General features: G+C 46.5%; 8 protein-coding genes, 2 long non-coding RNA genes, 1 other non-coding gene and 1 pseudogene across 17 annotated transcripts; 7 read left to right on the top strand and 5 right to left on the bottom strand.

Moving 5' to 3' along the window:
* Positions 1 to 51,110: 51,110 nt before the first annotated feature.
* LOC109942008 (uncharacterized) lies at positions 51,111 to 51,573 on the bottom strand. The gene is made up of 2 exons (XR_002264600.1): positions 51,541 to 51,573; positions 51,111 to 51,235 (listed from the first exon to the last, which is right to left on the bottom strand). It is a non-coding gene; the product is annotated as an uncharacterized lncRNA (long non-coding RNA).
* Positions 51,574 to 52,967: 1,394 nt separating this feature from the next.
* LOC103637468 (uncharacterized) lies at positions 52,968 to 54,085 on the top strand. The gene is made up of 5 exons (XM_020543207.1): positions 52,968 to 53,034; positions 53,326 to 53,397; positions 53,467 to 53,610; positions 53,687 to 53,836; positions 53,979 to 54,085. Exons 1-5 carry the CDS (start codon positions 52,968 to 52,970, stop codon positions 54,083 to 54,085), a joined length of 540 nt encoding a protein of 179 aa, XP_020398796.1.
* A 7,006-nt stretch (positions 54,086 to 61,091) lies between these two features.
* Positions 61,092 to 61,812, top strand: LOC103636325 (ribosomal protein eS6 pseudogene; annotated as a pseudogene). The gene is made up of 2 exons (NR_165380.1): positions 61,092 to 61,133; positions 61,362 to 61,812. The product of NR_165380.1 is annotated as a ribosomal protein eS6 pseudogene (transcript).
* Positions 61,813 to 66,379: 4,567 nt separating this feature from the next.
* LOC103636324 (uncharacterized) lies at positions 66,380 to 70,699 on the top strand. Its single transcript, XR_557940.3, has 6 exons — positions 66,380 to 66,859; positions 67,782 to 67,888; positions 68,216 to 68,381; positions 69,106 to 69,217; positions 69,323 to 70,464; positions 70,572 to 70,699. It is a non-coding gene; the product is annotated as an uncharacterized lncRNA (long non-coding RNA).
* A 750-nt stretch (positions 70,700 to 71,449) lies between these two features.
* Positions 71,450 to 75,577, top strand: LOC100383656 (Prefoldin chaperone subunit family protein). The gene is made up of 11 exons (NM_001176300.1): positions 71,450 to 71,999; positions 72,410 to 72,469; positions 72,556 to 72,723; positions 73,259 to 73,322; positions 73,750 to 74,033; positions 74,122 to 74,220; positions 74,332 to 74,365; positions 74,548 to 74,639; positions 74,960 to 75,016; positions 75,102 to 75,179; positions 75,277 to 75,577. Exons 1-11 carry the CDS (start codon positions 71,796 to 71,798, stop codon positions 75,337 to 75,339), a joined length of 1,203 nt encoding a protein of 400 aa, NP_001169771.1. The 5' UTR covers positions 71,450 to 71,795; the 3' UTR covers positions 75,340 to 75,577.
* Positions 75,570 to 79,234, bottom strand: LOC100274155 (RING finger protein). The gene is made up of 4 exons (NM_001148533.1): positions 78,307 to 79,234; positions 78,005 to 78,055; positions 77,828 to 77,900; positions 75,570 to 75,881 (listed from the first exon to the last, which is right to left on the bottom strand). The coding sequence occupies exons 1-4, from the start codon at positions 78,972 to 78,974 to the stop codon at positions 75,660 to 75,662; spliced, it is 1,014 nt and encodes a 337-aa protein (NP_001142005.1). The 5' UTR covers positions 78,975 to 79,234; the 3' UTR covers positions 75,570 to 75,659.
* A 4,671-nt stretch (positions 79,235 to 83,905) lies between these two features.
* Positions 83,906 to 87,883, bottom strand: LOC732780 (long chain base biosynthesis protein 2d). The gene is made up of 12 exons (NM_001308503.1): positions 87,368 to 87,883; positions 87,220 to 87,285; positions 86,577 to 86,665; positions 86,342 to 86,487; positions 86,113 to 86,237; positions 85,929 to 86,022; positions 85,682 to 85,845; positions 85,192 to 85,353; positions 84,980 to 85,106; positions 84,719 to 84,885; positions 84,490 to 84,597; positions 83,906 to 84,371 (listed from the first exon to the last, which is right to left on the bottom strand). The coding sequence occupies exons 1-12, from the start codon at positions 87,491 to 87,493 to the stop codon at positions 84,276 to 84,278; spliced, it is 1,470 nt and encodes a 489-aa protein (NP_001295432.1). The 5' UTR covers positions 87,494 to 87,883; the 3' UTR covers positions 83,906 to 84,275.
* Positions 87,884 to 105,577: 17,694 nt separating this feature from the next.
* Positions 105,578 to 109,962, top strand: LOC100383679 (aminopeptidase). 2 transcript variants are annotated; one of them, NM_001176318.1, is made up of 15 exons: positions 105,699 to 105,967; positions 106,364 to 106,458; positions 106,597 to 106,710; positions 106,850 to 106,954; positions 107,044 to 107,115; positions 107,480 to 107,592; positions 107,678 to 107,812; positions 107,892 to 107,960; positions 108,081 to 108,168; positions 108,266 to 108,337; positions 108,416 to 108,516; positions 108,740 to 108,857; positions 109,229 to 109,288; positions 109,375 to 109,485; positions 109,705 to 109,962. In NM_001176318.1, the coding sequence occupies exons 1-15, from the start codon at positions 105,856 to 105,858 to the stop codon at positions 109,801 to 109,803; spliced, it is 1,464 nt and encodes a 487-aa protein (NP_001169789.1). In that variant the 5' UTR covers positions 105,699 to 105,855; the 3' UTR covers positions 109,804 to 109,962. The 2 variants fall into 2 exon arrangements, with proteins under 2 accessions (XP_035817434.1, NP_001169789.1); XM_035961541.1 differs by lacking the exon at positions 109,705 to 109,962 and having other exon boundaries at positions 105,578 to 105,967; positions 109,375 to 109,698.
* Positions 109,963 to 111,406: 1,444 nt separating this feature from the next.
* On the bottom strand, positions 111,407 to 112,061 carry LOC103504720 (uncharacterized). Its single transcript, NM_001297627.1, has one exon. The coding sequence runs from the start codon at positions 111,988 to 111,990 to the stop codon at positions 111,649 to 111,651; it is 342 nt and encodes a 113-aa protein (NP_001284556.1). The 5' UTR covers positions 111,991 to 112,061; the 3' UTR covers positions 111,407 to 111,648.
* A 364-nt stretch (positions 112,062 to 112,425) lies between these two features.
* Positions 112,426 to 112,506, top strand: TRNAL-AAG (transfer RNA leucine (anticodon AAG)). The gene has a single exon. It is a non-coding gene; the product is annotated as a tRNA-Leu (tRNA).
* A 2,529-nt stretch (positions 112,507 to 115,035) lies between these two features.
* Positions 115,036 to 116,088, top strand: LOC100502467 (uncharacterized). The gene is made up of 2 exons (NM_001151696.2): positions 115,036 to 115,349; positions 115,447 to 116,088. The coding sequence occupies exons 1-2, from the start codon at positions 115,164 to 115,166 to the stop codon at positions 115,810 to 115,812; spliced, it is 552 nt and encodes a 183-aa protein (NP_001145168.2). The 5' UTR covers positions 115,036 to 115,163; the 3' UTR covers positions 115,813 to 116,088.
* An 18,539-nt stretch (positions 116,089 to 134,627) lies between these two features.
* LOC103636323 (uncharacterized) lies at positions 134,628 to 137,772 on the bottom strand. Of its 5 annotated transcripts, none has more exons than XR_004852197.1 (4): positions 137,432 to 137,745; positions 137,294 to 137,318; positions 135,059 to 137,158; positions 134,628 to 134,837 (listed from the first exon to the last, which is right to left on the bottom strand). XR_004852197.1 is itself a non-coding variant. In XM_020542797.2 (4 exons), exons 1-4 carry the CDS (start codon positions 137,590 to 137,592, stop codon positions 136,722 to 136,724), a joined length of 342 nt encoding a protein of 113 aa, XP_020398386.1. In that variant the 5' UTR covers positions 137,593 to 137,745; the 3' UTR covers positions 136,296 to 136,721. The 5 variants fall into 5 exon arrangements, 2 of the variants coding, with proteins under 2 accessions (XP_020398386.1, XP_020398387.1); XR_002264326.1 differs by lacking the exon at positions 134,628 to 134,837 and having other exon boundaries at positions 136,296 to 136,786; positions 137,068 to 137,158; positions 137,287 to 137,318; positions 137,432 to 137,762; XM_020542797.2 differs by lacking the exon at positions 134,628 to 134,837 and having other exon boundaries at positions 136,296 to 136,786; positions 137,068 to 137,158.
* Positions 137,773 to 141,135: the final 3,363 nt, after the last annotated feature.

Below are 141,135 nucleotides of genomic sequence, written 5' to 3'. Positions count from 1 at the left end.
ACCCTGTGGGAAAAAATAAGGAGTACACAATGTCTTTTGGATTATGAGTAAAACTCATATTGAACTCCAAAAGAAAAATATGCTTGTAATCATCATTCTTAAAAACCCCCGTGGGGAAAATTAATGATGAAGCATATAGCTTAGTTGATATTACCTCGTTAAAAACTTTGAATGAGAAAACCTTAAAAGGCAAAACTCATGCAAAGAAAAGAGTGTAATATGATGGTCCAAAACAGGTCAAATATCATGGAGAATTACTCCCCCTGATTCTTGCAAGCACTTAAGTCTTCTCATACCAATCACCTCAACACATTTCTGAAAACGTTGAGTATGGTAGAGATTTTGTGAATAGATCAGCAAAATTGTCACAAGACTTCGTTTGCAAGATATTAATATTTCCATTTCCTGTTTCCATCTGAACAACATAAGCTCAATTATCCTTATGGATAATGGTCGGTGGTTCAATTGAACCATGATATGCCATTGTTCTCCCATGGACCTCTAGCCCAAAGAACAATAATATGTCTATAGTCATCATTTCAAAAACCCCCGTGGGGAAAATAAATGATGAGACATATAACTCAGGCTAATATTTCTCCAAGATAATCTTGCCAGAAAATCTGAGAAATCAACATATCAGCTGAGTCTCCTTAAAAACCCAGTGGGAAAAATAAGGAGAATAATCACGATCTATTGTTGATCATTTAAACTCTTATGAGATAAACTCATAACCTAGTTCAAATACAACAATAGCTATGTCATAATGTATCATCCTCGAAAAACCTCTATGGGAAAAATAGATGATACGACATAGGCCTTGTGTTGATGTTGCCTCGTTAAAAACTTTGAATGAGAAACCCAAACAGGGGAAAAACTCATGCAAAGAAAAGAGTACAACATGATGTAAAAACAAGTTTTTCCGATCAAGAGGAAACCCCCCCTGATCTTTGCAAATTACTAAGTCATCTCATACCTGCTCTCAAACACATTTAAAATGTGAAGTAAGGTAGAGACTTAGTTCGTAACTTGTTTTTCATCTAAACAACACAAAGTATATTATCTTCATAGATAATAAGGTCAGTGATATAAAATCATGACCACCACATACCTTCAGTATGTAGTATATCATTCTGTACTATAGAATGATTAGTGTAAGTGACCATTAATCTCTGTTGATCAACATTTATCAAACAATAGGTCCAACTTACCAGAAGTATGTCATTGATCTTGTACCTGGGGATCTTCTATAGATATCCAAGATCAGTATATCCAAACATAAGGAGAGCATGAGTACATCTAGAGATCATAACTCGATCTCATGTGCTGTTAGCTAGCAAATCATTGCAAAGCAATATCCGGCCGGATGCTCTTGCAAGCTACAATAGCACATCTCATGATCCGAAAAGAATCAAATAACAATGATCCTCTCATATTGAATTTCTTCAATATATGTTGGATATAGACAACTTTGTATCCAAGATACTTAAGATAGTTTACTTTGAATTGGAAATCTCTTTCAATTCATATCCTCTATCTTAAACTCCGTCGATAAGTAATGTATGTTTAAAATATGATGCACATATTTACACTTAACATACCATACTTTGTGTATCCTTTCAGAAAGAAGGATTCACTAGGTCGAATGTACCATATTTGACCAGGATGCTCTAAGTCACAAAGACTTTCCAAGCATTGCAAATTTGTGATTGGTGATTATGTATTTGGAATCCTTCAAGACTCCACATATACCATAATCTAGTGACCACATATGCATATGTTGTCACTACATCTATCAACTGCAAAGATAGATGATTTACTGCCCATAATTTTGTATCGGAATTTAACTACTCTCAGTAGAGGAGAATTTATAGCATTAAAATAATGCTTGGGTTTGCGTATAAACCCAGTTGCTACTAGCCATGCTTTCTCACCACCTCATTGTTTTCAAGTCCATGAAAACAAACTTGTATCCACAGTAAGATACCTTGAAGTGAAAATAAGTTAACACTTCTTTCCAGTGAGCAAGGCTATCTCTGCAATATTGTATCACTCAACAAGATCCATTCTGAGCATACTCGTGCTCTGCTATGGCCATAGTCTTTTGGATCACTTGGAGTGCATATACAATTTGCTGAGATGTATGTGTCGACACATGTAGCTTTTAAATAACACAATTCTCCAGTTGACATAAAGTCATTTTTTATGTACCCTTATGATTCCTCGTGAAATCCCAAAACGAGAATCAAGGGCTTCCGATAACCTAGCCTCATTAGTGCGCATTGAGCTAGGTTTTGAATGTCTTCCATTCACAGGATAATCCATATCCTCTAGGTGTCTACCAACACTAGGTTGGTTACCAACGAATAGTTGGTCTGCATTTACTATCTCAGAAGGTCTAGCCTTCAGCTGCTTGCAAGCATTTTAATCCCAATTTGTGACCATACTTCTCCCCCTCTTATTTACAACATCATTGTAATAGGGAGTTGAGTGGTGTTCCATTTAACCACTCTTTCTGGCACTTCCACATAGGATTAATTTGAGTGACACCTCATAGTAAATGCACATGGCAATTAATTTTGCAACTTCTTGCAAATCAATTGAACCCAAAGGTTCAGTTTTAGTACGTGATCCTGAGCCTAAATGCTTACTGCATTCATTATAGTTTCCTGGCATTCCTTTTGGTACTCGAAATCTCCCCCTAATGCCTAGAAAAGCTCATGATTCAAGCAAGCGTACGGGCCGTAAATAGATTCTCATGAAGAGATTCTAAAACTTAATGATCGACGGAGAATGAATTCTCATATAGATCCCCAGTTTTCTGTGTGCCCATACATGTACGCTGCAGTGGTGAGATTGGGAACATACCCAATGTACGCATGGGAAATCTTTCATGGATTCCCACGTACTAAAACCATAGGGGAACTTGTACATGCAGTACATGCAGTTAATCACAAGTCAGGAGCGTGCAAAACTTCCTGACTCCAACCATAACTAGTTGGAAATGACAATTCATTACTGACGGTCATTAATGATCTGAAATTTTCGAATCTATCACAGATTCATCATATCCTTTATGGATATCATTCTGAATACCAAGACAAACAATCATCATTGTAAACACATTTGGTAAATTCAGTAGTGTGGAGGCTAATGTGCTCAAGCTTGAGACATTATTACTTAATGGTCATGTGTTGTCCGAAGGACACACTTCAGGTCATCATATAGATGCACCAAATAACCATATAAAGCCTTCAATGTCCATACCATCTATGTAATGGACCACACTCGTTCTTTTGAAACAATTCAAAGAACTTAACCAATTCAGATCAGATTTTAAGATAAGAGGGACTTAAAATCTCATTCCCAATGATACTCATCAAGTATCCATCTTATGGGAAAAACATGACCAACAGAATTGTCCATAACTTTTCATTTCATCCCAATAATGGAATTACCAATTCAGTCTTACCCAGCATGGTAAGAATCATCACATGAAAAGTTATAACAAATGCAACACTTTGTATGGGAGGATGTATGTAGAATACAATCCATAAGAAATGTTTCCGAGAAACACATGCAATATCCATCATTATCACTATGTGTTTCCACATGATAGTAATTTTATGGACATCTCTATAATTTGGTAAGATAAATTAGGATATATCAACACATCCTTGATACTTCCATTACCAAAAGGGGACTAGATATTAACATATCATGATATCGCGCGAAGCGATTGTTAAAATATTCTTTCCTCTTTCCAAAGGAATATGAGAATATTTTGTTTCCCCACTTATAGAGTTTGTGGCTCAATTCTCCACATTGCATGTTTCTTCCTCAATTGGAAGAATCCTTGTACAAGTTTGCACAACTCAAATTAATGAGTCTTCAACTCCCTTGATGAGTTGGTTCAACTCTAATCGATGAGTTTGTTCAACTCAAATCACATGAGTGATCAACTCCAATCGATGAGTTTGTTTAACTCAAATTCATATGAGTTTTTACACTCAAATCACATGAGTGTGTTCAACTCACACCGCATGAGTTGAACCTATCACAACATCAATTATGAGATTATACCAAATCTCATGCATCATTTAAATAGTACTCAAAAGCAAATCATCTAACAAAGTGGTCTTCTCTTAGAAAAAGAAGTGTTGTTACATGATTAGTCCAAATCATGATTTACACAACTAACCACCGTTATCATGTCAGATGAAAGATTGAAGTACACTTCATATCTTAGCTTTCATGAGTAGTATGCATCTATTTGGATTTCATATACAAGATTAGATGCTTGGGCATACAACACTATACCACGTATAGTGTAATGACAAAAGAGTTTGTCATACTCATTGCCCTTCCCTTTTTAATGTGCTTATATATTTGCTTTCAAGCAAAATATATGAATATAAAGTGTTAGTCTACAACATAATGTAGACACATACTCATAAGTCCACAAGTCTTATGATTTTCTTTGCTATTCATTTTGCGCTTGCACATCAAGCCGCAAAAGCACATAAGTTCTTTTCATAAGAACCATAAGAGAAAGAGAGCATCTCATTTCATCCAAATCGAAGAGGTGAATTCCCATATCATGCAAAAATGGAATGAACATATCCAATGAACATTAAGGATAATTAAGCCCATTAAGCGAGTTCATCAAACTCTATTAAATAATTATCCTTCAAATGCCTTAACCATTTTCATTTGTTGTTGCAACTTTGTCGCAAAATATATTATATCTTTATATGTTGGAGAATTGCAGGTGTCACATAAAGTGTACCACAGATTTTTGAAAATTGGTGTACACAACGTAGATAATCTTCATGTAATTAAACATAGGAGTAGATCTCCTAGTAGTGGGCAAAACATTTTGCTGCCTGAAAGCATGGTCTCTGGGCTGATATATTCAAGGAACATACCGCAGCCAATGCTTAGGACTCCACTACCCTGTGCTTGACCAAAATTTCAAAAATAAAATGGAAATCACCATAAAGGTGAATAACCAACATCACATCTCCAACATATCTACTTGGAAGAACACATAGGTAATCATCATAACCATATGATGTAGACCTCTTACTGATGGGCAAATAACATTTTGCTGTTTAAAAGCTTGGTCTCAGGGCAAATAAATTCCAAGAATTTATTGCAGCCAAAGCTTAGATCTCCATCATGTGTTGAAATATCCCAAGTTCAAGATATGTGTCATATTTTGCAAGAATTCATCGTTTAATTAAGTAGAACTTAATTAAAAGAATTCTTTTAGCAGTCAGCATGACTGCAGCGTCCAGCCTGGCTCCATAGCCCGCGACGCCTGCTTGGTCCGTGATCTTTTTGGGTAGCACGTATAGGTAATCATCTCGAAAGATGTAGACCTCATAGTGATAGGCATTTCAAATGCGGCCTAAAGCACGGTCTCTGGGCTACTAAATTCTATAAAGAATTTAGCGCAGCCAGTGCTTAGGACTCCATCACCCTATGCTTTTCCCAAAAAAATGCAATCTTATTTTGCATAAAGACCATTAGGTGTCGACTTAATTGTATACTTTGTTTTGCTAGCAAACATAAAAGAATGCGAAAACAAAAATTAAGTCGAGATATGTGAATTATAAATGTAAAAACAAATAATTCACAAATAAGTCTGTATTTTTCATAATAAAAACAGATAAGTATGTACAATTACAAATATCATCAGCAGTCTAAATATTCAAATTTAGACAATAAATACTGATTGAAACTATGATCTAAACAATCATAGAGTCTTGTACTTAATTTTACAGAAATTCAATGAAAAACTAGTCAGCTTAGGCTAGCAGTCGAAACAGGCCCAGGCGGCTGCCAGAGGCGGTCCATTTTGGCCTGGTCGCTCAACATGGGGGCAAAAAAAAGGGAGGGGCACATGGGCCTTGAAGGCGGCCTCATAAGGAGCGGCAGTTAGGGTTATGAAGTCCTAACCGGCCACTACCATCACAGGCGGCGGCGGCGGCCAGCACCTGGCGGTCCTATCATGGTGCGGGCGCTGGAGAGCATCGGCCCCCGGCCAGGCACAGGCGCGAGGCCCCGGCAGTGCGAGGGCGCGCGGCCCTGGCGGCACGCCTGCCCGATGCAGGCAAGGCTCCCCCGGCGCGCGTGGGCGCGAGGCGCGGCGGCCAGGCCCCGTCGGCCCCTGCGTGGGTGCGGCAGCGCGGCCCCGGCGCTGACGGCGTGGGCGCGGCTGCACGGCGGCTCGGTGCAGGCCGGCTGCCCGGCCTCCGAGGGCGGCATGGCGGTGCGGCGGCCATGGCCCCAGCCACGACGTTGGTGCTGCGGATCCAGCCCCGACCCCGGTGCGGGAGCGGGCGTGGCGGCCCGGCCCCTGCGCACGGCGCAACTCGGGCGCGGCCGCCCGGCCATGGCACGCGCGAGCGCGGCTGCCTGGCTATGGCGCACGGCGCAGCGCGGGGGCGGCCTTCGCCGACGCGGACGAGGCTGCCCTGCATGCGTGAGCAAGACCCGACGTCCTCTGGCGTGGGCGCTGCATGCGGCCTGGTCAGGCATGGTCCCGACGCGGATCTGGCTCCGGCGGCACGAGCACCACCGAACAGGTCTCATCCGGCCACATCGTAGCCGTCATCGTGGTGCAGACACACACATTGATTTTTGGTTTGGATTCGCAATAGATAACTCACGTCGACGGACAGACGCATGAAGTCCAAAGTCCAAGTGCATGCTAGAGTTCCGCATGGAAGACTCCCGTCCGCCAACGTCCACGATAGTTCTTCATTTCCCTTTCTCGCTTGTTTCTTCAACCTTTCAACATCGACTTCTCTCTGTTCTCTCACGAGCAGTGCTGATAACGTATTGTAACTCAGTGGCAAACAAGTGAACAGAGGAACAGTGCAAATGACAGTTGTATATCTTTATTGCAGAGATTCTGGTTTATATACATGTGGATACAGTGTCTCCCAAAGGGTGTGTCCCTTGGGAGAAAACTGTCAGGGGAGAGGGTTGATCACATGACAATATTTTCTAACACGGATATGGCGTGGACTCGCTCAGCAGCGACGTGGTACTGGAATCCGTGCAAGCATGGATGCATGGATTTGGATGGATTCATGGATGGATGGATGGATGGCAAGGTCACAGCCGGGAAAAGCTGCTCCGATCGCATCTTTTTTCAGGGAGAAACTGGGAACGGCCGCTGCTGCTTTCGTACAAGACTTTCAGATCTCGATTTCGAATTTTCTTTTGTCACTAATGTAGTAATATGACGAAGGCGACTACATAAGCAAGAGAGATAGGAAACAGTAGTATTAGGGATCTAATTTTATTATATATAAAAATAGAGTTGTTTGCGTTTACGTCTGCAATTAGAAACGTTTCTTAAGGCTCCTCTTTATTTAGGTGAATACTGTTAAGTAACCCTAGTTAGGGTTATGTGGACAAATACCTGCTTTGCTCCTGAGGGGTCTCACATCTCTATATATGGAACCTGTACACCTCTTCATATTACAGAGAAGAGAAAGAGGCCAGAGGCCCAACCCTATATCCAGTGTCTCGTGTGTTTCCTCTGTCGTGCTTATGGGAAGGGAGACGGGTTCTCTACATCTTCTTGCGCCTCTACTGCTGACGGGAGGGAAGGGAGCGGATCTGGTGATTCGTGGTAACGTAGTTCTCAACACGTTATCAGCACGCTCTACCTCGACGTTGCTGCGGAATCAGATCTGCATCGACTCTCCGTCAAACCGGCAGGTCCCTCGGCCTAGCCGAACTGTCCTACGCGATAGACTTCGATTTTTCCTCTACGTAATCGAACGGTATGTTTATCTGCTTGTGTGCACGGACTATGATCCGTGCCCGACGAACTTGCTATCGTTGTCGTGGTGTTGCGTCTGCGCTGGAAACGCCCGCTTTCGCGACAGCTAGCCCATGTTGGAAGGCGCGCCCGCACCTGGACCGCGCTGGAGCCGTGCCACGCTGGAAGCGTCGCGTCGGAGCCACACCATGGTTGCACCCGCGCCTGAATCCCGCCATCATACGCTCGATGACCCGGAAGGTCGTCGTCCCTGCTGGACGCGGTAACAATCGTCTCCTGCCGTTTCTCTACGCACAGCACACAGGGCATGTTGACCCTCATGGGCGCTGGACCCAGCGCTAGTGTATGACTGGGTCATGCGCATGCCGTTTTTTATTTTCGTTTCTCTAGGCGTGAGACTCGCGAGGGATAAAAATGAGTTGGTTCCCGTGGGCTCTCCTCCCTAGTCGTGAGGACAGATGGCACATGACGTTAGTGGTTGGCTATGCCATGCATATGCAACAATTGAATGTGGCGTTTTTTTCCTGCTATTCCTACGGCCAAATAAATGGATCACGGTGCATCTATTACCTGGTCAAAACGGCTAAGGAGTTGGCGATGCATGCATGCAACTCGGTCAAAACAGCTACGCAGTTGGCGAGTCATCCCCTGGCGAGTGGTGAATCAACATGCATTAATTCCCATAAATCCCTGTTGAATTAATCAAATTTAGTATTTTTTGCATGCTCTATATTATTTATACTATTTATTTCCTGTTGCAAATAGCAATAAGAATAAAGCATGTCTAAAGTTACAGTTTATACATTAATTAATTATTTTCTGCAGTAAATAATTAGTAGAAAAAATACATGCTTTAAAATGAGGAAATACCTTTTGCATTCGATGTGCTTATGTTCATGTATTAATTTTAGTATTATTTTTCTGCTTTATTTCCAGTAGTAAATAGCAGAAAATTATTTGAAATACATATGAACGTTAGGTTGCGCATTTTTAAATCGCTCTAAATATTTATATTACGTTGAGCTTTTGTACTCATGTTGAGCGATTAAATTATATAGTGTGTACTCGAACATGCCGATCAGGCTGCGTTGTTAATCGGTTGAGTTATGGCATTAGCTGAGCATGGTTGTGCCCTGGCAACACGACGCGGTATTTGTGTCGTACGAACTTGGCTTCGTCATGTGATTGCTATGCCGCGCTCTCTATTAATCGGATCGCTCCTGTTGAGTCAGACCGCTATCGCTGAGTCGCGTATTTTTCGCATGCCCTGTAGGCACTGTCTGTCAGCCGTGATCATCGAGCCACAATTGCGCCTGTTGCGCATATTGTGTGGACTTATCGTGTACCCTAATTACCGAGCCATAATTGTGTCTGTTGCGCTTATTACGAAGGCTTGCTGTGTTATCGTGACCCTGATGGTGAGAGCACCTAGAGGGGGGTGAATAGGTGATCCTGTAAAACTTAAACTTATAGCCACAAAAACTTGTTAAGGGTTAGCACAATAATTGCCAAGTGGCTAAAGAGGAGATCTTGCACAATATGACAATCACAAAGAATTCAACACAGAGAAGACACAGTGATTTATCCCGTGGTTCGGCCAAGTACAAAACTTGCCTACTCCACGTTGTGGCGTCCCAACGGACGAGGGTTGCAATCAACCCCTCTCAAGCGGTCCAAAGACCCACTTGAATACCACGGTGTTTTGCCTTGCTTATCTTTATCCCACTCGCGAGGAATCTCCACAAATTGGAGTCTCTCGCCCTTACACGTAAAGTTCACAAAGAAGCACGGAGTAAGGGAGGGAAGCAACACACACAAATCCACAGCGAGATGCGCACACACACGGCCAAGAATCGAGCTCAAAGACTAACTCAAAGTTCTCACAAGAACGGAGCTCGAATCACTTAGAATAACAAACGGATGCGCAAAGACTGAGTGTGGATGATCAAGAATGCTCAAAGGTTGCTTGGTGTCTCCCTCCATGCGCCTAGGGGTCCCTTTTATAGCCCCAAGGCAGCTAGGAGCCGTTGAGAACAAATCTGGAAGGCCATCTTTGCCTTCTGTCGTCGGGCGCACCGGACAGTCCGGTGCACACCGGACACTGTCCGGTGCCCGATTTCCTTCCTTAAACATCGCAGTCGACCGTTGCAGATGCGGGAGCCGTTGGCGCACCGGACATGTCCGGTGCACACCGGACAGTCCGGTGCCCCCTTCCGACCGTTGGCTCGGCCACGTGTCCCGCGCAGATCGCGCGGCCGACCGTTGGCTCACCGGACAGTCCGGTGCACACCGGACAGTCCGGTGAATTTTAGCCGTACGCCGTCGGCGAATTCCCGAGAGCGGCCACTTCACTCGAGGCAACCTGGCGCACCGGACACTGTCCGGTGTACCACCGGACACTGTTCGGTGCACCACCGGACAGTCCGGTGCCCCAGACCGAACCAGCCTTTTGGCTGTACACAGCCAACTCTTCTCTTTTCTTCTTCTTTCTGTTTCTAACACTTAGACAAATATATTAGTACACAAAACCAATGTACTAAGACTTAGAAACATACCTTTGCTCTTGATTTGCACTTTGTTCACCCATGGGCATAGATTCACATTTAAACACTTGTGTTGACACTCAATCACCAAAATACTTAGAAATGGCCCAAGGGCACATTTCCCTTTCAATCTCCCCCTTTTTGGTGATTTATGCCAACACAACATAAAACAAGTGAAAAATCACTTCAAATAAAACTCAAATTGATTTTGATTCAATTTTGGCATATATGGATCATCTTTTGCCACCACTTGGTTTGTTTTTGCAAATCAAACTCAAATCTCTATCTCTAAGTCAAACACACATGTTGAAGCATAAAGAGAGTCATTCCAAAAGAGATTGATCAAAGATTTCAAAAACTCCCCCTATTTCCCATAATTAACACTTCTCCCCACAAGAAGCCAACTTTTGACAAGAGAGACAATAAGAGACAATAACCCCCTATTTCCCATAATCAACACTTCTCCCCACAAGAAGCCAACTTTTGACAAGAGAGACAATAAGAGACAATAAAAGAGTTTAACAAAACAAAAACTCTATTCTACTATTTTCAAAATCTCTCAAGTGGTAGCTGATCCATTTATCGCTTTGGCCTTTATTTTCTCCCCCTTTGGCATCAAGCACCAAAATGGGATCAATCTTGGCCTTTTAACCCCATTGCCTCACCAAAATCTTCAATAAGAATACAAAGGCAATAAGAGTCTAAAGATGAGCTTGGAATAAGTTACCCTCTCATCGGAGTGCAGTGGAAGTCTTTCAAGTCCACCTTTTTCCCTTTCAATCCTCCTTCGAGACTAAATCATCAAACTCAACCACATGGTTAGTCTCCAAGGGTCAAGTTGTAACACATCTCCCCCTAAACATGTGCATCACTTTGCAACGGACTTGTGAGGTCCAGGGAGTGTTTGTACAACTTGAGCACCATAATAAGCAACAAAATGCAAAAAGGAACATGATCAAAAGCATAAATACATGTATGCTACATTTCAATCCAGGTTCCGCGAATCTAAGACATTTAGCTCACTACGCAACCTGCAAAAGGTCTTCTCATCTAGAGGCTTAGTGAAGATATCGGCTAGCTGGTTCTCGGTGCTAACATGAAACACTTCGATATCTCCCTTTTGCTGGTGGTCTCTCAAAAAGTGATGCCGGATGTCTATGTGCTTTGTGCGGCCGTGTTCAACAGGATTTTCCGCCATGCGGATAGCACTCTCATTATCACATAGGAGTGGGACTTTGCTCAGATTGTAGCCAAAGTCCCGGAGGGTTTGCCTCATCCAAAGTAGTTGCGCGCAACACTGTCCTGCGGCAACATACTCGGCCTCAGCGGTGGATAGGGCAACGGAGGTTTGTTTCTTAGAGTTCCACGACACCAGGGACCTTCCTAAGAATTGGCACGTCCCCGATGTACTCTTCCTATCGACCTTACATCCAGCATAGTCGGAGTCTGAGTATCCAACTAAGTCAAAGGTAGACCCCTTTGGATACCAGAGCCCGAAGCAAGGCGTAGCAACCAAATATCTAAGAATTCGCTTTACCGCCACTAAGTGACACTCCTTAGGATCGGATTGAAATCTAGCACACATGCATACGCTAAGCATAATATCCGGTCTACTAGCACATAAGTAAAGCAAAGAACCTATCATTGACCGGTATGCTTTTTGATCAACGGACTTACCTCCTTTGTTGAGGTCGGTGTGTCCGTCGGTCCCCATCGGAGTCTTTGCGGGCTTGGCGTCCTTCATCCCAAACCTCTTTAGCAGATCTTGCGTGTACTTTGTTTGGGAGATGAAGGTGCCGTCCTTGAGTTGCTTCACTTGGAACCCAAGGAAGTAGTTCAACTCGCCCATCATTGACATCTCGAATTTCTGCGTCATCACCCTGCTAAACTCTTCACAAGACTTTTGGTTAGTAGAACCAAATATTATGTCATCGACATAAATTTGGCACACAAACAAGTCACCATCACATGTCTTTGTAAAAAGAGTTGGATCGGCTTTCCCAACCTTGAAAGCATTAGCAATTAAAAAGTCTCTAAGGCATTCATACCATGCTCTTGGGGCTTGCTTAAGTCCATAGAGCGCCTTAGAGAGCTTACACACGTGGTCGGGGTACCGTTCATCCTCGAAGCCAGGGGGTTGCTCCATGTACACCTCCTCCTTGATTGGCCCGTTGAGGAAAGCGCTCTTCACATCCATTTGGTACAACCTGAAAGAATGGTGAGCGGCATATGCTAGCAAGATACGAATTGATTCTAGCCTAGCCACAGGAGCAAACGTCTCCTCAAAGTCCAAACCTGCGACTTGGGCATAACCTTTTGCCACAAGTCGAGCCTTGTTCCTCGTCACCACCCCATGCTCGTCCTGTTTGTTGCGGAACACCCACTTGGTTCCCACAACATTTTGCTTCGGACGAGGCACCAGTGTCCAAACTTCATTGCGTTTGAAGTTGTTGAGCTCCTCCTGCATGGCCAACACCCAGTCCGGATCTAGCAAGGCCTCCTCTACCCTGAAAGGCTCAATAGAAGAGACAAAGGAGTAATGCTCACAAAAATTAACTAATCGAGATCGAGTAGTTACTCCCTTGCTAATGTCACCCAGAATTTGGTCGACGGGATGATCCCTTTGAATCATCGCTCGAACTTGGGTTGGAGGTGCCGGTTGCGCTTCTTCCTCCATCACATGATCATCTTGTGCTCCCCCTTGATCACACGTCTCCTTTTGATGAACCTGTTCATCGTCTTGAGTTGGGGGATGCACCGTTGTTGAGGAAGAAGGTTGATCTCGTTCATCTTGTTCCTGTGGCCGCACTTCTCCAATCGCCATGGTTCGTATAGCGGCCGTCGGAACATCTTCTTCATCTACATCATCACAATCAACAACTTGCTCTCTTGGAGAGCCATTAGTCTCATCAAATACAACGTCGCTAGAGACTTCAACCAAACCCGATGATTTGTTGAAGACTCTATACGCCTTTGTATTTGAGTCATAACCTAACAAAAACCCTTCTACAGCTTTGGGAGCAAATTTAGAATTTCTACCCTTCTTCACTAGAATGTAGCACTTGCTCCCAAATACACGAAAGTAAGATACATTGGGTTTGTTACCTGTTAGTAGCTCATACGAAGTCTTCTTGAGGAGGCGATGAAGGTAGACCCTGTTGATGGCGTGGCAAGCCGTGTTCACGGCTTCCGACCAAAAACGCTCGGGGGTCTTGAATTCTCCAAGCATCGTCCTCGCCATATTGATTAGCGTCATGTTCTTCCTCTCTACCACACCATTTTGCTGTGGTGTGTAGGGAGCGGAGAACTCGTGCTTGATCCCTTCCTCCTCAAGGAACTCCTCCACTTGAAGGTTCTTGAACTCGAACCCGTTGTCGCTCCTTATCTTCTTCACCTTGAGCTCAAACTCATTTTGAGCTCTCCTGAGGAAGCGCTTGAGGGTCCCTTGGTTTTCAGACTTATCCTGCAAAAAGAACACCCAAGTGAAGCAGGAAAAGTCATCAACAATAACTAAACCATACTTACTTCCTCCTATGCTTAGATAGGCGACGGGTCCGAAGAGGTCCATATGTAGCAGCTCCAGGGGTCTTGATGTGGTCATCACATTCTTGCTGTGATGCGCTCCTCCCACCTGTTTACCTGCCTGACAAGCTGCACAAGGTCTATCTTTTTCGAATTGTACGTTAGTCAAACCTATCACATGTTCTCCCTTTAGAAGCTTGTGAAGGTTCTTCATCCCCACATGTGCTAAGCGGCTATGCCACAGCCAGCCCATGCTAGTCTTAGCAATTAAGCATGCATCTAGACCGACCTCTTCTTTTGCAAAATCAACTAAGTAAAGCTTGCCGTCTAATACACCCTTAAAGGCTAGTGAACCATCACTTCTTCTAAAGACAGACACATCTACATTTGTAAAAAGACAATTATATCCCATATTGCATAGTTGACTAACAGATAGCAAATTGTAACCAAGAGACTCAACTAAAAACACATTGGAGATAGAGTGCTCATTAGAAATTACAATTTTACCTAACCCTTTTACCTTGCCTTGATTCCCATCACCGAATATAATTGAATCTTGGGAATCCTTATTCTTGACGTAGGAGGTGAACATCTTCTTCTCCCCCGTCATATGGTTTGTGCATCCGCTGTCGATAATCCAGCTTGAACCCCCGGATGCATAAACCTGCAAGGCAAATTTAGGCTTGGGACTTAGGTACCCAACTCTTGTTGGGTCCTACAAGGTTAGTGCAAATATCCTTAGGGACCCAAATGCAAGTTTTGTCTCCCTTGCATTTTGCCCCTAACTTCCTAGCAACTATCTTCCTTTCCTTTCTACAAATAGCAAAGGAAGCATTTAGGGCATGATAAATTGTAGAAGGTCCATGAGCTTTCTTATGAGCATTAACAACATTTCTCCTAGGCGTATTATGAACAACACTCCTTCTATCAACATTTTTATCATGCACATATGAAGAACTAGGAGCAAACATAGCATGAGAAAAATCATCGTAAGCATTATAACTCCTATAAGCATTTCTAGTTTGTCTCTTATCATGATACAGAAAGGCATGATTCTTTTTAGCACTAGTAGCCATAGGGGCCTTCCCTTTCTCCTTGGCGGAGATGGGAGCCTTATGGCTTGTCAAGTTCTTGGCTTCCCTTTTGTAGCCAAGTCCATCCTTAATTGAGGGGTGTCTACCAATTGTGTAGGCATCCCTTGCAAATTTTAGCTTATCAAAGTCACTTTTGCTAGTCTCAAGTTGGGCATTGAGACTAGCTACCTCTTCATTTAATTTAGAAATGCAAGCTAGGTGTTCACTATAAGCATTAATGTTAATATCTTTACATCTAGTGCATGTTACAACATTTTCTACACAAGAGATAGATTTACTAGCAATTTCTAACTTAGCATTCAAATCATCATTAATGCTCCTTAGTTTTGAAATTGTCTCATGGCAAGATGATAATTCACAAGAAAGCATTTCATTTCTTTTAACTTCTAGAGCATGAGATCTTTGTGCTTCTACAAATTTATCATGTTCTTCATACAATAAATCCTCTTGTTTCTCTAAGAGTCTATTTTTCTCATTCAAGGCATCAATTAATTCATTGATTTTATCAATTTTATTTCTATCCAATCCCTTGAACAAACTAGAATAATCTATTTCATCATCACTAGACTCATCGTCACTAGAAGAATCATAAGTGACATCATTACGAGTGATTACCTTCTTCTCTCTTGCCATGAGGCAAGTGTGACGCTCGTTGGGGAAGAGGGATGACTTGTTGAATGCAGTGGCGGCGAGTCCCTCATTGTCGGAGTCAGACGAGGAGCAGTTCGAATCCCACTCCTTGCCAAGATGAGCCTCGCCCTTTGCCTTCTTATAATTCTTCTTCTTCTCCCTCTTGTTCCCTTGGTCCTGATCACTATCATTGTCGGGACAGTTAGCAATAAAATGACCAAGCTTACCGCATTTGAAGCACGAACGCTTCCCCTTGGCTTTGGTCTTGCTTGGCTGTCCCTTGCGACCTTTCAACGCCGTTTTGAATCTTTTGATGATGAGGGCCATCTCTTCATCATTAAGTCCGGCTGCCTCAATTTGTGCCACCCTGCTAGGTAGCGCCTCCTTGCTTCTTGTTGCCTTGAGAGCAAGGGGTTGAGGCTCGTTGATTGGTCCATTCAAGGCGTCGTCCACGTATCTTGCCTCCTTGATCATCATCCGCCCGCTTACGAATTTTCCGAGTACCTCCTCGGGCGTCATCTTCGTGTACCTGGGATTCTCACGAATATTGTTCACGAGATGAGGATCAAGAACGGTAAATGACCTTAGCATTAGGCGGACGACGTCGTGATTCGTCCATCGCGTGCTTCCGTAGCTCCTTATTTTGTTGATAAGGATCTTGAGCTGGTTGTATGTTTGCGTCGGCTCCTCGCCCCTTATCATCGCGAATCGTCCGAGCTCGCCCTCCACCAACTCCATCTTGGTGAGTAAGGTGACATCATTCCCCTCATGAGAGATCTTGAGGGTGTCCCAAATCTGCTTGGCATTGTCCAAGCCGCTCACCTTGTGATACTCGTCCCTGCACAAAGAGGCTAGCAACACAGTAGTAGCTTGTGCATTTTTATGGATCTGTTCATTAATAAATGACGGACTATCCGAGCTATCAAATTTCATTCCACTTTCCACAATCTCCCAAATGCTTGGATGGAGAGAAAATAGGTGTGTACGCATTTTGTGACTCCAAAATCCGTAGTCCTCTCCATCAAAGTGAGGAGGCTTGCCAAGTGGAATGGGGAGCAAATGAGCATTTGAGCTGTGCGGAATGCGCGAATAATCAAAAGAGAAGTTTGAGTTAACCGTCTTTTGTTTGTCGTAGTCGTCGTCCTTGTGGGAAGAAGTAGACTCGTCGCTGTCGTAGTAGACGATCTCCTTGATACGTCTTGTCTTCTTCTTCTTCCCATCTTTACGTTTGTGGCCCGAGCCAGAGTCGTTGGATTTGTCATCTTTTGGCTCGTTGACGAAGAACTCCTTTTCCTTGTCATTGATCACGATTCCCTTCCCCTTAGGATCCATCTCTTCGGGCGGTTAGTCCCTTTCTTGAAGAGAACGGCTCTGATACCAATTGAGAGCACCTAGAGGGGGGGGGGGTGAATAGGTGATCCTGTAAAACTTAAACTTATAGCCACAAAAACTTGTTAAGGGTTAGCACAATAATTTCCAAGTGGCTAAAGAGGAGATCTTGCACAATATGACAATCACAAAGAATTCAACACAGAGAAGACACAGTGATTTATCCCGTGGTTCGGCCAAGTACAAAACTTGCCTACTCCACGTTGTGGCGTCCCAACGGACGAGGGTTGCAATCAACCCCTCTCAAGCGGTCCAAAGACCCACTTGAATACCACGGTGTTTTGCCTTGCTTATCTTTATCCCACTCGCGAGGAATCTCCACAAATTGGAGTCTCTCGCCCTTACACGTAAAGTTCACAAAGAAGCACGGAGTAAGGGAGGGAAGCAACACACACAAATCCATAGCGAAATGCGCACACACACGGCCAAGAATCGAGCTCAAAGACTAACTCAAAGTTCTCACAAGAACGGAGCTCGAATCACTTAGAATAACAAACGGATGCGCAAAGACTGAGTGTGGATGATCAAGAATGCTCAAAGGTTGCTTGGTGTCTCCCTCCATGCGCCTAGGGGTCCCTTTTATAGCCCCAAGGCAGCTAGGAGCCGTTGAGAACAAATCTGGAAGGCCATCTTTGCCTTCTGTCGTCGGGCGCACCGGACAGTCCGGTGCACACCGGACACTGTTCGGTGCCCGATTTCCTTCCTTAAACATCACAGTCGACCGTTGCAGATGCGGGAGCCGTTGGCGCACCGGACATGTCCGGTGCACACCAGACAGTCCGGTGCACACCGGACAGTCCGGTGCCCCCTTCCGACCGTTGGCTCGGCCACGTGTCCCGCGCAGATCGCGCGGCCGACCGTTGGCCCGGCCGACCGTTGGCTCACCGGACAGTCCGGTGCACACCGGACAGTTCGGTGAATTTTAGCCGTACGCCGTCGGCGAATTCCCGAGAGCGGCCACTTCGCTCGAGGCAACCTGGCGCACCGGACACTGTCCGGTGTACCACCGGACACTGTCTGGTGCACCACCGGACAGTCCGGTGCCCCAGACCGAACCAGCCTTTTGGCTGTACACAGCCAACTCTTCTCTTTTCTTCTTCTTTCTGTTTCTAACACTTAGACAAATATATTAGTACACAAAACCAATGTACTAAGACTTAGAAACATACCTTTGCTCTTGATTTGCACTTTGTTCACCCATGGGCACAGATTCACATTTAAACACTTGTGTTGACACTCAATCACCAAAATACTTAGAAATGGCCCAAGGGCACATTTCCCTTTCAGATGGCCGCACACGCGTTGACACCAGACGCTAGAGCTTGTACTCGCGTGGATTGTGGTGGGTTGTTCAAGCCCCTGAAGTCACATTATGCGCAACCTTCGTAAACAATTTTATTTGGCTTTATATTTTATTTGACTGTGTTGTGTGGCATCATATTTATATATCGCCAAGTGGCCATAACAACTATATCAAGCTCTATAGTGCTTGGAAATCTGGGAAATTAAATTGAATTACAATAAAACACACATAAGTTAATTCCGTGCTCTCTCTCCTCATGCATAAAGTTTTACCCGAAGTAACCTGAAGAAATTCAATATTAATGCATGAAAGTTTTTTTGGCATAAAAGACATCACGAATTGGGATTTTATTAGTAAGCAATAAAATCTTACCAAATGATTTAAGGCTATAAATCTGAGTTATACATTGCTCAACCAGATGTTGACACGTTGCTCTCTTTGTCGTTGAACGACATGAAGCGAACTTTGAGATAAATGGCTAGTACCCTAGCAACACGAAGTTGCGAGTACATCGAAAGATTATTCTGAGAATTTTTTCACTATGTTGGTGTGAAAACCATAGTGTGTTCCCGTCGAACCACTTTACTCGTTCTATCTAGGACCTCTATGCTTGTGTCGCATACATCTCTCGGAATTGTAAATACTTATAGTCACTGAATTGACTCGGGATAGTCCTTTGACAAGTTTGGTATACACTGTAAACTAAATGGTAAAGGTCGGTCCTGAATGGACACATACCTGGGGTTTATGTAGCCGAACTACACCGAATTCCACCCTTTGGCATGCTTACCATTATCTACCTCCGATCTACCAGAAGTGAGAAGAGTAGTGTAACGCCCCGAATTTTTGCAGTTGAATTTTTTCTTTTCTTTACTCGCCAAAATTCGGGCGTTACCTTTTCTTTTTCTTTTTCCCTCGCTAAACCTTGACCTTTTCCAAAGTTCTAGCGGGATTCGGTTTGGATTTCCCGTGTAAGAAAAACCCTAAATACTTTATGTTGTTTGATGCACCATGCCGAACCTTGCATTTCTTTTGATTGCTTTGAAAGTGCAAATGCATTCATGTAGAAAGATCGGATTTTGAAAATGAGAAGAAGATATTTTCTTTCTTTTTCTCTCTCTTTCTCTCTCCTCTTTTTCTCTCTCTCCCGCGCCGTGGGCCGACCCCGGCCGGCCCAGCCGCCCCTGGCGCCCCCTCTTGGGCCTTGGAAGGCCCAACCGCTCCCCCCCCCCACCTCCCCTTTTTCCCCAATTCTCTCTCCCTCCCTCTCATTTTCTCTCATTTTCTCTCCCCCACCCTAAGCCGCCACCGCCCCTACCCCTGCCCTAAGCCGCCGCCGCCCCCTGCCGGCCGCCCCTCGCCGTCGCTCCCCAACGCCGGTGAGCCCCCCCCCTCCTCCCTCTCTCCCTCCTCCCTCCCTCTCCCCTCCCCCTCCTCTCTCCTCGGCCACCGCCTTGGCCGCGCCCCCAGCCGGCCCCTGGCCGCGCGCCCCAGCCGGCCGCTCGGCCGCGCCCTGGCGCCCCCGGCCAGCCCCCAGCCGCCCCAGCCGTGCCCCGGCCGGCCGCTGGCCGCGCCTGGCCCGCCCGCCTGGCCCTTGGCCGCGCCCCCTGCGCAGGGCCGGTTCAACCGCCCCTAGGGCCGGTTCAACCGCCCCCCTCTGTTTTTTTTATTTTTTATTTTTTTTATTTTATTTTATTTACTTTCTGTGCTCATAGCTATTTTATTTTAGGTAGGCTAATCATTGTTCATGCCATTGAAATAGGAAGTTTAATTTAAAATTCCGTTATACTAATTGATTCATGTAGTTAATTGTTTATCTCGTGCAATGTTGATCAACTTAAAATGATTAGGTTTCCATTAGTGTATATGTAACAGAAGTCTTTTGTTAAGAACCAATTGTAATTGATCGTTAGTGCATAAGATTTAACCCCCTGCGAGACCCTTTCCCGTTTCTTTCTAACCATAACAAATGCGATATCGAATGTCATACTTGATGCATACTCACTTTATTTGTTCCCTTGTATGGTGTACTGTTCTTTTGTATTAAATATGTGGATGGATGTATGTATGTTTGCGCTCGCATAGAGAACGATCCGGTCGAAGAGCCCGAGGAATTCGCAGGAGAAGCCCCTGAGCAGCAGTCGGTTGGTGGAGGCAAGTGTCCTTTGACCTATCTCTGTCCTATTCATTATTTAATTCACCTCCCGCTTTACACATTTATGCCTAAGGATTGACTAGCTTTTGTTATTGAAAGGGAATTAGGCTTACACCTAGTTCCTATATAATTTTGGTGGTTGAATTGCCCAACACAAATCTTTGGACTAACTAGTTTGCCCAAGTGTATAGATTATACAGGTGTAAAAGGTTCACACTCAGCCAATAAAAAGACCAAGTTTTGGATTCAATAAAGGAGCAAAGGGGCAACCGAGGGCACCCCTGGTCTGGCGCACCGGACTGTCCGGTGTGCCACCGGACAGTGAACAGTACCTGTCCGGTGCACCAGGGAACTCAGACTCCAACTCTTCACTCTCGGGAATTCTCGGAAGGCGGCGCGCTATAATTCACCGGACTGTCCGGTGTGCACCGGACATGTCCGGTGCTCCAAGGAAGCTCGGCCTCCTGAACTCGCCAGCCTCGGGTTCGCGCGGCAGCCGCTCCGCTATAACTCACCGGACTGTCCGGTGTGCACCGGACTGTCCGGTGTGCCAGCGGAGCAACGGCTCCCTGCGGCGCCAACGGCTCCCTACGGTGCATTAAATGCGCGCGCAGCGCGCGCAGAAGTCAGAATCGCCCATACCGGTGCACCGGACATCAAACAGTACATGTCCGGTGTGCACCGGACACCCAGGCGGGCCCACAAGTCAGAAGCTCCAACGGTCGGAATCCAACGGCAATGGTGACGTGGCAGAGGCACCGGACTGTCCGGTGTGCACCGGACTGTCCGGTGCGCCATCGAACAGAGGCTGCCAGCAACGGTCACTTTTGGTGGTTGGGGCTATAAATACCCCAACCACCCCACCATTCATTGCATCCAAGTTTTCCAACTTCTAACCACTTACAAGAGCTAGGCATTCAATTCTAGACACATACAAAGAGATCAAATCCTCTCCAATTCTACTCAAGCCTTTAGTGACTAGCGAGAGAGATTTGCCGTGTTCTTTTGAGCTCTTGCGCTTGGATCGCATTCTTTCTTTCTCTTTTGCTCTTGTAATCAACACTCAATTATAACCAAGGCAAGAGGCACCGTTTGTGTGGTGGCCCTTGCGGGGAAGTTTTGTTCCCGGTTGATTGAGAAGAAGGAAAGCTCACTCGGTCCGAGGGACCGTTTGAGAGAGGGAAGGGTTGAAAGAGACCCGGCCTTTGTGGCCTCCTCAACGGGGAGTAGGTTTGCAAGAACCGAACCTCGGTAAAACAAATCCACGTGTCACTCTCCTTATTTGCTTGCGATTTGTTTTGCGCCCTCTCTTGCGGACTCATTTATTATTACTAACGCTAACCCCGGCTTGTAGTTGTGATTATTTTTGTAAATTTCAGTTTCGCCCTATTCACCCCCCCTCTAGGCGACTATCAATTGGTATCAGAGCCCGGTGCTTCATTAGAGCCTAACCGCTCGAAGTGATGTCGGGAGATCACGCCAAGAAGGAGATGGAGACCGGCGACAAGCCCACTACAAGCCAAGGGAGCACCTCATCGGAAGAGTCCCGCACCAAGAAAAGGGAGAAGAAGAAGAACTCCTCCAAACGGAAGGAGAAAAGATCTTCCGCTTCTCACCACAAGGAGAAGAAGGAAAAATCTTCTTCTCACAAGCCGCATCGGAGTGGGGACAAGCACAAGAGGATGAGGAAGGTGGTCTACTACGAGACCGACACTTCATCGACATCTACCTCCGGCTCCGACGCGGCGTCCGTCACTTCTAAACGCCAAGAGCGTAAGAAGTATAGTAAGATTCCCCTACGCTATCCTCGTGTTCCTAAACATACACCTCTACTTTCCGTCCCATTAGGTAAACCACCAACTTTTAATGGTGAAGATTATGCTATGTGGAGTAATTTAATGCGATTTCATCTAACCTCTCTCCACAAGAGTATATGGGATGTTGTTGAGTATGGTGTACAGGTACCATCTATAGGGGATGAGGACTATGACACAGACGAAGTGGCCCAAATCGAGCACTTCAACTCCCAAGCCGCAACCATCCTCCTTGCCTCCCTAAGCAAGGAGGAATACAACAAAGTACAAGGGTTGAAGAACGCCAAAGAGATTTGGGATCTTCTCAAGACGGCGCACGAAGGTGATGAACTCACCAAGATCACCAAGCGGGAAACGATCGAGGGGGAGCTCGGCTGCTTCCGTCTTCGCCAAGGGGAGGAGCCACAAGACATGTACAACCGGCTCAAGACCTTGGTGAACCAAGTGCGCAACCTCGGGAGTACAAAGTGGGATGACCACGAAGTGGTTAAGGTTATTCTAAGAGCTCTTATTTTCCTTAACCCCACACAAGTTCAATTAATTCGTGGTAATCCAAGATATCCACTAATGACCCCCGAGGAAGTCATCGGGAATTTTGTTAGTTTTGAATGCATGATTAAGGGCTCCAAGAAGATCAACGAGCTTGACGAGCCCTCCACATCCGAGGCGCAACCGGTGGCCTTTAAGGCAACGGAGGAGAAGAAGGAGGAGTCTACACCAAGTAGACAACCAATTGACGCCTCCAAGCTCGACAATGAGGAGATGGCCCTAATCATCAAAAGCTTTAGGCAAATTCTCAAGCAACGGAAGGGGAAGGACTACAAACCTCGTTCCAAGAAAGTTTGCTACAAGTGTGGTAAGCCCGGTCACTTTATTGCAAAATGTCCTATGTCTAGTGACAGTGACAGGGGCGACGACAAGAAGGGAAGAAGAAAGGAGAAGAAGAAGTATTACAAGAAGAAGGGCGGCGATGCCCATGTTTGTCGGGAGTGGGACTCCGACGAAAGCTCAAGCGACTCCTCCGACGACGAGGACGCCGCCAACATCGCCGTCACCAAAGGCCTTCTCTTCCCCAACGTCGGCCACAAGTGTCTCATGGCCAAGGACGGCAAAAAGAAGGTAAAATCAAGGTCCTCCACTAAATATGAAACATCTAGTGATGAGGATGATGATAAAAATGAGGAGGATAACTTGCGCATTCTTTTTGCTAACCTTAACATGGAACAAAAGGAAAAATTAAATGAACTAATTAGTGCCATCCATGAAAAGGATGATCTCTTGGACTCCCAAGAGGACTTCCTAATCAAGGAGAATAAGAAACATGTTAAGGTTAAAAATGCTTACGCTCTACAAGTTGAAAAATGTGAAAAATTGTCTAGTGAGCTAAGCACTTGCCGTGAGATGATTGACAACCTTAGAAATGAAAATGCTATTTTAAATGCTAAGGTTGATTCACATGTGTGTAATGTTTCAATTCCCAATCTTAGAAATGATAACGATGACTTGCTTGCTAAGATTGATGAATTGAATGCATCTCTTGCTAGCCTTAGATTAGAGAATGAAAATTTAATTGCTAAGGCTAAAAATTTTGATGTTTGCAATGCTACTATTTCCGACCTTAGAACTAAGAATGAAATGTTGCATGCTAAGGTTGTAGAACTTAAATCTTGCAAAACCTCTACATCTAATGTTGAGCATGTTTCTATTTGCACTAGATGTAGAGATATTAATATTGATGCTATCCATGATCACCTAGCCTTAATTAAAAAACAAAATGATCATATAGCTAAACTAGATGCTAAAATTGCCGAGCACAACTTAGAAAATGAGAAATTTAAATTTGCTCGTAGCATGCTTTATAATGGGAGACGCCCTGGCATCAAGGATGGCATTGGCTTCCAAAGGGGAGACAATGTCAAACTTAATGCCCCTCCTAAGAACTTGTCTAACTTTGTTAAGGGCAAAGCTCCCATGCCTCAGGATAACGAGGGTTACATTTTATACCCTGCAGGCTATCCTGAGAGCAAAATTAGGAAGATTCATTCTAGGAAGTCTCACTCTGGCCCTAACCATGCTTTCATGTATAAGGGTGAGACATCTAGTCCTAGGCAACCAACCCGTGCCAAGTTGCCTAAGAAGAAAATTCCTAATGCATCAAATGATCATGCCATTTCATTTAAAACTTTTGATGCATCTTATGTGCTTACTAGCAAATCCGGCAAAGTAGTTGCCAAATTTGTTGGGGGCAAACACAAGGATTCCAAGACTTGTGTTTGGGTACCCAAAGTTCTTGTATCTAATGCCAAAGGACCCAAAACAGTTTGGGTACCTAAAGTCAAGAACTAAATTTGTTTTGTAGGTTTATGCATCCGGGGGCACAAGTTGGATACTCGACAGCGGGTGCACAAACCACATGACCGGGGAGAAAAGAATGTTCTCCTCATATGAGAAAAACCAAGATCCCCAACGAGCTATCACATTCGGGGATGGAAATCAAGGTTTGGTCAAAGGTCTTGGTAAAATTGCTGTATCTCCTGACCATTCCATTTCCAATGTTTTTCTTGTAGATTCCTTAGATTACAACTTGCTTTCCGTTTCTCAATTATGTCAAATGGGCTACAACTGTCTATTCACTGATGTTGGTGTCACTGTCTTTAGAAGAAGTGATGATTCAATAGCATTTAAGGGAGTGTTAGAGGGTCAGCTATACTTGGTAGATTTTGATAGAGCTGAACTCGACACTTGCTTAATTGCTAAGACTAACATGGGTTGGCTCTGGCATCGTCGACTAGCCCATGTTGGGATGAAGAATCTTCATAAGCTTCTGAAGGGAGAGCACATTTTAGGATTAACAAATGTTCATTTTGAGAAAGACAGAATTTGTAGCGCATGCCAGGCAGGGAAGCAAGTTGGAGTCCATCACCCACACAAGAACATAATGACGACTGACAGGCCACTGGAGCTCCTACACATGGATCTATTCGGCCCGATCGCTTACATAAGCATCGGCGGGAGTAAGTACTGTCTAGTTATTGTGGATGATTATTCTCGCTTCACTTGGGTATTCTTTTTACAGGAAAAATCTCAAACCCAAGAGACCTTAAAAGGGTTCTTGAGACGAGCTCAAAATGAGTTCGGCTTAAGGATCAAGAAAATAAGAAGCGACAACGGGACGGAGTTCAAGAACTCTCAAATTGAAGGCTTCCTTGAGGAGGAGGGCATCAAGCATGAGTTCTCCTCTCCCTACACGCCCCAACAAAATGGTGTAGTAGAGAGGAAGAATCGAACTCTATTGGACATGGCAAGAACCATGCTTGATGAGTACAAGACACCGGACCGGTTTTGGGCCGAAGCGGTCAACACCGCCTGCTACGCCATCAACCGGTTATATCTTCACAGAATCCTCAAGAAGACATCATATGAACTCCTAACCGGTAAAAAGCCCAACATTTCATATTTTAGAGTTTTTGGTAGCAAATGCTTCATTCTTATTAAAAGAGGTAGAAAATCTAAATTTGCTCCTAAAACTGTAGAAGGCTTTTTACTTGGTTATGACTCAAATACAAGGGCATATAGGGTCTTTAACAAGTCCACTGGACTAGTTGAAGTCTCTTGTGACGTTGTGTTTGATGAAACTAACGGCTCTCAAGTAGAGCAAGTTGATCTTGATGAGATAGGTGAAGAACAGGCTCCATGCATCGCGCTAAGGAACATGTCCATCGGGGATGTGTGTCCTAAGGAATCCGAAGAGCCTCCAAGTACACAAGATCAACCATCCTCCTCCATGCAAGCATCTCCACCAACTCAAAATGAGGATGAGGCTCAAAATGATGAAGAGCAAAATCAAGAAGACGAGCCACCTCAAGATGATAGCAATGATCAAGGGGGAGATACAAATGATCAAGAAAAGGAGGATGAGGAAGAACCAAGACCGCCACACCCAAGAGTCCACCAAGCAATCCAACGAGATCACCCCGTCGACACCATCCTCGGCGACATTCATAAGGGGGTAACTACTCGATCTCGGGTTGCTCACTTTTGTGAACATTACTCTTTTGTTTCCTCTATTGAGCCACACAGGGTAGAGGAAGCTCTCCAGGATTCGGATTGGGTGGTGGCAATGCAAGAGGAGCTCAACAATTTCACGAGGAACGGGGTATGGCATTTAGTTCCACGTCCTAACCAAAATGTTGTAGGAACCAAATGGGTCTTCCGCAACAAGCAAGATGAGCATGGCGTGGTGACAAGGAACAAAGCTCGACTCGTGGCCAAAGGGTATTCACAAGTCGAAGGTTTGGATTTTGGTGAAACCTATGCACCCGTAGCTAGGCTTGAGTCAATTCGCATATTATTGGCCTATGCTACTTACCATGGCTTTAAGCTCTATCAAATGGACGTGAAAAGTGCCTTCCTCAATGGACCGATCAAGGAAGAGGTCTATGTTGAGCAACCTCCCGGCTTTGAAGACAGTGAGTATCCTAATCATGTCTATAGGCTCTCTAAGGCGCTTTATGGGCTCAAGCAAGCCCCAAGAGCATGGTATGAATGCCTTAGAGATTTCCTTATTGCTAATGGCTTCAAAGTCGGCAAGGCCGATCCTACACTCTTTACTAAAACTCTTGAAAATGACTTGTTTGTATGCCAAATTTATGTTGATGATATTATATTTGGGTCTACTAACGAGTCTACATGTGAAGAGTTTAGTAGGATCATGACACAGAAATTCGAGATGTCGATGATGGGGGAGTTGAAGTATTTTCTAGGATTCCAAGTCAAGCAACTCCAAGAGGGCACCTTCATTAGCCAAACGAAGTACACTCAAGACATTCTTGCTAAGTTTGGGATGAAGGATGCCAAACCCATCAAGACACCCATGGGAACTAATGGGCATCTCGACCTCGACACGGGAGGTAAGTCCGTGGATCAAAAGGTATACCGGTCGATGATTGGTTCATTGCTTTATTTATGTGCATCTCGACCGGACATTATGCTTTCCGTTTGCATGTGTGCAAGATTCCAATCCGACCCTAAGGAATCCCACCTTACGGCCGTAAAACGAATCTTGAGATATTTAGCTTATACCCCTAAGTTTGGGCTTTGGTACCCTCGGGGATCCACATTTGATTTACTTGGTTATTCGGATGCCGATTGGGCGGGGTGCAAAATTAATAGGAAGAGCACATCAGGGACTTGCCAGTTCTTGGGAAGATCCTTGGTGTCTTGGGCTTCAAAGAAGCAAAATTCGGTCGCTCTTTCCACCGCCGAAGCCGAGTACATTGCCGCAGGACATTGTTGCGCGCAATTGCTTTGGATGAGGCAAACCCTGCGGGACTACGGTTACAAATTAACCAAAGTCCCTTTGCTATGTGATAATGAGAGTGCAATTAAAATGGCCGACAATCCCGTCGAGCATAGCCGCACTAAGCACATAGCCATTCGGTATCATTTTCTTAGGGATCACCAACAAAAGGGGGATATCGAGATTTCTTACATTAATACTAAAGATCAATTAGCCGATATCTTTACCAAGCCACTTGATGAAGAATCTTTTACCAGACTTAGGCATGAGCTCAATATTCTTGATTCTAGAAATTTCTTTTGCTAAGCTTGCTCACATAGCTCATTTGAATACCTTTGATCATATCTCTTCTATATGCTATGACTAATGTGTTTTCAAGTCTATTTCAAACCAAGTCATAGGTATGTTGAAAGGGAATTAGAGTCTTCGGCGAAGACAAAGGCTTCCACTCCGTAACTCATGCTTCGCCATCACTCCGAGCAACTCTCTATTCCTTGGGGAGAAATGAGCATCAAAGAAAAGGACTTCATCCTTCGAGGAGAGAGTAAAAGCTCAAAAGCAAAAGGACCGGATTTCGTCTTTGGTATAATCTTAACTCATTTACTTATGACCAAAGGGGAAGAACTTTCTTCGAGGGCTCTAATGATTCCGTTTTTGGCGATTCATGCCAAAAAGGGGGAGAAATGAGCCCAAAGCAAAAGGACCGCACCACCACCACCAAATTCAAAAACTTAGTGCTTTCCAAAAGTCTTTATCATTTGGTATCCTATTGTGTTCAAAAGGGGGAGAAAGTAGTATTTCAAAAATGGTATATCAAAACCCTCTTGAACACTAAGAGGTGGATCTCTTTTAGGGGGAGTTTTGTTTAGTCAAAGGAAAAGCATTTGAAACAGGGGGAGGAAATTTCAAATCTTGAAAATGCTTTTGCAAACTCTTATTTATTTACCTTTGACTATTTGCAAAAGATCTATGAAATGGATTTACAAAAAGAATTTGCAAAAAACAAAACATGTGGTGTAAACGTGGTCCAAAATGTTAAATAAGAAAGAAACATTCCATGCATATCTTGTAAGTAGTTTTATTGGCTAAATTCCAAGCAACCTTTACACTTACATTATGCAAACTAGTTCAATTATGCACTTCTATATTTGCTTTGGTTTGTGTTGGCATCAATCACCAAAAAGGGGGAGATTGAAAGGGAATTAGGCTTACACCTAGTTCCTATATAATTTTGGTGGTTGAATTGCCCAACACAAATCTTTGGACTAACTAGTTTGCCCAAGTGTATAGATTATACAGGTGTAAAAGGTTCACACTCAGCCAATAAAAAGACCAAGTTTTGGATTCAATAAAGGAGCAAAGGGGCAACCGAGGGCACCCCTGGTCTGGCGCACCGGACTGTCCGGTGTGCCACCGGACAGTGAACAGTACCTGTCCGGTGCACCAGGGAACTCAGACTCCAACTCTTCACTCTCGGGAATTCTCGGAAGGCGGCGCGCTATAATTCACCGGACTGTCCGGTGTGCACCGGACATGTCCGGTGCTCCAAGGAAGCTCGGCCTCCTGAACTCGCCAGCCTCGGGTTCGCGCGGCAGCCGCTCCGCTATAACTCACCGGACTGTCCGGTGTGCACCGGACTGTCCGGTGTGCCAGCGGAGCAACGGCTCCCTGCGGCGCCAACGGCTCCCTGCGGTGCATTAAATGCGCGCGCAGCGCGCGCAGAAGTCAGAATCGCCCATACCGGTGCACCGGACATCAAACAGTACATGTCCGGTGTGCACCGGACACCCAGGCGGGCCCACAAGTCAGAAGCTCCAACGGTCGGAATCCAACGGCAATGGTGACATGGCAGAGGCACCGGACTGTCCGGTGTGCACCGGACTGTCCGGTGCGCCATCGAACAGAGGCTGCCAGCAACGGTCACTTTTGGTGGTTGGGGCTATAAATACCCCAACCACCCCACCATTCATTGCATCCAAGTTTTCCAACTTCTAACCACTTACAAGAGCTAGGCATTCAATTCTAGACACATACAAAGAGATCAAATCCTCTCCAATTCTACTCAAGCCTTTAGTGACTAGCGAGAGAGATTTGTCGTGTTCTTTTGAGCTCTTGCGCTTGGATCGCATTCTTTCTTTCTCTTTTGCTCTTGTAATCAACACTCAATTATAACCAAGGCAAGAGGCACCGTTTGTGTGGTGGCCCTTGCGGGGAAGTTTTGTTCCCGGTTGATTGAGAAGAAGGAAAGCTCACTCGGTCCGAGGGACCGTTTGAGAGAGGGAAGGGTTGAAAGAGACCCGGCCTTTGTGGCCTCCTCAACGGGGAGTAGGTTTGCAAGAACCGAACCTCGGTAAAACAAATCCACGTGTCACTCTCCTTATTTGCTTGCGATTTGTTTTGCGCCCTCTCTTGCGGACTCATTTATTATTACTAACGCTAACCCCGGCTTGTAGTTGTGATTATTTTTGTAAATTTCAGTTTCGCCCTATTCACCCCCCCTCTAGGCGACTATCAGTTATCCATGTCCTTGTTTACCTATTTGGGTCGGATTATTACTGCTTAGTTTGATGCTATTGCTCAACTTTAATCAATGAACATGATGTGGTTATCTATGATACGCTGTTTTCCCGTTCTTATTTATGATTATACTTGTGGCATTTAAGGGGACTCGAGCGGTTTCTCGAGTGCCTCTCCGTAAGGACCTGTTCAATGGATGACCGCCCGGGAAAACAGTGCAACCATGAGGGTGGAATGGGGTGCCCTTAGCTGAATAATTAGAGGATCCGGGGTGTAGTTCGCTTCGCCGTCGTGCCGTCAATGGGGCTCGGTGTATGCGGCTCGCTCTGCCAAGGTTGATTTGTCCCTTGGGGAGGAGTGCGGTACATTTAGGAAACCTAACGGGTGGCTACAGCCCCGGGGAATCTTTGTAAAGGCTTCGTAGTGAATCCTTGGCCATTCACCTCGGGAGTGAATAAGGGTCTTGCAAGCCCGGGCCAGAGAGGGAATCACGGCTTGTGGGTAAAGTGCACAACCTCTGCAGAGTGTTATGAAACTGATATATCAGCCGTGCTCGCGGTTATGAGCGGCCAAGGGAGCTCCAGTGATTAGTGATACTTGATCAGAGATACTTTGGTACAGGTGGCAATGAGATTGATGGTTCTGATTACGATTATGGTATTGGTAAGTGGTATTCTTTCCGTTTGGAAAGGATACATTGGGCTAATAACTTGGGTTAATGTTAAAACCTGGCTTTCTACTAGTAAGTAATAACCTGACCAACTAAAAGCAACTGCTTGACTTATCCCCACATAAAGCTAGTCCACTACAGCCAAACAGGATACTTGCTGAGTATGTTGATGTGTACTCACCCTTGCTCTACACACCAAACCCCCCCCCCCCCCCCAGGTTGTCAGCATTGCAACCACTGCTCAGGCGAAGATGAAGCTGTGGAAGGAGACTTCCAGGAGTTCCAAGACTACGACGAGTTCTAGGTGTGGGTTAGCGGCAACCCCCCAGTCGGCTGCCTGTGAAGGCCGCGTTATCTACGTTTCTTTTCCGCACTTTGATTTATTGTAAGAACCATATGGACGTCTCAGACGTATGATGTAATCGACTATTTCCCTTATTAATACTATTTTGAGCACTGTGTGATGATGTCCATATTATGTAACTGCTGTGTACGTGAATAACTGATCCTGGCACGTACATGGTTCGCATTCGGTTTGCCTTCTAAAACCGGGTGTGACATAAGTGGTATCAAAGCCGTGCTGACTGTAGGACCGCTAACCTAGAGTAGAATGGTCGTTCTAAGGATTATAGACCTCTGTCCCTACCTTGACTTTGATGTCTCTTCAAAAGTTGGTCCTACCGACCAAACCTATGTTCTACTATATATTATACCTTGCTGAAAATCATGTTTTATTCTAATCCTTCATTCACTTATGATTCATTATTTGCTGGTCATATTGATTCTGTTCTTACCCTTTTGCTTGCGATGTCTTTTGTAGATGGCTCGACTTAGACACACTGCACGTAAGTCCGTCATCCCCTTCTTACCCTCCCGCCTTGCTGAGCGTCCGCTTCGCCGTCCCGTGGCCGGACAGTCCAGCCACTTGGAGAGACTACACCACCGCCTGCGTGAGGAGCAGGAACGTCGACGACAGGAGCAGCAGGGCTCTTCTTTCTCGCTCCACCAGGAGATAGAGTCTGTGAGGAGCTGCTCCCCTGTGCTTCCTCTGGAGCCGCCCCCTGCACCACCACTGGGCGTCCCAGCTTCTGGAGTAGCTGCTGGAGGAGACCCAGACGACGGAGATGGCGACGACAGCTCGAGCCACGACACCGACTTCTCTGCTAACCCTGAGCCGGAAGGATGGGTTGCTCGACCCATCACTCGCGACGCTGCTCGCGGGTGTCACTTCCACGATGCGCTCGACACCCTGCTACGTCGGGCATTTGACCGGCATACTTGGTCCGTCGAGTATCGCTGTGTGGTCTACCAGCATAGTCGCGGGGTCTACCCGGACCGCTGGGAGGCAACTTGCTTGGTGCGCTGCCCGGAGGACAGTCTCCAGGGTGCAGAGGCCTGCTCAGAGCACTATTCTATCTCTGAACGGGACTCAGCTGAGGCAGCCATGCAAGATGCTGCACGGCGTGCGCTTTCGCACTACTGCTCGGTTTTCGGTGGGGCAGCTGACGGTCTTGACCTGAAGTATTACCCCCGCCGTCCATCTGGCAGCACAGGAGGCGTGATTGTCTCACCTGTCGGTGAGGGCAATCCTAGGTTGAGCAGCACAGTCAACCTAGCCGCCGTGCTAAACACGGAGCTGGACCATGCATTAGATGAGCTGAGTAGGGCTCGTGCTGAGATCGCCCTGCTGCGGGCTGAGCGCGCGGAACGTCGTCACTTGGATGGTGGTTCCCCCGCTCCCGTCGGGACTCAGCACCCGTACCGCTCACCTCAGCATGGACACCAGCCTTATGGCAATCCCGCCTGCAAGACCAAGATAACTCTAGAACCATAGATCGTTAGAGTTGGATCTTGTAATTAATACGAAATATATACATAGAAGCTTCAGTCTTAGCGTTAGTCTCGGTCTTAGTTAGTCTTAGTTAGACAGGGTAGTTTGCTATATCCTGTGCATTTATGTTTGTCATGATGAACTATGTTTGGTTTGGATCTTTGTAATGATTGTCACCAGAGTGTGGGTATCCCCTGCATTTTGGTTTACCTATTATGGTAATAAAGTTAGTTATATAGTTGGGAAACCTTTTATTCCACTTTCCTCTTTATCTGAGAAGCTGTGTGGTCTGTGTTGGAGATCAGTGAAGATGCTCATCTGTCCAGTGCTGTTGAAGAATTCTATTCTCTTTCCTTATGCTGCAAGATTTGCCAGATCAGTTCTGATGTGTGGTTGCATTCTGCAGATGTCAGAGAACAGGCGCAGAGGAGGAAGGCGTGCTCAGCAGGAGCGAGCCGCTCAACAGGAGGAGGTGCCTCAGCAGCAGCACCTGCCGCCTCCGCCCCCGATGTCGATCGAACAGATGTTTCTGATGCAAACTCAGGCAGTTCAAGCCATCGGTCAGACTCTGGCCGCCATTCAGCAGCAGCAGCAGCAGCAGCAACAGCAGCAAGCACCACCCCAGCCTCAGATGCCTCAGATGCCCAGAGACAAGCGTGCTGAATTCATGAGAGGTCATCCACCAACGTTTGCTCATTCTTCTGACCCTATGGATGCTGAAGATTGGCTGCGCACTGTGGAGCGGGAGTTGCATACCGCTCAGTGCGATGACAGAGAGAAAGTCCTGTATGGTCCCCGTCTGTTGAGAGGAGCAGCCCAATCATGGTGGGAGTCTTACCTCGCCACCCATGCCAACCCCGACACCATCACCTGGGAAGAATTCAGAGGTAGCTTTCGTCAGTACCATGTGCCTGCAGGTCTGATGACAGTGAAGAAGGAGGAATTCCTGGCTCTCAAGCAAGGGCCATCGTCTGTCAGTGAGTATCGAGACAAGTTTCTGCAATTGTCTCGCTATGCTCCTGAGGATGTCAACACTGACGCCAAGCGACAATACCATTTTCTGAGAGGCTTGGTCGACCCCCTGCAGTATCAACTGATGAATCACACCTTCCCGACATTCCAGCACCTGATTGACAGAGCAATCATGACAGAAAGGAAGCGTAAGGAGATGGAAGATCGTAAGCGCAAGATCAGTGGACCCCAACCTGGAAGCAGCAGCCGTCCTCGTTTCTCAGGCAATCAACCTCAGCAGTTCAGGCAGAACCAGCGTCCACCTCAGCAGCATCAGCAGTTTCAAAGGCAGTATCCCCAGCATCAGTACCAGAACCGTCAGAGCAACCAGTCAGGAGGTCAGTTTCCGAGGCAGAATCAGCAGGCACCTCGTCTTCCTGCCCCAGCAAACCAGCAGAACAGTCAGGCAGCACCAGCTCAGGTTGGAAACAGGGCATGTTTCCACTGTGGAGAGCAAGGCCATTGGGTGATGCAATGTCCGAAGAAGGCAGCCCAGCAGCAGTCAGGCCCCAATGCCCCAGCAAGGCAGAATGTGTCTCAGCCTGGAGCAGGCAATCGCTCTCAGCCGCGCTATAATCATGGAAGACTGAACCACTTGGAGACTGAAGCAGTTCAGGAGACCCCCGGCATGATAGTAGGTATGTTCCCAGTCGACTCCCATATTGCAGAAGTGTTATTTGATACCGGAGCAACGCATTCTTTCATCGCTGCATCATGGGTAGAAGCACGTAATCTTCCAATTACTACCATGTCAACCCCCCATTCAAATCGACTCAGCCGGTGGTAGGATTCGAGCCGATAGCATTTGTTTGAATATAAGTGTGAAAATAAGGGGGATAGCATTTCCCGCCAACCTTATAGTAATGGGTACTCAGGGAATAGATGTCATCCTAGGGATGAATTGGCTAGATAAGTATCGGGCAATTATCAGTTGTGATAAAAGGACAATCAAGTTGGTGTCCCCACTAGGAGAGGAAGTGGTGACCGAGTTAGTCCCGCCTGAGCCAAAGAAAGGAAGTTGTTATCGGATAGCTGTAGATAGCAGTGGAGCAGACCCAATTGAGAGTATCAAGGTTGTGTCTGAGTTCCCGGATGTGTTTCCAAAGGACTTACCGGGTATGCCACCAGAGCGGAAAGTTGAGTTTGCCATAGAGCTTCTTCCTGGAACCGCCCCCATCTTTAAGAGAGCTTACAGAATATCTGGACCAGAATTGGTTGAGCTTAAGAAGCAGATTGATGAGCTGTCAGAGAAAGGTTACATCCGGCCAAGCACCTCGCCTTGGGCCACCCCTGTCTTATTTGTGGAAAAGAAAGATGGCACCAAGAGGATGTGCATCGATTATCGAGCTTTGAATGAGGTCACAATCAAGAACAAGTATCCTTTGCCCAGAATAGAAGATCTGTTCGACCAGTTGAGAGGAGCCAGTGTGTTCTCCAAGATTGATCTGAGGTCAGGTTATCATCAGCTCAGGATCCGACCTTCGGACATTCCGAAGACGGCATTTATTACCAAGTATGGTTTGTATGAGTTCACAGTGATGTCTTTTGGTTTGACCAATGCGCCAGCGTTCTTCATGAATCTGATGAACAGTGTATTCATGGATTACCTTGATAAGTTTGTGGTGGTATTCATTGATGACATTCTGATTTATTCCCAAAGCGAAGAAGAGCACGCAGATCATTTGAGGATGGTATTGCAGAGATTGCGAGAGCACTAGTTGTACGCAAAGTTGAGCAAGTGTGAGTTCTGGATCAGCGAAGTCCTGTTCTTGGGTCACATAATCAACAAGGAAGGATTGGCTGTGGATCCGAAGAAAGTGGCAGACATTCTGAACTGGAAAGCGCCAACAGATGCTAGAGGAATCAAGAGTTTCATTGGAATGGCCGGATATTATCGGCGATTCATTGAAGGGTTTTCGAAGATTGTGAAACCAATGACAGCGTTGCTAGGCAACAATGTTGAGTTCAAGTGGACCCAGAAATGTCAAGAGGCCTTTGAAGCGCTGAAAGAGAAGTTGACTACAGCGCCTGTCCTAATCTTGCCTGATGTGCACAAGCCCTTCTCGGTGTATTGTGATGCTTGTTACACAGGTTTGGGATGCGTGTTGATGCAAGAGGGAAGAGTTGTGGCTTACTCGTCCCGACAGCTGAAGGTTCATGAGAAGAATTACCCAATCCATGATCTAGAGTTGGCAGCAGTGGTTCACGCACTGAAGACATGGAGGCACTATCTGTATGGACAGAAATGCGATGTTTACACAGATCACAAGAGTCTGAAGTACATATTCACTCAGACAGAGCTGAACATGAGGCAACGAAGATGGTTAGAGCTGATCAAAGACTATGAGTTGGAGATTCATTACCATCCAGGCAAAGCAAACGTAGTGGCAGATGCTTTGAGCAGAAAGAGTCAAGTCAATCTGATGGTCGCTCGCCCGATGCCTTATGAGTTGGCCAAGGAGTTCGACAGGTTGAGTCTCGGGTTTCTGAACAATTCGCGAGGAGTCACAGTTGAATTGGAACCTACCTTGGAGCGAGAAATCAAAGAAGCGCAGAAGAATGATGAAAAGATCAGTGAGATTCGGCGATTGATTCTAGATGGCAGAGGCAAAGATTTTCGAGAAGATGCTGAAGGCGTGATATGGTTCAAAGACCGCTTATGTGTTCCCAATGTCCAGTCTATTCGGGAGTTGATTCTCAAGGAAGCTCATGAGACAACCTATTCGATTCACCCTGGTAGTGAGAAGATGTATCAGGATCTGAAGAAGAAATTCTGGTGGTACGGAATGAAGAGGGAAATCGCAGAGCATGTGGCTATGTGCGATAGTTGTCGAAGAATTAAGGCAGAGCACCAGAGACCTGCTGGATTGTTGCAACCGTTGCAGATCCCTCAGTGGAAATGGGATGAAATTGGTATGGATTTCATAGTCGGATTGCCTCGCACTCGAGCCGGCTACGATTCTATTTGGGTAGTGGTGGACCGTTTGACCAAGTCAGCCCACTTCATACCTGTCAAGACCAGCTACAACAATGCAGTATTGGCAGAGTTGTATATGTCTCGGATCGTTTGTCTTCATGGTGTGCCAAAGAAGATAGTGTCAGACAGAGGAACGCAGTTCACCTCTCATTTCTGGCAGCAGTTGCATGAAGCCTTGGGCACACATCTGAATTTCAGTTCAGCTTATCACCCGCAGACAGATGGCCAGACTGAAAGGACCAATCAAATTCTCGAAGATATGTTGAGAGCCTGTGCGTTGCAAGATCAGTCCGGATGGGACAAGCGATTGCCTTATGCAGAGTTTTCCTATAACAACAGTTACCAAGCCAGTTTGAAGATGTCACCGTTTCAGGCGCTTTATGGAAGGAGTTGTAGAACTCCGTTGCAATGGGATCAGCCTGGAGAGAAGCAAGTGTTTGGGCCAGACATTCTGCTTGAAGCCGAAGAGAACATCAAGATGGTTCGAGAGAATCTGAAGATAGCGCAATCGAGGCAGCGAAGCTATGCAGACACAAGAAGAGAGCTGAGTTTTGAAGTCGGAGACTTTGTCTATCTGAAAGTGTCACCGATCAGAGGAGTCAGAAGATTCGGAGTGAAAGGCAAGCTAGCACCCCACTACATTGGTCCGTACCAGATCCTCTCAAAGCGTGGAGAAGTGGCTTATCAGCTCAGCCTGCCAGAGAATTTGTCTGCTGTGCATGATGTCTTTCATGTGTCTCAGTTGAAGAAGTGCTTGCGTGTGCCAGAAGAGCAGTTGCCAGTGGAAGGTCTTGAGGTCCAGGAGGACCTGACCTATGTTGAGAAGCCAGCTCAAATCCTTGAGATTGCAGACAGAGTCACCCGAAGGAAGACCATCAGAATGTGCAAAGTCAGATGGAATCACCACTCTGAGGAAGAAGCAACCTGGGAGCGTGAAGATGATCTAGTGGCCAAGTACCCAGAGCTCTTTGCTAGCCAGCCCTGAATCTCGAGGGCGAGATTCTTTTAAGGGGGATAGGTTTGTAACGCCCCGAATTTTTGCAGTTGAATTTTTTCTTTTCTTTACTCGCCAAAATTCGGGCGTTACCTTTTCTTTTTCTTTTTCCCTCGCTAAACCTTGACCTTTTCCAAAGTTCTAGCGGGATTCGGTTTGGATTTCCCGTGTAAGAAAAACCCTAAATACTTTATGTTGTTTGATGCACCATGCCGAACCTTGCATTTCTTTTGATTGCTTTGAAAGTGCAAATGCATTCATGTAGAAAGATCGGATTTTGAAAATGAGAAGAAGATCTTTTCTTTCTTTTTCTCTCTCTTTCTCTCTCCTCTTTTTCTCTCTCTCCCGCGCCGTGGGCCGACCCCGGCCGGCCCAGCCGCCCCTGGCGCCCCCTCTTGGGCCTTGGAAGGCCCAACCGCTCCCCCCCACCTCCCCTTTTCCCCAATTCTCTCTCCCTCCCTCTCATTTTCTCTCATTTTCTCTCCCCCACCCTAAGCCGCCGCCGCCCCTACCCCTGCCCTAAGCCGCCGCCGCCCCCTGCCGGCCGCCCCTCGCCGTCGCTCCCCAACGCCGGTGAGCCCCCCCTCCTCCCTCTCTCCCTCCTCCCTCCCTCTCCCCTCCCCCTCCTCTCTCCTCGGCCACCGCCTTGGCCGCGCCCCCAGCCGGCCCCTGGCCGCGCGCCCCAGCCGGCCCCTGGCCGCGCGCCCCAGCCGGCCGCTCGGCCGCGCCCTGGCGCCCCCGGCCAGCCCCCAGCCGCCCCAGCCGCGCCCCGGCCGGCCGCTGGCCGCGCCTGGCCCGCCCGCCTGGCCCTTGGCCGCGCCCCCTGCGCAGGGCCGGTTCAACCACCCCTAGGGCCGGTTCAACCGCCCCCCTCTGTTTTTTTTATTTTTTATTTTTTTTATTTTATTTTATTTACTTTCTGTGCTCATAGCTATTTTATTTTAGGTAGGCTAATCATTGTTCATGCCATTGAAATAGGAAGTTTAATTTAAAATTCCGTTATACTAATTGATTCATGTAGTTAATTGTTTATCTCGTGCAATGTTGATCAACTTAAAATGATTAGGTTTCCATTAGTGTATATGTAACAGAAGTCTTTTGTTAAGAACCAATTGTAATTGATCGTTAGTGCATAAGATTTAACCCCCTGCGAGACCCTTTCCCGTTTCTTTCTAACCATAACAAATGCGATATCGAATGTCATACTTGATGCATACTCACTTTATTTGTTCCCTTGTATGGTGTACTGTTCTTTTGTATTAAATATGTGGATGGATGTATGTATGTTTGCGCTCGCATAGAGAACGATCCGGTCGAAGAGCCCGAGGAATTCGCAGGAGAAGCCCCTGAGCAGCAGTCGGTTGGTGGAGGCAAGTGTCCTTTGACCTATCTCTGTCCTATTCATTATTTAATTCACCTCCCGCTTTACACATTTATGCCTAAGGATTGACTAGCTTTTGTTATCCATGTCCTTGTTTACCTATTTGGGTCGGATTATTACTGCTTAGTTTGATGCTATTGCTCAACTTTAATCAATGAACATGATGTGGTTATCTATGATACGCTGTTTTCCCGTTCTTATTTATGATTATACTTGTGGCATTTAAGGGGACTCGAGCGGTTTCTCGAGTGCCTCTCCGTAAGGACCTGTTCAATGGATGACCGCCCGGGAAAACAGTGCAACCATGAGGGTGGAATGGGGTGCCCTTAGCTGAATAATTAGAGGATCCGGGGTGTAGTTCGCTTCACCGTCGTGCCGTCAATGGGGCTCGGTGTATGCGGCTCGCTCTGCCAAGGTTGATTTGTCCCTTGGGGAGGAGTGCGGTACATTTAGGAAACCTAACGGGTGGCTACAGCCCCGGGGAATCTTTGTAAAGGCTTCGTAGTGAATCCTTGGCCATTCACCTCGGGAGTGAATAAGGGTCTTGCAAGCCCGGGCCAGAGAGGGAATCACGGCTTGTGGGTAAAGTGCACAACCTCTGCAGAGTGTTATGAAACTGATATATCAGCCGTGCTCGCGGTTATGAGCGGCCAAGGGAGCTCCAGTGATTAGTGATACTTGATCAGAGATACTTTGGTACAGGTGGCAATGAGATTGATGGTTCTGATTACGATTATGGTATTGGTAAGTGGTATTCTTTCCGTTTGGAAAGGATACATTGGGCTAATAACTTGGGTTAATGTTAAAACCTGGCTTTCTACTAGTAAGTAATAACCTGACCAACTAAAAGCAACTGCTTGACTTATCCCCACATAAAGCTAGTCCACTACAGCCAAACAGGATACTTGCTGAGTATGTTGATGTGTACTCACCCTTGCTCTACACACCAAACCCCCCCCCCAGGTTGTCAGCATTGCAACCACTGCTCAGGCGAAGATGAAGCTGTGGAAGGAGACTTCCAGGAGTTCCAAGACTACGACGAGTTCTAGGTGTGGGTTAGCGGCAACCCCCCAGTCGGCTGCCTGTGAAGGCCGCGTTATCTACGTTTCTTTTCCGCACTTTGATTTATTGTAAGAACCATATGGACGTCTCAGACGTATGATGTAATCGACTATTTCCCTTATTAATACTATTTTGAGCACTGTGTGATGATGTCCATATTATGTAACTGCTGTGTACGTGAATAACTGATCCTGGCACGTACATGGTTCGCATTCGGTTTGCCTTCTAAAACCGGGTGTGACAAGTAGACAAATAACTATAAAATCCCACATCACCACAAAGCTTGTAGCTAAATTAGACATTAATATGTCCTTGGTCCTCGGAGCCAGAAGAGCCATATGTCTTGACCACTAGACTACTAGTGATGATAATTTGTGATAGAAATATGAAGATCTTGTAGAGACATGTTGTATCCTCTCTACTCCTGATGATTTCTTCGTATGAAAGCAGTAATATCTGTTGTTGAAGACGGATCCTAGGCGGATACTAGTCTTGTTTTCGTTCTTGCCAAGCAGTTATCATCATTTGTTTCATGAAAAACTAGTTATATGGTGATTTTTCCAGATAAAAATGGAATTCTTGGCCTTGTCTATTCTATTCCAAAGCTTCTCTTTTTGCTGAACAATGAAGAGATCAAAATAATACTTTATAGAACAAGTTGGTATATAATATGAGGAGAAATATTTGCCTTGCTGGCAACACCATAAATAATTGACTATTGTTATAAGTTCTCTCTCAAAATTATTATACCTAAAAATGTTGCATTAATCGATACCCAATTTCAGAGCGGTATGAGTAATTGGGTAAACCATGGGCAGTGATAAAAACGAGCTGGACTATACATCTCTGCATATAAAAATCTTTGCTTGGCAGCATTGGCCTGATGTCGTGCACTTTACTACCAATATAAACACATTTTCCTATGCGTGCCTCAAAGCACAATGCAACCAGTGAATGTCTTTGTGAGCGTTAGACCCTGATGGTCATTTTACTTGTTGATCTGAAGTCAACTAATGGCTCCAAATGACGAATGGTATTCATGAGCCCCTGAAGAAGCCTTATGGATAAAATAGTGTTGTGCATCTCAGTCTAAATCTTAATGATTGACTGTGCACTTGGTAATATTAACAATAAGTTTGCAGAATTGTAACCACGAAGCAACTTGTTGTTGCGTGTCTCGCTGGATGTTGAGACTAACCCTTCATGTTGAAGGACAAATATGTAGTATTCATGCCACTACATTAATCTAAGTCCAAAGCTCACTGCATAAAACCCCTATCTGTAATGTGCGTAAGATTTCCCAAATAAATCACCACAATAGCATACATTGCCCACAACTGGATGATTGTGGTTGGGGATTTTATCTGTATGTTTTTAGAACATCTCGGCATTAGGGGGAGGAATGCCCATATAGTGTAATGCCTCAATATTCTATTAAACGCACAAAAGCCAAACTGAACCCGTCGTTCAGTGTGTACTCCTGTGTATATGGAGTTTGCCAGAAATCGTTGAGGAGTAACCATATCGGTCTGAATGCTTCTACCTGATGTAGATGTGGATATACCCGGGATTAATATCATATCCACATTTGACTTATTGGCATTTGATCTATTCTTGGGGACGCCTGTGAATATGATCCATCAGCCTTAGTCAAAGCATATGTTCTGGTTGCAGATTCACATGGTCTGTGATAACTCTCCTCCGATTAATTCACCCTGATGGTGATTTGCCTCACGAAGAGGTTCATCTTCATGATGAAATTCCTAGCAATGCGCGCAATATCATTGTGTTGGGAATACGGGACAATGAATCTTTCGTTTTGGGAAATAACGAAGATCATTATTAAATGTGGGAGACAAATATGTCGACACCTATATTGCCTCTCTAGATTGCAAATGGATCCAAAACAAAGTCCTAGGCATGAGTGCTTTAAGCTCTCTTATCGGGTCATTGATAAATGCAATCGAGGCTGAACCAAGAATCGCAAAATGAAAGTCGCGAGCTTGAAGTTCGGACATTTATGGGCACTATTAAAATAATGTGTGGTGAATGCGATGGTTCAAGTGGTCTAGTGAGAGACCCATCCCACATATGTGTTGAATAAACACAGTTCCACTATGTAATATATCTGGCAAATGGCATGAATTATAATATGCAGTTAATAGGATTCTGAAGATCCGTCATGAGATCCTAGGAGGACTCATATCTTTGAATTATAAATATGCAACACATAAATCTCATACTAGATAATACATTCCTGATGAATGATCACTCTCCTATGTAGAGAGAATATCTCCTATATGAGATTATAGTTCCTTGATGGAACCTTTCTAGAAGAAATAAAGTCTGTGTTAAACACCAAAGTTTGATAATCCCTATAAAGGGATAAAGACCCATACAGACCCGAAAAGGAATAAGATGAGGTACCAAAGGACTTGAAGTTCACCGAATAAGCACATGTGCATTCCATGAGTTTTACTCATGGTAATTTCCACTAGATGTGGAATTACGGTATCCTCTAAAGCCCTGATGGCAGAAACCTATAAGGTTTAGGTGTTACTGGCAAAATATCCCCATTGTGCCAGAATGACAGACTATAACGATGTATCTGATCGATGAAAAATCCCTGATGGATTACGATCTTAGATGGACTTTTGTTACACCATCATAAATGTTGCAATGGATGAACGCCTCGAGTGATGTGTCATATTTAGAATATGTACTATTGCAACTATATTATCCCCTAAGTCCTATTGAAGGACATGTTATTTGCTTTGCACAACTATGTATAAATTGTGGTGTAAGATAGAAAATGATAGCACCCCAACCTCATTCATTCTCGTTATTCCAGATGAACAATGAGACATATATCTTGAAGAATATGCTTGAGTTATGAGGGATAAAGACTTTGACAGATGTCATCGTCAGGGGGAGCCAATACTTATATTGATCACAACCGTGAGACAATAAATGTCATATTCTATGCCCTGAAGGCGTGAACTTGATGATCAACACTACAGGAATTCACTTAATTCTCGTCGGCCTGAAACCGACGGGAATAAGCCCTAAACCGACGGGAATAAGTAATTCCCGTCGGTTTAGGGCTTATTCCCGTCGGTTTCAGGCCGACAGGCGTCCCTTGTCGGGGATAAGGTTATCCCCATCGGCGGCCGACGGGAATAATTAATTCCCGTCGGCTAGATAGTGGCCGACGGGAATTAAGGCTAATTCTCGTCGGTTTTGCTGGCCGACGGGAATTAAGACTAATTCTCGTCGGTTCCCTAGACCGACGGGAGTTATTAATTAATTCCCGTCGGCCCTACGTGGCCGACGGGAATTAACTGGGCCGACGGGAGTTAGTAATTAATTCCCGTCGGTTCGACCATAGCCGACGGGAATTAACTGGGCCGACGGGAATTACTGTATACTGCTACAAAAACAGCACTAAATTATGTCACTATTTCTGCACACATAACATATATCAAACATAATATAAATCACATATAACAGCCACATTACAAACACATGTAGAGATACGACATCCACAAACACATGCATTTAGACATAAACACTTGCATTTATAATTAAAACATCCACCAACGTGTACGACATAGTATTCAAACATAACATCCACCAACATCAAACAACGAGTACGACATAGTATTGAACATAACATCCACCAACGAGTACGACATTTCAAACATAAGTTTAAGTGTTTAGAGATAACCACCACTTGGGTGGTTAGAGCTTTGACCGCTGCCGCCTTCACCACCAGGAGGAGGGAACGCGAAGAGCGAGTCAACAAATCCAGTCCCTACTGCTGGATCAGACCCACTGCCACCCGCTTCAGGCGTAACCTATGCAAGTTAGCAAATATCAACACGTTAAATGCAAATATCAAAAAGTATACAAGTGTATAAATTAATGGAGAGTTATCAAACGTACCCTATCTCCAGGTGCAGGTATATGTGTCGGAGGGGTGGTGAACTGTGGTGGTGGAACTGGTGTGTTTGCAAATTGGCTCCATTGTGGTGGCGGTGGAAAATTTGATGTCATGCCCTGTTGCTGCATTAACTGTTAAACACATATGTGTTACTACCGAAGATGTTGTATTGAAATATAATAATTTAGAGTTCGAATTATGTGTACTCACTTGATACATCGCTTGGTTATGTGCATTGCAAGCCTCCATAAATTCGCGTTGTTGTCTCATCTCTTCACGCATCCTCATAATCTCCAACTCCTGCTCGTTCGGTCGACGAGAGCATGAGCTACGGGAAGATGAACCCATCCTCTGAGATCTCACCGACGACGAGTCAATAAATCCGTCGAAGAGTGCGTATCTATAAGTTATTCAAAAAATGTGATTACTGTATAATCAATTTAGTGTCAACCATATAATTTCATAAGTTAGAGCTTACCGTCCATGCGCTTTGCCACCACCACTTGCGTACACCACCGAGGGATCCACCGGTTCATGGCGCCAGTCGAAGTCAGGGCCATGGCGACGAACCATCTCCTCCCCATATGCCGCCTATACATCATTCACAACCTTACAAATGCAGGAATTTATATACTTTGAACGATTGAGCTTTTGAGCCAAAACTCACCAAGCGATCCGTGGCTGTCTGGCTGCAGAGCTGGTCAGGGTTGTTCGGGTCTGGTCCTTTGTGGCCCTCCTGGTAGACCTCAATGTCACTAGGCTTTTGGCCACTCGTAGCTTCCTGTATAAACAAAAAACATTCATAAGCAATCGTATTATTTGTTGATCGACATAGAAAGATCAAACTTACCATTCTTTTAGCTTTTCGTATCATGTCGTCACCGCCAAACTTGTGGTTAGGATTGGTTCATCGACATTGTCTGTGATGCGCTGACGCTTTCTGGAAGCCTTCGGAAGCCCAATATCGACACCAAGCATAGTACGCATCAGGCACGGGCGCCATCCATGGAACCATCACCTGCACACACACAATGTTACATATTATATCAATCACAACAATAAATATAAAGGGTAAAACAAATTGAATACTAACCTCACGATATTGATCCTCAGTCAAATATATCTTTGAGGACCCTTCCTTTTTATTCAAGGGGCCTGCTTCTTCTGGATGCTTTTGAAAATACAGGTTTGTAGCCTGAATTCTCGCATAGTATATGGCATCCTTCACCAGCTTCTTTGCATTGTTTTGCAAGACACGTTCAGCGTGCCCCATGTAATCCTCTCCGTCAGGCAACCGATATCGAAGCTACAACATAAAGAATACAAATACAATGGTATAAGTCATAGATTTACCATATTAAGAAACATAACAAAAAATAATAAAGAATTCATACCCAAAAGTCATTACGCACAAGTCCCTGTCTGTCGGTGTGGTTTCGTTCCTTTTTAAACTTGTACTCATCCCAGGTACTGACGAGCACCTCATCCTCGGTATCACCGTTTGACACCTTCACTATACCAGGGTAGTGAAGGCGGCAAAGAGAACCCAACGTAAGGTTAACCTGAGTGTGGTGTCCCTTGCCGTCGAAGGACAGGTCCTCCCAATTCCTGCATTACACAAAAACATTAATAATACACATAATAGTTATATGAGATAAGTTAATATATTACACTCACCGATCTCCATGTGGCATGATTAAAGTCCTATCAGCCTCTCGCTCTATCGCGTGACGAGGCTTTACTGAGTGGCTTTTTCTTGAGCGACGTGTGCGTGTCGCTGAAGAGCCTCCCGAGCCATCATCCATCGGGTTGTCAGCCGGTTCGCCCTGTTGGCCCCACTGGTCCCATGCCTATTGCTGCTCTCTCTGGTGGTCCCACTGGTCCCATGGCTGGTGATGCTGTGCGGCCTGGTCCCATGTCCCGTGCTCCACCTCCTCATTGTGCTCCACCTCCTCATTGTGCTGCTCAGCCTCATTGTGCTGCTCCTCCTCAATGTGCTGCTCCTCAGTGTGCTGCTCATCCTGGTACATACAACTCAAGATTTATTTGTAAATATGTAAATAAATTTATTTGTACAAGATATGTTACCTCATCTCCATGTACCGCGCTCAACAGCTCTCGACGTCTGCTGCTGCTCGAAGAACTGCCCTGAAAAAGGCCCAGGCCCTTGAACAACCCTTTCACTGACTTCTTTGATTTTTGCGGCATCCTGCATAAAAAATAAGAAATTATTCATTAGTGCATCAAAAATGACATAATACTTAAAATATAAACAAATGAAATAAGAAAACAACTTTACTTGTTAAATATCATCAAAATCAGGATCTATTTGTTCTCTTCTATGCAGAGGTCGCCATGTAACTTTTCTCCTAACAGGTTGTCTTCTCCGCCTCTCGGGAAAAGTTTAGTCGTTAACGTCTGCGACTAGTGAATCTAATGCCGGTGCAGGATCAATATGAAAACTAGTTGGCAACTCTTCTTCTTGAAACACCTCATCAACCTGCTCAAGGTGACCAATTTGATATTCGTCCTCACCAGGAGTGTATAGGCGTTCGCGGGGATTTACATTGTACACAACCCTCCATTTAGACAACTTTTTGCATGGATATGTCGAGAAATAAACTTGGTCTGCTTGATGGGCAAGGATATACGTGTCGTGTCCTTGAAGCAATTTCTCAGGTTGGATCTGTGTCATCCCAAATTCGGTCCTATAATACTTTGGGTCATACCATTTACACTCAAAGAAAACTAGCGCTAAAGGCTTATTTCCAGCAAATGTAATCTCGATTATATTTTTGATTTTCCCGTAATAGCAGGCTTCATGTCCTTCCATGTCGGTTGCCCTAGTAACGACTCCACTATTTTGAGTGGCGGCCATAGGATGACTTGATTCGAAAATGCTTGAACGAAAGCGATATCCATTGACATCGTAACGTCCATAGCTTTTGGCAGTTACGCTTCCAATAGATAACTGACGTAAGTCATCATTCAAATTCATTTCCTCCCCAAACTGTCAATCATGCCACAAAGCATTAGCAAATTCTGTAATATTAGTTAACTGAAATTAGCTCTCGGACCCACATAATTAATACTTACACGGTCCCGAAGCCACATAATGAAATTAGGTCGCCCATGCATACCATCGGGTCGCAATTTGTCTATGTCTCTCGCTGTTGGCCTACCGAGACACCTCATGTTTTGTTCATCAAACTCGCTGTCAAATATTATTGTGTGACATGAGATATTTGATAACATAAACTAATTCACATATGAACAGTTTAAGAAAATAAGTCTTACACAAAGTATTTCTCCACCTCAGGCATATTCGTGAACATGTATAGTAAAGCAGACTTCCGTTCTTCCATACTGAGGTGATATGCCTTGGGTGGACCAACGGCTTTGCCGTTTGTCTGAAAAATCGAAAGATCACTACAAGGAGGCATCTCTCGTTCATCATCATGGTACCTTTTCTTTCGAGCAAATACATTATGTTCTTCTGCAAAGTAACAACTTGTGAAGTGTGCTACCTCCTTAAGTTTAAATTGTTCCGCAATACATCCTTCAACTCTTGCCTTATTGCCCACCATTGCTCTAAGCTTCTTTAAAGCTCTTTCTATATGAAACATCCACCTATACTGAACAGGACCACCGACCTTAGCCTCATATGGAAGATGTATAAAGAGATGCTGCATAGGATTGAAGAAACCCGGTGGAAATATTTTTTCCAATTTGCACAAAAGCACTGGTGCCTCTTTCTCCAGCTATTCCATCACATCTCTTCTGATTTCTTTAGCACACAACTGTCTGTAGAAATAGCTAACTTCAGCTAACGTTTTCCACACAGCTTCTGAAATGTATCCACGAAACATTACAGGCATGAGCCTCTCCATAATTATGTGGAAGTCATGGCTCTTCAGTCCATTCATCTTCATTGTCTTCAAGTTCACAGATCTTCTAAAACCAGCGGCATAACCATCGGGGAATTTAATATCCTTCATTCACTTCATCACTTCTTTCCGTTGCTTAGATTTCAGACAATAGTCAGCTTTTGGTTTGCCTCCGTTTTCTCTAAGCACCAGGGTTGGACGATCACATATCACTGCTAAGTCCATGTGTGCCTTGTCATTGTCTTTCGTTTTATCAGGGAAATCCATGCATGTATTTATGAGGGCTTGGCAAAAGTTACTCTCTTGATGCATGACGTCGATGTTGTGCATCAAAATCAATGACTTAGCATAAGGAAGCTCCCACAAGCCACATATGTGAGTCCAGTTATGCTCCTCACCAAAACCTTGATACCTTTTCCCACTCTCGTCTAGGACAAGTTTCATATGCTCTTCTGTAATTTCTATCCCACTACGTCGCTTGGGCGGTCCCTTCGTGACGATGGTGCCCTTCCTAAATTCCTTTCTCTGCCTTCTGAAGGGGTGATTGAAGGGTAGAAAACATCTATGACAATCAAAGTAACATATCTTGCCACCAGCACTAAGATGAAAACAATATGTATCTTTAGCACAATAAGGACACGTCAATCTACCATGCACGCTCCATCCAGAGAAAATACCATACGCCATAAAATCATGAACCGAGAACAGATATGCAACACGAAGATTGATTCTTGAAGCAGTCATAGGCTTCCACACCTTGCCATAGCTTCTTTAACTCTTCAATCAGTGGTTGAAGCATCACATTGAGGCGTACGCCAGGATGCTCAGGCCCAGGTATAACAAGACATAGGAACATAAACTCATATTTCATGCAAAGAGCAGGTGGAAGGTTGTACGGTATGGCAATGACAGGCCAACATGAATACGACGCAGCGGTCATATTGAACGGCGTGAAACCATCAGTTGCCAAGCCGATACGAACGTTTCTTGCATCGCTGGCAAAATCTGGATCAAATTTGTCAAGAGCCTTCCATGCATCACCATCTGACGGGTGCACCATTAACCCATCTTGTCTGTCCGTACAATCTTTATGCCACCTCATGTGCATAACGGTCTTCCTCGAGAGAAACAAACGTTTCACTCTAGGAGTGAGAGGCATGTACCGAAGCTGTTTATGTGCAACCTTTGTCACCACCTTCTCCCCATCTTCATTTACAAGCTCCACGTACCTCGACTTCCCACATTTTAAGCATTTCTGTTCTCTGTCATGTTCCTTCCAAAAAAGCATACAGTTGTCTTGGCAAACATCAATCTTCTCATACTCCATACCAAGACCTTCAAGCAATTTCTTGGACTGGTACATGTCTTTGGGCATCTTGTGACCCGTAGGAAGAACCTCGCTAATCAAATCCACAAGCTCCTTGTAACAATTAATTGAGAATGCAAACTTGGACTTGATTGACATCAGCCGGGTCACGAATTTCAGTACGGTCACGTCAGTGTGCCCGTGAAGAGGCTCTTCTGACGCTTTGAGTAGGTCGAAGAACTTCTGAACCTCCGGTGTAGGTGAATCATGATGATCTGGTGCCAATTCAGGCTGCAGATCCTCAAGCATCTGGTCCATCCTATCAACATCATCTTCACCGTCATCAACTTCTACTTCTACTGCTCGTTCAACATCTTCACCATGGAGATACCAGACCTTATAGCCTGGCACGAAACCATGCGAACACAGGTGTAGTGTGACCTGCCTCTTGGTGTGGCTCGTCATATTTCTACATTTATTGCATGGACACCTAATATTATCTATTTGTGACAAAGCAGCTGCATGGTCCAGAAACATCTGCGTCTTGGCAAACCATTCACTTGTGTGACATCCACCCTTCTTGAAACCTTCATACATCCAATCACGTCTACCACCCATTATTGCGGCTGTGTGTACGAGTAAAGAGTGCGTGTGAGACAATCATGTTTCTACACGTCACACATATATCTCTACTACTATGAAGAATGTAAGGGGGTAGGCTGCCATCCCGTTCTGCCCTGCCCCCGTTCTGTTACTATTCCACAGCAAAAAAACATTCCAAATTCCAACCGTGGGGATCGAACCGTGTATCTCTTGAGAGAACTGCCTACCATACACCCTCTAGCCAACGTGACTTGTGTTCAATTACGTACAACCTCAACAAAAAATGTCTTTTGTGTCGTTTTAGGGTGTTCAGCAAACAACACCAACCACATTTACCCCTAGCCGGCGGCGGATTACCCTGAGCCACGGTCCGTCTTCGTTCTCCAGGCGTCCGGTCTTCGTTCTCCAGGCGTCCTTCTCCACCGACGGCGGCCTCCATCGCCTCTCCCCTTAGCTGGCGGCTACTCCCTTAGCTGGCGGCTACCACAGCTCGTTCCCAGCCCGGTGGTCGATGGCGGCCTTCTCCCCCGGCCGGCGGCCTTCACCGCCTCTTCGACTAGCTGGTCACTTCCCCAACCGCTTCCCCAGCCCGGCGGTCGACGACGGCTTTCTCCCCCGGCCAGTAGCCTCCACCGCCTCTCTCCCTAGCTGGCAGCTTCCACAGCTCCTTCCCCAGCTCGGCGGCCTTCACTGCCCCACCCAACCACCCCATGCCGCAGATCCACTCACAATCGGAGCAACCGCTCTCCCACGACCACATTTCCCCTGGTCAGCGGATTCCGCCCACTCCCACGCACCACTCCCACGACACAATCGGCTGCACGACTTCCACTTCGCCTGGGACAGCACACAGTCGATGAAGATTATTAGTGAGCATGTGCGATGCGTCAGGCCTTCTCCTCTGTGTACGAGCACGCGTGTGTGCCAGAGCCGGAGTAGTTCCCCAGAGAGCGTGGACGATCGCGACACGCTGGTAGGTCTGGTAACTCCTCCGATGTCCCTCCTAACACCTATGTTCGTCAGTCTTGCTCAGTAAGCGCTATCTTTGTCAGGATATCCCTACCACGACTCCAAGGAAGACGAGGACTACGCGCGTGACAGAGAGCAAGGACGACTGCAAAGCCTCTCAACGTGCTGTCAGGTCCAGTGGTGTTCAGGTAACCACTGAAAATCTGCACCTTTTTTCACTGCAACTCTAATGTTCAGCATCTATTGCATCTCTTTTCATTATAGTTCTATGGACTGTATGATTTATGGTAAACCATAGGTTCAAATGGAGAACACCTAGCGAACAAATTTGCAGCTGAAATTACTTATAACGAGTTTTACTCCATACTCATCTATCCCCTGGATTCTTCATTTCACCAGAGGAGTTTCCTTTTGACCACTCGGAAAGGGCCTGTTTGGATCTTTTGCTCCCAAAATTTGCTGACTGTTAAACAAATCCTTATTGATATTTGGGTGTGTTTTGACGCTAAGCCCAGGCATATCTTGGCTTTCAATCTACAAACCATATGTTAGAGATAAATGAAGGTGAATGACATACTAATATAAAATAATGGTCTTTCAATGGGGGAAAAGAGCAGTAGAGGAATTATTTTAGTTGGATGGTGAGCACAAAAGGTAATGTTCTTAACTAAACAGAATGCAATATCAGCATAGGTTCACATGATGATAAAAATAAAATAATGCAAAGTTCTATACTATTATGAATTTTCTATAGTTAAAACTTTTCATCACATATGTAAAAAGAGACAGAAAAAAGCATTTACAAATGTAGAATGCTAGAATTTAGGAAATGGTGTTACCTGCAAATGGATGAACCCATCAGCAAGCAGAAGTTGCAGGCTTACCCAACACCAGGCACAGGCATTAGAACCGGGGGAGCAGGGATATCTGGAGGGAAGGCACCACGCATAGCTGGATCACCAAACAAATCATAAATAGGATCGTCGGGATTTTCACCAGACCCATCATGTGTTGGTGAATCAACATTCCTGTCGAACCTATGATTGCCACACTCATCCCTCAGCCGACTCTCTATTGGTGGTCTCTGTCTTCCATTTCCCCTCTAAACATTGATCAGTACAAACAGTTAGACGATATAATTTGCAAGTCAACACAAACTTAGTGATGGAGCTTACTGGAGCAGGTTGCTGCATGATAGGTATACCACCAGGTGCCTTTGGGTCACAGCATTCGAGATAAAAAACTCATAATTATCTTGCAATTTTTAAACCTGGCTAACTTAATAGTTAAACGAATGGGATTGCAGAAACCTATACTTCATATAGTTCTCAAAGTAAATATCCTCTGTCACTTTTGAAGTTAGATCAACCACCAAGTTTGCAATGCATTTTTACTGCTATGCAGTACAAAAAAGCGTAATAATTAATACACACTCTTAATGAATGCACGTGTTATTGGGTGACCTGTGTGTTTGAGTGAGAGAGTCATCATGAGTGCAAGTGTGTGTGTCCTTGTGCGCCATGCATGCCCATAGTGTGTGTAAGAGAGAGAGAACATCTCACATGTCCAGATTTCCACTTTGCAATTTTTGGAAGAAATCATTTGCAGTAGTTCTTGCCAGTTCATTCCTTCTGTTTGAATAAAGGATAGTGACAACAAAGATGGCAGGAACGTTAAAGAAAATGCATTGCAAAAATGCCGGTACATCATGAAGGCGACAGAAATAGACTAAGAAAGTAGCAAACAACAAATTAACATGGCAAATCTATAATTACATAAGAAATCAACAAACTGCTCGTTAATAAGAAAATCTTGTAATTTCATTATGATGTAGGAAAATCTATTTGTTTGCTGCTAAATTTTGTGACCTTTAAATTGACAAAGGGATTTTGTTTGATGCTAAGTTCTGTGATTTATTTATTTACCTATTTCTCATTATATTCAGTCATATTAATAAAATACAATGATATATTGTTCGGCCGATGAGGTTCAAACCAGTGGGGTGAGAAGGAAGAAAGGAAGAGGGAAGGGGATTAAGAACCCATGGGATCTCTTCTCCTCGACTTATGTCATGGTGAGGACAACAGGGGATAATGTTTGGAGGCGGCGTCACACCATGGCATTGATGGTGACGGTCTGTCCTTAATCGACGCTAAGCGCACGAATTGAGTGGAGTTTATTTGTCGTGTATTGTTATTATCTGGTCTAAGTCTGAATAGAACTAATATTTTTCTACACAGGTTTGGTGTCTAACTAAAAGACGTAGATGGATCCATTCAAAAATAACGATGTTCGTCCTCCATTAAGAGAACTATCTAACAACACCCTTGAAGGTATACCTACTAATAAAATGCCTTATGTGACCTCTCAACAAGGTTTTAAAATGGAAAAAAACAATGGTTCAGGAGGATGTGCTAATGCAATGCAACGTAAGAGGGAAAGAGAAAGAGCACGATATGCAGCGATGAGTGATGAAAAAAAACGAACTAAAGAAGCGTCGTGAGTCACGCACAAAAGAAAACCTTGAGCACCATAAGCACTCAAAAGGTATGTTAGCTATACCTGTGCATCACTAATCTTTAAAGTAATGCTTTTCTTATGTGTTGTCGGGTTAATTTATGTAGATGAATGTCCAGATGTGTCTATAAGCAACGCAAGCATCATTGATTGTACTATACCGTGTGATACCACTCCAGGTAATTACATTTATCTGATATGTTAATGAACAACAAAGATTAATAATGGAAATGTATATGACGTGTTAGGAGGACGTGATGATGCAAGACAACGTAGGAGGGAAAGAGAAAGAGTACGATATGCTACGATGAGTGCTGAAAAGAAAAATGAATTGAAGAAGCGTCGTGAGTCACGAAAAAAGGGAAATGTTATGCACCATGAGTATTTAGAAGGTATATTAACTATGCTCGTCTGTCACTTATCTTTAAAGTAATACTTTTCTTATGTTCTCTCGGGTTTACTTTGTAGTTTGCAACATCCCTGCAAACAAGGACAACAGTATTCATCAAAACAATGAAATTGAGGATGTTGATGATGATTCTTATCGGTTGCATAAGAATAACTCATTTGAGGTGCATAGAAGACTTGGCAGTGAAAAACTTTCCACACATTTGTCAGGTGCTGGTTGAGATGATGTTTTATTTAGAAGTAGTTAGATTTATTATGTTTCATAATCATTTTTGATATAAATATCTACTAAAATTCTGTTATAATGACTGTTATTGCAACTATCTACTAAATCAATGTTTACATTGTGTAGATGAATGTCCACAGGTGTTTGTAAGCGACAGAAGCATCAAAAATCCGACTGTACATTGTGATAACACTTTAGGTAATTACATTTATCTGTTATGTTATGTTATTTAACTATATCGTGTTGTAACACTCTATATAACATGCACCATTAGTTGGTTGAGCTCTCATCATTCAACCTATATGTACACCTAAGACCTTTGCTATTTTCAACTTTAAAGTCGCATTGGGTCAGACAAGTCATCAACATGATTCCAATCAAAGTTCAGAAGTTTTAGATCCAAGGGAACGTAAGAGAATACGAGAAAGAACTCGATTTGCATCTCAAACAAAAGAACAAAGGGCATTGCGTAATAGGGAATCATGTAATAAGATGGCAAGGAAAAACTATAAAAGAAGACAACGAGAAATTAAACTCCAGGACTTAATCGGCATTGAGGACCCGAAGTTTACCCCGGAGCTTGTGTGGAGTTCAACAGATGCTGAAGCGCCTCATGGGTCTCTATGTAGCTCCGAGGGCATGGCTATCCCTGAGTTAAGCCCAACACCTTTCGTTCCTAATCCATCACAGACTGAGGATGTCGAGAAAGACAGTAAGACAGAGTCTCCTAGACGACAAAGACATAAACGTCATGTGTCGTCCGGCCAAAGACAGACCCTGGTGTCTCGTCAAAATCAGAAATTTCATTTAGCCATTGGAACAAACTTCGCTACTGCAACTAGGGATCGTGTAATGGAGAATGATGGGGATAATGAAATTGATCATCAGACTGTTTCAGAGATCAACAACAATGGTAATTACTAATCCATCCTTAATTAATTTGACACATTAATTATAGTGGTAAACTGACTTAACACAACTTGCCATCAATAGAAAGTACCGGTCTGTGTCCATTCCCTCACACGGAGAGTAACAATATGACTGAAGGAGCAGACATTGGGATGCAACACCAGGCAGCCCCGATTGTCACCACCAATGGTAATTACAAGCCCATTCCACTATTAATTCCCTAAATATTCTTAGTGGCTAAATTCATGTGAAACAATAGATGATGTTGAAGATGTGCTCTTTACAGAGGACGATGATGAAGCTATACTTTTTGAAGATGACGAAGACGAAGGATACCTATTCGCTGGGCAAGGTACTTGCGTAATGTTTTTAATATAGACTTTGAAAGTTTCTAGACCTGTACATCTTATCCATTATTCTTCGAACACAAATTTAGATGGTGAATCTGGTGAGGATATCGATATTGATGAAACACAAGATGCCTTTACTGTTATCCCTGACGTACCTGACCCGTACGACAAGGTGTATAGTAACATACCTGAAGAAACATATTTGTTGAACACTGTTGCTGACTGCGACTACTGCAAGGCAAAGAAGTTTCAATATGAACCACCTGGATTTTGTTGTCGTAATGGACAGATTGATCTAGCCCCATTCGAGACACCATCTCAGCTTAGGAGGCTGTGGGAGTGTGCAGATGCTGATGCGAGGCACTTCCGTGATAACATTCGATTTTTTAACGGCCATTTCTCGTTCACTTCTCTGTATTGTTGCCTTGACAATATGACTACTAATATGGATCGTGGTATCTACACGTTCCGTGCACATGGCATGATGTACCACAACGTAAGGTCGTTCGGTAGGGAAGCTGGGGCGGAACAGAAGCACCTTGAGCTTTACTTCTACGATGATGATCCTAGCCTCGAGCATAGATATCGTAAATGTCGTCAAGAGCAACTTGATAAAGACAAGGCAGTTATTAAACAGTTAGTTGAGATACTTAAGGGAAACCCATACTCTAAGCACCTTAGGAGTATGGGGCATGTTGATAACATTGAAGACTACCATATTGCCTTGAACCTTGACCAAACATTGAACCAGAAGTTATATAATGCACCCATCACTTCGGAGGTCGCTGCAGTTTGGATTGAGGGAAGTGAACGTCGAGGTCAATTCAATAATAGTGTTATGTTGCATGGGAAGGATAGGTCAAGCCACGGCATCCGTTCATATCATGGATGCTATGATGCACTATCATACCCATTGTTCTTCCCTAAAGGTGAACTTGGATGGCATGCAAATATTCCGAAGTCCAATGTTTCCATGGATGAAGTAGAGGCGTATCGTGACCAACACAGGACAAGGGATGCAAACGATGACGATACAGGTTAGTTGTTTCTTTGTGAGTCTTATATAATCCTTTGTTAAGTATGTTTTTAGCAACACTAATTACTACAACTTGCATCTTGCAGAACGACCCAGCCATCTATGTGTGTCTGTACGTGGCTATTACTGCTACAGATTCCAAATTCGCCCAGGTATATTCAATCCAATACTTCATGGGAAGCGTCTTTTCCAACAGTTCGCTGTCGACAGCTACATCAAGGTTGAGAGCTCTCGTTTGGATTTCATACGTAGAAACCAAGACAGATTAAGGGCAGATCTATACAAGGGTTTGGTAGATAGCTTGCATGAAGGCGAGAACAGAGCAGACAAAATTGGAAAGCGAACTGTTTTGTCTACATCATTTATCGGCGGTCCTCGTGACATGAGACGCTGGTATATGGATGCTATGGCCCTTGTGCGGAAGTTTGGGAAACCAGATATATTCCTTACTATGACATGCAACCCCAATTGGGATGAAATAACAAGGGAGCTTCATCCTATGCAGTCGCCACAGGATCGTCCAGACCTTGTTGTTCGCATATTCCGTGCGAAACTAGAGGAATTGAAGAAGAGATTGACTAAGCAACATATTCTTGGAAAGATCCGTGCTTATGTCTATGTCGTGGAGTTCCAGAAGCGAGGTTTGCCCCATGCCCATTTTCTACTCATCATGTAGAGAAAGTACAAGCTAACATGTCCTGAGCAGTATGATCTCCTGATCTCCGCTGAGATCCCTGATAAGAAGAAGTACCCTCAGCTGTACAAGATGGTTATCAAGCATATGATGCATGGACCGTGTGGGTTGTTAAATCCTAAATGCCCATGCACTAAGGGTCGTGCTTCATGCAAAAACCATTATCCTAGAGCTTTTAGCAATGCAACGTCTCAAGGAAAGGATTCATATCCTATTTATAGGCGTCGTGATGATGGGCGTAAGGAAACGGTTCGAGGTTGTGAATTGGACAACAGATGGGTCGTCCCTTACAACCCTTACCTCCTCCGGCTCTTCAACTGTCACATCAATGTTGAGGCGTGCAGAAGCATCAAGGCTGTCAAATACTTGTTCAAATACATATACAAAGGCCACGATCGTGCGTCTGTGGCTGTGACAGATGCAAACAAGGCTGATGGTGACATTGATGAGATCAAGCAGTATAGAGATGCTAGGTGGGTGACCCCTCCAGAAGCCCTTTGGAGGATATTCAGCTTTGATCTAAGTCAAAACTCTCCACCAGTGATGCAACTGCAGCTCCATCTTGAAAACATGCATATGGTGTCATTTCACGAGCGTGCTAAAGTAAATCATGTTGTCCAACGTCCAGGTGCCGATAGGTCAATGCTTACAGCATATTTTGAGGCAAATAGGCTACACGAGGAGGCTCAGGGCATCCTTTACCGTGATTTTCCTGAGTGGTACACTTTGCAGCAGGGCAAAGTGTGGCAAAGGAGGAAACGAAACACGGGTGGACAGGTTGGTAGAATAGTCTCTGCTCATCCAGCTGAGGGGGAGCGCTTTTATCTTCGACTTCTCTTAAACCATGTGACGGGTGCTACCTCCTATGCGGATCTAAGGACAGTAGATGGTGACACACTACCATCTTTTCGTGAGGCAGCACAAAGGAGGGGACTGCTTGAAGCAGATGACACAATAGATGAGTGTCTCAACGAAGCCGCTATTTACCAAATGCCGTCAGCACTACGAAGGTTGTTTGCAACAATACTGGTATACTGCGAGCCGAACGATGTGGCAGAATTATGGCAGAGACACCTTGACTCAATGTCAGAGGACTATCACCGTAGTACTCAAAGCAAAACCCATGTGCAGCAGATGGTCTTGATTGACATTAGAAACATTTTGCAGTCAATGGGTAAAGACATAAAGACATTCCCTCTCCCTGCTATCATTGACAGATATGACGATTCACATGGTACTGATAGAGAGATTTACGAGGAGGAAAGTATCGAGCCGACGACAGAAGACGTTGCTATGAAAGAAACCCTAAACGAGGAGCAGAGGTCTGCCTATGATAAGATCCTATCTGTCGTTGACACCAATAATGGTGGAGTGTTCTTTGTGGATGGGCCTGGTGGAACTGGAAAGACCTATCTGTATAAGGCACTGCTTGCGACACTACGCAGTCAGGACAAGATTGCAGTTGCAATAGCTACATCTGGTGTTGCGGCTTCCATATTGCCTGGGGGGAGGACTGCCCATTCGCGCTTCAAGATACCACTTACTATTGATGATGGTGCTGTATGTAGCTTCACGAAACAAAGTGGGACAACAAAGTTGCTACAAAAAGCATCGCTCATTATCTGGGACGAGGCATCAATGACTAAGAGACAAGCAATTGAGGCGCTAGACAATAGCATGCGTGATATAATGGGACGGCTTGGGCTGCCCTTTGGTGGGAAGACTGTTGTGTTCGGGGGTGATTTCAGACAAGTACTCCCTGTTGTACGCAAGGGGTCAAGGGCTCAGATAGTTGCTGCCTCTCTACGGAGTTCTTACCTCTCGGAATCCATGTGCCACCTAAAGCTTGTTCAAAACATGAGGGCACAGAGCGACCCACGGTTTGCAGAATATTTGTTGCGCGTCGGTGGTGGAACTGAGGAAGCAAACAACGATGGTGATATTCGTCTTCCAGATGAGGTGTGTGTGCCATATACTGGTAATGACCGCGACCTTGATAGACTGATAGATGACATTTACCCCAATCTAAATGAAAATATGTCTAACACAAGCTACATCACTTCAAGAGCAATATTGTCTACACGGAATGACTGGGTGGATATGATAAATATGAGGATGATCGATCGTTTCCAAGGGGAGCAGATGATGTACCATAGTTTTGACACCGCAGTGGATGATCCTAATAACTATTACCCATCAGAGTTTCTAAACACGCTGACTCCTAATGGACTACCCCCGCACGTTCTAAAGCTCAAAGTTGGATGCCCAATCATGTTGCTTAGGAATATAGACCCTGCTAATGGACTTTGCAACGGCACGAGGTTGGTGGTTCGTGGTTTCCAAAAAAACAGTATTGATGCTGAAATTGTCCTTGGCCAGTATGCTGGAATGCGAATTTTCTTGCCTCGTATACCTTTGTGCCCCTCTGATGATGAGATGTTCCCTTTCCAGTTTAAAAGGAAGCAGTTTCCGATAAGACTAAGTTTTGCCATGACGGTTAACAAGGCCCAGGGCCAGACGATTCCTAATGTTGGTGTGTACTTGCCGGAACCAGTGTTCTCTCATGGCCAGCTTTATGTTGCTCTATCAAGGGCCACCGCTTGATCGAAAGTGAAGATACTTGCCATTCCAGTCACTGATGAGAAGAAGAAGAAGAAGGGGGTTGAAAGGAACTCAGCGATAAATGGCGCAACATACACAAAGAATATCGTTTATAAGGAGGTCCTTACACCGTAGCTGAGATTGATGAATACATGGCAATTAACAACTTGTAATGCATTTAATTATTTTGGTGTTTAGGTGAAGATGTATTTTTGCCTTTTATTTATCTATTTTGGCTCCTTTTTTAGCTTCCTATTGTTTAGTGGTCATTTGGTTGATACAACAAAGAAAGCAAATGAGCATTGAATAGATGTTATCGGTCTCTTTTTATTATGTTTCATGTATTGTTTAGTAAATAGTCTTGGGTCTTTGGACCCAACTTAACTAGATATAAATAACTGCATCTCACTTAAATAGAAGAACAATGTTCAGTATGCAAATCTCGTTTATAAGGAGGTCCTTACCCCCGCACGTTCTGAAGATGTGGAGGGACATCACGACTCCAGGTTAGTTTTTTTACTACTGCTAATTAAGATGCTAAAATTGTAATGTTGCTTATGATATACACTAGAGATGCTTAATTCGGTAAGATATCTCTCATTTTTGTAATAATGGAGGGACATCACGATTCCAGGTTAGTTTTTTACTACTGCTAATTAAGATGCTAAAATTGTAATGCTGCTTATGATATACACTAGAGATGCTTAATTCGGTAGGATATCTCTCATTTTTGTAATAATGCTAGATTTATTTTTGTAATATCTGCGCCCGTCCCACCGCAAGGGGGTAAGCCAACGTCCAGCTTTTTTTAGGGTCATCATGTTGATATCGCGGCTGTTAGTACTTGTTGGATTAGGTGTTAGTTTTGACCATAGCCAAGCTTTTGATTCATCATAATCTGATCCCATTACCAATTTCAATTCCTATGTGTACAGCAACCTCGTGGCCACTGGTGGGATATGTGGTTGTCTCAATTGCAGACAATTTTGTTGAACCTATAATATCAATGAGGTTGAAGATATCAGAAGAAATGGCAATTTTTAATCAGGTATCTCGCTAGCCCTGTTGCTACTGGTTGATTGCTTCATTTAATTTGATGATACTTTTCTTTTGAGAAGAGTAGTCTATGGTTAAATAGAGCTTTGGAATCCTAATTTATGTCTGGTAGGGCTGGTATGTTCTGTGGAAGTCAACAATAGATGTCATGCAGTTGTTGCTGTTACAGATATAACAAGGAATTAAACGCTTATAAAACCAATAAATTGCATATAATTTGTAAGTAAAGCCACACTGACCAGTATATCTGTTCCTTTTTTCCACAAATGGTTAGAGGGACCTCCAGTTTGTCTGCATCAATACCTGCAGATATAGCAAAATTAGAAAGAGGAGAACCAAAAACATTAATGACTATGAGTAGCAGCCATGCACGTGAACTAGAAATCCAAATGCTTGACGAAGCAGCTGGCGACAGTGGCGGGCACGGTGGCCGTGGCGCCAGCTGCTTCATCAAGCAAGGGCAGACGCAGGAGGATTGGGTGAGAATGATCTGCCTGGTTTAACTGACACAGAGAAGCCAAGGATGAGGGGTCCCAAAAGGGCCTCCAAGATCAGGAAGTTGTTCAATCTTGCAAAGGATGACGACGTGCGCAAGTACGTGAACACGTACCGCAAGACATTCACTACCAAGAATGGTGAGCTTTCTTGTATCTAACTGCATTGCTGTCGTATTTGTTTTGAGTTCATTGTGCTTCTAGCTGCAGTTCAATCTCTCAATGTATTGAAGGTAGAAATGTCTGGTTATTTACCCATGTACTTAGTACTCTGTGTTTGTTATTTGTTGCATGGGATTGTTGACAATGAACCATTGTGTTCTGAAGTTTTGCAACCACAGCAAGCTAACCTGTTTGCTTCCTTTTCAGGCAAGAAGGTGAGCAAGGCACCTAAGATCCAGCGGCTTGTGACCCCCTTGACCCTCCAGAGGAAGCGTGCTAGAATTGCTGACAAGAAGAAGAGGATCGCTAAGAAGAAGTCTGAGGCTGCTGAGTACCAGAAGCTTCTTGCCCAGAGGCTGAAGGAACAGAGGGACCGCCGCAGTGAGAGCTTGGCCAAGAGGAGGTCTAAGCTTTCTGCTGCTGCCAAGGCTTCTGCTGCCACCTCTGCCTAAGAATGTTCAGTGCTTTGAGATGTTTTCAAGGCCTATTTTGTTACAGCTTATAAGTACCTTATGCTGCCCTGGATGTGTTGCATCAGTCGATCCTCCCTACTTAGACTTATGAGTAATTGTTGCAATTTTGTATGGACATGGTACTGGCTTGTCGGGATTTTTTGAGTACCAGAGGTTTGCTATGTTGTTTTATTCTGTGAACGTCAGCTAGCCTTGTTCTTTTGTCTGCAGTCTGCACCATATGTTAAACTGCTGGATTTTTCCTGCTTGGTTCTATTTGGCGTTAACCTTGTATACTGCGTTGCTGCTTCGTGCGTAATAATATTCTTGACGCTGCACACTGGTTGATTATGATTGAGCAGATGAAGTTCCCGTTGCTGGTCCGGCCATTGTTGATTACAATTTACAAGAAAACTTTTGGCGATGGGAAAGTTCCTGTGCTTGGTGATAGTTACTGCATCCCCTGGCATGGCATTCACTGTCGCGCCTGGCTGATGGAACGCAATGGTTTTTTTAAGGGACTTGATTCAACATATATTGGTTGAAGTTAATATATTATATGTTGGTCTAACTAACATATCCAAAACCATGAACGTGGGACTTAAGGCATTTGGAACTGAAAGATTGCTCCATCGAACTTTACACTAGCGAGTCTACCACACTGGAGTCTACACTTTTTCTTATAATATAAAAAGAAATGAAAGGAAATGTTTTTACCGGCTGCTTCCTGCTTATTGGCGTTTGGTAGAATTCGCTAAAGTTAGCCCTCCTGCCTGACTTTAGCGAATTCTTGATTAGCCTTCCTGTCAGTGATTCCCTTCAATGTAAGATGGAAGCTCTTCTACTTGGATGTTGTGGCCGGGTCGCTCGTTTTGGGAACTTATGATTTTGTACCGTATACTTAGATGTACACCATATATCAGGCTAATTTTTTACTGTTTACTTAGATATGCACCTAATATGGACTGGACAATACTGCAAATATACCGGGACACGCCAACGATTAACCTTCGGCACGTACGTACGCGTATACCATAAAAAGGAGCTACCTAATTAGTGTTTGTTGTTTGACCCATTGATATTATTTTTTAAACATTTCAAAATGTGTCTATAAATAAATGAATAAGTAAAGAAATAAGTATATATACAGTTATTATAAATAAATAATTAAACATTTCCTTAAATTATTTATAGATATGAGGCGGAGGGGATGATTCTATTGCAGGAGGAGGGAGTGATTCTCTTGGAGGTGGAGGAGGGTGAAGTGGTGATCAACTTGCCAACTCCAAGTGCCATGTCGACCTCTGCCTCCGCTCCCTGCACTCATCCCTCCCAGTCGTCTTCAAGGTCCAGACCTCCTCTCTGTTCAAGTTCCTCGTCAGCACGTTGCGCGGTGCCGTGTTGCCGCTTTCCTCGGTGTCCATACACGTGGTGCGAGGCATCCCGCTTCATCTCTAATCACCTTTATGTGCACATCATCCATATGCGACCCCCTTCTCCATATAATTTCAACAAATTTTACTCTTTTTGGCTCCGTGTAATTTCATTGGTAAAATCTTTACTACTTATTAACGCTCCTATCATTCCGTGTTATATATATTTTTATTGGTATTATTGACCCCGTTGCAACGCACGGGCACTCACCTAGTACATCTATAGGTAAGTAGTATATAAAACTATATATATACATAAATAACTATATATACACATAAATAACATCAAATTAACATGATATTCATCAATTAACAATATTTGCAAACATCCAATCCATCAAATTAAATTATAATTGCAGAACATCAAATTCATTACCTATAACATCAAATCTATCAAATTGATTAATGCTTGCATAACATCAATTTCATTACATAATAACATCAAATACATCATATCATATTTACAAAATCAAGTTATAAATAACAAATATCATACATCAAATAATATTAGGTCAAACCATACTAACAAATAACAATATTAAACAAATTATAATCGCATTACAGCTAACTCCCGTCGGCCATAAAAACCGACGAAAATTAAAACATAAATCATTTGTTAAATCAACTATAATAATAGAATTAATATTTACCTAACATCAAGCCACACATGATATTAAAACTAGCAAGTATAATGCATAACTCCCGTCGGCCACAAAAAACCGACGAAAATAATCACATATTAATTCACATTTAGAAATAAGATTATACCTCGACGACTCGAACTTGAACGCGGACCGGATGGCGAGACCTCGGTTTCGGTGGTTGACCGGTGCGTCGAGGCACTGGCGGACGACGGACGACGGTGGGCTGGGGACGGCGACGCTTGTGGACGGCGGCGACTTGTTGAGGGCGGACGGCGGACGACGGGGGCTAGGGTGCGGCGCAGCTCGGGTGGGCCGGGGGCGGTGTGGGGACGCTCGAGGCGGGGGCGCGGGTCGGGGCGGCGTCGCGCGCTCGGCCGGGGGCGGTGACCGCGTGGGGCAGCGACGGCGCAGCTCGAGCAGGGGCGGCGGCGCGGCTAGGCGCGCGGGGCGTCGGGCAGGGGCGGCGGCGCAGCGCGGGCCGGGGGCGGCCTCGACGGCGGCCTCGGGCGGGGCGGGGGCGGCCTCGACGGTGGCTAGGCGCGCGGGCGTCGGGCAGGGGCGGCCTCGACGGCGGCCTCGGGCGGGGCGGCCTCGACGATGGCCTCGGGCAGGGCGGCGCTCCGGCAGGGCGGCGGTCGGGCAGGGGCGGCGGCGCTCGGGTCGGGCAGGGGCAGGGGCGGTTTGAGTGAACGAAGAAGAATGAGCTCGCGCGTCCGCGGCTGGGCTCTAAAAAGATTAATCTCCGTCGGCCAGAAAACAGGGCCGACGGGGATTAGTTAATCCCCGTGGGCTTGGGATGTGGCCGACGAGAATAAATATAATGCCCGTCGGCTATTTGGTGGCCGACGGCAATTAGTCTATTCCCGTCGGCCAGAGCGAAAGCCGACGGGAATTACCCTGGCCGACGGGGATCAGTAGAATTCTTGTAGTGCAATATGTGAACCTTTATGGAACTTTCTATCAAATATATAGATCTAGTCGATCGAACACCATCAATCAGAGTGGCTTATTTATATTGATACGTGCACTTACCTCGTATATCCTAGAAGTGAGTAGAGGTAAAGTTCCTGAAATAGTCCTTGCAAGGATATGCAATCCGTTTGCTAAATCTTTATGTGCATATACTTCTAGAAGAAGATGTTTTGCCTTATTGATACGATTTTGCAATGATCAGGGGGAGCACATTTCTAAAAGTTAGCCCTTGTAGAAGATTCGATAGAATCTAGATCTCAGAGGATCGAAATCTGTCCCGATGACAGCTGTTGTACTCTTTTTCCCTTGGTGAGTTTTCTTGAAGTTTCTCACATAAGGTTTTTAACGAGGCAACAAAGTGCAAATGCAATTTGTATCATCATGCTCTCTTTCTCCATATTTTTCCCACTGGGTTTTTCGGAGTTTTAACGAGGCATGTGTTGGTCGCGGTATTCGCCCAAGGGGGAGTGTTAAGTAACCCTAGTTAGGGTTATGTGGGCAAATACCTGCTTTGCCCCTGAGGGGTCTCACATCTCTATATAAGGAACCTGTACACCCCTTCATATTACAGAGAAGAGAAAGAGGCCAGAGGCCCAACCCTATATCCAGTGTCTCGTGTGTTTCCTCTGTCGTGCTTATGGGAAGGGAGACGGGTTCTCTACATCTTCTTGCGCCTCTACTACTGACGGGAGGGAAGGGAGCGGATCTGGTGATCCGTGGTAACGTAGTTCTCAACAAATACCACAACTAATTTTACCTCGTTAAACCTTACAAAAAAAATAGAGAAAGAGAGCATAGTCCAGTCTATAGGTCGCACTTAATATAGCCTCATTAACTCACAATGGGAAAAAGTGTACACTGAGTGTCTTCACGATAATTACAATGCTCAGCTAGGTTTACATGCAGTGAATGATAGTGTTGTACACCTCCACTATTTTGAAGTCGAGGAAGCATATGGCGACCAATTCTTGTTGTGTCCATAGTACTAGATGATCTTTCATCTGTTATACTTTAGCTGTAATAAAAAAGATAAATTTTTTGACAGGTTAAATTAGAAAATCGACTAAAATATTCTCTTTTTATTATAGCAAAAATATAACGAATTTGAGCATAAAATCTCTACTATTCCTTAAGGGGGTAAGGAGGGCGTCCACCACTTTTACCATGGCTCCGCCTCCCCTACCGCCCGCCGCTAATCTCGCGGCCGATACGTGCCCCGTCCCCGCATCTCGCAGCCGCGCCCCGGCGCCCGCGCCCGCGCATTCACGGCTATGGAAAGCGCCATTCCAAAATCCTCCGCGTCCGCCCCCACGCCCGCCCCGCGATCTCGCCCATGGACACCCCTGTCCTCGCGATCCTTGCCCCCGCCGTGTGATGCCCTCCCGTCGAGGCAGTGTTGCTGCTGCGCGTGCACGCTCCCCACCTGCCCCTGCGATGCCCACGGGCGACCCCCCCCCCCTCGCGAGCCTGCTCGTCGCCAACCCCCCACCGCGGACCCTCGCCTCGAGCGGACCTAGGGCCGCCTGCCTGCAGCTCCGCCGCCGTCGCCGCATCAAACGCGCTTCCCTCCGCCGCAGCACGACGCAAGATGGTAAGATCTAATCCCCTCATCTCCAGCTTACTCAAGATTCGAATTTGTTGCATCGTGGATCTGGAGAACGGCACCACCGCGGCATGCGACGGCTACCCCAACCACCGTGGGTCCACACTGTCTCCGTCTCAGATCTCGCGCCCTCGCCATCCCAGGCCCATCCCCCTCCTCGGATCTAACCCCTCTCCTGTCTCCGCGACCGCGGTCATGGCGGGCGCTGTGGGGCCTTCGATGTGTGCGAGTGCGACCCCTTTCTAATCTAAAGCGGGTGATTCGTCACGCATAGGCCAACTGCGGCAAGTTTGCCGCGCTGCAGCAATCCATTCAGTGATGTCTCGGTCCGTGCGGCCCCTTTCTACCCTCTCCTCCCTCGCATTGGGATCTCATGGCGGCTGATGTTGGAGTTGTGATGATCTCTGCGTGGTTCGTGTCGTTCCAGATAGCTTCAAAGGGGGCTACGGCAGAGGGCGCAGTCATCACGAAGGCGCTTGGGTCAGCTGGGCGCGTGCTCGATGGGCCGCAGGCCGAGTTGGTGCCTGGTGCTGCAGCCACCCGCCTCGCCGTGGAGACCAAGCACGTCAAGCTCGTCGAGTCCGCGCTCAACTGCCTCCACGTAATTACTAATCATCATCCTATTGCTGCTCTTGCTTTTGCATTGCATACGTGAGGCCCATGAAGCGTCAGATTCATGTCGAGCACCATGATAGGTATAATAAATGTGTGCCACCAAATGGGTCATTTGCTCCAGCACCATGGATGCTTTGGACGTTAGCAGTGCTCTGTATATGTCGACAGGACAGCAGTGCTCTGTTTATGCTGCCCTTTGATCTACATATAAGTATAGAGATATAAGTCGAGTGTCGGTTAGACTGTTGTTCAGTAAATTTAGAGGTGTCAGGCACCCAATTCTATGGAAAATGTAAATTTGGTGCCTCAGATTTGGCGCCTCAAATTTGGTACCCAATTTAGACTGTTGTTCAGTAAATTCAGAGGTGTGTGTTTTAGATTGTTTTTTTGCAAAAAGGTAAAATTAAATGGCTTATGTTCTAGGAGAAATAAACTTACTTTGCAAGAAATAAATTCAGCACCAATCCAAAAAGAACAGGTGAATTGGAAGTAAGCACAATCTCTAGGTAAGGTGTCATCTTGGTTGTGATCGTGTGAATCATGCGAAGCAAGTAATCAAGCTTTTTATATTAATGTAGAACTATAGTCTTTAGGATACAACCTATGCAAGTGGTATCTAGAACCATAGCTTGTTTTCCTACACTTATTTTTTTTTGTTGATTTCTTAATGCCTCTTTTTTATCCATTTCTATCCTTACTGGATATGAAATCCCTATCTCCATAGCCCCCTTACTTAGTTATTGTCTTGTGGTTGTAATGCCAACCTTAACAAGGCTCTTATGTAGAGATGTTGAATGTGTCTCTGCACTCTGTTAATGACTGCTTTCCAAAATAAGTTTTGGTGTGAGTATACTTGCTGACCGTCTTTTCATTCACTTGTACTGTACGACTACAATTGATCAATACAGAGGATATACCAAGCATTGGTAAAAGGCTTCATGCACTCATTCTGAAATATGGATGATTGCGAAAGGTTCACTAGAAGATGATATATTCCACGAGCCCATCTTTTCCTGTAAGTTTCATGCTTTGTCTGGTTTCTATTTCTGCTTGTCGTGACAAATCAAATGCTAGAGAAAAAATGGAAGCCGCAAGCATTTTGAGACATGATTGGTTGAATTTTTGTATCTCTACAAGGTTGTTTAGAGCATGGAACTACATGGCCAATTCGACATGCCTGATTTGGTTACTTGGTCTGCTTTTTTGGCTACGACATCCTGCTTTACCAGCTTGATTTTAATAAGTAAAATAGTTGTAACGTTTGAACAATAATTTGCCAACCTATTCACCAGTTTGTCTATTACTCAAACCAGTTACCAAATTTGTTTTGCCTTCTATACAGGCTTCGGTCTTAAAGCTTGCCCAGTCCACTACCTTCTCTGTTAATTGGCCCCTGGCACACGAGCAAACCGGCTGCTTTATGCTCTACTGAAATCAATCAGACAATTATCTGAGCTGATGAGGCTACGCACCACCTAATCTCTCTATCCATCCGTTTTGCACCAATAGTAAGTTTACCTTAATTCCAATAGTAAGCTTTTTCTTCTAGCATTTATTTACTTGATCACATGGAATGTATTATGGTCACATGTTTTTGTTTTTTATGATTGGATATTTCACGGGATTACGGTTTAGTTTACCCTATGCCTATATGCAATATGTACACTTCTATGCTTTATCTTTTTTCCTACTAAAGCCACCTGTACACTTCTATATTATTTATGTCATTGTAGCGTTAGCACTGGCACCTTAATATATGATTTAGACATTGTACTCACTTCTTAGACTTTGTTTTTTCTGATATTCGAATTGTAGTATAATTTGATTTGTATCAGGTTAGTTATGTGTTGTTGCCAACGAATTTGTGAGCTATTGAGGTCGATAATTTTTGTGGTATTTGCTTTTATGTAATCGTTGTGCACGAACATTTTATCGAATTGATTGTGTGCCGCTGCAACGCACGGGCACCTAACTATGCATATCTGATTCTGAGTTTTGGTCATTTGAATTGGGTCTTACAATATGAGCTCAATGGTTGGGATAGTTTTGTCCATTTTGTACCTTTCTATATAATATGTTAGTATTACTTAGATTTACAAGGTCTTTTGTCTGTGTTGCTTAAGTATTTCTTATATTCTAATGTCATTGTTTTCGAGCATGTTCTGCCAAATCTTATTCAGTGTGCCCATCACCTTCTTATTATTGCCATACGCCAAATTTATGTCACTGCAGGAGTTATTTGAACTCGCATCAGCAGGTGAAGAGCAAGGAGGAACTGCACCAACTTTATTATTCGATGATGCCTGCGCATTGCCCTTCTCCACCACATTGCCTTCAGCTGATGGTCTGCCAAACCTCAACAACCACTGTAGCTTGTTAATAAATGGCTTTCTTTCATTAGGTACCGTAGTTTTCTCCAAGGGTCTAACTCGATCTACATCTGCTCCAGACTATTTCTTTCGAGACAGTTTTGTCCTCACAATTGGAGCTGGACGATTCTTCAGGCAAGACTTAATCTCTATCATCATCGTCGACACATGAATTTGAAGTAATACTTGTCCTCAGAATCATTGTCATGACAATTCTCATGTTCATTGCCAGCCCTAGCTGTATAAAGCACTAGAGAATTCTTGCCACTACAACAAGCGTCTGTTCTTTCTGCTGAACTCTCATCATTATGCTTCACCGGTGAATTTATATGTGGACTGAACTTTGCCACACTTGGTGGAGTTACTATTAAATTCTCATTGTCTGCTTTAATCTTTAGCTGTGATGACCTTTCAAAACTCAGAACAATCTCCTTGTGAATCGACACGATAGGAAATTTATCTTGTTCAAATTTTCCAATAACTTCACTAGATTGTACTACTTTATGCAAATAAGAGTTTAGAAGACACCGTCTCACTGAATTTTCTGTGTCATTGTTCACACTAACTACCTTAACTGGAGAAGGATTTGACTCTGTCCTAGATAAACCAAGCCTCTGACTCAAAGATTGCTTTAATGATCTCTTATAAGAAAGACTCTTAATATCACTCTCCTTAAGAGCAGTTCCATTATTAGGGCATGTACAGTGGAGAGACACCAAAACGGTTCTCCAAGTACAGGAGACAACTAAGAGACTCTATTGTACAATGGAGTGTCTATAAACGTAGTCTATTAATAAATACAGAATTAAATGTATTTGTATAGCATCAGATCGATAGAACAGACGACAAATTCGTACAGTGGGAAGTGAGACGTCTGTTGTTACTTGGTTTACGAGCCAGAGGCGTCTCTTCACGGAGAGACGGCTCTAAGATTTTTTTACAAATAACCCCCTAAAACACCTTAAGAGCCCCCACATTAAACACCACTGTACATGCCCTTATGTAGGTTTCTCCACTGCTCTTCCCAGTAACTCTTAGCTAATGGATGCAACAGTCCTTGGAGGAGTTGAAGTAGCTAGATTACTATAAACTCTATCATAATCACAACTATTCTTGTAGATTCAATATGAATATTGGACCAATGCATTGGGAGTTGTTGCAAAGGGCAATGTAATAAATGACTTTGCAACTCAAATTGTAGCAATTATGCTACGGCTATATGGTGAGCTGAAATTGTCGCTACTTTTGTTTATGCTAATTAGCGTATCTTTCAAAACCACATGTGTTTATGCTGAATTATTGACAAAGGATTTGGTTTTCACCATGAAGGATGTAGCTCAAATATTGGTTAAGGAGTGTCTCCAAATATTGACATAACTTATACTCCGTCGCAACGATCGGGTATTGTACTATAACAAAATTTATGTATAGCTAGGATTACAAATGGATTATGAAATCTTTTCTCATAACAATATAATACATATTTATACATAAGTTATCGTAGTATTATATATTTCCGTTGTAACGCACGGGCACTCACCTAGTTTTAATATAATAGGAGTAGAATGGAAAGCAGATGTATGAAATTTTTAAGTTTTTTTTTTTACTTTGTTAGCTCATGTGCATCCTGTGTATATCAAATACTCATGTACACCTGATATGTTTCTATCTGATGCATTGTGTGACCGTGCCAGACAGCCGGTGCCGCAGAAAAAACTAAATAAATGAACAAACAAGCCAAAGGGAATGTAAACCATCATGTCTTGGTCGTGAAAACCAAGGTGGGATTCGTGGGAATGAGGGAATACAAGATGCAGGCAGGCGTCCGGGGAGTGCAGGGACAAAGTCCAGGTTCTGTTCGGCTGCGTGTTTGCCTGTACGTGTTGGTAACGGGAGCATGTGACGAGCGAAAGGGACGGGCCGGCACACGGTGATGACGAGGAACAGACAAAGGCTGCGGGTGTCTTGTACGAGACAAATGCAGACCGTCGAACTAACCAAGCAGTGTGGACCTTCCAGCGGCAAATATAGACAGGACTCCTGCACTGCACCATGCGTCCAGCCATCGACACATTATTGGGCCGCAGAATTTCGTTTTATTGGGCTGGGCCGCTGGTGCATACCTTACCGGGGTTGTCTGGTGTCGGACAGGGGTTCCCTTCGTCCAGACGGAGCTCCCAGTCCGCAACCGCCGCCTCCCGTTTATTCTCTCTCAAGCTTCTCTCCCCGCTACCGCTCCGAGTCCCAAGTCCCACCCGGCCAGCCTCCATCGCTAGTACCACTCCTAGTCCCAAGTCCCAGCCTTCCATCGACGGCGAGGGAGGGAGAGGCGACCTCCATCCGGGCTGGTTAGATTCATCGCTTTTCTTGTCGCTGTCCCTCGGCCTTTCCCCCTACTGTGCTCCGAGTCTGGGAGAAGCGACTCGCGCACGCGCTCGGCCAAACCAATTAAGCACAGAGCGGGGCTCTCGGGCGAGAACGCGCTGAGGCAGTGCTGGGTTTGCAGTTCGTGCCGTAGCGTTTTTTTTGTGTGTGTGCCGAAGCGGAGAGGCGATGGCTGCGCCGAGGAAGGGGACGGCGACGCCGCTGGGCACCGTGTTCTCGCCGGAGGAGACGAAGAGGGCCGTGGCGAGGGTGGCCGAGTCCGTCGCTGGGCGCCGCGCCGAGCTCGCCCGCCTCCAGGGTTTCGCCGCCGACAACGCCGCCCTCGTCTCCCTCGTCAACAGGCTCCCCGACGAACTCTCTCACGATATCATGGTCCTTACCTTCTCTCTCAAGTCTGAACTAGCAGCCATTCGTGTCGTGTCTTCTTCCAGAGATAGATTTGGTAGCTCGCCTGCTGTTTCCGATTCCATCATTTGTTAGTTTGCTGGCAGTCTGAAAGCTGAGTTACTCCTTCCTAATTACTGGTACTAGTAACTTGTCTCCTCCAATCGTCCACTTCTAGGCATTTGGTGTACTTTAGCTATACACAGGGACTACTGTCTTCAATGTCTAGATTTACATTCTCAATTGATTTTGGAGCTTGAGGAGATTCCTTTTGTGGTGCTGTAAGGATCCTGTGATTGCAACATAGGGAAATACTGGTCTCTTAGTGCCATCTTGTGTGTTTTAAATATTTCCCAACAATATTTTTTTCTCTCTCAAAAAAGAACTATGGATTGCAGGTTCCCTTTGGTGGCGCCGCCTTTTTCCCAGGGCGTTTAATACACACAAATGAACTCTTGGTATGGTTTCCGCCATGGAACAGTTTTAATTTTCAGTCTCTGTCAGCCCATCAATTTCTTGCTCATGGGGTTGCATTGCGTCTTAGGTGCTTCTGGGTGAGGGGTACTATGCAGAGAGGTCGGCTAAGCAGACGACTAATATATTGCACAGGAGGGGGCAGGAATTGGAAGCTCAAGTCGAAGCAATGAAGGCAACTATCGCTGACCTTGAAGCTGAGGCCAAATTCTTTGAATTCACGGCCACCGAGGCTTCAGTAGGGCTCCTCTCTTATTGGTTCTGTATATACGAGTAATGGTAGACTAGTATTTTACTTGGTGACGCTGTGGTGGTAACCATCATATCAATTTCCTCGATAACCCTTGGTAAGGGGAAAAAATACAATTGGTTAATGAATGACCACATAATTTTATTGACATATGGACACATTAATTGCATTTATTGTGTCTCAGTATGCACACAAATTTAGCACCATAACCTCAGTTTAGATTATTGTGAGTGCTCATCAGTTTTTGCTCATGTGCTAAATCGCACTGCTGCCAAATACTATACTGCTTACCGATACTTAAGACAAGCAATGATCTCATCTGACTATAAGCAGTGTGTTAGGGTATAGCAATATATAGCCTTGTAGACTTTATACTTATAACTGAGGTAGCTCTATTGTTTATAAGTTCACTTCATTTTGTCTTAGCAGAAGTCACTAGTATTTCCATCTTGGTATTTCACCCAAACGTATTTGTGTGCTCACTTGCATTTAACTGGATGCTTAACTATGTTGATGTGGGCAGGAGGGTCTTGTTGAAATCAGGGAAGAGTATGATGAGGACTTAGAGACGAATTCATCAAGATCAGGTAACCATCTGGATTTTCCTTTTAATTGTCTAATGTCAGTAAAGGCTTGTTGTTGTTGTTGTCGCTTATGGCTATAAACTAATATGTTCTTATCTTGTCTTCATGATTTGTTTTCCATTCTTATGAGTTTATATTTTTTTCCTGCAGTATGTCTATCCTTACTTTCTTTTAAATCCTTTTTGAATTGTAGAATATACTTGTTTGGTAATGCTGGTTTTGCCAAGTTTAACTGCTTTTGCAGCAAGCTGATCTGTCCCTGTTTCGTCCATCCATCTATTTTTTTCTATATATGTTTACTTGTTGCTCTGGTGATATCTTCTTCTCGGTGGTATAAAACTGGCAGTGAACCTTTGGTGCTTACATGTGTAGCAACTAACTTGAATCTTCTACTTTGACATGACTTCTATTTTCTACCTGTCTACTTCAGAGGCTTCAGTTGCTACTGTGGTTATGTCCGATAAAGACAGGGAACATGCTCGAATCATGGCAAGGTTAGATGAACTTGAAAGGGAAGAAAAGGATGCTGGAAGTGCCTGTGAAGATGATAATGATGGCGACGATGATGATGGAGATGCTGGAACAAGTGATGATGGCGAGGAAAATAAGGAATCTGGAAATGCTTTAAGTGATGTCAATGAAGACTACAGTTCTGGTTTTGGCGCTTCATTTTCTGGAAGTGGCGGCAATGATAGGAGTCATGGGAATATTAAGGTACTTGTTTCTCAAGCTAATTTGAGCTAAGATAGTTTGGTTCATCTGCTGGAATTATTTATTTTAATCCTCTCACTAATATTTGAAGAGTGCACTGAAGAAGCCTGGAGGAGATGAAATGCTGATAGGCATTTCTCATAAGCCATCATCCCATACATCTCATCTAGCATTTCCTGGCCAAACCTCTGTATGTTGTTTATTCTTGTTTGTCTACCGTCTGCATTGTCTCTGAATGAACTGAACACAATATTTGCGTAAATTCCTTTCGGTCATAACATTGTATTTCTTCTTATCGCAGGCAACAAATTCTGATGTCCGAGTTCACACTAAAGGTTAGTTCAGCAGATGTTTGGAGACAACTTACATGTAGCATGGTAGAATTGACATCTTTGTGTATTGTTGCTGGAGGTGGAACTGAACCTGATTCTCTTGGTGCTTCATCTGCCTTTTATAAGTGTGTAGTATTATGTACCATGCTGTTGATTTGTGTGTGACCCACACGTTCTACTTGCAGCTGTTACTTTTGAAGACGACAAATATGTAGTTAGTTCGTCAAAGTCTCCTCCCTTGCTACTGGATTCTATACAGTCTGATCCTGTGCTCAAGGTACGTATGGCTTTGATACTTACAGAACTTGTTTGTTCATTCTTTTGCCCACATTAGCCTCTCAGCATGGGTTTCTACGGTGAACTTGAGCACCAACATTATTGTACATGAAAAAACAAGAGCACCGGTTCTCTCGAAAGAATTTAAGTATGTACTAGAGTTAGGAGTTAAGACAAATGCCCCAAACAGCAATTGTGTTTACTTGGCATTCAGATGTACACAGCTCTGTTCTCTAAACATTCCCCTGCCTTCGCTAACATTTATATGCCATGGTTCACTGTGACCACCATTGCTTCAATCATGATTATCTATATTTGCAGAATTCTTCAGACCCCGCTCTATCTCGTGACAGAAAGATAATATCAAGTGGACGAAAGGTCATCTTGTACTCAGCCTGATGTTACTGGCACGCCCTTTGAACTTGCTGCTGTGCTTAGCTTATTTGATTTATTATGTCAGCAGGCCTTTACAGGATCTATCATTGAGCACGACGACAATGTTTCCACCATTGAACCTTCTGTGGCTAGTTCGTTGGCAAAAGTATGATGCTCCCCCCCTCTTTCTTGTAAACTTGACACTGGTGCAGTGTAAATCCACATCGATCTCTTCTCTTACTATTTTCCTGAATGTTTGCCAGCCTGGTACTTGTGCTTCTTCAAGGCCCGTGTCAAGGTTCAAGATGCAGAAAGGAGGGCGGTGAGTCTGGACACTCGGGTGGACCTTTGGTGTCTGATAGATTGCATCTTGAACACGTTCAAATTGTCTGTGCTGTCTGAACTCCTGGACGCTAGACATGTTGTGGATCCTGGACGCTAGACATGTTGTGGATCCTGGACGCTAGACATGTTCTGGAGTGATTGTCTTCTGCCGACTGTAGAGTGAAACCGGGACGTCCAAGCGAAGAAGGGAATTAAAAACGAGGTTTTTTTTGGTCGGTTAATTATTAGTATCACAGGACGTCCAAGCATCGCATTAGTTAGCCACTGCACACAGAGCCTGTCGGCCAATAAGGTCAGTTAATTACAGATTTAGTGGTGCTAGCTTGCTGTTCCTACTTGTGCTGTAGCAGAGTGTCATGACATGGTCAGTAGCAGCCGATGAGCGCCGCGAAGTCAGCAGGGCGGCTGCTGGTGGTGTCTCTTCTCGTTCCCTGGGCGGCGCCGTGGAGCACCAGATTGTCTCTCTCACGTATTTCAGCGGCAGCAAGGGACGAAGAACCTGCCCTCTGCATGTCAGCTCCACCTGCCATTATATGTGTATATTATTTCATTCATTAATTCAGTGGGTAATCGTCACAAACAGCTATATAAGATCCAGTAAAATGTTGAATAATCTGATACACACGCACACACACGAGTATAAAACACAAGTATTTGTAAGTAACCTACAATGGTCGCTCAATGCATCATTAAAATTTCTAAATACATGTATATGTTAAGCTCATAATAAACTGTTAGGACTTGTTTGAGAGGAAGAGTAATCGAGAGGATTGAAGGGGCTAGAATACCCCACTATTCAATTTTAAATAGTGAGGGATTCTAGCATCCTCAATCCCCTTCATTCCACTCGCTCCCAAACAAGCCCTTAATGGTCAGGTACTCAGGTTCACATGAATTGTTGTCATGCGTGTTTCTTGTGGTGGGACGATGTTCGATGCATGCTGTATAAATAATAAAGTTTCGTGCTTTATAGTTGTAGATATGTCGCTAGCTAGCGCTCTAGCTACGTGTACGGCGTGATGGCATAGAGACGTGTGCATGCGGACGGAAGCTTACAAACAGCAGTAGTGGTACACACTAATACGCATGCATGCAGTAGAGCTAGCAGATGGTGATCTGTCGCCTTCAGTTTTGCCTTTAGAGATCGGTGGGAATGAATGTCCTCATCACATCATGCATGGAGATCGATCGAGCTGCTGCTGCTGGTGGTATGGTCGTGCTGCTAGAGTATATATATAGAGAGAGAGAGGTGCCTCAGCGCTGGCGTCGCTCTCCGGCGTGCTGGCTAGCCCACATATGCAGGCGTGCAACACGCGCGCTCGCTCTCCGGCCGGCCGGCCCTACGTACCGTACGTAGAAACCACCCCATAGCTAGCCACGACATGGGCAAGGGGGCGGTGCGGGCAAAAGTTGCTTTCCCTGGGATTCTATTCCCTTCTCGAATCGCGTCGTTGCCGTAAAATATATATGCATGGGTCATATATGTTTTGGTTTATTTGGCCATTAGAAACGTGCGTTGCAAACAGAGCGTTGTGCGTCATCTGCTGAAATCAGATTCTATGTCATGCCGAGACGACGTATATGATGCCATTCTAGCTTTTCTATAAACATAGACCGTGAGCTCAGGTTATGGAAATATGGACTAGACAGACAGTAAAATTTTAAAACTTTTAAGTTTTTTTTTTAAAATATAACGATTTGTGCTATGAAGACCCGGAAACTGGAGAAGTGCGTGTAAACAAAAAGCATATCATGCCATGCTTATTAGGTTCAACTTGCTAACAGTTAGCGATTAAGAATTGACAGAAGTGGATGCAAATATATAATAAACCAATAAATACCACCAGTATATAGTTAGCGATTAAGAATTAACGGCAGGATTACGGAAGCATGACGATCAGGTGACGGGCCGGCTAGCTTGGGTATGTGCATGCGTGCATCGCGTGTGTCATGTCTAATACAATATAATCCAAAGCTAGTGAGTGTACGCATGCACGACGGAAAGTGCGCGTGCTTAGCTTCCCAGTCGTCGTCGTTGCAGCCATGCACGACTGCTCGTGCGTGCTGCCATATATGCTCATCAACCAACTTCACGCTAGCATGCAGCTGCAAACCGCGCGCATGCATGCGCGACGACTACTGACCTACTCCAAATAATGCATATGGCTTCAATATCCGATTGATACTGCTGAAGATGAAGACGATGATATTAAAACGTGTGTGTATATATGTATATATATAGCATTAGCTCATATATATATGATGTGGGCCTGTGACCTACTACTATATTCCTTTGTCTAGTTATTTTCTCCAGATCGACGAGCTAATTAAAGGAGATCCCCGGCCTGTACGTACTCTTAATTGATTAGGTATAATGTTTCTTTCATATATATGATCGATTCCAAGTGCACGCCAGTTCATATGAGCTTCTCGAGAGGGTGATGCATCATGCATGTATAGATGTACTACCTGATGAGACGGCGTGATCCCTAGCTTGTCGGCCAAGTACTTCATCACCACCGCCACCGTCACGTTGCTGTCCCTGCGTGCAAAATCAGTTTCAGATGCCTATGGATTTGTAGGTAGCTCTTTGCTTGCTAGTCATAAAATAGAACAACAAAAAAAGAAGAAAGGATAGAAAAGTACTTGATTCGTAGGTAGCTCTTTGCTATCTGGGGCAAAACAGGCTCTCTGATTCTGCAAGCATATATATATGGGAAATAAAACTAGTTAAATAAACATGCAGCGCGCCGCTCCACGCAACATGCATGAACAAGAACGAACACTACAAATCTAAACAATATGTGCATGCATAATGTGTTACTTATGCCACCTAATTAATGTGATCAAACGTACGTAGGTATGAATATGATGCGTATGTTTGCAAGCACATCGTCGCAGTAAAGGCTAAATAAAGCTGTGGATTTATCATGCATGTGTGCACTTACTGGTTGGGAGCTGCTCGAAGCGTCAGCCACAGCCCGCCGGGCGCCTCCGTTCGCCGCGGCGGGCTAACGACTCTTATGGCAGCGCCGCCGGAGCACCTGATGAACGGAGGAGGAGGCGCCAGCGGCGCCGACATGGCCGACCCGCTAGCTTCCGCCGCCGGTCGATACCGTCCGCGGTCGCCGCCGTAGGACTGGTCGACGTGGTAGCTCCGAAGCGGCAGCGGGAACAACGGCGGCGGCCTCGCACTCGCGTTCCGCTTGTTGTCGTACGCCAAAAGGTACAGCCCCTCCTCCACAGGAGGCGGGGGCGCCGGACCCGGATCCGGAGCCGTGATGTTGTTGTCGCCGGAGGAGGAGGAGGAGGCCGACGACGACGCGGCGGCGAGGCCTAGCTGGAGCCAGCAGTCTCCTTCTTCGTCGTCGTTTCCTGCGGCGGCGGCGGCGCCCGGGGAGCTCGAGCTCCTCGTCCCCGCCGCAGCAGCCTCGTCATCGTCTACTACCATAGTCGCCAGCGGCCGAGGGAATCTTGTTGACGGATTGCTGCTCTGGTCCTCCAACTGGGCGGCGATGCCGACGTAGTACTGGCCGGGGTGGTAGCACGACCTGCCGCGGCTGCTCTTGACGCCGTCATGGTGCAACAGGTTCCTAGTTGTTGGGACCATGGTCATCGATCGTGCTGGTGCATCTCATATCTCAATCACCGACTGCACCATGGCTGCATGTATGGATGAATGGATGGATGGAGAAGAAGCAGGGAGATGCATGCATATGTCTGTGGGGGTCTGGGGGAGTCAGAAGGAAAGAAGGTGAATAACTAGCTGAAGAGAAATGACTTGGAAGGGAGGAGGAAGAAGAGGATTCTGAGTCCTCGCTTTTCTCCTATTCGGGAGCAAGCCAAGGGAGAGATGATGGTGTGGCCTCACTTTCTTTCCCTTTGGTCTGGGACTCTGTGGAGCCGCCTGTGGTCAAGAGAGATGAAATTAATACTAGTACTTGCTTTGTGCAGTTGTGCTGCAAATGAAGAATTATAGTATTATTACTTTATGCCATGATCGTGTTGTAGAATACTAGAATCCATCCATCTCCCTGGGATCGGTGGACGATGGAGAGGCTGAAGAAGGAAACCCTGATGCTACTGTGCGAACAAGTGAAAGTGTCGTGTACGTTGAGGTGACAGCATGGCAACTCCACTACTATCCTAACTTTTGCTAATCTCTCTACACACCAAAAGGTTACTATCTTCAGCCTAGGTGTAGCCTTTCACCACCCACACTTAGGCTCTGTTCGGTTGTTATGGATTTGAGCCCCGGATTGATTACTAGCCGGATTACTTCTCTAATTTATATAGATTTTGATGAGCTGGAATAAATACTGGTCTATTCCGGTGAAACCGAACAGGGCCTTAAGCAACTGCATCCTTTTCCATTATTTATCTATTGGTATATACAGAAAGTAGTTCAATGTTTTGATGGAAAAGAGCATGAAACCACTTGTACGTGAAGCATGCTAAACATTCAGATATTATATGAAAAAAGGTCATTAGAAAAACAAAATATACAGAAAGTTTATGTTACCCAATTTCCATATATAATTCCCTGAATGAGTTGCACTGAGCCTCATGTATTTCTGTAAATTTTTTTTGCATATTTATTCATGTATTACCACCTCTGCATGCGTTTTACAGTAATAATTGAGCTCACAGCTGATTCCTCCTCTACTCATTTGAGTTTGACTAATGTTAGATCACTGTTGTAAGTTGATGGGCACCACTATCAATTCCATGGAATCATTACATCAACTTGACCATATATAGAATACCAAGTGTCTTCAAGAGTTCGTGCATGATCCACAGCAGGATCTCAGCTGGGTACTTAATTAGTTGTCAACCATTGCAGGGGTGAGGCCATCACGTAATGCAGCAGGAACAGATTAAAGAGAGAGAAAAAAAAACAATTTTGCATCTAAACAAAGAGCAAGGGACTACATGCACCCATGCACAGGCCATCTAATGGCTCCAGCATGTAGACGACATATCTACTTTAGTATCAGCCTCATGGTTCATGGCGAGGCCAAAAGTACAAAAATAATACTCTGTGGTCTGTTATGGAGTCCTTTAAGGGACTACGTTTTAATATTCTCATACTCCTTTGGTAATTATAATGCTGCAAATAATCTGATTCAGAGGAACACAATATATCACCCACATCTTTTTTTGTTAAAGTTATCTTGGCCACATTGCATGTGGATCAGTGCCATGAAAGAAAATCGTGGGCACAGCTGCTCAGCGTGCAAGAAATATTCAGAAAATGGATATTATGAGGCATTATATTGCGAGCACAACCTTATACGATGCCGACAATTTCAGATCCCAAGCTAGCATCTGTCCATACTATACTGAATACGTGCTGACCACTACCAGCAGTACGTAAATAACTAGCTTATGGTCTTAATCTTCCTGTGTCGACGTTGGAATAAAGAATACTGTATGTGGGAAGAAGTATGATTTTAATATTTTATTAGAGCTAGTTTAGGAACCCTATTTTTCCAAGAAATTTTCATTTTTCCAGGGAAAATTAGTTCATTTTTCCTTGAGAAAATAAAAATTGCATGGGAAAATAGAGTTCTCAAACTAGCCCTTAACATGCTAATCCCCCCTCGTATTCTTGCGAGTCCTTTATACCTTTTGAAACTCTACTTCTTCCTCTTAATAAAAAGCGTGTCTCATGTTACTGTCGAGAGAAGAAAAAAACTCGGCATCATAATTTCATAATGCACATGAGACATGTACCACCTGCATATACAAACAAAACTGGATTCCTGTTCGCATTTTTTTTGTGTGTGTTGATGATCAGACAATCAGTCCATCGTGGAAGAGAGTAGACACATACACCTTTATTTTTTATGATACATGTTGTCCCTTTGGTAGATGTCATGATGGCAACCAGGCAGCAGTACCTGAGAATTGAGAGGTAGCCTAGCCTCTTGATGTGAGCACTGTTTGGCTGCCTTCAGGCTGGCGTTCTGAGATGAAATGTTGCGTAGAAATTGAAGCACCTCACTACTTTCGATTAGATCTGGCTTTCACTCGTGGAGTGCAGGCGCAGGGCAGTTTGCAGTCTCTCTTGACCAGCCCACACTTCTGCATGCTTATAAAGTGCACGCACACTACAACACTAAATCTACTCTCTCCCAATCCTTCCCCGTCTCTCCTGTCTCCAATGTGCATGGCACGGGCGGAGGAAAAGAAAATATTTTGCTGTGCATGACAAGATGTTTGTACTGGGGGAGATCAGGGTTCAGATCACATATGTCCTCGTGATATGTCAAAGAAGATCTTGTGGACCATGCACATAGATCACACATGCATGCATGCATGCATGCAGATGCAGTGCAGCAGCACAAGGCTGCCTTGCAATGCTGTAGCTGTCAGCAGCAGCAACAACAAGGCCTGCAGCCATGCACTGATGCCATGGAAAGACACATCTCTGATGAATCCTTGTGAATGAATGAAGCCGCTAAACGGGTCTGGGCCTGCTCGTCCTCTGTGTTTCAGTGTCCCCTCTAGTGTTTGTTCTCTACTTTCTTTTGTCTCTAGCTGTCTCTGATATTTTTATTTTTATTTTTGCATTGCAGTAGTGCTCGCTGCTGGCTACCTCACTTGGCACTTGGCAGGCCACCACAAGCTATATAATGGCAGCAGAAACAGCCTTCCATCAGGCTCAGCGAGGAGGGTATCTTCCTGTTCATGTCCTGCCTCTTTTCACTGTTTCTGTATGCTTCTTTGGTAGGATACTACTTCCACTACACATAAAGCTATAGAGCTGTTGGCCGTAGTACATGGCCACTGCATAAGTGCATATGCATGCATGCACGTCTCTGGAAAAAAAAAGGGAACATATCCTGTGCTCATGGAGCTCTTGTGCTCATATGAGCACTTTAAATCTGGTGTCTTCATTTCTCATCCAAGTGTGAATAAACATTTCCTAGTTTCTTCTGTGTGCCACCCTTGTTGCGCCGCGCCGCCTGTCTCTTCTGTGTGTCACTGCCGCCCTCACCCCTGGATGAGAAATGAAGGCACCAGATTTAAAGTGCTCATATGAGCACAAGAGCTCCATGAGCACAGGATACGTTCCCGGAAAAAAAAACCAGTAAATTGGCATGCATGTAAAGAAGCATATGCACGCACACGTATGTGCTCAACGGCTATTAACTTTGCAGATCGATCCTATATAAAACCGTTTTTTGTATCTCTGAAGCCAGTTTGCCTCCTGGCTTCTTGCAGACCAAGAGACAAGACAGGCCTCAATTATTCAGTAATCTCAAAAAAAAATTCAGGAAGATGCAGTTACTAGCTAGTGTATCATCAACAGTAGCAAATTAAAGGAGTTCAGAATTGACCAGGACAGGAATGAACCTGGGAATTGGCAATGCAGTTCATATATGTGTTCAGTAGCAGCAAAGTAGTTAAGAGATGCCAAGTTAAGGGTTTAGGTTTAGGGTTTATGATGATTCAGGAATCACCTTTGCCGTTACCACCAACATAAATACCTTGCCCATCTTGTCCAGCTCCAGCCTCCAGGAGCAGAGGAGCCTAAAAAAGTCTCCAAGCTTCCATCAGGCTGCTGTTATTCCAAATCCCTGAGCAACAAATATACCCCCAGTTCAGTTCAATTTGTAGCAGCTCTTGACTCTTTCCCTTTCTGCATTAGCATGCACCACAAAGGAAGTAGGAGCCACTGTTCTTCAGCTACAGTTCTGTTCCTGGATTGAGTCTTTTTTTTTTTCCCATTGCCTACATATAGTACTGGACAGAACAACACATCTGCACATGTAGTCTGAATCCCTGGCTGATGGAGCCAAGAGAGAATCCACACAGCGAGCTTTCCTTTATAAAAAGAACCACATCCAGACTTCCACAGACATCTCACTCATCCCCGTCAAGGCAAAGTGCTGAGTGCCTGAATCCATCCACCTGCATATTTATATAATACCAGGAGTAAGTTTTGTACTGGTGCAGTCTCCTGTCTGACTAGACAGAGAGATAACGAGGCCCTTTTGTGCCATGCAAAGCAGGGAGCAGCAGTACACTGCATCAGGCATTTGGCATCATAACAGGCATGACCACAGCTGCCTCTCATGCTCCAGCCTCTAGTCATGCCCCAGCTTCACATTCACACACACACACACACTGACACACACCACACCAAGTCATAACAAGACAAACAGAAGCACATTTAACGAGAAAGGCCGTGTGCTCCAGTTTAATTGAATACCATGCTTGTGCGCTCCTAGCACAATGTCACAGCAACTTCTCTATCCAGCCTCTCGACCCTAGTAACATTTCAGTGACCGGTATGGCCCACTCTATCCTCTCTTGTCATATCGGCTTCTTCACAAGTTCACATCCACATTAAGTCAAGGCCCAAGGTCCAGTACAAGTTACTGCCAAAAGGTTAACTTCCTTGATTCACCATGAAAATTTACCACTATGCCCATGTCCTTGAAGTAAAGCATACTGAGTAACTACAACTTATGGGCCACAGGTGACTGGTAAGATCACTCAGTCAAATAAATCAACACTAAGCACTGCTCACCAAAATATTCGGATTCAGCTCTGCTGCCTTTTCCATTTCTGTACTCCAGATTTATTACTCGGTCACAAAGATGGACCTATCTACGTCCAATTCAAAACAACCAGAATGATCGATAATAATATCTACATGGTTTCAGTCACATAGTCTAAATGGTTTAAAGTGGTGACCGGAAAAATTACTTCTCCGAATTCGATGACAATGTCTATCTGCCCGTTATATTTTCAACTATGGTGGATGATACATACTGTACAAAGTCTAAATTTCTCCACAAACAGAAGGACAAAAAAGGGCCCAGAGGTGCACAGAAGGGCCAAACTGAGGCATGCGATGCACACTAAGATGACCCTACAACAGCTTCAGAGTTCTTGCCATTGTTCATTGAATTTTCTTCAGATTTTCAACAGCCGTGGTCTTTTCTTGCTCAACCGGGAAGTATTTGATACCCACAAGGTCACCAACTTTGCTGATAACCTGCAAAGTTGGCATGAGGTTTAGTTCTATAACCTGCATAGCAATCAGTACAGCAGTGGAGTATGTTGCACCAAGCCAACTAGTTAGTAACACAGATAAGAGAACGTGTGTGTTTTACCTCCAATCCTTTTATGAGATCTTCCCTGGAGTGGGAAGCTGAGATACATATCCTAGCTCTCGCAAGTAGAAGTGGCGTGGCAGGAAATGCAACAGTAACAACAGCAACCTGTGGAATAGATCATATTAGTGAACTTACAAAATGAGGAACTTTTTTGAGACAAACTCTCGCTAAGAGATGTAAGCACTGTATGCTAGGCACATAACAGACGGTTTGTATGAGAACTCACAGCTTGCCTCAGGCACTCCCTTGAGAATGCAGGAATTTTAGCAGGATTGTAAAGCATGATAGGCATGACAGGTGAATCATTATCTCCAAGAACCTCAAAACCCATTTTCTGAAGCTCCGAGCGGAAGAAATTGCTGTTCTCTCGAATTTGAGCGAGCTTCTTGGCCCCTAATTAGAACAATTGTTACATTAAGACATTCAACAAGGCAGGAAGTATAAGAAACTGGTAAGGTGTAAGAATTTGGAATTCTTTATGTTGTACCTCTGTTAGTTCCATCTTCCCCAAGGATGACCTTTATAGCTGAAATGACCTGCTGGACTGCTGGAGGTGACATGGATGTTGCATAAATATGGGCTGGGCATGTATGCTTTAGATGGTGAATAATCTCCTAAAAAATGAACATTTGGTGGGTCAGATTTGTCAACTTCAAAATGTATTCAGTCAACAACAGCTAAGTGACTATACACGCTTACATTTGATGCTGCAATGTAACCTCCACATGATCCAAATGATTTTGTGAATGTACCCATCATAATGTCAACATCAGCTGGATCCACTCCGAGCAGCTCACAAACACCTCTCCCTGTTTTCCCAACAGCTCCAATACTGTGTGCTTCGTCTAGATATGTGTAGGCCTGTTCATATGTGAGGTATATTAGGCCCTGTTTGGAAGCAACCCAGTTTTTAAGAAACTGAGAATCTAATTTCTATAAACTGAGTCATAAACTGGTATGTTTGGAACCACCTCAATTTCTATAAACCAGTTTTTAAAAACTGGGTGCTTCCAAACAGGACCTTAGTCTACCCAATACAAAACTAGTAGTTTAAGTCACTAGTGAAAGCTGCAATGATATCTATGCCAGCCCACATCCCATACACAGGAAAATATTTATTGCCGTTATTAAGATGCACAGTGATCCTAATACGAAACACAAGTCATCACCACAAAAAAAAAACTCAAACCTTGTATTTCTTGCAGACAGAAATAACCTCAGGGAGTTTGCATAGCTCCCCCTCCATGCTATAAATTCCCTCGACAATTACAATGATCTTCTTCCATGGCCTGTGTGTGCGAGGCTGGCCTCCTGCAATCTGCTCTCTCAATACCTCTTCCAAGTGAGCAGGATCTAGGAGAAATGAAGGAAAGGCATTAGACTTTACAGTGCTCCACTGACCTCAGCACTTGCATAGTTAGTCAGTAGTCACTTACTGTTATGTTGAAAAACCCGAACAGTGGCCCCTGAACCCCTAGCTCCGTTGACTATAGAATTATGGTTCAGTGAATCACTAATAATCAGGCTTCCCTGCAATTATTACAGTAGCCTCAGCTGCAGAGCTCATGAAAAGAACAAAACAGAAAGTTTGAGCATATATCTTCACAACATAGAACATACCTTCCCAACCAGCGCTGGAATGATAGCAGAGTTTGTCACATAGCCCATGCCAAAAAGAATAGCTGCAGGCTTACCAACAAATCTTGCAACAAGCTCTTCGAGCTCTGTGTGCAACTTAGTATTGCCTAATATCAGATAAAACTCAATCAGTCTAACGAATTTTGATATATTACTGAAACCACTCAACCTACGTAAAACGTGACACAGTTTGATAAACATAAGCACCGACCTCCATCAACTCGAACACTGCACGTGCTAGCCGAATATTTCTTCAGTGACTCAATAACACGAGGGGTGCAGTACTCATCAGCCGCAGCAAAACCAAGGTAGTTATAGGAACCCAAGTTAAGGCATTTGGTTGTTGCTGTGGTACGACTGCATCAAAGATGCACCAGGTTAGATGTTGACATCCACGCTGAGACGATTGCTAAATTACTATAGGATGCAATGTAAGAGTAACACACTGGAGTGTCTTGTTGCAGTCATTTGAGTAGCGCTCAACCACATCGAACCAAGCATCTGGTGCACTAGCAATCGGCCGGCCAAAGCAGTCCTATCATGGAAATTGAGATTATAAGTCAACAAGGAAACCTAAATAGATATAGCATCAGTGGGTAAATGGTGAAACTGTAACCCTTCACATACCAAGCATTAGAACCTTTAGGTTTATATATATACATGGTTCATAGGTACCTAATATGAAAAGAGTTTTTACAATAATGGAACTCTGTAACCTGTTAATACTGAATAGCACGCTGCAAGTGCGATGAGGCAATCTTTCAGTTCCTGTGGAAATCACTTGAAAATCAAAAGCTTTCCTTTCTTTGATAGTCTACTTTATTTTCTCGATGATGAAAATTCCAGCTCAATAGTAGATGAAATATGCTCTTAAAAAATGTTGTGCTTCAGAAACAATTCAAGAGACCAATCTCTACCAAATTTTTTTCAGTTGGAACGGTTTTCTATATGGACATATGGTATAATATTTCGTTATGGTGTCATCTAATCATAAGGACCAGGGAGTAAAGGGAATAATGGCTCTCTATTGCTTGCTCGACCTAACAAATTAGAAAGGAATATGCAACGCGACGTTGTCAGTCGCCTCACCTGGATGCGGAGGTAGAGGCGTCGCGTGTAGAAATCCTCGAGTCCCAAGCAGATCGGCGCGTAGCCCTGCGGAGAAAGCAACGGCAAGGAGTCAGCCGGCGTGAGATGGAGCAGCGAGCGCGACGCATCCGGGGAGCGGGCAGCGCACCTTGAGGTTGCTGGGCTTGCGGGCGTCGAGGATCCTGCGGAAGAAGTCGCGGAGCTGGCCGAAGGCGAAGAGGAGGCCGTAGCTGAAGAGCGTGGTGAGCGCGGTCACGTACGGGAGCCTCACCATGGTCACTGCTCCAGTGCCCCGCTTCCCCGCTCCTTTCTTTTCCTTTTCCTTTTCCTTGGCCGACGACGGTGGTGGATGGAGGTGAGATGCCGCGGTGGCAGGGCCGGGCGGGGCGGGATTTGTAGCCCCCGCGAATTCACGCGGTGGCGGGCGGGCTGCTGCCGAGGAAGGGAGCGGCAGGCGGAGTGGAAGCGGTCGTTGATGGCGACGAAAGAGGAGAGAGGGGTGGTGACTAGTATATTTTCTTGTTAACGGATTAATCAATTCGAATCTGCCACCTCGATGGAATTGATGGAATTGGAATCGGGGCAGGGGTTTGAACGTGGACGACGAGGGAGGAAGATGGATCCCGTGCCAGTGCCGCCGCGGTGACCTCACCGGCGGAGCACGGCATCGGCATTCAGTTACTCCTTAGGAGTTGTTTAGTAGTGAAGTTTTTTCACAAGTTTAGAAAAATACTGCAGCATTTTTAAATACTGTAGTATTATATACATGATGATTTTTGATAAACTAGCTAAAACTCCGCCTATGTTGATTGGAAGACTTCCTTGAGTCGTTTCAACATAGCCGGTCCCAGGCCCGGTAAAGGAGGAGGGTTGTGTTAGGTCCGGCAAACCAACGTAAAAAACCAGCCAAATCTTATGGAGATGAAACCACAAAGAAAACCGTTGGGGCGTAACCCTCTTAGCGACGCGCCATATCGGAACCCGGGTATGGTGTTAAATGAGCAAGGGCCGGGTCGTCACCCCTCAAGTGACGCGCTGTCTCTTGATCTGGAGCCGGTGATAAGTGAGCAAGGATCGGGTCGTCGCATCCTTAGTGGCGCGCTACATCGGCGCCCGGGTGTAGTGAAAAATGAGCAAGGGTCTTTGCATCTTCCTCGGCGGGTGCGAAGGGTAAGGAAGCTAGTCGAGCCAACTAGGGTCCGTGTAGGCAGTTGGAACGTAGGTTCCTTAACAGGTAAGTTACGAGAAATAGTTGACGTTGCGGTGAGGAGACGGGTAAATATTTTATGCGTTCAAGAGACCAAGTGGAAGGGACAGAAGGCGAAGGAAGTGGAAGGTACAGGTTTCAAGTTGTGGTACACGGGGACTGCAACAAATAAGAATGGAGTAGGCGTCTTGATCGACAAGAGCCTCAAAGATGGGGTAGTAGATGTTAAGAGGGTAGGAGATAGAATCATCCTAGTCAAGCTGGTCATTGGAGACTTGGTTCTCAATGTTATCAGCGCGTATGCTCCTCAAGTAGGCCTTAATGAGAACTCAAAGAGAGAGTTCTGGGAAGGCCTGGAGGACATGGTTAGTAGTGTGCCAGTTGGCGAGAAGCTCTTCATAGGAGGAGATCTCAATGGCCATGTGGGTACATCTAGCACCAGTTTCGAGGGTGTACATGGAGGCTTCGGCTTTGGGACTAGGAATCAAGAAGGAGAGGAAATCCTGAACTTTGCCCTAGCCTATGACATGTTTATAGCAAACACTTTCTTTAAGAAGAGGCAATCCCACCTGGTGACCTTCAGTAGTGGCCAACACACTAGCCAGATTGATTTCGTCCTCTTGAGAAAAGAGGACAGGCATGCCTGCTTAGATTGCAAGGTTATACCTGGAGAGTGTGTGGTAACCCAACATAAGCTTGTCGTTGCTGACTTCCGTTTTAAGATTCGTTTACAACGAAATAAGCATAACAAGGTCACTAGAACAAAGTGGTGGAAGCTTAAAGGGGATGTGGCCCAAACTTTCAAGAAGAGAGTTATCGAGGAGGGCCCTTGGGCAGGAGAGGAAGACGCAAATATCATGTGGAGGAAGATGGCGACATGCATCCGAAAGATAGCTTCAGAAGAGTTTGGGTTGAGTCAAGGGAACAGAAGGGAAGTTAAAGACACTTGGTGGTGGAACGAAGATGTCCAAAAGGCTATCAAGGAGAAGAAAGATTGCTACAAACGCTTACATCATGACAAGTGTGCAGAAAACATAGAGAAGTACAGGATAGCGAAGAAGTCTGCAAAGCGAGCGGTTAGTAGAGCCCGGGGTCAAGCCTATGACGACCTTTATCAACGGCTGGACACAAAGCAGGGAGAAAAGGATATCTATAGGATGGCCAAGATTCGTGAAAGGAAGACAAGGGATGTCAACCAAGTCAAATGCATCAAGGATGAAGCAAACCAACTATTAGTGAAGAGTGAAGAGATCAAGAACAGATGGAAGGAGTACTTCAACAAATTGTTCAATGGAGGGAATGAGAGTGCTACAATAGAATTGGACGAACCATTCGATGACAACAACAGGGGTTTTGTACGAAGGATACAAGAATATGAAGTTAAGGAGGCGCTAAAAAGGATGAAGGTAGGAAAGGCGATGGGCCCTGATGGTATCCCTATCGAGGTATGGAGATGTCTTGGAGACATAGCGATAGTATGGCTGACTAAGCTTTTCAACACCATCTTTCGGGCAAACAGAATGCCCGACGAGTGGCGGCGGAGTACATTAGTACCAATCTTCAAGAACAAAGGAGATGTTCAAAGTTGTACTAATTACCGTGGAATTAAGCTCATGAGCCATACAATGAAGCTATGGGAGAGAGTCATTGAACACCGCCTGCGAAAGATGACGAGCGTGACCCAAAATCAGTTTGGTTTCATGCCCGGGAGATCAACTATGGAGGCCATTTTCTTACTAAGACAACTTATGGAGAGATTCAGAGAACAAAAGAAAGACCTGCATATGGTCTTCATAGACTTGGAGAAGGCTTATGACAAAGTACCTAGGAGTGTAATGTGGTGGGCCTTGGAAAAACACAAAGTAGCAACAAAGTACATTAATCTTATTAAAGATATGTACACTAATGTTGTGACAAGTGTCCGAACAAGTGATGGAGACACCGATGACTTTCCAATTAACATAGGACTACATCAAGGGTCGGCTTTGAGCCCTTATCTTTTCGCTTTGGTGATAGATGAGGTCACAAGGGACATACAAGGAGTTTTACCGTGGTGTATGCTTTTTGCCGATGATGTGGTACTTATTGAGGAGAGTAGGAGTGGTGTTTCTCAAAAGTTGGAATTGTGGAGGCAGACGCTGGAAGCAAAAGGTTTTAGGCTTAGTAGGTCTAAAACAGAGTATATGAAGTGTGATTTCAGTGCCATGGGGTATGAGGATGGCGATGTTTGTCTTGATGGGCAAGTGGTACCCAAGAAAGACACTTTTCGTTACTTAGGATCAATGCTTCAAAAGGAGGGAGACATCGATGAGGATGTCAGTCATAGAATTAAAGCCGGATGGTTGAAGTGGCGACAAGCTGCGGGTGTCTTATGCGACCACCGGGTGCCACGCAAACTAAAAGGCAAATTCTACAGGACAGCAATCCGGCCGGCTATGTTGTATGGAGCAGAATGTTGGCCCACTAAAAGACGACATGTCCAACAACTAAGTGTGGCAGAGATGCGTATGTTGCGCTGGATATGTGGCCACACAAGGAGAGATCGAGTCCGGAATGATGATATACGAGAGAGAGTAGGAGTGGCGCCAATTGAGGAGAAGCTTATGCAACATCGCTTGAGATGGTTTGGACATATCCAACGAAGACCTGAAGAGGCACCAGTGCATATCGGAATAATTAGGCGTCCCGAAAATGTGAAGAGAGGTAGAGGTCGACCAACTTTGACGTGGACAGAGGCTGTGAAGAGAGACCTGAAGGAGTGGAATATTGACAAAGAGCTCGCCGCAGATAGGAAGGGGTGGAAGTGTGCAATTCACGTGCCAGAACCCTGATTGATAGTTTCGCTTTTCCTCCTTAATCGTTTGACCTTTTCTTGTGTCCATTTTAGATCTTGCTGGTCCTTGTGGGTTTTATCTCTTTTATGTGTTTCCCCGTTTCGTTGTTTTCGGTTCTCCTTTGCCTTTGTTTCCCTTTTCTGTTCTTTGGGGGTTGAGCTCTGAGGTTTTCATACGGGGTTTCATCTCTAGCCTACCCCAACGTGCTTGGGACAAAAAGGCTTTGTTGTTGTTGTTGTTGTTGTTGTAGCTAAAATCTCTATTTTCAAAACTGAAGTATTATAAATATTGTAGTTGTTTTAAGGTATTCTAAACTTAGGCTATGTTTGGTTTCTTTATCCACCTGATTAAACTTTAGTAACTAAGGTTTAGTTATTAAAATACGTTTGGTTTCAGTGACTAAAATCGACTAAAAATTATTAATTACTGCGAAGAAATGACTGTATTACTCCTATTAATTAATAAATGTCTCCTGCACTAAGAAAGATGAGAGAGCAAATGAGGTAAAAATCATACTTTAGTCCCTTTTAGTCAAACCCTTGATGACTAAAGAATTTATGTTTAGTCACTCCACTTTAGTAATCATGCTTGCTTCTTTAGAGATTAAAAGTGACTAAAGTTTAGTCACTATACTTTAATCACCCTAAACCAAACAGGGACTTAGGTCAGGACCTCAGTTTTCAAAACGGCAGTTTTTAAACTGTGGTATTGTCATGACTAAAATATATTGTAATATTTTAAAAACCGTGGTTTTTAAAAAACTTTGTTTCTAAACAGGATCTCACTTTGTTTTGACTAGATTTACTAAAACCAGTACAAATGTTTCTATCTTGGCGTGGAGGCCCATAGACATGTTTCAAAAAAAAAAAACAAAGCTACACTTAATTTCAACGCAGTCGCCATTTATGTCTTTTGTGGCCGTATGAAAGCAACAAAATTGACTCATCATGAAAACAACAAAATTGACTCGTCTTCCTAAACCCTACCTTGGCGGTGTTTTGCTGTCATGTGTAACCGCACCTTGTTTTCGAAGAGACAATCGTAGATATTCTGTTGTAACATAGACATTTTTTTGTACTTAATTGAACAGTATAGCTCCTACCTCTACTGCTCTACATTCAAGAATATATATATCGCTTTTATCTTTGAGACTTTACCTCGTAAGGATTTTTTGTCCAAAAGCACACCCCTCGCGAGTTTTAATTCCAAAGAAAATCCATGCATGCTTAAGTTAATCCGTACTCTTAGCAACGTGTCGAAGTCGGGTAATATGCCATGTATGCAATAAAACATCTTACGGGTACTTTGGGAACCTCAAATCCCCTTTGGATTGAAGGAGATTAAGGAGGAAATGAACTAATTTCCTCTCCAATCCCCTTCAATCCCGAAGGGGATTTGAGTTTCCAAACTAACCCTTACGGGGCGTTTGGATCCCTTCATTTTAGAGGAATTAGAATTCACTCAATAAAGTAACTTATTTAGTTTGGAATTTGACATTCCACCACTTTCTAAAGTTCAGATATAAGCCTATCTCAAATTCATGGGTAGAGGGTGGGAAATGATTTTATACATTACTAGAATTGGTTTCTAATCTATAACTTACATGATATTCTTCGTCTCACTCCCATATAGTAAAAATGTAGCACATAAATATCTTCGACATCTTGCAAATAATAGTATACAAATATATTTTGCATAAAACCGAATTAGCTTAATTGATATATGCCTAAATTACTATTGTTAGAATGGAATTCAATTCCAATGATCCAAACGAGGCGTAGTAATCCAAATAATTCATACATGGAGGTGAATTTGCAAATTTATGAAATATATATATATATATCATCAAGAAGAGTAAATCCACTTTTTAAGTTTGACTGGATTTATTATAAAAAACTACTATAAGTATTTATATATCCAGTAGATTTTTTATGCAAATATATTTCATGGAGTATATGGTGCATCACAAACATTAGGCCCCTTTGGCAGGGCTCTCTCGGTGGCTTCTTTTCTGACTCTTCGTGAAGTCGTACCAAACGGTCTTAAAAAAACGGCTCCTCACTCAGAGCCATCAAAGAGCCAGAGCCGTTTTGCTATTGGATCCTCACATGACAAAGAAGAGCCATCAAACAAGCTCCTCAAATGACAAAGGAGAGCCATCAAACAAGCTTTTACCGGCTCCTTCTATCCGGCACACAATAATGTTTCACGAAATTACAGTCTTTGTCACTGTCTCCTCGTGAGAAGCTGTTTTGCCAAATGAATTGCAAAACGGCTCTTGCTCCTCTAGAGAAGCCAAGAAGCCAGAGGAGCTAGAGCCGAAGCCGTTTTGAGAATAGTATGAGCCTTGCCAAAGGGGGCCTTAGGCCCTGTTTGTTTCGGCTTTTCGCAGCTTCTGGCCACCAAAAGCTGCTGCGGACTGCCAAACACTTAGCTTTTCAGCCAGCTTTGAGAGCACCTAGAGGGGGGGGGGGTGAATAGGTGATCCTGTAAAAGTTCAAAACTTAAGCCACAAAAACTTGTTAAGGGTTAGCACAAGTATGGCCAAGTGGCTAGAGAGAACTCAAAACACGATAACCACAAGAAAGCAATCACAGAGTTGACACGGTGGTTATCCCGTGGTTCGGCCAAGTACAAAACTTGCCTACTCCACGTTGTGGCGTCCCAACGGACGAGAGTTGCACTCAACTCCTCTCAAGTGATCCAATGATCAACTTGAATACCACGGTGTTTTTCTTTCCTTTGATCTTTTCCCGTTTGCGAGGAATCTCCACAACTTGGAGTCTCTCGCCCTTACAATTGAGTTCACAAAGAAATACGGAGTAAGGTGGGAATGAGCAACGCACACAAGACTCGAAAATCAGAGCAACAATACGCACACAAGTCGCAACAAGAGCTCGCAACGCAACACAAAGAGTTCACAACTCCACAAGAGCTCTATATGCTATCACAATGAAACGAATGCGTGAGATTGGTGTCTTGGTGCTTAGAAGAGTTGTAGGAATGCTTGGTTTTCTCCTCCATGCGCCAAGGGGTCCCTTTTATAGCCCCAAGGCAGCTAGGAGCCATTGGGAACAAATCTGGAAGGCCATCTTTGCCTTCTGTCTCGTGGCGCACCGGACAGTCCGGTGCACATCGGACACTGTCCGGTGCCCGATTTGTTTCCATAAAAAGCGAAGCCGACCGTTGCCGACCGTTGCAGATCTGGCGCACCGGACAGTCCGGTGCACACCGGACAGTCCGGTGCTTCCTTCCGACCGTTGGCTCGGCCACGTGTCGCGCGCCGATCGCGCGGCCGACCGTTGGCCCGGCCGACCGTTGGCTCACCGGACAGTCCGGTGCACACCGGACAGTCCGGTGAATTTTAGCCGAAGTCGCCGGAGAAAAACCCGAGAGCGGCCTCTTCGGCCGAGGCAGCCTGGCGCACCGGACACTGTCCGGTGCACCACCGGACAGTCCGGTGCCCCAGACCGAAGCAGCCCCTTGGCTGCACACAGCCAAGTCTTCTCTTCTTCTTCTTCTTTCTGTTTCTAACACTTAGACAAATATATTAGTACACAAAACCAATGTACTAAGGCTTAGAAACATACCTTAACTTGTGATTTGCACTTTGATCATCCTTGGGCATATTTTCACATTTAAGCACTTGTGTTTGCATTCAATCACCAAAATACTTAGAGATGGCCCAAAGGCACATTTCCCTTTCAATCTCCCCCTTTTTGGTGATTTATGCCAACACAACATAAAGCAACTAGAACAAGTGCAAAATCACTTCAAATAAAAACTAACTTTGAGTTTTATTCAATTTTGTCATATATGGATCATCCTTTGCCACCACTTGGTTTGTTTTTGCAAATCAACTCAAATCTCTATCTCTAAGTCAAACACACATGTTGAAGCATAAAGAGAGTCATTCCAAAAGAGATTGATCAAAGATTTCAAAAACTCCCCCTATTTCCCATAATCAATACTTCTCCCCACAAGAAGCCAACTTTTGACAATAGAGACAATAAAAGCTTTTGACACAACAAAAACTCTATTCTACTATTTTCAAAATCTCTCAAGTGGTAGCTGATCCATTTAATTGCTTTGGCCTTTATTTTCTCCCCCTTTGGCATCAAGCACCAAAACGGGATCAATCTTGGCCTTTTAACCCCATTGCCTCACCAAAGTCTTCAATTAAGAGCAAATGGCAATAAGATTTCATGAGATGAACTTGGAATTAGTTACCCTCTTATCGGAGTGCAGTGGAAGTCTTTCATGGTCCAAGTCCACCTTTTCCCTTTCAATCCTCCTTCGAGGCTAAATTACCAAACTCAAGCACATGGTTAGTCTCAAAGGGTCAAGTTGTAACACATCTCCCCCTAAACATGTGCATCACTTTGCAACAGACTTGTGAGGTCCAGGGAGTGTTGGTACAACTTGAGCACCACAATAAGCAACAAAATGCAGAATGAACCTGATCAAATGCATAAACACATGTATGCTACAATTCAATCCAAGTTCCGCGAATCTAAGACATTTAGCTCACTACGCAGCCTGCAAAAGGTCTTCTCATCTAGAGGCTTGGTAAAGATATCGGCTAGCTGGTTCTCGGTGCTAACATGAAACACTTCGATATCTCCCTTTTGCTGGTGGTCTCTCAAAAAGTGATGCCGGATGTCTATGTGCTTTGTGCGGCTGTGCTCAACAGGATTCTCCGCCATGCGGATAGCACTCTCATTGTCACATAGGAGTGGGACTTTGCTCAGATTGTAGCCAAAGTCCCTGAGGGTTTGCCTCATCCAAAGTAGTTGCGCGCAACACTGTCCTGCGGCAACATACTCGGTCTCAGCGGTGGATAGGGCAACAGATGTTTGTTTCTTAGAGTTCCATGACACCAGGGACCTTCCTAAGAATTGGCACGTCCCCGATGTACTCTTCCTATCGACCTTACATCCAGCATAGTCGGAGTCTGAGTATCCAACTAAGTCAAAGGTAGACCCCTTTGGATACCAGAGCCCGAAGCAAGGCGTAGCGACCAAATATCTAAGAATTCGCTTCACCGCCACTAAGTGACACTCCTTAGGATCGGATTGAAATCTAGCACACATGCATACGCTAAGCATAATATCCGGTCTACTAGCACATAAGTAAAGCAAAGAACCTATCATTGACCGGTATGCTTTTTGATCAACGGACTTACCTCCTTTGTTGAGGTCGGTGTGTCCGTCGGTCCCCATCGGAGTCTTTGCGGGCTTGGCGTCCTTCATCCCAAACCGCTTTAGCAGATCTTGCGTGTACTTCGTTTGGGAGATGAAGGTGCCGTCCTTGAGTTGCTTCACTTGGAACCCAAGGAAGTAGTTCAACTCGCCCATCATCGACATCTCGAATTTCTGCGTCATCACCCTGCTAAACTCTTCACAAGACTTTTGGTTAGTAGAACCAAATATTATGTCATCGACATAAATTTGACACACAAACAAATCACCATCACATGTCTTTGTAAAAAGAGTTGGATCGGCCTTCCCAACCTTGAAAGCATTAGCAAGTAAAAAGTTTCTAAGGCATTCATACCATGCTCTTGGGGCTTGCTTAAGTCCATAGAGCGCCTTAGAGAGCTTACACACATGGTCGGGGAACCGTTCATCCTCAAAGCCAGGGGGTTGCTCCACGTACACCTCCTCCTTGATTGGCCCATTGAGGAAAGCGCTCTTCACATCCATTTGGAACAACCTGAAAGAATGGTGAGCGGCATATGCTAGCAAGATTCGAATTGACTCTAGCCTAGCCACAGGAGCAAAGGTCTCCTCGAAATCCAAACCTGCGACTTGGGCATAACCTTTTGCCACAAGTCGAGCCTTGTTCCTCGTCACCACCCCGTGCTCGTCCTGTTTGTTGCGGAACACCCACTTGGTTCCCACAACATTTTGCTTCGGACGAGGCACCAGTGTCCAAACTTCATTGCGCTTGAAGTTGTTTAACTCCTCTTGCATGGCCAACACCCAGTCCGGATCTAGCAAGGCCTCTTCTACCCTGAAAGGCTCAATAGAAGAGACAAAGGAGTAATGCTCACAAAAATTAACTAATCGAGATCGAGTAGTTACTCCCTTGCTAATGTCACCCAGAATTTGGTCGACGGGATGATCCCTTTGAATCATCGCTCGAACTTGGGTTGGAGGTGCCGGTTGCGCTTCTTCCTCCATCACGTTATCATCTTGTGCTCCCCCTTGATCACACGCCTTCTTTTGATGAACCTGTTCATCGTCTTGAGTCGGGGGATGCACCATAATTGAGGAAGAGGGTTGATCTTGATCATCTTGTTCCTGTGGCCGTACTTCTCCAATCGCCATGGTCCGTATAGCGGCCGTCGGAACATCTTCTTCATCTACATCATCACAATCAACAACTTGCTCTCTTGGAGAGCCATTAGTCTCATCAAATACAACGTCGCTAGAGACTTCAACCAAACCCGATGATTTGTTGAAGACTCTATACGCCTTTGTATTTGAGTCATAACCTAACAAAAACCCTTCTACAGCTTTGGGAGCAAATTTAGAATTCCTACCCTTCTTCACTAGAATGTAGCATTTACTCCCAAATACACGAAAGTACGATACATTGGGTTTGTTACCGGTTATTAGCTCATACGACGTCTTCTTGAGGAGGCGATGAAGGTAGACCCTGTTGATGGCGTGGCAAGCCGTGTTCACGGCTTCCGTCCAAAAGCACTCGGGGGTCTTGAACTCTCCTAGCATCGTCCTCGCCATGTCGATGAGCGTCCTGTTCTTCCTCTCTACCACGCCATTTTGCTGTGGTGTGTAGGGAGCGGAGAACTCGTGCTTGATCCCTTCCTCTTCAAGGAACTCCTCCACTTGAAGGTTCTTGAACTCGGACCCGTTGTCGCTCCTTATCTTTTTCACTTTGAGCTCAAACTCATTTTGAGCCCTCCTGAGGAAGCGCTTGAGGGTCCCTTGGGTTTCAGACTTATCCTGCAAAAAGAACACCCAAGTGAAGCGGGAAAAGTCATCAACAATAACTAGACCATACTTACTTCCCCCTATGCTCAGATAGGCGACGGGTCCGAAGAGATCCATATGCAGCAGCTCCAAGGGTCTTGATGTCGTCATCACATTTTTGGTGTGATGAGAGCCTCCCACCTGTTTCCCTGCTTGACAAGCTGCACAAGGTCTATCTTTTTCGAATTGAACATTAGTTAGACCTATCACGTGTTCTCCCTTTAGAAGCTTGTGAAGGTTCTTCATCCCCACATGTGCTAAGCGGCGATGCCACAGCCAGCCCATGCTAGTCTTAGCTATTAAGCATGCATCTAGACCGGCCTCTTCTTTTGCAAAATCAACTAAATAGAGTTTGCCGTCTAACACACCCTTAAAAGCTAGTGAACCATCACTTCTTCTAAAGACAGACACATCTACATTTGTAAATAGACAGTTATACCCCATATGACATAATTGACTAACAGATAGCAAATTATATCCAAGACTCTCTACTAAAAATACATTAGATATGGAGTGCTCATTAGAAATTGCAATTTTACCTAAACCTTTTACCTTGCCTTGATTCCCATCACCGAATATGATTGAATCTTGGGAATCCTTATTCTTGACGTAGGAGGTGAACATCTTCTTCTCCCCCGTCATATGGTTTGTGCATCCGCTATCAATAATCCAGCTTGAACCCCCGGATGCATAAACCTGCAAGGCAAATTTAGGCTTGGGACTTAGGTACCCAACTCTTGTTGGGTCCTACAAGGTTAGTCACAATTTCCTTAGGGACCCAAATGCAAGTTTTATCACCTTAGCATTTTGCCCCTAACTTCCTAGCAATTACTTTTCTATCCTTTCTACAAATTGCAAATGAAGCATTCAAAGCACAATAAATTGTAGAAGATTCATTCACTACTTTCCTAGGAGCATGAATACCATTCCTTCTAGGCACATGATGAATAGCATTTCTTTTGGGAACAACATTTCTCCTAGTAATATTTCTATCATACACATAAGAGGAACTAGGAGCAAACATGGCATGAGAATCATTAACATATGAATCAAAAGCATCATGACTTACATTTCTAGTTTGTCTTCTATCATGATACAAAAATGCATGGTTCCTTTTAGCACTAGTAGCCATAGGGGCCTTCCCTTTCTCCTTGGCGGGAATGGGAGCCTTATGGCTTGTTAAGTTCTTGGCTTCCCTCTTGAAGCCAAGTCCATCCTTTATTGAGGGGTGTCTACCAACCGTGTAGGCATCCCTAGCAAATTTTAGTTTTTCAAAATCACTTTTGCTAGTCTTAAGTTGAGCATTAAGACTAGCCACTTCATCACTCAATTTTGAAATGGAAACTAAGTGTTCACTACAGGCATTAATATCAACATCCTTACACCTAGTGCAAATTTCAACATGTTCAACACAAGAGTTGGATTTATTTGCTTCTACTAGTTTAACATTTAAATCATTGTTGACACCTTTCAAAGTAGAAATGGTTTCATGACAAGTAGATAGTTCAAAAGAAAGCATTTCATTTCTTTTAACTTCTAAAGCATAGGATTTTTGTGCCTCAACAAATTTATCATGCTCTTCATACAACAAATCCTCTTGCTTTTCTAAAAGTATATTCTTTTCATTCAAGGCATCAATTAATTCATTAATTTTGTCTATCTTAGATCTATCTAAGCCCTTGAACAAACATGAATAATCTACTTCATCCTCATCACTAGATTCGTCCTCACTTGAAGAAGCATAGGTAGAGTTGCGAGTACATACCTTCTTCTCCCTTGCCATAAGGCATGTGTGACGCTCGTTGGGGAAGAGGGTTGATTTGTTGAAGGCGGTGGCGGCGAGTCCTTCATTGTCGGAGTCGGACGAGGAGCAATCCGAGTCCCACTCCTTGCCTAGATGTGCCTCGCCCTTTGCCTTCTTATAATGCTTCTTCTTTTCCCTCTTGTTTCCCTTTTCCTGGTCACTTTCATTATCAGGACAGTTTGCAATAAAATGACCAAGCTTACCGCATTTGAAGCATGATCGCTTCCCCTTGGTCTTAGTCTTGCTCGGCTGTCCATTGCGACCCTTTAGCACCGTCTTGAATCTCTTGATAATGAGGGCCATTTCTTCTTCATTAAGACCGACCGCCTCAATTTGCGCCACCTTGCTAGGTAGCGACTCCTTGCTCCTTGTTGCCTTTAGAGCAATGGGTTGAGACTCGTGGAGTGGACCGTTCAACGCGTCGTCGACGTATCTTGCCTCCTTGATCATCATCCGCCCGCTCACGAATTTTCCAAGTACTTCTTCGGGCGTCATCATCGTGTACCTGGGATTCTCACGAATATTGTTCACGAGATGAGGATCAAGAACGGTAAATGACCTGAGCATTAGGCGGACGACGTCGTGATCCGTCCAACGCGTGCTTCCGTAGCTCCTTATCTTGTTGACAAGGGTCTTGAGCCGGTTGTATGTTTGAGTTGGCTCCTCGCCCCTTATCATTGCGAACCGTCCAAGCTCGCCCTCCACCAACTCCATTTTGGTGAGCAAGGTAGCGTCATTTCCCTCATGAGAGATCTTGAGGGTATCCCAGATTTGCTTGGCGTTATCCAAGCCACTCACTTTATTATATTCATCCCTGCACAATGAGGCTAGAAGAACAGTAGTAGCTTGTGCATTCTTATGGATTTGCTCATTAATGAATATAGGACTATCCGAACTATTAAAGTGCATTCCACTATCTACAATCTCCCATATGCTAGGATGGAGAGAGAATAGGTGACTACGCATTTTGTGGCTCCAAAATCCGTAGTCCTCCCCATCAAAGTGTGGGGGCTTGCCGAGTGGAATAGAAAGCAAATGTGAATTTGAACTTTGCGGAATACGAGAGTAGTCAAAAGAAAAGTTAGAATTAACCGGTTTCCTTTGTTTGTCGTGGTCGTCATCCTTTTGGGAAGAAGAGGACTCATCACTGTCGTAGTAGACGATCTCCTTGATACGTCTTGTCTTCTTCTTCCCATCTCTTCGCTTGTGGCCCGAGCCCGAGTCATTGGACTTGTCATCCCTTGGCTCGTTGACGAAGGACTCCTTCTCCTTGTCGTTGATCACAATTCCCTTCCCCTTAGGATCCATCTCTTCGGGCGGTTAGTCCCTTTCTTGAAGAGAACGGCTCCGATACCAATTGAGAGCACCTAGAGGGGGGGGGTGAATAGGTGATCCTGTAAAAGTTCAAAACTTAAGCCACAAAAACTTGTTAAGGGTTAGCACAAGTATGGCCAAGTGGCTAGAGAGAACTCAAAACACGATAACCACAAGAAAGCAATCACAGAGTTGACACGGTGGTTATCCCGTGGTTCGGCCAAGTACAAAACTTGCCTACTCCACGTTGTGGCGTCCCAACGGACGAGAGTTGCACTCAACTCCTCTCAAGTGATCCAATGATCAACTTGAATACCACGGTGTTTTTCTTTCCTTTGATCTTTTCCCGTTTGCGAGGAATCTCCACAACTTGGAGTCTCTCGCCCTTACAATTGAGTTCACAAAGAAATACGGAGTAAGGTGGGAATGAGCAACGCACACAAGACTCGAAAATCAGAGCAACAATACGCACACAAGTCGCAACAAGAGCTCGCAACGCAACACAAAGAGTTCACAACTCCACAAGAGCTCTATATGCTATCACAATGAAACGAATGCGTGAGATTGGTGTCTTGGTGCTTAGAAGAGTTGTAGGAATGCTTGGTTTTCTCCTCCATGCGCCAAGGGGTCCCTTTTATAGCCCCAAGGCAGCTAGGAGCCGTTGGGAACAAATCTGGAAGGCCATCTTTGCCTTCTGTCTCGTGGCGCACCGGACAGTCCGGTGCACACCGGACACTGTCCGGTGCCCGATTTGTTTCCATAAAAAGCGAAGCCGACCGTTGCCGACCGTTGCAGATCTGGCGCACCGGACAGTCCGGTGCACACCGGACAGTCCGGTGCTTCCTTCCGACCGTTGGCTCGGCCACGTGTCGCGCGCCGATCGCGCGGCCGACCGTTGGCTCACCGGACAGTCCGGTGCACACCGGACAGTCCGGTGAATTTTAGCCGAAGTCGCCGGAGAAAAACCCGAGAGCGGCCTCTTCGGCCGAGGCAGCCTGGCGCACCGGACACTGTCCGGTGCACCACCGGACACTGTCCGGTGCACCACCGGACAGTCCGGTGCCCCAGACCGAAGCAGCCCCTTGGCTGCACACAGCCAAGTCTTCTCTTCTTCTTCTTCTTCTTTCTGTTTCTAACACTTAGACAAATATATTAGTACACAAAACCAATGTACTAAGGCTTAGAAACATACCTTAACTTGTGATTTGCACTTTGATCATCCTTGGGCATATTTTCACATTTAAGCACTTGTGTTTGCATTCAATCACCAAAATACTTAGAGATGGCCCAAAGGCACATTTCCCTTTCAAGCTTCTATAAAATTCGTTTGGATAAAAACCATTCAAAATCAACATAAACATATAATCGGTTGAGTCGTCGCAATAGTAGTAATCCGTCATTTTATAGATTCTGAGTCCCATGGACAACTTTATATTTCTCCGCACGTAATCCTAATGATACTCAGATTCTCTACACAGTCAGATTCTTCCCAGAACTAGATTCTCGAAAAAAACTGGTCAGAAAAAACTGGACCAAACAGACCCTTAGTATCTTCTTATATATCTGGTTAACTCAATATTGATTGCAGCTAAAAAGAAACGAGCGGGAAAAACTACCACACTCACACAAAAATATAACATCGATTAAGCTTTCCTAGTTATTAAAAAACCAGTTTTTGTTTTTTAGCTAAGAAAATCATAAACTGTTATATTTGGAACTACCTTAATTTTTATAAATCAGTTTTAAACTGATAAACTGGGCCTAATGCGTACTGAATGACCGTGGAGCATCTTCCAAAGTTGCGTTCAGATTCCAGTCCAAATCCACCATCATCCAAAGTAGTTTTTTTTTAATTTGGTTTCAAGTGACTTGGTCAGGATTGGGATCCGATGATCGTTATGGACATGGACCGACCGGTGCTAGCTACTACCGCATATATTAGCTGACACGATCCGATGGTGCGCGCGTGAGCGTGACCTGAGCATGCACACAGCAGTACAGCACACGCCGATGGCCCCGCGGAGCATGGCGTCGCTAACGGACTGTCCAGCTGCTCTTCCTGGAAACTATCTCTGTTCCGTTTTCCTTCAGACTTCTTTCTTTCTTACTTTCTTTCTAGAATTAGGGCCTGCCTTCTGGCGGTGACTCGGTGTTGCCTCGTCGAAATGAAGCACAGATAATTGACAAATTTAGGGGGTGTTTGGTTTGAGGAATCACTCCATCCAAAATGTGGTGGTGCATCATGGGGTCATTTCTCAAATTTGGTGGGATGACCCCATTACTCATATTAGTACTAACTAAATAACTATAAGGAATGAAGTGATGATGGATCAACTCAATCTATTCCACAAACCAAACAAAAAAGTGAGGAGTGAGAATATGATGAACTAGCTCATTCCTCAAACCAAACAGCTTATTAGTGTTGTGACGGTCATGGCAAAGTGGCAACCTCAAGGAAACTACCTAGATGATTATTGTTCTTTTTTTTTTCCTCTGGTTTTGGTTGAAACCTGAGGGCGTGTTTGGTTAGTCGTGCATGTCAGACGCCGCCTGGTACTGGCAGCCATCGCTTGGGACGTCTGTACTCATGGCTCAATGCCACGGTGTAGCATGCAGGGTGTTCGACGTAATGTCCGAGCTGGACATGTATAGTATTCTTCTTGCTGGTGCAATGACATATCCCGTCTTTTTAGAGCTAGTTTTGAAACTTAAATCCCCTTCATAATTTCCGGAGATTGAGTAGGAAATTAGCTCAATGGCATATTTGCTCACAACAATGACTACAACGCCTTCTTCATTCTTGAAGCAGCGAAAATGCGCTCTCTGGGAAATATGACATGATCATTGCATCTTGTATCATGCTGATTTGGCTATATAGGGAAAGAGGCATTGCTCTGAAAGATGGCGCCCTGCTTGCAAATATCCAAGGAGGAGCTGCTATGGCAAAGTCTCCCTTATTGTGCCTTCACATGGTAATTATGAACGTTTTTACTAATCGTTAGCCTTTCTGTATCATTGCAGAACGTTTTTATCTTTACATCTTTGAAGGTGAATCTATTTTTTTTATTACAAACCAAGAAGGGCGTTTGACAGTGAAAACCGAAATCCATGAAGTTCAAGAAAGAACGAGTTCACCGGTCTCCAGGCTCCATTGTCTCAGTCAGATTTTGACTAGAAGCTCAATTCCTTGAAGCTATCCCAAAGTGAAGTGGATCCAGATACTGAAACACCTGCGTTGAAAAATAATGAAATTGATTAGTCCATTTCTGATCAGAGTTGACGGGAATTATTGTTGCTCGTTCCTCTGAAGCAAAAAAGCTTGCCAACAAACGGTTGAAATAAGGAGAAAGATTGATTCATCGATTTTGAAGTCAAGAGATAATAGAACTGGGTTGCTAAAAATGGAGAAAATTTAAATTTTGCAAGACATTCAGATGCTTAGGCAAATATATATATATATATATATATATATATATATATATATATATATATATATATATATATATATATATATATATATATATATATGTATATGTAAAGAACTACACTTCAGGTACATCAGCTATTAATTCTGAAACGACAAACTGCATGGTCAGTTGGAGAAAGCTGCAAACGGCAGCCTATTGTACTAAAAAAAAGAGGTTACCTGCTTATCATAGAAAATAGAATTGCCTCAGTTTTGGTACCAAAATTGTTTAGCCAACCATGTTGTGTTCAAGTGAAGATTATAACCCAGACAATTTGCTTTGACACCGTGTTACTCTTCTGCAATTTTGCCGTGCTAACATGAAGGATTCTCAATTTGTTTATTTTAGGTGGACGAGGTACTTGATCAATCCTTTAAACATGGAGGCCTCTGATAAAATTTGGCAAGCTTTTGTTGTGTTCCTGCCTGGACAAGTTCAGGCCCACTGGCCCACAACCGATTTCCAAGAGCTCAGCCCAACCAGACAAGAGACAACTATATATTTCTTGTTCAACAACAGGCCAGAGATAATTAGATTTTTGCCACTCACAATGTTATCTTCTTATTATAATTACCACTGTGTTTATGAATTATAGGTCCAACTAGGTCTATGAAATGTTGGTTTGATGGTAATTTTACAAACATATTTCTTGCTGATGACAAATGTCAGAATCTCTCAGCAGGCCAAGGTCTTGAATGTACGAAATACGCCTCCTTTCGGTGAAGGCGTACTTTATTAGATTTTGCTTTCGCTCCACCACCGGGCGGAGAACGGACGAACACTGTGCGGATCTGTAACCGTGGTGCGTTTCCACTTCCTCCCCAGCTCATCCGCGACAGAGCAATTAGTCCATTGCACACCTCCACTCCTCACCCTTCAATCTTTCGTTCCCAACTGCGTTTCCTCCTCCGCGTCTTCAAGGAGGGGAGACCTGAAACGAATCCAGTCCAGGCTGGTGGCTGCCGGCGCTGGACCTGAACGCTGGTGCATACTGCGTAGGCAAGAGCAGGCAATGGCGGAGGCGAATGCGGGGAAGGAGAAGAAGGAAGTGGTGCGGCTGGAGCGCGAGTCCGTGATCCCCATCATGAAGCCCAAGCTCACCATGAAGCTCGCCTACCTCATCGGTAGGTGTATCTCTCTCCCTGCCTACTCTGTTGCTAGGCAGTCTTCAATCTTCACCACAGGCTATTCGCGTTTCTTGGCTGGTCTACCACTGGGAGGCTAAACATCGTGATTGTCCTATTTCTACTGCAAAGCTGTTGGCTTGCGAGATCCCTGTCTCTTTTAAGGGAAAAGCTCGAATCTTGCTTTGTTTATTCACCTGGTTCATGTAAAGTGGAAGTTTGTGTAGTCAGTGCGACTGCAATACATGTCTTTAGCTGTGCACTCCTTTGTCATGTGGCCATCAAATATATCTTTTAGATATTGCCTTGTCTTGTTTATGACAAGCTGAAGCAAGGATGCTGATTTGGACACAAAACCATGGAATTCAATTAACGCTGCTGTTTTTTTTTCTGAAGAACATCAGTCTGACAGAGAAGAATTCTTGAAGCTCTGCAGGAGGGTTGAGTACACCATAAGGGCTTGGTACCATCTCCAGTTTGATGATATGATGGTGAGGAAAGTTTATTATCCATACAAAAAGCAGTGTTTATTGGCTTGAATTCATGCTCACAAGTCACAACCATCAACCATCTCCATAGTTTCCGGTGTTTCAATGATACTTGATCTATTCAAGCTGGTACTTTTGCAGGAACTGTTCGCTCTCTTCGATCCTGTGCATGGTGCTAAAAAACTCGAGCAGCAGAACTTCCTACCTGAGGAAATCGACACGCTTGAGCAGAACTTCCTGTCCTATTTCTTTCGGGTAAAGGACCTATTCCGGGAGAAATAACTATTGATAGGTTTAACCTCCAAGTGAAGGAAGGAGGCATGGAGCAGTTTCTTTGTGAATCCAAACATATTCTGTAAAAGCGCTCTTTAAAGTGTCCTTACTTGAAGTGCAGGTGATGGAAAAGAGCAATTTTAACATAGTAAATGACGATGAGGTTGAACTTGCTCATTCTGGACAATATCTGTTGAATCTTCCCATTAAAGTTGATGAATCAAAGGTGAATGCTGTTTCCGTGCAAAATGTCTTGTTATACAAAATTCACTAAATTTTGATGTGAAATCCCAATTTGGTCTTTTCCGTGAGCAGTTAGATGACAAACTTCTGTCGAAGTATTTTAAGGAGCACCGTCATGAAAACCTGCCCGACTTCTCAGACAAGGTGATATATTTTTTATAAGCGACATAGATAAACTTTTCTTTTTGGAAAGTCATCAGTAGATTGTTCCTTTATTCTTTGAATTGCATCATGTTTGTATCTATTGTAAACAAGAAATTTTAGTTTTGCATGAGCAGCCAAGCAGGCTAACGTTCATATTGGTCGGACTCTAATTTATCTGTGTGCTAATCATTCTTGTAGACTTTCATATCTTGTGAATTGTATCAGTATATTTTTGTTTACTGTTGCTCCTTCAAAGTCCAGACATCTTCTCTTCTGGTGGCATTGCACCGTTACTTAGTACCCCTCAGATGTTTTGATTAACTACTTATTTAGCTGACATAATCCTTTATTTGCCAATTGTCAGTATGTTATATTTCGTAGGGGCATTGGATTGGACCGCACTAGCAACTTTTTCTTCATGGAGAAAGTGGACATGATCATAGCTCGTGCATGGCGAAGGTTCCTTGAGAAGACGAGGTATGTTATCTGTGGCACATTTAATGCCCTATGCAGTTAATTTTTCTCACCCAAAAGGTTACCTGTTTCCACGCTGCGATTTCAGACTGCAAAAGCTGTTCTCAAGAAAGAAAAATAGTAAGCCAAAGATAGATTCCAAGAAGAATGATGATTTAGCTAGTGAAATAGAAGACAAGGAGCTTTATGTTGAACGCATACGTCTTGAAACAATGGATTTAAGGTTGCTCTCTTCTTTAACCTGTTAAGCCATCACAATCTCAATCACTTTCTCTCATGGTCTCACAGTTTTCTCGTTGCAGCTTTGGGAATTTATTTGGCAAGGTCACAATTCAAGAGCCTACATTTGAAGAGGTGATTGTCTTGTATAGGTAAAGGTTCTAAAATGATTTGAGGTTGGAGACAAAATTTTCTGGTCCTGGTTCTGAAATAGATGAATGTGTGATTTGTTTGAATTACAGAGTGCACTGATTTGTAATATATTCCTTCAGGAGAAAAAGTCCAAAGGGCCAGGATGATAGGGCAATTCATGTAAAGCACTTCAAAAATATCCCAATGGCAGACATGGAGTTGGTTCTGGTTAGTACTAGGAGTTGCTTTTTCTTAAGATTTTTTTTGCATTCATATTTATTTCTTTAACTGGAATTATGCTGAAGAAGAACTGTAATTATTGCAGCCTGAGAAGAAAAACCCGAGCCTCACACCTATGGACTGGGTTCAATTTATTGTTTCTGTTGTCATTGGACTTGTAAGTGGACTGTAACCAGTTTCATTTGGTTCTCTTGTGACATTTCACTTTCTGATTTACTTGTGTCACATCACATAGGTTACACTCATCAGTTCACTGGAAATGCCTAAAGCTGATTTCTGGGTTGTAATTGCAATCCTCTCTGCACTGGCAGGATATTGCGCGAAGATCTATTTCTCGTGAGTATCTGCTGGGTTCATTTGTTTTAAATCAGTAATTTTCATTAGGAGGACTAGAAAAAGGGGAAAGTTTTGTTCCTCACCATGTAGACATACTCCATGACACTTTTGCAAACCGCACAGCTTTCCTTCATTAGAATGATATTCCTTATATGGTTGTGTCGGGCATTATGTAAACAGTCATCGTGTTGGGCAGTCTGTTGAATAGTTATGTTTTATGCAGGTTTCAACAGAATATGGCAACCTACCAAAACTTAATCACTCAATCAATGTATGACAAACAACTAGATAGTGGGAAAGGCACACTCCTCCACCTCTGTGATGATGTGATTCAACAGGAGGTAGGTCCACACTCTACACTCAGTGCTTTCTTGAGGACCAATAAAATAAATACTCACTCCGTTCCGATTTATAATTTGTTTGACTTTTTTTATTCTAAGTTTGACCATCTCATCTCATTAAAAAAATTTATAACTATTACTATTTTTACTGTAATATCGTTTATCATATAATATACTTTAAGCATGGCTTTGATTTTTTCAATTTTTTTTTGCAAAAACTTGAATAAGACGAGCCGGTCAAACTTGGTACAAAAATGTCAAACGAATTATAAACTGGGACGGAGGGAGTAAGTGTTAGTTCAAACATTGGAACTTGAAGCTTAGCTAACGTTTAATTTCCATATTTCCATCCTTGTGGTTTCAACGTTCAGGTCAAGGAGGTCATAATTGCCTACTACATTTTGATGGAGAATGGAAAGGCTACCAGTGATGTAAAATACATATATTGTTCTTCTGTCTTGAAATCTATATGGGAGAAATGTTATGACTAATTATTCATGTGTTCCCACCGTGCTAGGATCTTGACTTGCAATGCGAGGAGTTAATCCAGGAAGAGTTTGGCTTGCAATGCAATTTTGAGGTGATGGATGCAGTTCAGAAGCTGGAGAGGCTTGGTGTCATTACAAGAGTGAGTTCTCACTTGTTTCTTTTTCTTCTCATGGTGCCACCTGATCAGAGCATAGGGACGTTTTCTTACAGATACAGTGCACAGAATAACGATTTTTGCAGACACGTTTACAGGGCCAGAAGTTTTTGCATCTACTGACCATCATGTTGTCACGTATTGTTCTCTGCTTCTTTTTTTCTTTTTCTTTCTGCCCAATACTGAAGGCCGTTTTGCATCCAGGACTCTATTGGAAGGATTTGCTGTGTCCCTCTAAAGCGTGCCAATGAGATCATCGGCGCGACCACGGAAGAACTGGTTATGAAAGCCAGGCAAAGCTAGCAATCTATTATTTTGAACAATGTAGCCGCATTGTAGATTCTTGCCTGATGGCGCTGTAACGTTTATGGTTACTCCAGAAAGTCCAAACACTGAACTCTTGCACACCAGGAGATAAGTACATTCTGGTCATCTCCACAGTAGTTCTGGGAGAGCTACAAGAAAATGTGGTTGTATTTATTTTTTTTTATTTTTTTGGTGGGGGGTACTATGGTTTGTGGAACGTCGTCGAGGGTGTTGTAAGCATGTAGCATTCTTTTGATAACAAGCGTGGTAGGAAGGATGTTTGAAGAACACATACAAGGGCTATTATGTTGCTGGATTGATGCTGTGAACCATGTATTCTTTTCGTCAGAACAGTAAACTTCCGTAATGCTGACGGTTCACTGCGGTGTGTACACTGGGCCACTGGCATTGGCAACTTGACCCGTTTCTGGCTTCTGCTCGTGTTCCTGGTCTCTTCGGCTCCTCGAGAAGTTAGGATGCTCAGATGCTGTGATGTAAATGAGACTCTAGAGCACCATTCCCACGTTCCCTCTAAAACTGGAGTCTGAAATCTGTTCTATCCTCATGCCATATAGTAATGCAATCATGTCAGGCTTGTCACAGAACATGTTCTGCACAGCACATTGAGCACGCTGTTGCTTCAACTCGCCGCATGATTTTTTTCTTCTTCATATTTTCTCCAATATTTTGACAAAACACAAGCAAAGACTGATGCACTGAACATTAAGAGACGCTGGTTTGCCAGCACCCATCAGGAAAAGGGTGGTAGTACTTTTGCGTATTCAACAATAAGTAAATGTCATTATTTTCCCTAAAAATATGTGCAGGAAATGGGACAATTAGGGCTAGTTTGACAACTCCATTTTTCTAAAGGATTCTTATTTTCCCTTGAGAAAATGAAGTAATTTTTCTTAGGAAAAATGAAAGGGTTGATAAACTAGCCCTTAGGAATGAACCATCAGATGAGGGGAAAAAAGGGTAAGCCTCACAGCTGTTCCTTTTTTTTTTCTTTTTTTCCCCGAAAGAGAACAAGCCTAATCTACTTATAGATGTTCAATAAACATGAGGCCCGTGAGCCCGGCACGAAGCCCGTTATTTGGGCCCGGTCCGAGCCCGGCACGCCCCGGTTCTATGCAGGCCAGGGCCGGGCTCGGACAAGAAACTAGGCACGGTGGGCTAGCCCGGCACGGCCCGTTTAACTCTAAGCCCGTTAAGCCCGCTTTTTTACACTAAAACGTGCTTACCGGCCCGCATAGCCCGTTTTTCGGCCCGTTTTTCGTGCTAAACGGGTCGGCCCGGCCCGTTTAGGCCCGTTGCGGGCCGGGCTCGGACAGAAAATTGAGCCCGCGTGCCTAGACGGCCCGGCCCAGTTTTCTAACCGTGCCTGGCGGGCCGGGCCCAAAACGGGTCGGGCTTCATCGGGCTCGGGCCGGGCCGGGACGGGCTGCCCATTTGGACATCTCTAAATCTACTAGACATACCACTGATGTTTCACCTCGATGTTCTGAAGAGCTGCCTACCTAGAGTTGTCACAGTCGGGTGCGAGTGAGATCAATGAGTGTAAGAATATTCAGAAACATGTGTGTAACATATGGGCTCTAGTAGGCAAGGCCTGTAAATAACAGTATATTTATGATGGTGGTGGTGTCATGGTGTAGTAGCAATGTGGACACGCGACTTACATACTACGTATTACAACAACATCCTTTAGTCATCATGCATATCCTTATTATATAACACGTTGGATTGGTTCGGTGGCTAGTTAAATAAATAAATGGCGGGGTTAATAATTAAGATGAGTAAGTATATATATATAATGATGGGCTAGCTATAGCAAGCTAGCTAGACGTTCCCGGTGACGGGGCAGCCGGTGGCGCAGACCATGGCGTCGTTGGTGCACTTGAGGAGGCAGACGGGCAGCTCCACGGGGTCCAGGTCGACCAGCGGCTGGTAGCAGTCCAGCATGCAGGAGGTGACCCCGGACCCGCAGCTTGTCACGCACTGCGTCAGCCCGGCCAGAGGAGTCGACCGGCGGCCATCTCGGCCGCCGCCGCTGTGGCGGTGCCAGCTCTGGCCGCGGTGGCGCTGGTGGTGGTGGCCGTCGTCACGGTGGTCTGCGCTCGCCACCGTCGCCGCGGCCACCAGCACCAGCAGAAGCATCGTCGCCGCGACGACTGCCTTCATGGTGTACGAGTACGACCGACGTTGTTCGGAGACGAAGGTGCAGTGCAGATCGGAGATGCGCGCTAGCTGCGTCGTTGGGTTGGGGACTATTTGCGGGTCTGTATATAACTATATATACACGCAGCGCGCGCCGACGCGACCGCAAGGAGCAGGACGGAGCCGAGCTGATAGAGTGTTGGTGCTTTGTTGCCTGCGGGGAAACGTACGTGCTTGTGCTGCGCATGAGAGATGTGTGAAGTGAGCGTCGTGCCCACACGCCACAAAAAGCAGCATAATCTGCGTGAGCGGAACAGACACTACCGTCTCCTGCTGCAGGTGCTAGCGAGCTCATCACATGCCACATTTCTTTGCGTCACTGCAGTCGGTTAGAAGATGAGAACTTGTTTTGAAATAATAATAACCTTATATAAAGACAGATGCTTCATCTAACATCAAGTTGAGATGGCCGAGTTGGTCTAAGGCGCCAGATTAAGGTTCTGGTCCGAAAGGGCGTGGGTTCAAATCCCACTCTCAACAATTGTTTTGATCTTCTTAATTTGTTAATCCAGATTTTGTTTTTTTAAATGGTTGAGTTTTTTTTGTTTCTCTTCACATTTGCCTACCTATATTGCTCTTTATCGTTTTACAGAGGATTAGGCATAGGAAATCTTGTATTGCATCCACTACAACGTAGGTCGACAAACAAACAAACAAAAAAAACGAGAAAAAGAAAAAACGGCCGGATAGCAAAGCAACGGTGTCGTCGCCTCGTCGGTATTCAGCAGACGTCAATGCAGCCAAGGTACTCGGTCTCGCACCCTCGGGCTCGGCCGCTGCACGGCGCCCGGCTCCCTCCTCCGCCCCGCCGGCGCCCCCACGTGGTGGCGCTGGCGCAGCCCGACGCCGCGGCGCACGCCAGCATCTCCGTCGTGCACCTGCCCACGCACTGCAGCTCCTCCGCCTCCCCGTCACCGGCGCTTGGCGCCGCGGCGGCTACCAGACCGCGGCAGGCCGCCGTTGGCACCCGCGTGGCCGCGATGAGGACGACGGCGAGTGTCAGCCACGCCCACGCGGCGAGCCTCCCGGTGGCAACGGCCATTGGTGATGGGTCGCGTAGCGTAGGTGCTCCTACGCGACGTGGTAGGACGTGTAAGGACGTAACGCAGTGCGCGTACCAGGATGTCAGTGTGTACGAGTAAGTAGGCCAGTAGGGTTTAGTTTGCTGTTCGGAGGAAAACGAAAGTGCCGTGAAGAAAAGGGACTACAACACCGTGATAAAAGGCCAGGTAGATGGGCTTTGCCGATGGGCCTGCAGCCCACGCTGCGAAGGGTCCATGGTCTCTCTCATGGGGACCATGACCAGCAAGCAAAGCAGCCCACGCTAATAATCCGGAAGCCTCTGCTTAACGCCAAGACCGAACAAGAACACAAACAATGTCTAAGCTGTGGCGACTTTACGACTGCACTGCACATGAGTAGAGTAGCTAGGACTGGTTCACAAAAGAAAAAAAAAATCTGAGAGGTAGAGGAGTGGGGGCCCACAACGTGGTCGGTGCATCGTGCGTGTCAGGGCGATGCTGGCCAAGATCTAGAGACCATGTGGGTGGGTAGAGAGTGGGACGGGCGTGAGATCCAAGGTGCCCGCCTCGCGTCGCCACGGGAACAAAGCTGCCATTTCTCACTAACCGACGCCCCATCATGTTTTACCTTTATTACTTTTTTTTGTGATCTGTATTCGCAGAAGAAAAATTGGTTAGCAAGCAAACTCGTAGTATGTTATGGCTATTTTCACCGGGCTCCTATTGGGCTGCTGCGCTGCTATGTACACAGAGATGCTACACCTCCGAAGGTTATTTGTGGGATTGGAGTCCGACTCGGAGGATTGCGACGACTGGAGGCCGGCGATGTATAATAAATCATTAGTACTATGGTAGCGTTTGATTTCTGAGCCGGTTGGAATAAAACGGCTCCCTTCCCGAGAGCGGTTTAGTACATTCTATTTTGAATAGTTAAATGGTTTAACATTTCAACATAATTTTCTATTTTTAAAATCATTATGTTCTATATTAAATCAATCTAAACAACAACAAATGAGGAACAGAGCGACTCCGTTCCACTATACTTCGAAACAAAATGCTACCTAAGTGCCTAGGTAACATCGGAGAACAAGAGAACAATACAGGTAGGTAGTCCGTGCGTTTGTTTAGGCAAATAGATAGTAGTAGTAATGTATGTTTGTTTCGGCTTATAAATGATATAATCTAGATTAATCTGGATTATATAATCTAGATTATAATCTATATTATATAATCTAGATAAATTATAATGTATATGTAGTTGTTTTGTTACCTAGATTATACGAATACATATTATTAGATTATTAGAGGCAGGAAAGGGAGATAAGAATACCGCACTGTGGGGTGAAGGAGAGATGCCCGTGCGTTTACCATATGGGAAAGAGAATGGCATATTTTTTTAAATTTGCAAATATTATCATGTATGGTGGGTTTTTTATAAAAAATAATCCTAAATAAGCTCTTCTTAGTGAGATTTTGAGATTATAGTAATCTGGACTTTAAAATATATAATCTACACCTATAATCTACGTATTTGTTTACCTATGCTGGATTATATAATCTGGTTAGATTATAATATGAAGCAAACAGGGCTGTAGTTTAAACGCGGACAGTTTTTTTCATTTGCACCAATGCCTCCGGGGGGAAAAACGGGGCTATTATAGGTCGCCAATTTTCAGGATCCGATCCTCCACGCACGTACGAGCAGCAAGGCAGCACGCTATACAACGTGCTCCAGGCAACAAGCAAGCCGTGAGCGACAGAAACGAGGGTGATATTTTTGCTCTGGCACACACATTTCTTCATCTGCGGACACGTAAATATATTTAAAAAACAGCAGGAAAAGGAAAGCAGGTGAAAAAAAAAGGAGGGGCTCGCACGAGAGACGTGGTCCACCTGCCCACCGGGCGCCTACTGGGGGCGGTTGTTGTTGGTATATTTGCGGTGGCCGGGGACGGGTCAGCACCGCCTTCTTCTCACCAGCCCCTCTCGCCTCACGAAAAGGCGCAGGCCAAGGCCAAGGCCAAGCCGCCCCCTCCCTCCTCTCCTCTCCTCTCCTCTCCTTTCCTCTCCACTCTCTGGCAGCCAAAGGCGAGGCCGAGATCCTGCGCGCGGAGGATGCCTTCCAGGTCCATGAGCCGGCTGTCCGTCGAGTCCGCCTCGGGCAGCGGCGGCGGCGGCTGCCGGGAGGCCGAGCCGGTGCTCTGCGCGCCTCGGCCGCGCAGGGCCCAGCAGCAGCTGGTCCACGTCCACCCCCGCGGCGCCGACCTCATCCTCGGCCCGCCGCCCTTCCTTCTCAACGAGGTACCCACCACCACCGCCCTTGTGCCTGGAACCGAGAAAGCAATCTTGTCTCCAAGCTCTCCCCCGCTCACAACACAAACACGTTCTTTTCTCGCAGAGCAGCGAGGAGGGTCGGTGCAGCTGGGCGGCGTTCGGCGGCGGGTCGCCGCCGGCGCGCGCGGGCAACCCGCTGGTGCACGACCCCAGCTTCCTGCTGAGCCAGCGCCACCCCGCGGCGGACCCGCCGCTGGAGCTCGGCTTCTTCGACCACCTGATCCGCACCAGCAGCTACGTTCACCGGCCGACGCCGACGACGTCGTATACCAGCACCAGCAGCAGCGGCAGTAGCAGCAAGAGTAGTTTTGGCCCGTCGTCGTTCGCGCCCGCCGTGAGGATCCAGGGGTTCGACGTCGCCGCGTGCCGGAGCTCCCACAGCGGCGGCGGCGGCGCGGGCGGCCGCGTTCTGTCCGCCGCCCGCGCGTGAGCTAGCGGTCGAGCTCCATGGTGTGGAGGGGCAGGAAATCAAAGAGGGAGGAGGAAGAACCTTGTGTACAGATTATCTGTCTGATGAGTCGTGTTCGTGTCCGCTGTACTAATTGTGAACACCACCACGTAGCATAGCATAGCATATAGCATAGCATATCAAAGACAACTAGGTCGGTCGGACGGTCAGCGCTCGTGTTCTTGTAGCAGTCGAGCTAGCGACTAGGCTACCGCGCGCCATGTAACGTACGGTCCTGCAAACAATACTGCACGTATAAAGATGGAAACCGTGTACATACCTATACATGTTCGTACGTTCGATCGATCCATCGATCGAGACGCTGGATGCTCGGTGGCAAGGATAGAGTGATGGCGCGGTTCGATTCTGGGAAGAAGAGAGGAAGGACATGGTGCGTGCCGTGGTAGGCGGCGGGCGGAGCAAGCAAAGTGGTAGTTGGGTCTCTCCTTCGTCGTTGGTTCCGCTTCCGTCCTAGACTCTTCTGTCTCCTGGCCCCAGACGCGGACTTGCCGGGACTGAGAGTGAGATCTCCTCGTTCCTGACCGCCGCGCCACGACCAAGTGTGGAGGAGAGACAAGGAGAGACAGAGAGAGAGAGAGAGAAGCGTGGCAGCCACGTCGCGTGGGGGGGGGAGACGGAACGAAGCCCAACCGCAGCCAGCGCCCTCGTTCGTCTTCCCCGGCCGATCGTGAGGGGAGAGACCCAGCGACAGCCGACAGCGAAGAGGCCGGGAGTCAGTCAGTGCTCGTGCCGAACCGAGGCGGCAAGGTAAATAAAAGGGGGTGACGATGACGTGACGGCCGCTTGTCTTGCCCTCGCTTCTTCTCCTTACCGTGAGTATATACTGTGTACATATACTATACAACGTGTTCGCTTAGTTTTATCCACCTGTTGAGGTCCCGAGGTCCACTCTCAGTCGGCTGAACCTTAAGAGCCTAGGCGCGTACAATGAATGTTTTAAGTTGTATCATACAATCTCTTAGCTATCTTTTATACTTGGAAAAAAACCGAACTGATGTCTCAGGATTGTAGGATTGTACATGCACTAACAAGACATCAACATAAGATCCGAAGACGAACCGTTCAAGGATTCAAAGGTTGGCCCGAGGTGTCAACAGCTAGCTACTCCTACGATTAGTCTGGCCAGGCCTACATAATATACGGTATACAATTCAAATCTTGTCGCTGATGACTCCAGCTCCAGATCCAAAAGGCAGCAATAAATAAATAAATAAAGGCGGCGACCTTGTGTTTGGTGATTGTACGTGTTTGTGCTTGTCTGTCCCACTCGCTGTTCTGATGCATGCACCGCGCTCCCTGTCCCCCGGATTCCTGTCGCTGTCGGACCCCCATTTTCCTCCTTTTGTTTTTAGTTTCTTTTCTTTTGCAATTTAATTAATTGCGGTATATTTAGCTGGTACTACATGGTTGACGCTATCCTCCGGACCTAACTGCCACCGTGCTACGATCTCTTCGTCACCTGCGATCTCCTTTGGTGATAAAAGCGAGTGCCATCACTTGAGAACGTGCGTGGCCTTGCCAGGGTAGGAATAGGATAGCCGACTTGGATCACCCAAGCTATAAGCTAGCTAGCAAGCAACTGGTCCCCGTCACCGTTGAACCGGCCGCTACCCGTCTCGTTGCGTTTCCAAAATGATACATCCTGCGGGAACTGGTTCTGGTTGCGGATGTAGCGCGTTAGCAATGCGGAAATTAGAGATGGCAATGGGTAAATACTCACCAGGTATTACTACCTCATACTCATACCTACGACAAAAAAAATAACCCCACCGGGTCACCCATATACACTGGTGGGTATGAATTTACCCCCATACCCATATCCACAAAAAATAAACATCTATCAAAATATTATATTATACAAATATCAAGTATATCCATCTAAATACCATTACAAAATTTCTAGCATCATTTAACCGTCCATTCAACACACATTGGGTGAATTACATGTTTCATTACATGGTCATTAAACTGTCGTTAAGCCTTCTATGATATAATGGCCTAAAAGGTTATTAAATAGTAAAAAAGATGGATGACTGAAGTCTAAGTTCATGCTTGAGCTAAGTTTATATTAGGTATTTTATACCCACGAGTTAACGGGTATGGGTGAAGGTGGAACGTTCTAATACCCGTTTACCCATTGGGTGAAGATTTTTGCCCAATAACAGACCCACGGGTAGAATATTTAGCCCGCATACATACCATAATGGAGTAAATACCCATTGGATATCGGGTCGCGGGTACCCATTGCCATCTCTAGCGGAAATACTGCTGTTTTCCATGTTACAACGTCACACGCACGATCGACTTTGCCTCAACTGTGCAGTGCATGTAATAATAAATAAAGAAACGCCGCTCGAAACAAATACATATAACAAACACTATTCACGTGTCCCGTGGATTGCTACGATTTTTATACGTAGAATATATAATAAATCTTTTGTTTTTAATAGCACAAAATATATATTTTCTATTGATTAGGTGGGTGTGAATATGCAGCCAACAACCAAGGTTCAAACATTCAGTTATAGATAATTTTACCTTATTTTTTACATAAACTCTTCTATTATAGTAGCAGAGAAAAGATTATAGGAGTGTGTGGGTTGATTCCTAAATAAATGCAGGGTATTTTTTTTGAAAAATATTGACGCGGGACGACTGTTGGAACTGATGATTTAATATAGTAGAGATAAAACAATAGAAACAAAAAAGGTCTGATCTACCACTATTTTTTCGGAATGCCGGTGCAATACACTTAGATCATCTTCAACAAGCCGTATAAATGTGCATAGAAAATACCGTTTTACACGGTAGATTACACGATTTGAAGAGTGGTTTTTTAAATAAGGGGTGAGATAAAAAGTCTGCTAGAAATAGCCTTACTTATAGTACGTCATCCATTTTTTTAGAAAAAAATAGAACTTTATACTGGTATTGTATCTACAAAATGATAGAGCATCAGAATGTCCAGTTAATGAGCTACACAAAGGGCATGTGGTCAAGAAAGAGTCAATCACAGCTCAGATGATCTGCCCCTTCTACTGCCACCACCTTCTAACGCGCGTGGAATCGCCACGTGGCGCGACGGAAGGACAGGAGCGATCCCCCATTCGGCCATTCCCATCTCAAAGCGGAAACGAAATGGAATCGCTTTGCACAAGGGGAAAGAACAAAGCGAAGCGAGGAATGTTGAGCCCACTTGTATAAAAGACAATAAAGACGCATCCTTTCCTTGAGAATTCCACTAGCAGATGCAGCATAAATAATCTCATGGTGTGGGTGAATGGTGACACTGATAAGAAGATGATCCAGATATACTGAGAAGTTTGAAAAATCATGATGCTTTCTTATTGCCACGCCTACAGGATTAAAACACTGGTCTTTTTCAAAGCGTCTTCTACGAATTTTTATCGGGCGGATTCCCGCAGGAGCTGTTCTTCTATATGTCAAGTCAATATCATACAGAATCGGGAATTCAGATCATTATGTTGCCTTTAAACTTTCTTCAAAGGCAACAAAAGTCTCATACATGTCGTGCCAAGATTCTATGATTTGGAGGAACGGAAGTTCAAGTAGTAAATGTTGCTCTTAAAGAGAAATCTGTAAAGCACTGTCACCATTGATTTTTTTTTGGTTTGATAACATATGCAGGAGATATGTATATCTCTGTATTAGAATGGTAGAATGGTTTTCGACGATAAAAATATTTTCTTCGTTCTTTTTTATTTATCGCTGTTTAGTTTAAAAATGAACTAGTCGGCGACAAATATTTGAGAATGGAGGTAGTATTAGAACGAGAAGCATGTTTTTTTTTCAATACAACACGATTACACAAGCTACCAAGGCATTTGCTAGAGACAAAGAACTCAAGACTCCCCCTGCTTCCAGATGATCAGCCATGTGACCAGCAGGACACAGGGAACCCGCTCACTGTGATCAGTGTGTCGGCGTCTCGAGACCGGGGGTCCCTCAGGCCGACGAGTGAGTGTGCCGCGTGCCCCAGCCCAGATGGGTCGAGCGCGTGGGCGAGCGCGAAGGGGGAAGCGAGGTGGCCGGAGACGGGTGTGAGAGAGGTGGAAATCCCGCGGCCTTCGTGTTCGTCCCGCGCCCAGGTCGGGTGCGCTTGCAGTAGGGGGTTACAAGCGTCCACGCGGGTGAGGGAAGCGAGCGGCCCCAAGAGAGCGCCTGCCCCGTCCTCGTCCCCGCGCGGCCAACCTTCTCTAAGAAGGCCCTGGTCCTTCCTTTTATAGGCGTAAGGAGAGGATCCAGGTGTACAATGGGGGTGTAGCAGAGTGCTACGTGTCTAGCGGGGGGAGAGCTAGCGCCCTAAGTACATGCCAATGTGGCAGCCGGAGAGATCTTGGCACCCTGCTGGTGTGATGTCGTGGCTGTCGGAGGAGCAACGGAGCCTGGCGGAGGGACAGCTGTCGGAGCGGTTGAGTCCTTGCTGACGTCCCCCTGCTTCCGTAAGGGAGCTGAGAGCCGCCGTCATCACAGGGCTAGCGGGGCGCCATCATTGCCTATCTGGCGGAGCTAGCCAGATGGAACACCGGTCTTGTTCTCTGTGGCCCGAGTCGGCTCGGGGTAGGGTGATGATGGCGCTTCCTGTTGACGTGGCGGGCCTGTGCCCTAGGTCGGGCGACGTGGAGGCTCCTCGAAGCCGGGGTCGAGTCTGTCTTCCATGGCCGAGGCCGAGCCCGAGCCCCTGGGTCGGGCGAGGCGGAGGTCGTTCGGCAGAGGCCAGGGCGGAGTCTGAGCCCTGGGGTCGGGCGAAGCGGAGTTCGTCGTCTTCTGGGGCTGAGCCCGAGTCCGAGCCCTGGGTCGGGCGGAGCGGAGTTCGCCGTCTTCCGGGGCCTTAGCCCGAGTCCGAGCCCTGGGTCGGGCGGAGCGGAGTTCGCCGTCTTCTGGGGCCTTAGCCCGAGTCCGAGCCCTGGGTCGGGCGGAGCGGAGTTCGCCGTCTTCCGGGGCCTTAGCCCGAGTCCGAGCCCTGGGTCGGGCGGAGCGGAGTTCGCCGTCTTCCGGGGCCTTAGCCCGAGTCCGAGCCCTGGGTCGGGCGGAGCGGAGTTCGCCGTCTTCCGGGGCCTTAGCCCGTGTCCGAGCCCTGGGTCGGGCGGAGCGGAGTTCGCCGTCTTCCGGGGCCTTAGCCCGAGTCCGAGCCCTGGGTCGGGCGAAGCGGAGTTCGCCGTCTTCCGGGGCTTAGCCCGAGTCCGAGCCCTGGGTCGGGCGGAGCGGAGTTCACCGTCTTCCGGGGCTTTAGCCCGAGTCCGAGCCCTGGGTCGGGCGGAGCGGAGTTTCATATGGCGCCTTTGGCAAGGCCTGACTGCCTGTCAGTCTCACTCTGTCAGGTGGCACTGCAGTCGGAGTGGCGCAGGCGGCGCTGTCCTTCTGTCAGACCGGTCAGTGGAGCAGCGAAGTGACGGCGGTCACTCCGGCTCTGCCGGGGGGCGCGCGTCAGGATAAAGGTGTCAGGCTACCTTTGCGTTAAATGCTCCTGTGACTCGGTCGGTCGGCGCGGCGATTTAGTCAGGGTTGCTTCTTAGCGAAGGCAAGGCCTCGGGCGAGCCGGAGATGTGTCCGCCGTTAAAAGGGGGGCCTCGGGCGAGACGGAAACCCCTCGGGGTCGGCTGCCCTTGCCCGAGGCTAGGCTCGGGCGAGGCGTGATCGAGTCGCTCGTATGGACTGATCCCTGACTTAATCGCACCCATCAGGCCTCTGCAGCTTTATGCTGATGGGGGTTACCAGCTGAGAATTAGGCGTCTTGAGGGTACCCCTAATTATGGTCCCCGACAGTAGCCCCCGAGCCTCGAAGGGAGTGTTAGCACTCGCTTGGAGGCTTTCGTCGCACTTTTTTGCAAGGGGACCAGCCTTTCTCGGTTGCATTTTGTTCCGGTGGGTGCGCGCGAGCGCACCCGCCGGGTGTAGCCCCCTAGGCCTCGGAGGAGTGGTTTCACTCCTTCGAGGTCTTAATGCCTTGCGTAATGCTTCGGCTGGTCTGGTTGTTCCCTCATGCGAGCAGGCCGTAGCCCGGGTGCACGGTCGGGGCCCAAGTTCTCGGGCTGGTATGTTGACGCTGTCAACAGTTCGGCCGGAGCCGGGTTTGCGAGAGCAGCCCCCGAGCCTCCGCACAGGGCGAGAGGGCGATCAGGGACAGACTCGGCTTTTTTACATACGCCCCTACGTCGCCTTTCCGCAAGGAGGAGGGGGGGAGAGCGCCATGTTACCCTCGATGGGCACCGAACATGGTGTCTCCGGTGAGCTGCAAGCGGGTAATCCGAGTGGACGTCCGTGCCCCGTTCGTTGGGGGTAGGCTAGGGGCCCAGAGGCACGCCCAAAAGTACCTGCGGGTGATCTGCCGGACCCGGTCCCCTGGCGACGGGGTCCGAGGGCTCGATGCCTCCCTCCGGTGGGATTCCGTTACAAGATCGCTCCCACTGGTCTCGGAAATGTCCTAGGGTACCTCGGGAGCGCAGCCCGAGCCTTGGTTATGTATCGAACGTACCCCTGGTCATCCCTCGCTCGGCGTCTATGGCGACTGTGAACCCTTCGGGGGCCAGCCTTCGAACCCCTGATCAGTAATGGGCGCGGAGCCCGAGTAGCCTGAGGCGGCCGTGGAACCCTTCGGGGGGCCGGTCTTCGAACCTCTGACCAGTAGTGGGTGTCGGGCCCACGCGATCTGAGGCGGCTGTTGAACCCTTCGGGGGGCCAGCCTTCGAACCTCTGATCAGTAAGGAGGCTCGGAGCCTGGTTCCTTCACGGGGAAGGATCCCTTTCGGGGTATCCCCCTTTCCCGGTCCCTGTCGCAAGAGATAGAGAAAAGAGGAAAAAGGGAAAAAGGATACGAAACCGAACGACGCGGCGTACCTTTTTTTGGCGCGGTTGTTTCGGCGAAGGCGAAGCGTCGCCCGCTGCTCCTGCCAGAAACGCCGCCTGTCCAGCCGCGGAGTTAATGCGACGGGGCGAGTAGTTGGCGGGGCAGCCGTTGCGCGTGCGCGAGCCGTTCGAGGAACGGCCGTTTCGCTTCGCGTTTTTGAATCCCGCGTCCGGTCCGGGCGGAACGTTGGAACCGTCTTCACCTTGGTCTTTATATACCCTGGAGAGGGTCCGGTGACGGTTCTTTGCTCCGCTTCCTGCCTGCCCCTTAGGTTTTCGCAACCCGAGAGATCTAGCCAGAGAAGAGAGAACCGCCCTTCCTGCCCTTCGCGGCGCCATCCCCTTTAGCTTGGTGATGGCTGAGCGGGTGACCATCATTCCGCCGCGTGATCCATGGCCCCTTTCCACGGTGACGGCGAGCGACCTGGAAGATCTGGTCGGCGAGGGTTCGCTCTGTCCCCTCATCTATAAGCAGCGACCGGAATGGATTCCTCCCGCGGGTGAAGCCGCTCCGTCCCCACCGCCGGGGTACATCGTGAGCTTTGTCTCCTTCCACGAGCGGGGATTCGGCGTGCCGGCGGGCCGCTTCATGCGGGCGATCCTGTACCACTATGGGGTGGAGTTGCATAACCTCACCCCTAACTCCATCTCGCAGGCCGCCATCTTCGTTGCGGTGTGTGAGGGGTACTTGGGGATCGCCCCCCATTGGGATTTGTGGACCCATTTCTTTTGCGCGGAGCTTTTCGCCTCGCCGACGGGGGAGAGGAAAGTCCGTGCAGCGGTGCGGGCCTGAACACGTATGTAATTACGACACGGAGCCGCGTTTTTTCCTCATTTTTGAGCGCTAAGACTCGTCTGTTGATTATCTGAACCGCTTCACCAAGCATGAGTCGCCCCGTGTCAAGGTGACGAGTGAGGTATCCGTATCCCGGAGGCGTAGGAGTCCCTCGGCTCGGTCGACCTTGCTGTCCGAGGCTCCTCTAGCTTAGTTAAAGAAACCCCTCGGCCGCTCTTCGACGAGCCGAGGCCGGGGGTAGCGATATCAGTATGAACAGAGGCGGAGTTGGCTCGAAAATGAAACCTGGTTGGCCGGAGCCTAGCCGGGTTGTCCGTCGGCGGGACCAATGCCGGAGTTGATCAGCCGAGGCCTCGGACCGGGCTGGCGCCCTTGGAAGATGGTTGGCCGAGGCCCCAGGGGTAACCGGCCGAGCCGCCTGCTCGGGCCGGATTCCCGGAGAAGTCCCTGGCAGCGATTGCCCGGGCGTGGTGATGACGTCGTCCTTCGGAGCGGAGATCCTCGGACCGCGTCGCCGTCCGAGGCTAGGTCGGGCCTCGCCGAAGGTGTCGTCGATGCCGAGGGTGTTGATGCCCCCTTCCAGCGTCAAGACCCGAGCCTGCAGGGTCAAAGTGTCTTGTAGCGTGTGCCTTCCGTAGCCGCCGAGGCCAGAACACACACCCTCGCTGCGTTGTAAAGCTGCGTCTCTTTTCCTCTTGTTTCGAGTATCTGGACTTTTTGTCGGTAACAGGGATGTTTGTGCGAGCGAGAGTTGCTTCTCGCGGAAGGTGATGAGTGAGGTATCCGTATCCCGGAGGCGTGGGAGTCCCTCGGCTCGGTCGGCCTTGCCGCTTACGCGTACTTTCACCCGTCCAGGAGGCCCTGTCACCGACTCGGTCAAGAAGGCTCGAAGGATCGCTTCGGCAGAAGGGCTTCCGAACGTAAAGACTTGTTCGATCCGCGGAGCCACTTTATCCGAACGCGAGTTACTTATCGCAGAAGGTGATGAGTGAGGTATCCGTATCCCGGAGGCGTAGGAGTCCCTCGGCTCGGTCAGCCTTGGCTGCTTACGTGTACTCCGTCGTTTCCAGGACCCACATTTCGAAGTAGTCAAAAAGCACGAAAGATATTCTGGCAAAAGAGATCTTTTTTCGAGGAAAATTTTGACGCAGAGGGGGTTTCCCCCCTTTTAGCCCCGAGGGAGGGTTGGGCTTTGCCGAGGCGAGGCCGACCCTTCCTTGTTGACTAAACTTTGCGTGGGTGCGAGGTATATGAACAACTTGGAAACATCTTAAGGGTAGAAGCGACGTAGCTGTTGGATGTTCCAAGCGTTGCCGTAGACCTTGCCTTGACTGTTGGCCAGCTTGTACGTTCCGGGCTTCAGAACTTTGGCGATGACAAATGGCCCCTCCCAGGGGGGCGTGAGCTTGTGCCTCCCTCGGGTGTCTTGCCGCAGTCGAAGTACCAGGTCGCCCACCTGGAGGTCCCGGGGTCGGACCCCTCGGGCGTGGTAGCGTCGCAGGGACTGCTGATACCGCGCCGAGTGTAGTAAGGCCCTGTCCCGAGCCTCTTCCAGCTGGTCCAGCGAGTCTTCTCGGCTAGCTTGGTTGCTTTGATCGTCGTAGGCCCTCGTCCTCGGGGAGCCGTATTCCAGGTCAGTGGGCAAGACGGCCTCGGCCCCGTAGACCAGGAAGAACGGCGTGAAACCTGTGGCTCGGCTCGGCGTTGTCCTCAGGCTCCAGACCATCGAGGGAAGTTCCTTCATCCATCACTTGCCGAACTTGTTGAGGTCGTTGTAAATCCGAGGCTTGAGCCCTTGTAGAATCATGTCGTTGGCACGCTCTACTTGCCCATTCGTCATGGGATGAGCCACGGCGGCCCAGTCCACCCGGATGTGGTGATCCTCGCAAAAATCCAAGAATTTTCTGCCGGTGAACTGGGTGCCGTTGTCGGTGATGATGGAGTTTGGGACCCCGAAGCGATGGATGATGTTGGTGAAGAACGCCACCGCCTGCTCGGACCTGATGCTGTTCAGGGGTCGGACCTCGATCCACTTGGAGAATTTGTCGATGGCGACCAGCAGGTGCGTGTAGCCCCCGGGCGCCTTCTGCAAGGGGCCGACGAGGTCCAGACCCCACACAGCGAAGGGCCAGGTGATGGGTATCGTCTGAAGAGCCTGAGCGGGTAGGTGGGTCTGCTTCGCATAGAATTGACACCCTTCGCAGGTGCGGACAATTCTAGTAGCGTCGGCCACCGCCGTTGGCCAGTAGAAGCCTTGCCAGAAAGCATTCCCGACGAGGGCTCGAGGCGCTGCGTGATGGCCGCAAGCCCCCGAGTGTATCTCTTGCAGGAGTTCCTGACCTTCGGCGATGGAGATGCATCGCTGGAGGGTGCCCGAGGGACTGCGGTGGTAGAGCTCCTGCTCATCGCCCAGCAAGACGAATGACTTAGCGCGTCGCGCTACCCGCCGAGCCTCGGCTTGGTCGAGGGGTAGCTCTCCTTGGCGGAGATATTGCAGGTACGGGGTCTGCCAATCTCGATCAGGCGTGGCCCCGCTCCGCTCCTCCTCGATGTGCAGCGCCTCGCCCTCGGGGGCCGAGGGTACCTCGGGCTGAACCGAGGACGCCTCAGGCTGGACCAAGGATGCCTCGGGCTGGACCGAGGGTGCCTCGGGCTCGGGCGTGTCGTTGATCTTGACGGAGGGCTGATGCAGATCCCGGGAGAAGACGTCCGGGGGAACCGTTGTTCGCCCCGAGACTATTTTTGCCAGCTCGTCCGCAGTCTCGTTGTAGCGCCGAGCGATGTGGTTAAGCTCGAGCCCGTAGAACTTGTCTTCCAGGCGCCGAACCTCATCGCAGTAGGCCTCCATCTTCGGGTCGCGACAGTGGGAGTTCTTCATGACTTGGTCGATGACGAGCTGCGAGTCGCCGCGAGCGTCGAGGCGTCGGACCCCTAGCTCGATGGCGATTCACAATCCGTTGATCAGAGCTTCGTACTCAGCCACATTGTTGGATGCCGGGAAATGGAGGCGTAGCACGTAGCGTAGGTGTTTCCCGAGGGGCGAGATGAAGAGCAGGCCCGCGCCGGCTCCCGTCTTCATCAGCGACCCGTCGAAAAACATGGTCCAGAGCTCCGGTTGGATCGGAGCCGTCGGCAGCTGGGTGTCGACCCATTCGGCTACGAAGTCCGCCAATACCTGGGACTTGATGGCCTTCCGAGGCGCGAACGAGATGGTCTCGCCCATGATTTCCACCGCCCACTTTGCGATCCTGCCCGAGGCCTCTCGGCACTGGATGATCTCCCCCAGGGGGAAGGATGACACCACAGTTACCGGGTGAGACTCGAAGTAGTGTCGCAACTTCCGCCTCGTCAGGATCACTGCGTACAACAGCTTTTGTACTTGTGGGTAGCGGATCTTGGTTTCGGACAGTACCTCGCTGACGAAGTAAACTGGCCTCAGAACGGGCAATGCATGCCCCTCTTCTTGCCTCTCGACCACAATCGCGGCGCTAACCACCTGAGTGGTCGCGGCGACGTAGACCAAGAGGGCTTCTCCATCAGCTGGGGGTACCAAGATAGGCGCCTTGGTGAGGAGCGTCTTCAGGTCCCCGAGAGCTTTCTCGGCCTCAGGGGTCCAAGTGAAGCACTCGGCCTTCCTTAAGAGGCGGTACAGAGGCAGACCTCTTTCGCCGAGGCGTGAGATGAACCGGCTCAGGGCCGCGAGACATCCCATGACCCTCTGTACACCTTTTAAGTCCTTGATGGGCCCCATGTTGGTGATGGCTGCGATCTTCTCCGGGTTGGCTTCGATGCCCCGCTCGGAGACAATGAACCCCAAGAGCATGCCTCGGGGCACCCCGAAGACACACTTCTCGGGATTGAGCTTGACGCCTTTCGCTTTGAGACATCGGAATGTCACTTCAAGGTCGGAGAGGAGGTTGGAAGCCTTCCTTGTCTTGACTACAATGTCATCGACGTAGGCCTCGACTGTGCGACCGATGTGTTCACCGAACACATGGTTCATGCACCGCTGGTACGTCGCGCCCGCATTCCTCAAACCGAACGGCATGGTGACATAGCAGTACATGCCGAAGGGCGTGATGAAAGAAGTCGCGAGCTGGTCGGACTCTTTCATCCGGATTTGGTGATACCCTGAGTAGGCATCGAGGAAGGACAGGGTTTCGCACCCAGTAGTGGAATCCACGATTTGATCGATGCGAGGTAGAGGGTAGGGAACCTTCGGACATGCTTTGTTGAGACCAATGTAGTCTACACACATCCGCCATTTCCCCCCTTTCTTTCTCACAAGCACAGGGTTGGCAAGCCATTCGGGATGGAATACCTCTTTGATGAACCCTGCTGCCATTAGCTTGTGGATCTCCTCGCCTATCACTCTGCGCTTCTCCTCGTCGAATCGGCGCAGAGGCTGCCTGACGGGTCGGACTCCGGCCCGAATATCCAGCGAGTGCTCGGCGACATCCCTCGGTATGCCGGGCATGTCCGAGGGACTCCACGCAAAGACGTCGGCGTTTGCGCGGAGAAAGTCGACGAGCACTGCTTCCTATTTGGGGTCGAGCCCGGAACCGATCCGGATCTGCTTGGAGGTGTCGCCACTGGGGTCGAGAGGGACGGCCTTAACCGTCTCCGCTGGCTCAAAGTTGCCGGCATGTCGCTTCACGTCCGACACCTCTTTGGAGAGGTTCTCCAGGTCGGCGATGAGGGCCTCGGACTCGGCGAGGGCCTCGGCGTACTCCACGCACTCCACGTCGCATTCGAACACGTGTTTGTATGTGGGGCCGACGGTGATGACCCCGTTGGGGCCCGGCATCTTGAGCTTCAGGTAGGTGTAGTTGGGGACGGCCATGAACTTCGCGTAGCATGGCCTCCCCAGCACCGCGTGGTAGGTTCCTCGGAACCTGACCACCTCGAACGTCAAAATCTCCCTTCGGAAGTTGGAGGGCGTTCCAAAACAGACGGGAAGGTCGAGCCGTCCGAGGGGCTGGACGCGCTTCCCAGGAATGATCCCGTGGAAGGGCGCAGCGCCTGCTCGGACGGAGGACAGATCGACGCGCAGGAGCCTGAGGGTCTCGGCGTAGATGATGTTGAGGCAGCTGCCCCCATCCATCAGGACCTTGGTGAGCCTGACGTCGCCGACGATGGGGTCGACGACGAGCGGGTATTTCCCCGGGCTCGACACGTGGTCGGGGTGGTCAGCTTGGTCGAAGGTGATGGGCTTGTCGGACCAGTCCAGGTAGACTGGCGCCGCCACCTTCACCGAGCAGACCTCCCGGCGCTCTTGCTTGCGATGCCGAGCCGAGGCATTCGCCGCATGCCCTCCGTAGATCATGAAGCAGTCGCGGACCTCAGGGAACTCTCCTGCTTGGTGATCTTCCCTTTTGTCGTCGTCGCGGGCCCTGTCACCCTCTGCGGGTGGCCCGGCCTTGTGGAAGTGGCGCCGAAGCATGACGCACTCCTCGAGGGTGTGCTTGACGGGCCCCTGATGGTAGGGGCACGGCTCCTTGAGCATCTTGTCGAAGAGGTTAGCACCTCCGGGGTGCTTCCGAGGGTTCTTGTACTCGGCGGCGGCGACAAGGTCCGCGTCGGCGGCGTCGCGTTTCGCTTGCGACTTCTTCTTGCCTTTCTTCTTGGCGCCGCGCAGAGTAGACGCCTCGGGAGCCTCTTCTGACGGGCGGCCCTGGGGCTGCTTGTCCTTTCGGAAGATGGCCTCGACCGCCTCCTGGCCAGAGGCGAACTTGGTGGCGATGTCCATCAGCTCGCTCGCCCTGGTGGGGGTCTTGCGACCCAACTTGCTCACCAGGTCGCGGCAGGTGGTGCCGGCAAGGAACGCGCCGATGACATCTGAGTCGGTGATGTTGGGCAGCTCGGTGCGCTGCTTCGAGAATCGCCGGATGTAGTCCCGAAGAGACTCTCCCGGTTGTTGCCGGCAGCTTCGGAGGTCCCAGGAATTCCCGGGGCGCACGTACGTGCCCTGGAAATTGTCGGCGAAGGCTTGGACCAAATCATCCCAGTTGGAGATCTGCCCCGGAGGCAGGTGCTCCAACCAGGCGCGAGCGGTGTCGGAGAGGAACAGGGGGAGGTTGCGGATGATGAGGTTGTCGTCGTCCGTTCCACCCAGTTGGCAGGCCAGGCGGTAGTCTGCGAGCCACAGTTCCGGTCTTGTTTCCCCCGAGTACTTTGTGATAGTAGTCGGGGGTCGGAACCGGGCCGGGAACGGCGCCCGTCGGATGGCCCGACTGAAGGCCTGCGGACCGGGTGGTTCGGGCGAGGGACTCCGATCCTCCCCGCTGTCGTAGCGTCCCCCACGCCTGGGGTGGTAGCCTCGGCGCACCCTTTCGTCGAGGTGAGCCCGACGGTCGCGACGATGGTGCTCGTTGCCGAGGTGGCCCGGGGCCGCAGGCGCGGTGTTGCGCGTGCGCCCGGTGTAGACCGAGGCTTCCCGCATGAATCGGGAAGTCACGGCATGAGGTTCCGAGGGGTATCCCTGCCTTCGGGAGGCAGAGCTCTCAGCCCGTTGGGCTGCAGCGCCTTCCAGAAGATTCTTGAGCTCTCCTTGGATTCGCCGACCCTCGGTGGTTGATGACTCCGGCATCGCGCGGAGGAGCATCGCCGCGGCTGCCAGGTTCTGACCGACCTCGCTGGATGCGGGTGGCGGCCTGACCCTGACGTCGTTGGCGACGCGGTGCTGGAAACCCTGGGGCAGGTGACGTATTTCTCCGGCCAGGGGCTGACCCGCCCATACCTGCCCGACGTCCCGGCGGATCGACTCGAGCGCTCATGCTCCCTCGTCGAGCCTGACCTGCGCCCCGCGGACTTGCTCGAGCTGTGGGTCGTGACCCCCCGCCGGGACGGGGACCACAGCTAGCTCCCGCGGGATGTCGGCGCGAGGCACCGGCCTAGGGAGATCACCGTCCTCCGGCATGCCGAGGTGGTTGCCTTTGGAGGGATCCCCAAACTCGACGTGGAAACATTCGCGGCTCGGGCCGCAGTCCTCGTCGTCAAGGCTGCGGCTACCGTCGGAACAGTCGGAGAGGCAGTAGTCACATGCGGTCATAAAGTCCCGCATGGCACTGGGGTTGCCAAATCCAGAGAAATCCCGACAGATGCTGGGATCGTCATCTTTCTCGGACCCAGAGGGTCCGTAGGTCGAGACGTCCGTCAATCGGTCCCAAGGCGACCGCATACGAAACCCCAGAGGGGTTGCACTCGCCTCAACGAGAGCGCCCGCCAAAGCGAGGTCGCTAGGCGGGTTGAGGCCGAGTCAAAATGACGTAGGATGGGAATCAGTCAGTACCTTTTGGTCGACGAGGAGCGACATAGTCACGTCGGGGACTGATTGCGCCGTCGTCTTAGGTACGAGGGCGACGTCCTGCAGGCCCTCCGCGAGCGCGCTGGCGTCGTCCACTTGCTCGGGATTGACGTGTCGCGGGGGGACGGCGCTCGCCTTCGTCTCAAACGCGAGGTCGACGCCCGACGCGCCCCCCGTTGGGGCACTGGGGACGTCGATTCGGTCGACAGCCGACGAAGCGCGACCTCCCGCTTGGCCTTGGTTGCCCCGCCTCCTCCTCCGTTGGCGGGGGAGAGGACGGGGCGAGCTCGAATGTCGTTCTTCCACCATGCGGGGAAGATGTCGTCGATTCCGCCGCCGGCGGGCGGGTTGTCGGCCGCCATTGTCGTCGTCGCGCGGCGGTGGAAGGAGTATCATGTCGTAGCTGCCGTCGAGGGACATGAACTCAAGACTCCCGAAACGGAGCACCGTCCCGGGTTGGAGAGGTTGTTGGAGACTGCCCATCTGGAGCTTGACGGGAAACTGCTCGTCAACACGCAGCGTGCCCCTACCTGGCGCGCCAACTGTCGGCGTCTCGAGACCGGGGGGTCCCTCAGGCCGACGAGTGAGTGTGCCGCGTGCCCCAGCCCAGATGGGTCGAGCGCGTGGGCGAGCGCGAAGGGGGGAAGCGAGGTGGCCGGAGACGGGCGTGAGAGAGGTGGAAATCCCGCGGCCTTCGTGTTCGTCCCGCGCCCAGGTCGGGTGCGCTTGCAGTAGGCCCCAAGAGAGCGCCTGCCCCGTCCTCGTCTCCGCGCGGCCAACCTTCTCTAAGAAGGCCCTGGTCCTTCCTTTTATAGGCGTAAGGAGAGGATCCAGGTGTACAATGGGGGTGTAGCAGAGTGCTACGTGTCTAGCGGGGGGAGAGCTAGCGCCCTAAGTACATGCCAATGTGGCAGCCGGAGAGATCTTGGCACCCTGCTGGTGTGATGTCGTGGCTATCGGAGGAGCAACGGAGCCTGGCGGAGGGACAGCTGTCGGAGCGGTTGAGTCCTTGCTGACGCCCCCCTGCTTCCGTAAGGGAGCTGAGAGCCGCCGTCGTCACAGGGCTAGCGGGGCGCCATCATTGCCTATCTGGCGGAGCTAGCCAGATGGAACACCGGTCTTGTTCTCTGTGGCCCGAGTCGGCTCGGGGTAGGGTGATGATGGCGCTTCCTGTTGACGTGGCGGGCCTGTGCCCTAGGTCGGGCGACGTGGAGGCTCCTCGAAGCCGGGGTCGAGTCTGTCTTCCATGGCCGAGGTCGAGCCCGAGCCCCTGGGTCGGGCGAGGCGGAGGTCGTTCGGCAGAGGCCAGGGCGGAGTCCGAGCCCTGGGGTCGGGCGAAGCGGAGTTCGTCGTCTTCTGGGGCTGAGCCCGAGTCCGAGCCCTGGGTCGGGCGGAGCGGAGTTCGCCGTCTTCCGGGGCCTTAGCCCGAGTCCGAGCCCTGGGTCGGGCGGAGCGGAGTTCGCCGTCTTCTGGGGCCTTAGCCCGAGTCCGAGCCCTGGGTCGGGCGGAGCGGAGTTCGCCGTCTTCCGGGGCCTTAGCCCGAGTCCGAGCCCTGGGTCGGGCGGAGCGGAGTTCGCCGTCTTCCGGGGCCTTAGCCCGTGTCCGAGCCCTGGGTCGGGCGGAGCGGAGTTCGCCGTCTTCCGGGGCCGTAGCCCGTGTCCGAGCCCTGGGTCGGGCGGAGCGGAGTTCGCCGTCTTCCGGGGCCTTAGCCCGAGTCCGAGCCCTGGGTCGGGCGGAGCGGAGTTCGCCGTCTTCCGGGGCTTAGCCCGAGTCCGAGCCCTGGGTCGGGCGGAGCGGAGTTCGCCGTCTTCCGGGGCTTTAGCCCGAGTCCGAGCCCTGGGTCGGGCGGAGCGGAGTTTCCTATGGCGCCTTTGGCAAGGCCTGACTGCCTGTCAGTCTCACTCTGTCAGGTGGCACTGCAGTCGGAGTGGCGCAGGCGGCGCTGTCCTTCTGTCAGACCGGTCAGTGGAGCGGCGAAGTGACGGCGGTCACTCCGGCTCTGCCGGGGGGCGCGCGTCAAGATAAAGGTGTCAGGCTACCTTTGCGTTAAATGCTCCTGCGACTCGGTCAGTCGGCGCGGCGATTTAGTCAGGGTTGCTTCTTAGCGAAGGCAAGGCCTCGGGCGAGCCGGAGATGTGTCCGCCGTTAAAAGGGGGGCCTCGGGCGAGACGGAAACCCCTCGGGGTCGGCTGCCCTTACCCGAGGCTAGGCTCGGGCGAGGCGTGATCGAGTCGCTTGTATGGACTGATCCCTGACTTAATCGCACCCATCAGGCCTCTGCAGCTTTATGCTGATGGGGGTTACCAGCTGAGAATTAGGCGTCTTGAGGGTACCCCTAATTATGGTCTCCGACACAATGATCAACGAAAGACTGGGAATTCTATTTTTTTTAGAAGGTGTAACGCATGTGTTTCATTAAGAGAAGTAGGAAGGAAAACAACTGAGTCAAAGAAGCAAAGACAGAAAGAAGCACACGAGTTGGTGCTACATTAGATTAGAGCAATTCCAAGAGACTAACCAAATTATTTTGTAAAGATAAATTTAGCAATTGTTAGAAGAAAGACGTCTTCAATAGACTCTATGATTCTTTAAATTTAGTGGCTCTCGGTTCATACATCTTCGCTCTCTATTTTTAGATAGTATGTTTCACTCTCTATATAAAGCTCTGAATTTATAGAGTTTGTTGGACACTTGGACTAATCTATTCCATTTTTTTATAAAATCTATTTTAGAATAGCTAAACGTAAATTTGGGTAATCTTTTTCGAACTAAAAAATTTTACGAGCGTTCAAACTGGAACTAACGGTACATTAAAACAGTAAAAGGCTGAGGCCCAATAAACCCCTCAGGAAATGGGCCGCCCACTGGACCAGCTAAATTACCTAACTTGATCATGTGGACTTCTTTTTTTGGATTTTGTTCGTGTTAAGTAACCCTAGTTAAGGTTATGTGGGCAAATACCGGCTTTGCCCCTGAGGGGTCTCACATCTCTATATAAGGAACTTGTACACCTCCTCATAATACAGAGAAGAGAAAGAGGCCAGAGGCCCAACCCTACATCGTGTCTATTGTGTTTTCTCTGTCGTACTAATGGGAAGGGAGACGGGTACTCTACAGCTTCTTGCGCCTCTACTACTAACAAGAGGGAAGGGAGCGGATCTAGTGATCCGTGGTGACGTAGTTCTTAACACGTTATCAGCACGCTCTACCTCGACGTTGCTGCGGTATCAGATCTGCATCAATTCTCCATCACGCCGGCAGGTCCTCCGGCTGTGCCGAACTGTCCTACGCGACAGGTTGCAATTCCCTTGTATTCGACTGGTATGCTTCAATTAGATCTATTGTTCTTAATCTGCTGTCGTGCGCGACGAACTTACCACGTCCGTCAAGCCATGCGCCTGGCCCGCTACCAGCATCAGCACACATGCAGCAGGCGTGGGGACCACATGTCGCTCTCACCACGTCACATAGCACTATGAGATGCAGCGCTCATCACGCACATCAATATGCACTAGAACATGAGGCGCCCTTACGGGCGTCCTATCGGGACAACATATTTCAACTAATAAAGGCATTATGTTCATGTGTTTCAGATAAACAGTAGGAAACATAGTTTACCTAGTAGATTGCTATTCTATCTAGCTGTGTGATGCTGGTGCCTGGCCAAGCACTGTTGTCAGCTAATTAGATGAAGAGAAGCAAGACATAATGAGAACACAATGAGAACATAATAAAGTTGTTCCAGGGCCTGACATGATTTGAAATTTAAGCATGTAAAAAACATTTAATAATATGAGGCAAGCAAAACATGTAAAAACGTGAGAATCAAGCTCCTGGGCTGAACGGAAGCAAAGAAAATAAAGAGCAAAGGTGGGTAGAGAGAAGACAGGTTTGCAACACTGATGCCTAATCATGATCACCATTGGCCCATAGAATAAACTCGTATACTATCTATCCTGCACTTGTCTTGGTCCAGTCCTTCAAGTTCTTGTTGCACCATGCAACCATCACCTGTTACTGTAATTTAGTAGTAAAATGCACATCCATATAACAATAATATAGTTTCATACTTACACACCAAAGCAACACTATTTTCTAGTATGATTTTAGCCAACCAAAATAACATGCCTTCCAATGTAGATGGCCTTAGTCTATCCTAATTTCACAAGCATTTCAATTTAGAGGGAAAATATTATTACACATCAAAATGCAGAGTAGTATCACATATTGTTAAATACCTAGAACAAGTCTTGGAATGTTTTTGCATATAATAGGCTCCCCGAACATAGTGCCTAAAAATAACAAGCAAAAAAAGAAGTTTCAACAGCCAAACTATGAGTACATGATAGTGGAACGACCTACAGCCAATACTGATGACGTGAAGGTAGACTTTTTATTTAAACATGCATGTAAATTGTAATGGTAAGTAGGACACACTATTCTGACTCCTAAGACACCGTAAATATTTTTGCCTGAATATGATTTTGTTCCAGTAGTGTTCTTTGCCAAAAATGGGGATGTTGGGGCAAGCAAAACCCTTGGCTGTACATAGTGTGGTGAGAGGTATCAGTGCTATGATTCAAAGGCATTTTTTCTATCGTTGGCATACATTAAGTTGCTAGTTACCACCATATGGAATTCAGTGAGAGACATAGTCATGCTGACCACTTCCTTTACCTCCCTACTGACCAGAAAATAACGAAAGAAAAGATAATTTCGTACATGGTGATGATTTGCTCATAAACCTCTTATGTGTAAAAAAGGGCAGAATGATGCTAGATTTTCCATCTAGCAAAAGAACTCACCTTCTCAAGAGACCAATTCACATGTCTATCTCTGTAGATAAGATTTATTTGTATGTTGATTACCCATTGAACTAAGGCCTATAGTCCTTTTTATGTCTTCTAATTTACATTCCTGTGATGTTGTGGTGATGTAGAACAAGCTACCTCTTATGAAAGAATTGAGTACACCTGATGGCAGAACCGCACCAGCTGACCCTACCGCCACCACTTAGTAATTGTTCTCCTATTAATACCATTTTTCTATTGTTGCTTGCTTTTTTTCCATGTACTCTCTAATAGTTTAATTGAATGTAAATTTATAATCATAACATATAAAGCGATCAGCAATGTGCATTTAATTCTTTTGTTACTATTTATCGCTATGTTCCCTACCAAACACATTATTTTTGTAACCTTTTTTACTCAAAGCACAATCAAAGTAGCGACGAAAATCATAGTACTCCGGTCTTGTATATAAGCAAATGTGCAAGAAGCGGACATGCACATTGCAAATAAGCTTTTGTGGTCCATTTGGCCAGGGTATTTAACAGGCTCCTTCGAAACTAAACATAAAAAATACCAAATTCAAGGATCATTTACTAAACAACACTTTCTATGGCAGAAGAAAGCACTTTAGACATGCAATTAGCATACAAAATGAATTGCGTGAGTCACAGGAAGGAACTGACACCCTACCGTTGCAGCACACAGACACAAACAGAATGAACCAAGGGAACTTTTTTTATTTCTTCTTTTTGCATAGAATTCATGCAGCCATCCTTTTTTGGAAATTCACAATTATAAATTACCTGTGTCCACAAGGCTGATCAGCTCAAAGCAGATGTACAGGCAAATATGCAAAAAAAATGCACCTCCCATATCAATCACAGTAGCATCTAGTATAGGATCATAGATATAAGAAAAGAGAAGCATCCTTACTGAGCAAGAGCCGAATAGCCGATCCATGCACGCCATGATTTGCATGAGTTAGTTTCTAATATACAATCAATAGATTAAACTGGGATCGAGAACAAATTAAACACACCATTTAATAACAGAGATATAATTTCCTCAATGATACTCTATGACGCCTGCCTGTGTCCTTGCGTTAGAGGCACTACTGTGTAGACCATGTTGTTGTTTTTGCACCACACCATTGGAGGAAGGTGGCTCCTTGGTGGTCTGTTTTTTTTCAAAAATAAAATAATTCACACTCAGGCCACAACAAAGATTAGTCTGCAATGTATTCTTACATGCATGTGTCGCTGAACCTGAACTGAAAGAAAAAAGATGTCATTCTATACTGACTGAAAAGGTTTCTCATTTGATTGTTCTTCCTTTATCTCTTCTTATTTTGACCTGAAGTTTATATGTTGCCTCAATCTACTATCAAATTTAAACATAGGGAACATATGACTAATATAAGCAACTGAACAAGAGATGGAGGTGCTCGAGGGCTCTACAAGTCTGAAATATTTGCAACGTCATCTTCTCAATCGGCGATGAGGCCAAGATCTCGTGGATGGGCATGATTTGCACCATTGCTAAGTACACCTGTTGACAAATATTAAAGTGTGATAAAAAAACTTCAGTAATTATGAAATTTGAAATTATACTATTTCCGGTACATAGGAATTAGAGTCTAGTTTTGAGTGCAATCTAAGGGAGAGAAGAGGACCTACAAGTCACCTTCGCATCGTGGAAGAGAGGAGCCCTGCTGTAGGAGAGGCGTCAGAATAAGCACCGATCTATGACTTGAAAGTTGAAACCAGGCGCAGACGGTGGCCTAAAATCAGACCAGCATGCCACAACAGCTAACATACGCACCTGTCAACTGTATCTCCGTATTTGGTGTTGGATCCGGTGCCGTCATCGTTGGAGCAGGTGGAGGCCTGCCTCTTGCGATGGGACTCACAGGCGAGGGTGGCCTCAGCGACCATCACATCGAGGAGGACAGACTCGTCGTCCCACCCGGAGACGGCGGTCATGTGCCTTGCTTCCTCTCTAGGGACAACGCGATGGGGCGACGACGGATGGGAGAGCCAAGCCTTTTATGGATCCATGCGAATCGACGGCGAAGCGTTTCTGGCGACGCCGCCGAGATGGAGGCGGTGGATGCGAAAGGATCGGAGAGAAGTAGGTAGCACAGGAGAGGGGCAAGGAAAAGCGGAACTCACGCTCATACAAAGCTATATTACATAAAAAAGTCGGATCCGAAGAAAGCTGTGAGCCGCGACGTGTCGCACGCGCACCGGCCGAAGCACCGTGGAGTGCGGAGAGGCGCCCAAATGAGGTCAGGTTTTAATCTATACTACTTATTAAGGCTCTAAAGGTAGCCTGCCTTTTTTCGTTCTGCCATCCGTGAATCTGTACCGTTCGCTTCATCAGGCAGGCTATCCGACCGTGCTCCCTCCGCCCCCTCCCCCTCCCTCGTCCCAGCCATCCCTGCCTTTGGCAACCACCCCGCCCCCATCCATCGCCGTGCAGGCACCGCCCCGCCCCCATCCATTCCATGTGCCGGCGCTGTCTCCTACTCGTCCTCCTCCGCATCGCTGAGATCCGCGCGGTGGCGGCCTTCGAGTACGCCCTCCTCACTGTCTCCGACCCGGCAATTGAAGCTGAGTCTGCCACCACCTCGCTCGTCCCCGAATCCGCGACCACCTACGTCTCCTACCTCGTCACCAGCGTCCGCCGCGTCGACCTCGACCAGCACCGCCATTCCATGCGTCCACAGGTATGCCATGCCCCCGCCTACCCTGCACCGCCGCGATAGCCTGCAAGCGCGTCGTCCTCCTCGCGCGCGATTTGCGCCCCCCGCCCCAGCGCAGATCTCACCTACCTTCTAGCCGACATTTTCCTCCTCCTTCGTTGACCCGCCCTCCTGATGTCACCCGCGCCGGCGTCGTCTCCTCCCCATGCTCCGTCTCCTCGCCCTCCTCTGCGTCCGGCGCTGTCTCCTACCCGTCCTCCTCCGCATCGCCGAGATCCGCGCGGTGGCGGCCTCCGAGTACGCCCTCCTCACTGTCTCCGACCTGGCGATTGAAGCTGAGTCTGCCACCACCTTGCTCGTCCCCGAATCTGCGACCACCTACGTCTCATACCTCGTCACCAGCGTCCGCCGCGTCGACCTCGACCAGCACCGCCATTCCATGTGCCACCGCTTTCACGACTTCATCACGCTCGCAGCACCGTCCTGCTCCGGCCCCTCGCTGTCGCCGTGGCACCGCCAAAGCCTCACGATGTTGTTCTCCTTGGTGCCTGAGATGAGACCTAGCTCCGAGGACGAGCTACTGGATTGATCGACTCAGAGATCAAGTACGCCTGAGGACTCAGGACTGCGATGACCACGACAGGGTAATGGAGCAGATTACCCTATCTATTGTGTGTGTATCTATTTTCGCAATATTGGGGTAAAAAATCAATCATTGTTTCTTGTGTAGATTCAGTCACGCTAGAGAGCGTATTTGGTCTGTTAGTTATTCTGTTGCATTGTTGTGAATTAGATCCTCCAGAACATTGTGCTTGTGTTTCTATTTTCCTTGGGAAGTAATGTTCTGTTTTAATTTTTGGTTAATTCTATATGATCATTCTGCGATTAATAGGGTAATCCTGTACTCTTGTCTCCACTCTACTCAATGCTTGTAGTTCTTCTGCCCTAAGGCAGGATTTGGGACGTGTGTGACATTACGTTTTCCATCTTCGAATTGTGATACTTTTGACTCACATAATCTGGTGTTCTTAAGTGCCCTTTTAATTTTGATGCCTTCCTTTATTCAGTGACTATCGTCTATAACATATACCCATCCTGTAATGTTTTATGCACTTGGACAGTTAGACCTCATCTTAGCATCGTATGCATAGATGCTCACCTGGTCTTACGCACATGATCCCATCGATGTTGTTACTATCAAATTATCTCCTTGAAATCTGTTGGCTATGCTTTAGTAAGTGATATTTGTTGAAAGGCGTTAATTCATTTTCTGTTCATTTATTTGCTTGCAGGGAGACCTAGGTCTATTTTTGGTGTTTTAATTTACTCCCAGGGTGCATGTATTTGAAGTTTTGGTTTATTCAAATTGATCCTAGCATGAATGACTAGCATAGTTGATTAGATTATAGCTAGCAAAGTCTTACGATTATCATACAGAGTGATCTGGATCATGCTAGCAAAGTCTTATGACTATCATGTTGCACTTGGGCAAACATATTGCAAAGTTTTGGATTCGTGTATCTCAATAATTATGATTTGTTTCACAGCAACATATTAGCTAAATTACTATAATCATGAGATACTCCATCTATATGTGCTGTCATTATGTTCCTCAGTAATGGTGATGTGAATTCAGGTGGTCACATATACCACCTTGTTTCTTCTGGAACAGAACTGTCGCTATTTGTTCAACATCATGTGCTAATGGTCCTACGTTTATTCTGACTGAATAACTTTATATTCATGTCCAAAATTATGCCATTGATTTTCTTTGACCAGTGCGATCGTGTGAGTTTGAGATGGAGGGACGGACCAGTGCGGATGGCAGGGGCGGAGGCTGGGGGCATCGCACAGCTGGGGGTCGAGGGCGGGGAGGATGGGGCGGCAGGGGCATGGCCTCGCCTGTGGATGCCCCCTGCCCCTTAATAGGTAGTAGAGAAATTACAGTTTTCTTTACCAGTTCAATTCCTGTGCTAAGGTACTGGTGGAAGAATGGTCGTAGACATGGTCTAAATATTATTTAACATGCTCAACATGTTCTCTGTGTTTGCTCGCCTGCCAGCTACTTATTCTAATGCCTGCCTCCTTCCTTGGCAGGTGACTATTGGAGGATTCTACAAGAGGACACTCATCCCTTGCTCCTTTCGACAATTTTGTTAGTTGACATGCTTGCACGCTTGTACCTCGTGAATTTTTAGTTTGTGTGATTGGTTCAGTTCTACGCTATGCCCATAATCTGATTATGGCCTATGTACATCCATGAGGTGCTGTTATTCACTGTGTTTCTCCTGCTCACTATGTGCTGGCCTGCTGGCGACCTATTTTAATGCCCGTCTCCTTCCTTGACAGGTGACTGTTGGAGGATTCGACAAGAGGACACTCATTCCTTGCTCCTTTCGACGATTCAGTTAGTTGACATGCTTATATCTCGTGATTTTTTAGTTTGTGTGATTGGTCCGGTTCTATGTTATTCCCATAAATTGATTCTGGACTATGTAGCTTCGTGAGGTCCTATAATCCTGTTAGTCACCATGTTTATCCTGTTCACTGTCCGTGATGTCCTGCCAGCTACTTGCTGTAATGCCTGTTCGCTTCCTTGATAGGTGACTGTTGGGGGTTTATGAAAGAGGACATTCAACGCTTACTCCTCTCAACGATTCGGTCAATTGCCACATGCTTGCGCACTTCTACCTCATGGATTTTAGTGTGTGTGATTAGTTCAGTTTGACGTTATGTCCATTTTCCGAATCTAGAATTTTTAGTGTGTGTGATTAGTTCAGTTCGACGTTATGTCCATTTTCCGAATCTAGACTGTATGTAG

Source organism: Zea mays, chromosome 8 (assembly GCF_902167145.1).
Source record: "Zea mays cultivar B73 chromosome 8, Zm-B73-REFERENCE-NAM-5.0, whole genome shotgun sequence".
Classification (NCBI taxonomy): domain Eukaryota; kingdom Viridiplantae; phylum Streptophyta; class Magnoliopsida; order Poales; family Poaceae; genus Zea; species Zea mays.
The sequence above is the reverse complement of the archived record's forward strand: the minus strand, read 5'-3'. Positions and strand labels throughout refer to the sequence as shown.

What these genes read in the sequence shown, in the direction of transcription:
- LOC103637468 (XM_020543207.1), top strand. Translation starts at nt 52,968, where the DNA reads ATGGATCCATTCAAAAATAACGATGTTCGTCCTCCATTAAGAGAACTA. An exon ending in ATCTAACAACACCCTTGAAG is followed by an intron (nt 53,035 to 53,325) that starts GTATACCTACTA and finishes TAATTTATGTAG; the next exon opens with ATGAATGTCCAGATGTGTCT. An exon ending in ACCGTGTGATACCACTCCAG is followed by an intron (nt 53,398 to 53,466) that starts GTAATTACATTT and finishes ATGACGTGTTAG; the next exon opens with GAGGACGTGATGATGCAAGA.
- LOC732780 (NM_001308503.1), bottom strand. Translation starts at nt 87,493, where the DNA reads ATGGTGAGGCTCCCGTACGTGACCGCGCTCACCACGCTCTTCAGCTAC. An exon ending in GCCTCTACCTCCGCATCCAG is followed by an intron (nt 86,666 to 87,219) that starts GTGAGGCGACTG and finishes TTTCCATGATAG; the next exon opens with GACTGCTTTGGCCGGCCGAT. An exon ending in CAGTGTTCGAGTTGATGGAG is followed by an intron (nt 86,238 to 86,341) that starts GTCGGTGCTTAT and finishes ATCTGATATTAG; the next exon opens with GCAATACTAAGTTGCACACA.
- LOC100383679 (XM_035961541.1), top strand. Translation starts at nt 105,856, where the DNA reads ATGGCGGAGGCGAATGCGGGGAAGGAGAAGAAGGAAGTGGTGCGGCTG. An exon ending in TTAAAGTTGATGAATCAAAG is followed by an intron (nt 106,955 to 107,043) that starts GTGAATGCTGTT and finishes TTCCGTGAGCAG; the next exon opens with TTAGATGACAAACTTCTGTC. An exon ending in TTTCTGTTGTCATTGGACTT is followed by an intron (nt 108,338 to 108,415) that starts GTAAGTGGACTG and finishes CACATCACATAG; the next exon opens with GTTACACTCATCAGTTCACT.
- LOC100274155 (NM_001148533.1), bottom strand. Translation starts at nt 78,974, where the DNA reads ATGACCATGGTCCCAACAACTAGGAACCTGTTGCACCATGACGGCGTC. An exon ending in CTTCGAGCAGCTCCCAACCA is followed by an intron (nt 78,056 to 78,306) that starts GTAAGTGCACAC and finishes ATATGCTTGCAG; the next exon opens with AATCAGAGAGCCTGTTTTGC. An exon ending in GGATCACGCCGTCTCATCAG is followed by an intron (nt 75,882 to 77,827) that starts GTAGTACATCTA and finishes ATATAATGGCAG; the next exon opens with GTGGAGCTGACATGCAGAGG.
- LOC103504720 (NM_001297627.1), bottom strand. Translation starts at nt 111,990, where the DNA reads ATGAAGGCAGTCGTCGCGGCGACGATGCTTCTGCTGGTGCTGGTGGCC.
- LOC100383656 (NM_001176300.1), top strand. Translation starts at nt 71,796, where the DNA reads ATGGCTGCGCCGAGGAAGGGGACGGCGACGCCGCTGGGCACCGTGTTC. An exon ending in GACGAATTCATCAAGATCAG is followed by an intron (nt 73,323 to 73,749) that starts GTAACCATCTGG and finishes TGTCTACTTCAG; the next exon opens with AGGCTTCAGTTGCTACTGTG. An exon ending in CATTTCCTGGCCAAACCTCT is followed by an intron (nt 74,221 to 74,331) that starts GTATGTTGTTTA and finishes TTCTTATCGCAG; the next exon opens with GCAACAAATTCTGATGTCCG.
- LOC100502467 (NM_001151696.2), top strand. Translation starts at nt 115,164, where the DNA reads ATGCCTTCCAGGTCCATGAGCCGGCTGTCCGTCGAGTCCGCCTCGGGC. An exon ending in CGCCCTTCCTTCTCAACGAG is followed by an intron (nt 115,350 to 115,446) that starts GTACCCACCACC and finishes CTTTTCTCGCAG; the next exon opens with AGCAGCGAGGAGGGTCGGTG.
- LOC103636323 (XM_020542797.2), bottom strand. Translation starts at nt 137,592, where the DNA reads ATGACCGCCGTCTCCGGGTGGGACGACGAGTCTGTCCTCCTCGATGTG. An exon ending in TACGGAGATACAGTTGACAG is followed by an intron (nt 137,319 to 137,431) that starts GTGCGTATGTTA and finishes CTCCTACAGCAG; the next exon opens with GGCTCCTCTCTTCCACGATG. An exon ending in GTTGCAAATATTTCAGACTT is followed by an intron (nt 136,787 to 137,067) that starts GTAGAGCCCTCG and finishes GAAAAAAAACAG; the next exon opens with ACCACCAAGGAGCCACCTTC.